Consider the following 115,067-nt stretch of genomic DNA (forward strand, 5'->3'; position numbering starts at 1 on the left):
AATGGTTCTGGAGATCTAAGCCCAGGTAACAGAGCTGCATACAATACTAACCTTGTACAGAGACAGAGGATAATGCTCAGTCTGTTATCTTGCACAAAGCATAGAACTGCCTAGTCAGTCAACAAGAAACCACAGGAACACTGTCCCTTTGATAATTTAGTGAACAATAACGTAAGTCATGCCACCTGGGCTGATGCTGTGAAGTTTGCCCAGTGGTTTGCAGTTCTTCCCAACATTGTGAAGCTTCACCAATTGGGATCCTTATTTTGCCCTAACCTCTGGAGTTCCCTCCTCAAGACCTACTACATTGACCAAGCTTTTGGTCACCTGTCCTAATCTCTCCTCATGTGGCTCGGTGTCAAATTTTGTTGATAATCGCTCCTGTGAAGCGCCTTGGGACGTTTTACTATGTTAAAGGCGTTTGGTAAAACGAAAAGAATGGCCGAGGGAAGATCAAGGCTTGTGTTTTGAGTGATCCCTGGCACAGATGTGCACCTGAGCCTAGAGGATATCTGAGGCACTGCATTTTCCACTCTCCCTTATAACCATTTGCAGAATTTAAGGGAAGCAAAAATCATGAGCAGGGGGAAAGACACCAAAGCCACTGGAGATCACAGACTGGAAACAGCCCCCATACCCTTGAGCTAAAATTTGTCAACAGGACCTGACACACTAGGATCCGAGCAACAAAACCGATCATGTCTTTATTGGAGGAAATAGCCACAGTCGACACACTATGGTACAACACTGTAGACAAGAAACAGCTCAGGTAACAGCAGATCACAGTGTGACTGACACCAATGGTGCGACAAGAGGGGAAAAAAAAGGGCAGCTAGTGGGTGTACTTTTATACAGGGCTCCTGAAAGGACGGCCCTTTGGTTCTAGCCTAAAGTTTTCAAGCATGGGGCCCCCCCCTTTGATTTTCTCAATTGAAGGCACCTTCTCCATGGAATGTAGGGCATATCAAATGAGTTGAGAAACCTTTTCAGTATTATTTACCTGTCAAATTCCCTAATTTGGAGTAATCCATCCTTTGACAACTACTGAAAGAATCCTCCCCCCCGCCCCACCAGGACAGTTAAAATCATCCACCGGAGGAAATCCAAATATAAAAGTTCGATATGAATGTGGGTATCCCGAGTCTCCAGGCTGATGCTATCACTTTTGTAGTAGTCGAATAATTTCTTCGACTCCAGCCAAGACTCCATGTGCTCAAGTTATTGGTCTCATTCTCCAGAAGAATTTCATCCATCAATCAATAATGTAATATGCAGTGCACAAATACCTACACCAAAATGTTTTATTTTTATTGTAAAGATTATACTCAAAACACTAGACCCTTGGTTGAAATTTTCAAAAGGTTTTTGTATATTCTAAATATTAAAAGGGCTGTTATTGTAAATAGAAAACTTATAATATTGTGTAAAAATGTAAATCAGACATATTATTGACACTGCAAACGTTTACAACATAGTATCAAATGCAAAAGTATTAAATTACCAACCAGTAACAATATACAAGTAAAATTCACAAAGCGATGAGAAAATCCATTCAAGAACACTGCAGTTTGGAGACTGATCTTTGTGGAAGAAGAAAAAAAAATCAGAAATTAAAAATCTAACTTCATAGGGAAAAAATGCAAATGAAGGAAAAATACAATTCCAAAAGCAGAGAGACACTAAAAATCACAGAACAATGAAACAGTCAACTTCTGAAAAAGGTTACTTGGAACGAAATTGTGAAAGAAAAATGAATATATTAAAGCCCCTTCCATCCTCTCAACCCACCAATAGAGCAGGTGAAAAAAGGCATCAGATTTAGTAACGGGGGGAAAAAAACCCCCAGAAAATGCTGGACATCTGAAATAAAACCACAGTACACAGCAGTCCAATCAACATCTTCAGGAAAAAGGGCGCATCAGGACTGTTTGGGTGGGTAACTTTTTCGCCAGAAAGGGTGAAACCCTTCTTTTCGTTTTACAAAACGCCTTGCTGTGCATTTCCAGCGTTTTCCGCCACTGCGATGTTCTCGAATGTCAAGCAGAAGCCGTACGAGCAGTACGTTCCTGTGCTACCCCTGTCCTTTCACATGCCCCCATTTAATACAATGGAAAAGCAAAGCTAAGCTTGAAAAAAAAACTAGTTGTTCTTTCAGATCACTTAGAGGACAGCACCAGCCATCAGCGATTTGGTATAAAAAAATATCCTGCAGAGATGCCCGGACTTGCTTTCATAAAAGATTGAGAATTTAAGCAAGATGAAGAATTATAAAACAATGTTTCTCAGCTAACTTTAGATACCCGTCAACGCAATCCTGTCATAGTCTGTATTTCGATATTGAAATTTGTATCATTAAATTTCATGTTCAAATGCAAGGTTTTGCCCCTTTCATCCATATTCCATAAATACCAGGTGCATATTTTGCTACCATGAATCAACACAGAATCTGTATCCTATCTCCAATTGTAACGTCAGGCTCCAGACTTAGCTGGTGTCTCTGCTGAGCGCCTGAACATGCTGCTGCAGCTGTTCACAGTAATAAGGGCTGCGGTGTTTGTGTTTCACAGCCTCGATCTCTTGTGTCAGCAGCGATGGAGAAAGGAAACTTCCTACTTTTAGAACATCTGTGGAGAGGAAAGAAAATGAAAATCAACCATTGTGACTTGTTCAACAGCATATAAATACACACCTGAACACACTCCCAAAGCCTATCCAAAAGGTGGATAGCATTTAAACAGCCTTTAGAAAGAAAGACTTGCAACTATACAGCTTCTTTCACGACTTCAGGATGTCTCAAAGTGCTTTACAGCCAATGAAGTAATTTTGAAGTGTAACGCGGCAGCCAATTTGCACACAGCAAGATCCCACAAGCAGCAATGTGATAATGTTTTAGTGATGTTGGTTGAGGGATAAATATTGACCAGGACACTGGACAGGAACTCCCCTGCTCTTCTTTGAATAATGCCATGGGATCTTTTACGTCCACCTTTGACTGTTTAGTGTCCTACTTCGGGCACTACCCCAGCACTTTTACACTGGAAGCATTTGGGGAATAGAAATGACAACCATCCTTCAGCCGTGGCCATGGACAAGATGTACATTTTAACCAACTCAAACTTTTGCTGACCAACAGTGCATTTTCCAGTGCCATTTTAACCTTTATTAGCACATACTCCCAGTTCAAACATGTTTAATGCAACTGACTATAAATCATTCTATTTCAAATCAACATCTGCCAAACTATTCCCACTTACAGTATTGTGAATTGCTGAAATTATACTGACCTGAATTAGCATTTGGATTAACACCAATATAAATTTAAGTCCTATTTTTATAGGACTGGCATTACAATGATAATTTTTTTTCAAAAAAATTTGGTTTCTGCAGTGAAATTATAATTGATTTTTTAAATCCACAGTGCAAAAGAGAGAGAAAAATGGCCAACTTCAATCTAAGGTTAGGGTCAGCTATTCAAACCAAGCATTTTTGTTGAAGGGAGGGGTGGGAAAGAAAGAGCCGGGTAAAGTTTATCACATGTATGAACACCATGTGCCTTTCAATACCAATACCATACATCGGGTACTGTTGTGAACAGCCAATTTTGAAGTATGTATCAGTATTATAAAGTTTTTCACTAGGTGGTGCTGGAGGTGTTTTCAAGATCTTGTATACATGGTGCAAATCTTCAGAATGGCAAAACTGAATTCTCCATATCCCTTCTGCAACTTATTTTAAACCGCAAATATAAACGAGACCTCAGAGTTCCTGTGTGCTTAATCTACGATAGCCTCACAAATCGGTGTTTTTTTAAAACTGTGTTTACATAACCAGAATTTAGAGCAGGTGTGAATAATGTTCACATGTCACTTTGCTGCACAGGCTGCTGTCAAACATCAGCCTGCAAAATAGAAAGTAAATAACCTAATCTGAACCACCACTTACCGTTGTCAAAAGGTTAGCGATTCTCTTTTTAAATTTGATCATTTACTTACTGGGACAATTTTTCCCTTTTCCCCACAACACCTCTCTTTCTTGCTACATAACCTACTTTCTGAACAAGACAGTCCAACTGGTGGTATTTTGCAAAACTATCAACACCACATCTGAACTGATTAGAATCATAGAAGTTTACAACATGGAAACAGGCCCTTCGGCCCAACATGTCCATGTCGCCCAGTTTAAACCACTAAGCTAGTCCCAATTGCCTGCACTTGGCCCATATCCCTCTAAACCCATCTTACCCATGTAACTGTCCAAATGCCTTTAAAAAGACAAAATTGTACCCGCCTCCACTACTGCCTCTGGCAGCTCGTTCCAGACACTCACCACCCTTTGAGTGAAAAAATTGCCCCTCTGGACCCTTTCGTATCTCTCCCCTCTCACCTTAAATCTATGCCCCCTCGTTATAGACTCCCCTACCTTTGGGAAAAGATTTTGACTATCTACCTTATCTATGCCCCTCATTATTTTATAGATTGATAGGAGGCACAAAATTACTGTTTAGAAGGTGTTTTCTTTTACATCAAAAAGCTAGAAGCGCAGTAATTTATGAACCTGTGATTTTTATATGATTGCAACTAACAGACTAACTAACCCACAAGTGTACGTAATGGATCCCTTTCCAACGGCAAAATGCTGCCCGCCCCCCTCTCCCAGTCGATGAGTTCGGTTACTGATCAATCTTCAAACTAGTACGAGAATCAGAAGCTATCATGGAGCTGACTATTTGCTTCCCGTCTGAAGAGGAATGTTGAGATTGTAACTCAGCAGGAGGCAGCACAAAAGGAAAAACAAAAACTTTGGTCGTTACTGCACTGTGCTGTTTACATTACAGTTCATTATTCTTAAAATGGAATTATGGAAAGAGTGTATACATCTGTTAAAAGGCAGCAGAGTCTACTCTCAAAGCATTTTTTCTTCAAACTGCAGAGTCCCTTGAAAATAGATCTAAAAATCCATAAATCTTGCTATGTTAGGTTCTTTTCATGCTGGGTCACTTGGCAACACTATAGAAGTTTTGACTCGTTCCTAGTAGCTAACCATAATAAAGACTGGTGTTAGCATGTATCTGCTTTCACAAGTGTAATATAGGATAACGCTTTGACTACAGTGTTCATGAAACACTGACCCAGTGGCATTCAAATTCAAATGGAAACCTTGCTCGAACATGCCCAGAGTTGTCAGCAGCAAACAGCCGAAAAGAAAGAAACTATCCATTTCCCTGACATTACCACTACTCACTGCTGGCAAGAACTCAAAACACTAGAACTGAGGAGCTGGCAAACATTCAGGGGACGGAAGGAAAAAATAAATCAATGTCTTCTGTGGTTTTGAATCAAATTAATACTGAACTCGTTACTTGAAATTTTTTAAAAAAATCTTACTCGACAACATCAGACGAGTAAATCAAAAATAATTCCACGAGCAAAGCATTACGTAAAACATTAGGTTTTAAATGGCAGGCTTATAATGAACAAATGAAGCAGAACAATTCAGATGAAGTGATAATGATATTTGTCTGTAAGATAGTCACAGCCTTCTTATTGTGCCACCCATGGGAAGCACAATACAATGTATATATCAGAGGACACAAAAGCGTATTTCAGAGAGCGAGAGGCATTTGGTAAAGCATGCAGTGATGTCAGAGTGCAGACACTTGGCATATTCACTTCATGTAGAGTTATGAAAATGCTAAATAGAAAAAAAAAGCAAAGAAACCTAAGTTACCAGCAGAAATTGCAGTCAATACTGCTGCTGTTCACTTACTGGCACTTTGGCCAAGATAGTGTTTTACAGTTTGCTTAAGTGAAACCTGGCAAAGCCAAGTAACAGCTAACTATACTGCATTAAAAATATTAAAAAACCTTCATTCATATCTTTCATATTTTTATTGGAACAAGTGTTGATGTGGAGCAGTTTCAGAAAAGTGTAAATATCAATTGTGGAAGTAGAAGGTTTTTATGAAATTTTTTTTCAAGGCATCAGTGTTCATTTATAGTTCCAATACTTGGAGTGGTACTGTATGAAAAAATACACCACTGAATATTATCAAGCACAATACAACAACTCAAGTTATGCATTATATTTATACAAAGGCACTCAATGTCCACATTTTGCACATTTACAATGAATGCATTTTTCATAGAGGTTTCAGCCAGAGGTGGGTTACATGAGAGCATGCTATGGAGAGTGCTGTGCTCGACAGTAGGTCCACAACTACAACTACAAATGCTTGAGCAGAGTGACAGAGGGGTCAGAATAAAAGTTTCTAGAAGTTACTAATGTTCTCCCTTCCTCTCCTGAAGCCAACGATTCATTATGGTTTCACAGGCACCCTCTGATACCTCACCCAAGTGACTGTTTCTCATGTACAAGTCTAGACAGTGAGTTTGGCAGACGATTCGTTCATGAGAGTCATCAATGCTGAGCTCTCTCGCATCATCCAATGATCAGCATTTTCCAGAGGTTGCTGGAGCAGGAACCCTGGTCGATTTTCCGTCCTAGCTCAGGGGTCACTGCAGCGACCCCAATGGCGATCAACCAACAGCGCACGGGCAGGAAATCAAACCTGGGACCTTCTGGTTAGTGTCTCTCAGTTACATACTGGCCCCCTCAACTAGGGCATCCGGAACGGCCACTTGGGTGAGGTACGGGAGGGCAACTGGCCCCAGCGGAATCGTCGCCCAGTGCCAGTCAGTACGTTCAAGAAAAGGAGGGGAGAAAATTGGATGGGGGAAAAGGAGGGAATAAAAAATGTGCGTTTGTAGAATGAGTGCTGATGCTCCCAACATTCTGCTCTGGTGTTTGCTTTTGAACGCCTAGAGTTATTGTTGTGGACAGCGCCTGTACCAACTAAGCCACCAGGGGGAGCTGGATAACTATTTTTACCACCACTAAACAACTGCAAAAATCCTTTCGCCACAGCATGAATTCCTGGAGGTTAACAGAGTTAACATGTGCTTCTAACAAGGCCATTCCAGGCGGTTGCCGTACCCTGAATTGTTGGAGAGAATGGTGCCTTTGGAAATATAGCACCTCACGTATAATTTTAAATGGCTTTTTCATTGTTTTTGCAGAATAAGAATGCCACCGCACACATCCATAGCAAGAGAAAAAGTAATGGCAAAGATTAAATGGTCAAATTATACAACTGGGCTCTGCTCAGCTGGGTGCTTAAGCTGTACTTTTGAATGGTCACACAGACAGTTATAAAGTCAATAATCTTTGTGTGGTCTGAACTTACCCTGAACACTCACTAAAAATACCTCACTGTAAAGAGTAAAGTTGGGTTGGACATCATTCAGAAAGGAATTTGAATGTTATATTTCACCACTGGATTAGTAATGGATTAACAAATGGATTGATGATGGTTAGTTTTCCCAAATTGTTTATAAACCTCCTTCCATAAAAGGACATGGCTTTTCTAGCAAGAGACAAATCTGTGGCTTTTTCAGTAATGTTTCCTTTCTGGGAGAGCCTGTATCTTCCCATGAGAGGATATATATTTTTCCCCTCCTCCCAGGAAACTTGCCTCTTGTATCCAATAAGTCCAGGCGGTCAGCCTGCACCCCCCACCACCCCCCTCAGGACAAGGGTCCAGGCGATCAGCCTGCCCCCCCACCCCAGGTTTGGGTCCATGTGGTCAGCTCAAATAGCCACCATGGTGTGAGCACATAGGTCCTCTCCCACCCCACCACGAGGAAATACCTGATGCTCACTTTGTGCCTTCTCAAAATGGATAAAACATAAATTGGCATACACCTCACACAGTGGGACTTTATGGTCAATAATTCCTTGTCCCATCTTTGTGGTACACCTCACACAGTGGACTTTATGGTTGGTGATTCATTTGGTGTTCTGCATTATGGGAGCTAGTTTTTGTCCCTGATTTTGGACTTAATCAGCTGCAACGAAAGCTAACGAAATAAACTCCACGTTAGGGTTTCAACACTGACGGGGAGAAAATCTGAAACCATACAGAATCCTCAACGTAAAAAGAAACTCTGTTACCAAATACCTATTGAACCTTTACAGCTTGACAAGGGATTAAACTGCTGTCGAGAGCACTAAACCCAAGTACTTCCTAGGGGCAGGAAGTCACTCACAGGGTTATAAGAATCAGATAAAATAGACATGAAATGACGAGGGTGACAGATCAGTTCACGGGCACAACGGTTCCCAACATGTCCATTCTCAAAAAAAAAACAAATGAAAGTAATCTCATCGGTCTGAGCTGAATCTGATTTATCTATTCACGAACACGTACTTTTCTTCTTTTACATTATGTATACAGAACCACTGTAAGAGTCTAAATTCAGTAGGTAAGCTGTGGCGTATCTCAGAGCAGAGGTGTGCAAATCAAGTTCTTTGTAACAGCCCAACTCAAATTTACTCACACTGAACATGTACTAATTGGTAAACAGGAGTTGTGTTTTCCAAAACTTAGTTTGGCTCTCATTGTCAGCTTGGTTTAAAAATATTGCACATTAACTTGAAGTGTTGATTATTAACACAACTAAAAGTGGCAAAATATTATCCACACAAATGCAGCAAGGGAACATGAAATTTAACACACAATGCTGATGTCTCTTATTTTGGATTGATATTATAACCAACAAAATTAAGAAGGAATAGTACATCTTACACGGCTCTGACATAGTATTTAAGCACCATCATTCATTTATTCATAGGCTAGCATCAGCCCCTTAAATTATAATTTTATACTAACGACGCTGACATAAAATGCCCAGAAAGTCTAGAGAACAATGAGATTTTTGTCACAATGCATTACTCTTCCCAGTGCAAAAGGTGCAACAGACAAGGAAAAACAGATAACAATGTCAAATCTGAACTTGAAGGGCAAGGTGTTGTCTGCAGTCTAATGGATACATTCAGTTACCCACAGGTTCTTGCCCATTGTGTCTTCGCTTTGCGTTTACTTTTGGTAGTCCTGCTCCAATCTTATTATTCCCAGCTCTCCCCCAACACACAATCCCATTTGTCTGTCTCCCTCACAGAATTTTGGTTGAGCCTGGCTCTGGCTGTACAGTAGGATGGGTAAACAAGTGGGGGAGCGGGGATAAAGAAGGAGTTTACACTACCCCAGTCAAAAAAAGCAGGACAAATCCAATCCGGCCAATTACCGCCCCATCAGCCTACTCTCAATCATCAGCAAAGTGATGGAAGGTGTCGTCGACAGTGCTCTCAAGCGGCACTTACTCACCAATAACCTGCTCACCGATGCTCAGTTTGGGCTCCGCCAGGACCACTCTGCTCCAGACCTCATTGCAGCCTTGGTCCAAACAGGCACAAAAAAGAGCTGAATTCTAGAGGTGAGGTGAGAGTGACTGCCCTTGACATCAAGGCAGCATTTGACCAAGTGTGGCACCAAGGAACCCTAGCAAAATTGAAGTCAATGGGAATCAGGGGTAAAACTCACCAGTGGCTGGAGTCATACCTAGCACAAAGGAAGATGGTAGCGATTGTTGGAAGCCAATCATCTCAGCCCCAGGGCATTGCTGCAGGAGTTCTTCAGGGCAGTGTCCTAGGCCCAAATATCTTCAGCTGCTTCATCAACGACCTTCCCTCCATCATTAGGTCAGAAATGGGGATGTTTGCTGATGATTGCACAGTGTTCAGTTCCATTCGCAACCCCTCAGATAATGAAGCAGTCCGTGCCCGCATGCAGCAAGACCTAGTCAACATCCAGGCTTGGGCTGATAAGTGGCAAGTAAAATTTGTGCCAGACAAGTGCCAGGCAATGCCATCTCCAACAAGAGAGAGTCTAACCACCTCCCCTTGACATTCAACGGCATTACCATTGCTGAATCCCCCACCATCAACATCCTGGGGGTCACCATTGACCAGAAACTTAACTGGACCAGCCGCATAAATACTGTGGCTACAAGCAGGTCAGAGGCTGGGTATTCTGTGGCGAGTGATTCACCTCCTGACTCCCCAAAGCCTTTCCACCATCAACAAGGCACAAGTCAGGAGTGCGATGGAATACTCTCCACTTGCCTGGATGAGTGCAGCTCCAACACTCAAGAAGCTCGACACCATCCAGGACAAAGCAGCCCGCTTGATTGGCACCCCTTCCACCACCCTAAACATTCACTCCCTTCACCACCAGCGCACTGTGGCTGCAGTGAATACCATCCACAGGATGCACTGCAGCAACTCGCCGAGGCTTCTTCGACAGCACCTCCCAAACCTGCGACCTCTACCACCTAGAAGAACAAGGGCAGCAGGCACATGGGAACAACACCACCTGCACGTTCCCCTCCAAGTCACACACCATCCCGACTTGGAAACATATCGCTGTTCCTTCATCGTCGCTGGGTCAAAATCCTGGAACTCCCTCCCTAACAGCACTGTGGGAGAACCTTCACCACACGGACTGCAGCGGTTCAAGAAGGCAGCTCACCACCACCTTCTCAAGGGCAATTAGGGATGGGCAATAAATGCTGGCCTCGCCAGCGACGTCCACATCCCATGAATGAATAAAAAAAATATGTAGGGTTCCAAAAGTCCCTGGCCAGACCAGCCTATATTGTAAGGCCTAATGGAAGATGTGCAAATAATGTCATTTCTTTGAAGCCACTGAAGAAATTTGCTTGGCTCTTCACACTAGGAGAACACCTTTCTGGATCATTAGAACTTCTCTGATCCTTTTTCCCCCCACCATCTTTAGTTTTAAAACGGCTTTGAACTAACAACCTTTCAGAACTTCCTCTTTTGTTCTCTGTTCTCCTTCATCTTTCCTCTGGGCACTTTTTCTCCTCTCGCTGAAGCTCGCGATGCAACATCAGCGTCCCATTTTTCTCGTGTTTCGGATGGGATTTTGTATCAGTGTCTTTGGAAATCATGGCGAACAAGAAGGGGCAATTTGGAAGTACTATGGTGAAACACACATTAGACTATAAGTCAATACTAGATAATGCTTAACCACCAACATAAGTGTGTGTGCAATTCTTATAGGTGAGGTTTACTGCTCCTTTGAGATTACTGTAATCTCAATTGTCTCTGCAGTTTAAATTATTTATGTACTGCGTAGCAACAAATACTTTGGCAAAGAATGAAAATTAGAAAGTCGAGGAAATGAATGAATAGCTCTTACCGAGAAGTACTTCTTGGATGTCGCTTTCTGGATCATCCAGATGAACCAACAGCCCGCGATACAGGAATTCAATGTGGCTCTTGAACAGGAATTGGTCATAATCATTTCCAACGCTATGGAACCAAACACTTAAAGCTTTGGCTGCTACGATACGTACTTCATCCAAACCATCATCCAAGCGTTTTAGGAGTTCTAATTTAAAGAAAAAGGAATCAAATCTCAGTGATGCTCCAGTGGCATAATCTGCATTAATAATTTTTAAAAACTACATCAAGTACAATATTTCGAAGACCTCCATAGGAACAGGAGTAGGCCATTCAGCCCCTCGAGCCTGTTCCGTCATTCAATGAATGAATGGATGATCTGTATCCTGGCTCCATATCCCTTAATACCCTTGGCTAGCAAAAATCTCTCTGATTAAAATTATTAATTGAGCTAGCATCTACTGCTTTTTTTTGTGGGAGAGAGTTCCACACTTCTACCACTCTTTGTGTGAAGAAGTATTTCCTAACTTCTCTCCTGAATGGCCTGGCTCTGACTTTAAGGTTTAAAAATTTACAGGGGAAAGAGCAAGGGGAGTGGGACTAATTGGATAGCTCTACCAAAGAGTCGATACAGGCACAATAGCCTCCTTCTGTGCTGTATCATTCTAATACCCAAGGATCTGATGGCAAGGGCAATCAAAAAAAATCCTCAGAATTCAACAAATACTTGTTCCATCTACAATACTCCAAATTAACTTCTCTTTTTCCACAGGTAGTTCTAGTGGGCAAAGAGATTGCAAACATTAAAACAGAAGGGTTAAAGTTATGGAACCAAGGTGGGTAAATGGAGTTAAGTTAAAGATAAGCCATGATCTATTTGAATGTCGGAACAGGCTTGAGGGGCTGAATGGCCTACTCCTGTTTCTAAGTTCCCATAAACTTCGCCGAGAATAGGATTAATGGAATATCTGCAAATGCATATATAATGTAAAATTACAGGGGAATAGCATACCTATATATGGTATTACTGCATCTTAAAAAAGTGTGCATTCTGGTACACACATTACCTGGGTACAATTTATTTAGCTTGTCAGGATCCAGCTGATTCCCACAAACTTTTAAAATGGCACTGAGAGCACGACAAGCCAGTAATCGAGTCATTTTGGAATCTTCATCAAGTGCTGCAATCACTTTTGGCATCAAGTCGTCATATACTCCAAGAGTCTGTTTGAGCAATTACAAGAAGCATAAAACTGTTGCCAGTCTGACTTTTCATAGAATCCCCAAAACTATAAGTAAAACAAACTGCATTTATTTATTTCACCAAAGGTTTTAAGTCCATGTGAATGGAATATTGTGATTATGGTAGCGTTCCCCACAGCGTTGCTGATTGGCCCATGTTAACCACAACTGATCAGGTCCTTACAGTCCATTCTATTTTAAAAATTTTAATTTTTCTGATACATCACTTTCTCAACCCCACTTGCCTATTTTTAATCATTTATTTACTTTTTTAGGCTTTATAGAAACTTGTATTAAATTTGCTTACATTCTTCTCCAAGCTTTTCTCTGTGTACAGCAAATTTCTGATTTGCTCAGCCTCTCTGCTCTTCCCTCCAAGTGCGATCACACACTATTTGTTGCAACCTTGTTGGATCAAAGCCACGTAAAATTGAAAAATGAGGCATAGCTCTTTCGCTTCACCTAACTCCTCTGCTGAGTCCTGACCTCCCCCCTGAAAGCAACCAGATTCTGAAATCCTGACCCACTCACCCATTCCCCTCAGTCTGACGTAAACACTTTCAGCAGCTACATTGTTAGGAATTTCTGATCAATTACATGATAATCAACATAATTTTAGTACCAAACTGAAATATTCAGTTATTCTGAACTTCAAGAGGGGAAAAAAATATAAATTCGAGCAGAAAAGGTTAAGGGGAGATTCAACAGAGGTGTTCAAAATCATATAGAATCATAGAAAATTTACTGCACAGAAGGAGGCCATTCGGCCCATTGTGTTGGTGCCTGCCAAAAATGAGCCACCCAGCCTAATCCCACTTTCTAGCACTTGGTCCATAGCCTTGTAGGTCACAGCACTTTAGGTGCACATCCAGATACTTTTTAAATGAGCTGAGGGTTTCTGCCACTACCACCCTCTCAGGCAGTGAGTTCCTGACCCCCACCATCCTCAGTGAAAAAATGTTTCCTCAGCTCCCCTCTAATCCTTCGACCAATCACTTTAAATCTATGTCCCCTGGTTATTGACCTCTCTGCTAAGGGAAATAGGTCCTTCCTGTCCACTCTATCTAGGCCCCTCATAATTTTGTACACCTCAATTAAATCACTCCTCAGCCTCCTCTGTTCCAAAGAGAACAACCTCAGCCTATCCAATCTTACCTCATAGCTAAAATTCTCCAGTCCTGGCAACATCCTTGTAAATCTCCTCTGTACCCTCTCTAGTGCAATTACATCCTTCCTGTAATGTGGTGACCAGAACTGTACACAGTACTCAAGCTGTGGCCTAAACAGTGTTTTATACAGTTCCAGCATAACCTCCCTGCTCTTATATTCTATGCCTTAGCTAATAAAAGAAAGCATTCCATATGCCTTCTTAACCACCTTATCTATCTATCCTGCTACCTTCAGAGATCTTTGGACATGCACTCCAAGGTCCCTCACTTCCTCTACACCTTTCAGTATCCTCCCATTTATTGTGTATTCCCTTGCCTTGTTTGCCCTCCCCAAATTACCTCATTTCTCCAGATTGAATTCCATTTGCCACTTTTCTGCCCACCTGACCAGTCCATTGATATCTTCCTGCAGTCTACAACTTTCCTCCTCACTATCAACCACACAGCAAATTTTTGTATCATCTGCAAACTTCTTAATCATGTCCCCTACATTTAAGTCCAAATCATTAATATATATCACAAAAAGCAAGGGACCTAGTACTGAGCCCTGTCGAACCCCACTGGAAACAGCCTTCCAGGTCACAAAAACACCTGTCGACCAATACCCTTTGCTTCCTGCCACTGAGCCAATTTTGGCTCCAACTTGCCACTCTCCCTTGGATTATGGACTTATACTTTTTTGACCAGTCTGCCATGTGGGATTTTGTCAAAAGCCTTGCTAAAATCCATGCAGACTACATCAAATGCACTACCCTCATCGACCTCCTTGTTACCTCCTCAAAAAAATTCAATCAGGTCAGTCAGACACGACCTTCCCGTAACAAATCCTAGCTGGCTGTCCTTGATTTCTCTGTGCCTTTCTAAGTGACGGTTCATCCTGTCCCTCAGAATTGATTTCAATTCATGAAGGGTTTTGATAATAGTAAATAAGGAGAAACTGTTTCCGAGGCAGCAGGGTCGGTAACCAGAGGAGACAGATTTAAGGTAATTGACAAAAGAACCAGAGGCATGATTAGGAGAATTTTTTTTGATCTGGAATGCACTGCCTGAAAGGGTGGTGGAAGCAGATTCAATAGTAACTTTCACAAAAGGGAATGGATAAATACTTAAAAAGGAGAAAAATTTACAGGGCTTTGGGGAAGTGACTAATTGGATAGCTCTTTCAAAGAGCCGACAGGCACAATGGGCCGAATGGCCTCCTTCTGTGTTGTATCATTCTATGATTCCAAATAATATTTGGCAGAAATTAGGTGCAAATGTTTGAAATGGAGACCACTTGCAAATGTCAGGTTCAATTCATAAATTACAACTAACCTCGGTCAGACTGATGTAGGAAGAGAAAGGTCAGTAAGGTACCCAACATAGTAAATGGTACAGAAAAGATAAATTCAGAATTGTACTTCCAACGACACTAACAGCAGGTTCATAGTTGTGAAAGTCAATTTCAGGACTTATGCCAGGAAGTTCTTCACAGAGTCATCTATACAGGGAATGAACTTCCAGGTAGTATAGTGGAGGCAAAAAGCCTAGAATCATTTAGGAAACAGCTGGATGTAAAAGAGGAATTGCAGCGTCTTTCAGGTGGATGTGCAAAGATGGGCTGAATGGCCTTCCTCATCCACAACTACTTGCATATTATTAGCGACACATACCCTCCAAATAACTTTTAAACGTGCTATTGAAGAGTATGTTATACCAGGATAACACTGTACACACAATAGATTGAAACAAAACTATAATTTGGCATTTGTCTACAATACTATAGTTAGTACTTTATGCCAATCCACATGATAGAGAATGTATTTTTAAATCAGTTAATGCATGAAAGGACATTTAATTGCAGCTATGTTCTTTTGCACACCACCATTAAGGTCAGTATACACCACCTGTGTTAATCAGTAAGATTTTCCTTTGCTTTATTTTACATTGTTTAGGACTGATGGGCAAATTACTGGGTAACAAGCAGAAACATCGGAAGCAATTTTTCTAGATTATACAAGTGCATGTTTGAATGAAAGCAAGACATTTTTTTCAGGATATATGCGTAGGAGAAATGAATCTGAGAATTACACCAAATCCACACTTCCATCAGATGTTGAACTAATAATCAAATGGCTTTCATGTAATGTTATTTCTCCAACAGCGAGCCCTCAGTGTATGCCAGGAATTTAACCAATTTCTACTGAAGTGGTTTGGGGGCCTGAAACTGGCCCACTTTAAAATGTACTCTGCACTGGGAATTTTCTTCTAATGTCACATGGTGTGATCCATATTCAGAGATCATATTTACTTGCAGCTCAGCAAAGCACCACCTATTCAACCTTCAAGCACTTCTTAGTGGATTTCCTTCTTGGGCATTTAGGGTCAAAATGTTTGGTTAGGAACATAAATCATAATTGAGCGCTTAGATACAATCAACTCTACAATGAGAGAGTTTTCCTGACCCTTGACCCCCAAGGAATACCCATTTTCCCCAGGTACAAGGGTCATGAAAAAGCAGCAGAGCCTCCCTTCAAAAGGGTCTCCGCCACTTTTGTGTTAGCCTGGAATTTCCAGGGCTTTCCTGATAGGGTGGAACTGGACTTGTGCCTCGGCGCAGACCAACTGCAGCTATGAAACTGAAGTGCAGGGATGACCAGTGAAATCTGGCACTGGACTTCTTGGTGAATGGAGGGTTTGTGGGGATCCCTAGGGCAGACCAAAGACAGGAAGCAACACTTCCTTTGGTACGTTTGATCCCACCTCCCCGACCTCTAGATGTTCATATTTAATTGGGACCTCTTGCAGCTAATCTTCATCAGCAGTCAGAAGATCCCGGTTTTGGAGGCTTGATTCCAGCTGCAGTTCCAGTCCATTTTGCTAGCACCAGGCTCTGTAGCAGGGGGTGCCCCAGGGCAGTGTTAATGGCCCACAACAGAAAATCCCAGTGCTCCTGAGCCTGCACAGGAGCAGCACACTTTGGTTCAACAGGCAAATCTGCCTATACAGGTTTATAATATCAATGTTCTTGTATTAGGGAGAAAAACGTGCATCCATGGGAGATATGGGTGGCGGAAAATACGTGAATTCAACACTAGTGCCTTGAAATTAAGCTCTTTGAATGCAAATGTATAAACCTTTCATGTGTCCAGTATTTTAATGGAAGCATTAAACACCAGGTGCAGTTTTATTGCTAACTGTCAAGACATTAAACAATTATAATCTAAATATGCAAAGAGCTGAACTTCCAAGATATAGGTGTGGAGTATAAGACATGGTTTAGCGTGAGCTGTTACAGGTCTGAAGAGACTGAAACTGAAGGAGATAGTGTCGGATAGAGACCACAGAGAGGTTATTGTCTAGGAATCCCACACAACTCAATCTCAGTCACATATCAGTTATAAAAGGTCTTCCTCATGAGGTGAAAGCAACTGAGTTAAACAATTTTTGACTGCATTCTAGAAAATAGCTTCCACACAAAAAAAGGACTGCTACATTCTCCTCCCTTCACTGGAATTACTGGCGTGTGTCTGAGAGCATGTCTCAAAACCTCAAGTAATGTCTTAAGAAAAGCCCGCCTCTCATTCACGCACGAGTTCATAGTTCTTGAGATGTGAAAGATAACACAAAAATATCGACTGTGGTACACATATCTTTTACTTACCACTTTAGGTGCACGTGTCAAAGGTTTGGAGAAGTTGATTTTGACATTTTGAATTTTGAGTCATTATTATTAAATGGGAAGGTGGAAGAAAAAGGTGCAAAAATACAGACACACAACAACTGAAAAGATATAAGCTGTCACAGGGGAGCAGAGGGAAGGGAGGGAAAAAAACGAGAGAGAAAAGAAAAAGACGAAACAAACACATACAGCTGATAATGAATGAGACAGCCATTAAAGAATGAAGGAATGTGGAGGAAGATATGACAGGCAAGTCCCACTGGAATCATTATCTGCTGTATTCTACTTGGATTTCATGACATTGAAAGCCTGAGTAAGGCTCCAAAAATGTTAGCAGATTTGAAATTAATGCATTGCTAACTTTGTGAAATTAATAGGTGCTTGTCTACAGCTTTCCTAACAAGATTATTTCATATTTGTCTGGTTTTGAGCTGGCTTGTTTGAATCCTTGACCCTTCTGGGATTTACCTGTTGCAGCGTAATCATCTTGCTATGTAGCAGAGCCCACAGACAGGATACAGCAGTCATGCGGATTGCAGCTGCTGTCCTCCCAGCATGCCACAGCAGATTAGGCACCAAAATATCTCTTACAAGCGTCTCCAGGTAGCTACTGAATTGCCTGAAGCAAAAACAGAAGACACTGCAGTTAGCAATGAAACAAACTGAGGCAGGATTAATAACTTGTGCATGTGGAATTTTTTAATTTAAAGAGATGTGGGTGGGAAGTCACTACATTTCCAACCAAATAACATGGCGGGGCGAGGTTTAGTGGGGTAGGAAGAATTTGGTTTTTTTTTGCTCAGCTGACTGGCTTTGCTCATTAAGAGAGAGATTAATCTTACTACACAATCCAATTTTCAAAGCTGCAATATTTATCAAATAATGGCTTGCAGTTTCGTGGGTGCAGCATTTTTCTGTGCAATTTAATTTTTCTTAAATCACGCCACAGGTTGAGAGCTGCTACTATAAAAGCAGCAGGCCAGCAAGGGAGTCACCCACCGCTCTCAATAATTTCCATGTTGGCATTAACAAAGTGTTTCAGGTTCAAGAAGAGTCCAGCTTACAAAAGATGATTGTACGAGAATAATGATTACTAAAAAGATTCTTAAGACTGAAATGTATATAGTCTTGTGAAGAGTATTTCTAGTACTTCACAAGTTCCTGTACAGATAACCACTGACTGCTATGGTGGGAAGTTTGCCATATTTTGTTGATTTTTTTTAAACCATGACCTATCAGGAATTAAATATTCTATTATTATTCAAAGAGCATTTCACATAATTATCAATAACAATGCAAGCCTCATAGCACTCAGAATTTACATCTGTAGGGCCTTTTCTCTTCCTTTTCTTTTCCTACCAATATACTCCCCCTTCGCCTCTCCTGAAGATAGTTACTTTGTCTTGGAGTACAATTCCTCTGGAAACAATTGTCATTTAATATCTTGCCAAGTAGCCATTGTCTGTGTGTGAATCCAGACAGGGAAAGAGCTTCCCAACTGGATATGATGGCCCATATTTTTAAATTTCAGTCATTAGGATCAATACTTCACACATTAAAATCAAACATGATAACTTTACTTTCACACCCCCTAATTAACTTGCTGTCCCACAGTTACTTAAAGATGCACTTAAAGATCCAGGCATCTGCAGACCAGAATATGCTAGCCAGTGGTGGTTACATTTGGGACATTATTTCACACATGCAAAAACCCATCAAAGCCTGTGGGTTTTTCCACACGAGAGCAAGAGAGAAAAAAGACCTATGGACACACAGTGTCCTCCAGATCAATGAGGAATAAGTTAATGTTTGTCATTTAACTTCACCTGTATCCTTTCATGCACTGATCTAGATCTTTCAACAAAGAACTGGGAGAACATCTGGCTGGGAATCTGATTGAGGGTTAGATGGCTAAGTACAGGCAGAAATGGTCAAATGCTGGTTCCTGAGCTGCTGGGAACACAGAATCATCAGGCCAAGGAAAGCAAATAGTCATGGATGAAAGATGTGTGTTGTGGAGTTTATCTTTTGGGGCTTGGCAGAGTGCAACTTTGCAGAACCTTTCTTCCGGAGATATAATGGGCAGAGTCCATGGCAGAACAGATTCTATATGGTCAGTGGAAGGAGTGAACTTGAAGAGCCAAATGGCTTCCTTTTGTATCACACGTTCATAAGTTCTTTGCAATTAGGTACACCCGTCGACTTGCTGCAATCAGTCTATTTTGTAGCACTTTTAACAAGGCATTAATCTGTATTGTTTTGTTCATAAAGGGGACTCAAATATATTTGCATACAGAAAATGCTGGAAACACTCAGGTCAGGCAGCATCTGTAGGGAGAGAAACAGAGATGACGTTTCAGGTCGATGACTTTTCATCAGAAAGGTGATGAAAGGTCATTAACTTGAAACATTAACTCTGTTTCTCTCTCCACAGGTGCTACCTGACCTGAGTGTTTTCCAGCATTTTCTGTTTTTATTTCAGATTTCCAGCATCCATCGTATTTTGCTTTTGTCAAGTAATTTGCAGTTCAATTCTGCTGTGTTAGATCTCAATTTGCAGCCGTACATTTAACGTTAACAGTGAACCCTGCCAAAAACAGAGATCATTCAATACTGAAAAAACCTCATTGGGTCCCAGATGATTTTTGTTGCCCTAAAAACTGCAGTGAAATGACCCCCAGTGTGAAAGGAAGAGTCTGAAAACTCCCAACTGTAGGAATAAGGGGCATAACCTGGTGATTTCGCTTTGAACAGAACTAGATGATTTTGGTCTGTCCATTTGACATCAAATTTCTGCATTAGTTGACTTACCAGCAGGTCACTCCTGTTGCTGTATAATAATAAACAATGTTTTCTGCAATGGTATAATTGTTTTCCTTTTGGTAGCTGACATTTTTTGGGAAATTAGGACGGACGGACGGGTCTCCAAGAGTGTTTCGATATTTTTGGAGCAGATAAAATAAAGCTTGAAAACCACTGGCTTACAGGATATTTTCTACGCAAGCTTGGTTACTTTACAGAAAGGAGCTGGCAGTCGTTGAAGGCAGCAGAGTACAAGATAGGCGTGGTGCAGAAAGCTGGGCTCGGGTGGTTCAAAACCTGGTTGTTGACTTAGCTTGCTTTACCTGAACTTTAACTTTTACCCAAAAAAAAATTATTTCAATGCGCCATTGAAGGCTGAACCTTTGATGTGCATTTGGAGGACTGTGGTCCAAATGGCTGGATTTGTTGGCCGCCCTGAATGATTTCTTTGTTTGGGTATTTCCCAACTCTGCCTGTATGGTAGATAACAGCTGAAGCCTCCTCTATTGGAAAGGTGTACAGATTTTACACAAAGCAAGCCCGTGATAATGGGGGAGGCACAACACCTCTGGTCATAAGCGACAGAGAAGGCACAGCTGCCGTTGAGGCAACAAAGTCCAATACAAAACTTCCAAAATTACAGAAAAAGTACTTCAAATTCAAACAAAAGTGAACATACAAGTTAAAGCATGAAGCAGTGCTCCAAAAGATTTTCTCACATTAGGGACCATTCAGAATACAACTGGTGCTATTAACAGGAGGTAAAAAAAAATAAATGAAGGAGCTGAGATTTTGATCTTAAAGCACGTGAAACTGTACTAATGTGCCCAAATCATGCTGACAAATACGTAACGATGCAATTTAAGAAAAAAGGTACAACTGCAGTAATGAGCAAACGGAACAGCCATTCCTGTGAGCTAATAAAAAACATGGACAATTCCTTTAATAATAAAAATAAAAGGCAAACCTTTTCAGAAAAAGATAAACTAAAACTGACTGAAGGGCTTGTCATTTAAGGTTGTAAACTGGATACGGGAGTGATTAAAAAAAAGTAAAGCTTGAAAACAATTTGCAATCCAGCATTCAGTAAAGATAGACGGAACTAGCCCTGTGACATTAATTCGGTTTTGGGAAAATAATTAATTATATACAATATGAATAATAGTCTGTGGAAGTAGTTTTGGGAGCATGGACTCACTGACTGTGATTCAACTGTGCAGCACGTTGCAAGTAGTCCTTGGCTCAGAAGAAAATAGTAATTCTACGTTTTTAAAAAGACAAGTGATCCCCAGAACGACCATGATACTGGAGGTGCTATGCAAGAAGGGAACACAGCTCTCAAATTTGTCTAGCCCAACGAAACACTGCCATATTGTAGATCTGTGCACTATTTTTAAAAATTAAAAAATTAAATTAAATCTTATTGATGATGCAGATGTGTCATAAACATTGAGAGCCAACAGTCAGTAACACCCTCCCCACCTCCAGGAAAACTAAAAAAACACAATATTTTTTCTAAACTGCTATTGTTGATGAGGGATTTAGTACAAGGGATTTATCCCATAGATTTCACATAAAACATTTGGGCAGCTTTCTGATTGGCTGCAGTATAGAGTTGTGCAAGGGTTTGAGTTAAGCCAAGTTGGAATACTGCACACATCTCCACTGCACTGTGTCTTTTCATATCACTTTCGTCTCCCCTCCCCAGCTCATTTTCCCCCCCTTAATTTATTTTTTTCTTTCTCTGCACGTTCCACGTGTACCTCGAGTGAAACAAGACTGGCACCATAAATATGGAGACATTACGATGTCAGCATGCCAATTGATATTTTGATGCACCTAATCAATAATGTACATGAGTTTACGTCAGAAGAATTCACTTGGAATACCAAACTCGAATCTTCCATTGGTGAACTGTACGGCAGGTACCCGACTGTTAACTTCAAAAGGCTGGACTCGCAGAGCACTTAGATGGAAATCATTCTTCTCTCGTGTTATAATTTGCACTCCAGAAGATGGCGCTCCCCTATTACAGTTGTCAAAATAACTTCAACTGCTGCCAAAACTACAGCTCCTTCAAGTTCCATCCAAAATAGCACATAATTAAAAGCAATTTCTTAAAACATAATTAAGTGCATCTTGCGTGATTGATGTTGGATTACCCAGAGAAGGAAACATTGATTTTAATCCGGTTAATAATTCAACCTGAACTGACTAATGCAATTCTACAAGGTGGTCTGCATTCAGTCTGACCCATCTCCAGTTTTGTCTCTGTGTTGGCATTGTTAATAGAGACTGTTGATAGGTAAAATGTCCACATCAAAGCACAATGTTAGTTTGGCTTTATACAGTTTTTCCAATAGGATTTGCACAAGAAAGAAAAACAAAAATGCTTTTTATTTAAGACCAATCATGTAAAACAGGAAAAAAAACAAAACAATAGAGAAAACGGAATAAGTGGGTGGGCCACACACAGAAATTGTATGATGAACACTTGGAGTCTGGCAGTCTGCATGGCCAAGAAATATCTAGCACAAGACCATTAGAGCTCATTTGAGACAAAGAATTCTAATGTGTGGCCCTTAGCCATGACAGAGAAATTGTGCACCTGTCATCTGAATCATAAGTCTGTAAAATTCCACAAATAAAGTGGACAACATCCTGCAGTGATGAAGCATAATCTGTCTCAGGGTTTGGTTAGGCTCCCTTAATGATTTTTCTACGGTCATTTCAAATAAAGCACTCGGAAACTTGCTGTCCTTCAAAAGCTGGCAGGCACGACGAAGCAAATTTATATATAAAATAAATGAGGAAGAAACAAACCACTCCGAGTGAAACGGTGACTCATAACCCCAAACCTTTTTTGTTTGCAGTAATTAGCTTTACACCGTCACACACCAAATAATTGGAAGCTTCTAAAATTGCACTTTGAGACAACTATTCCCAGTGTAGAAGGTTGTTTTCTTTTCAGGAAATGGAACTTTTTGCTTAATGGCACATCATCACCTTTCAAGAAAGTGGCACCATGGAATGCCCTAAATGATCAAAATCACAGGCAGGTTGCATACAATTCCTGGAGCAAGGATTTGTGTTTAGCCGCAGAGGAACAAGAGCCTTCAGCTCATCTACCATCATGAGACTTGAATGCCTTTTACTCCCCTTTCACTTAGATTCTCTTTGCACTCTTTTAAAAGGCAATTGGCAAAAGAACCAGAGGCGAGATGAGGATACTTTTTAAAAAATGCAGCGAGTTGTTACGATCTGGAATGCACTGCCTGAAAGGGTGGTGGAAGCAGATTCAATAATAACTTTCAAGAAGGGAATTGGATAAATACAGGAAGGCAAAAAATTTGCAGGGCTATGGGGAAAGGGCAGGGGAGTGGGACTAATTGGATAGCTCTTTCAAAAAGCTGGCACAGGCACGACGGGCCGAATGGCCTCCTTCTATGCTGTATCATTCTATGATTCACTGCACTGAGATTGCCTGGAACGCAAATGTATTAATTCCATATGCAGCTCCACTGTTCTATGGTTCCACCCTGCCATTGACAATTCTACTGCAGTGCACAAATACCCACAAGTGATTTTAGTGACAACTGCATTACTGGGAGTAATATAAACTTACCATGCAGCTACCAGGGAACTGACCAGACACCCAATTCTTCTTTTATAGACCGTAAAATGTAAAATATCAAAGGGCTCTAACAGTGATTAATTCTTACTGAGAAATTTGGTATCGTTGAACTTACACCTACCCTTGAGAGTTCAGAGTTTCACTGGCATTCAGCAGTAATTTTGATAAAATAGTGAAGAGTTTTAAGCGCATCTCGGGGTCTCTGCTGGGCTGCAGGCAGGTTTTCAAAACTGGAAAAACTTCATGGAGTGATTCCCCTAGTACAGGACCTACAAAACACAGCACAGACAACCTCAGCAAGTGATTCCATTAGAACAGTACTTCTAAAACACAGCTTTATTTTCAGGATATTTAGTAACTAGATAAACACCATGGGCTCGATTTTGGAACCCAAGTGCAGGTGCGTTGGGGGCTCCGAAAATCGGGGAAATCCCGAGCGGGTTCGGAACCCAGCTCCAACCTGCAGATTTCCGGGTTCCCCATGACGCGTCTGGGTACGCGCGCTCCTCCTGAATGCGGAAGTCCCACCAGCAATTAAAGCCGGCGGGATGACAGTTAAAACAGTTAGTTAGACAGTTGAAGTACTTAATTTTGTGCACAGTGAGGCAGGGGTCCAATTTTCAAACATCCTCAGCGTGTTTCCCATGCTGTGGGAAACACTCCATGTTCTACCAGATGTGTTGCAGCCAGCAGCCAGTTGGACATTCAAATGCTTGTTTGACAGATGGGGAGAAAAGGTGAGTTATTGCAGCAGGGCACTCAGTTCTTTCAGACAAACTTCTGGCTGGGAGATCTTTGTGTTTTCACTGAAAATTCTTAGTTTCCGCTTAGAATTCTTCTGTTCACACATATTTACCAACTTTTCTGACCCCCTCAAACTCACACCATCAGGCTGCATTCACGACTACATCAGAGGACGAGCAACATCACCAGTCTCGCCACTCCGCCTGCACAAAACAGTCCTGCAACTACACATAAACCCACTGTAAAGCGATCCACTGGGTGGCATCAAGTGTCACCGTTCATGGTGAACCTCATGAAAGGGCCCCATCACAAAAGCCAGTCAAGAATGGGCAAGACCTGGAAGTAGTGGTGATAATTATAATATTTAATGTGAGTTTAACAAAAAAACAAATATAAATGAAAAACATGACCAGCTGTCAAATACCCTTCATGATCACAAACCCTTAGCCTTTCTCTTCCTACTATTTCTACGTGGTGCATCCCCTGAGGCTGCAGCAGAGGTAGTGGCAGTGGCAGGTTGCTCATGTTCATGCCTGACTGCTTAGATGCTTTCGGCCTACGCCCTCTGGGTTTTGGTGCCCGTGAGGGCCCCTCCAAAGACTGTTCCACCTGCACCTGTGCAGGGGCAGATTCAGCTACCTGGAGAGGAGGCAGCATTGTGGGTACTGGTTGAGAGGGGGGGGCAACAGGTGAGTTGTGGGAGCGCTTTGAGTGGCGTCCCCACTTCCATGTCCCCTTTTGCCATCACCCCTCCCCTGGACCAGGCCCACATCACTCCTACCATCCTGCCGGACAACAGTGTGGTAGACATGTGTGATGCATTGGAAGATCATTTCTCAAGTATCTGTCAGCCTGTTTGAAGCGGAAGAATGTTGATCATCGAATCCGAATGACTGTTGTTAGGGCCTGAATGGACTCATTTGTGAGTTGTGCTTGAAGCTCAATGGAGGCTAGCTTTCTCTCCATCGTAGACATTCCCGCACTTACCTGCGACACTACCTCAGACATTTCAGCAGTTGCGTGCGACACTATCTCAGACAGTTGCTCACGTCCTGCGACACTATCAGAGATTCCCTCTCGTGCCACCATTCCACTCATGCAGGAGTTAGACTGCTCCATCCTCTAAGCTATTGTGGAGAGTGCGCATGGCACCTGTTCCAGTACCTCGCAAATGTGCTGCTGTTCCTCGATCATTCACCTTTTAAAGGATGGCCCCCGGGTGCAGCATCTGCGTCCAGCTGAGCAGAGCACTCCCTCCGACGCGGACTCTCCACAGCTGCCTGTCACCATTGTCTGCTTGTGCTCACTTGTGTGTGGTGACTCACCAGGTGCCAACCCAACTAACTGACTAGGACCCACCGCAATGTGAGTATCTGCGCTGGTGGATGGCTCACTTAAGATGTGACTGTGCACCCTCAGAGGCTGGCAGGTCCTCTGAGGAATAACCCTCTGCCGTCACTGTGGTCGAAGGGCCTGTAAGAGAACAGAAGGCAATATTAAGCATCATCACAGATGCGTCATATTGCGACGAGCATACTGAGGTGTTGAACATGGCAAGCACTGTTAACATCAATTCATAGTGTGTGTGATGAATGTTAAAGTTGTATCACCAGACGTTTGTGGGGTGCCAGTCTCGGCGTCCCTGACAGACAAGCACTTGAGGGTACGACTGATCTCAAGCGCCTCTTGCTCCCAGTCTGTGAGGACCACTACTTGTTGTGGCCCCCCCTCCAGTCCTCGCCCTCTCGCGTGTATTTTGCGCTCTCTTCTCCTAGAAGGGGAGAAAGTACAGACGTGTGAGTGAGTGATGGTGAAGTGGCCAACCGATGAATGCATTGCTTTGGGTGAGGCTGACCATCAAAGAGATGCATCAGAGGGTGAGTATGAGACAGAGCCATCACATCAGATGAGGATTGGGGTGAGTGATAGTGGTGGGGTGACTAACGGGGAGGTGAGGAACTGCAGGTAAGTTGAGGATGAGCCTTAAGTGGGTGCGAGGAGTAGTCTTGGCAGTGCACAATAAGTTGGGGGGGTGGGGGTGACGTGGAACACTGAATGCAGGAGAATGAGTAAGTGCACTCACTTTTGCTGACCTAGTTAGGTCATTGAACAGCTTCCTGCACTGGATCCAGATGCGGGAGATGTTGCTGCTGCTGGTGACTCCTCTGCCACCTCGAGCCAGGCCACTTCCTCCTGTCCATGGGGTAAAACACTTCCCTCTTCCTCTGCCTCACCCCGTCCAGTAGTTTCTACAGCGAGGAGTCACTGAACCTTGGAGCAGCCTTGCCCCTGTGCTGCACCATTGTGATTTCTGGGTCTGTGCTCCAGCAAAAGCCTGTGGAGCAATGGCCCTTTAAATAGAGCTCCTCCAGCTGACAGCCTGCGATGCGGGTGCGCAGCCCACCCGCGGTGCAGCTTTCCGACAGCAAACCCGGCACCAATTCACTTCGATCACATGGGAAACGGACATATTTTGTTGTTCGGGTTACCCACGCGTTCATTCCGCCAACCCCCCCCCCCCCAAACCTGCCATCCCGCCTCCATTCTAAAATCATGGCCCATGTGCATAAGGGTTGCACTGAGATTAACTTTTACTTTAGAAAACTAAAATCAATTTTGTTGAGTTATATTTTATATATCTTACAGCTAATTGAAACTATGAGTGCAACCATTACAGAAAGAATGCTCATTTTACTTAATTCATTATTTGCACAACTATGTAAAATACCTTTTGTGTAACAAATGACCACAGATTTCATTCAGAGTGGTTTTAGAAGTATCCGGTTCCATTTAGGAACACTGCTAAGCTCAACAAAGTAAACTCACATCTGTGATAAATCTGTCAGTTCTCAAAGATCCTATCAGTTGCTCACCTTACACAATGGCTGTGAATTCTGGATTGCTCTGACCAAACTATAAATGTACAATACAAACAGTGCCAATTTGGTAATTTTGTTATTTTGAGATGAAAACTTCCACCTACAGATAATAATTTAAAACTGCCTCCAAAGAGACTGAATATGAATTCAGCTAGAGGTAAGCATTTTAATTTAAACCCCTACTCATCTCCTGCCCCCTGGCAATATACAGCTCATGCACAAAGCTTGCCTGGAACGTGCCCTAGTTTTGCAATAATACACAACGTAAAGTTATGGAAACTATCAGATCTGAATCTGTAAATGGAAAATGTGCAACATTATCTAGGTGTTCTGGCTGCTTGACAACAGATATATGTTAGATCGATCTCGGACTATGAAATACTTCTGAACATATTTTTGATAGTGGAGTTTTACTAGTAGCTAATTAAATTAGCAATATCTAATGTTATTTATCAATTGCATGTTTTTCAAATACATTACCAATAAACCACTACATTTTATACATGTACCTCCTGCCGTGACCAAATAATATAGGGGAAATTTTCCGCTTCCACGCTCCCCAGCCTGCCATTTTCTGCCTAATGAGTGGGTAGAAAAAATCAGAGGTGGGAGAGTGCAGAAGCACAGAACACCACCCTATTACTCTAAGCAACATTACTGGATGTCACATTTTCGTGTGCTGCGTGACTGCAGTCGTGTCACAACGAGCAAATCCAATACCAATACAGACAGCAGAGTTAGGGAGTACCAGCTTTCATCAGGGATAGCTTTCGATAGCACGTTGTTTGAAGTAGTTCTTCTCTCACAATGGCTCACCAAAGGCCCCTACTGGAAACTATTGCACGTCCAAGTGAAACTTTCCCCTTCAGGCTCAGCAGAACACAACCATTTCAAGTGCACATACAGGCTCAAAACTTCCACACAATCTTCCTTCGATCAGCTGCACAAAACTATGGGGGGGGGGGGCTCTTAATGTAATACCAAATGGTGCTCCATGTTTCAACCAACAGTAGGTATGCTCAGTACTTAAAATAATTTGACAAACCTACCAGATTGCAACTGTGTGATGAATAGCCACAGAAACAGGCACCTGATATTACAACAACTTGCATTTATATAGCATCTTTAACATAGCAAAACGTCCCAAGGCACTTCACAGGAGCGTTATCAAACTAAATGTGACACCAAGCCATATTAGGGAGGTATTAGGACAAGTGGCCAAAAGCTTGATCAAAGAGGTAAGTTTTAAGGAGCATCTTAAGGGAGGGGAGAGGTGGGAAGGTTTAGGGAGGGAATTCCAGAGCAGGCAGCTGAAGGCATGGCCGTTAATAGTGGAACAATGCAAATGGGGGATGCGCAAGAGGCCAGAATTGGAGGAGCGCAGAGATCTCTGAGCGTTGTAGGACTGGAGGAGGTTACAGAGATAGGGCGAGGCCATGGAGGGATTTGAAAACAGGGATGAGAATTTAAAAATAGAGGCGTTGCTGGACCAGGAGCCAATGTAGGTCAGCGAGCACAAGGGTGATAGGCGAACCGGATTTGGTGTGAGTTAGGATACAGGCAGCAGAGTTAAAGCAGAAGGTCTCTATTTGTGACAGAAACGTCCAAGAGGAGGAAAGTCGAAAGTCCATGTGACCCGTTCAACAGCATCCTTTAAAAGCTGAAAAACACGCTCACTATAAGCTAAAGGAAATGTGAAATTAGCTCTGGGTTCAGAGTCTGCAGTAACAAAAAGTTATATTAAGAAAGTTGTAAACAATTTTACAACACCAAGTTATAGTCCAGCAATTTTATTTTAAATTCACAAGCTTTCGGAGATTTTCTCCTTCCTCAGGCAAATTGCTGGACTATAACTTGGTGTTGTAAAATTGTTTACAATTGTCAACCCCAGTCCATCACCGGCATCTCCACATCATATATTAAGAAAGGACAGAGAATACAGTCAACCAATCAAGTAGTATGTAGGTGCGTATTGGGGGGTGGGAAAGGTGATGGAAGACAGCTACTATTTAATAAAAGCAGCTTTATTGGAAGCTGTGCAGCAGACAAGACAGAAAACACCATCATGGACAAAACAGCAGTGACCAACATGGAAACCAAATATTTACCCAGACATTTCCAGTTTGTATGAAGAATAAGAAAGAAACCTGCCAACAATAATATCACCTTAAACACAATAGAAAAGAAGAATGTTACTTGGCTCCACTGTCCAGGGAGTCATTTATCTGGCATTATATGCTGGCTGTTTGCCAACTTAACACAATGATGGCAAAATATTCTAAACACAGAAACCCATTAACATCTGAAGAGAAAAAAAAAGGACATGTTTTGATGAAGGGTATACAACCCCAAATGCTAATCTGCCCTTTGTCCTTTCAGATATTGATGCATGTGTGTTTCCAGCATTTTCTGTTATTTCAGATTTTGTAGCATATGCAAATTATTTTTCTGCAAAATATTGTAGACAGCGCACACAAATATTTGATGCAAACTGTAAAAGTACTTTCACTGCATTTCCACAGAGAGGCAACAAACGAAATCTAAAATCAATTAATTATTGCTCACAACAAACATATTAAGAGCAAATGGTAACTGTTCTTGAAAAGTGTACTAAGGGACTGAGTGACATACTGGATAAGATCTGGAAGCCCAAACTGATTGACTGAAAGTCTCCTTTCTCTCCGTCAGCTATGAACGGCCCACGTGAAATGAGGTTAAGAAGTTAAAAGCTGCAGTTCTTTCAAAAAGCGACAGTTCGAATTGTGCAAAAAGGTCTCAGGAGCAAACGGTGTACGAGGGTCGACGAAGATTTGAGCAGGAGCACAAAACAAGGTGCTTTTACCGTTTCGAAAGAGAACTTTGGTAAATGAACTTTTACTACCATATATGCATCAAGAAAGATAATTAGTTTAACCAGAAAACCGCTCGTGTGTACATTCATCTCCATCACTGCGAATAGGGTTTGGAACCATAGCACAAGACTTTTCTAATCCAGTAATCAGATTATTGCGATTGGGATAATTGTCATCCTGAGTACAGAATTCTGCAAGGACAGTATAAAAATAAAAGTACAGCTTCCAAAATGTAGGGGACAAGATTTCCATATGGGAATCATTGCAACAAGGATCTTTGTATTGCATCAGTTCCATGCTGTACTTGACGTGGGGCTGTTGGGTGCTGATAGTGGGTGTGAAAAGTAGAAAAACATTTCAGTTCCCCAGCACTGATGCCTTTAAACCTAATGAGCAAAAATATAAGCGCAGGTTGACTACTTTAACAAAAAAAATTGTACATTAAAAATAGATGAGTAATTTTAATTTTCTCCCTCTCAACCCACATATGTCTTCATTGACAAGCTCACTGCTCCAGCTGTCACAAGGGTTATGACTTATATGGGAGGCTTTCCCCTTTCTGTCCCCACCCTGGGGACTTGGTTGCCACTGTGTAGAGGTACTCGGCTTAGGAAAACCTCTGTGAATTTCACTCAATACTAGGACTCTAATGCAAGTCTCCTGCCAACATTCCAGCTTTGCAGTTACCATAGAACTCCCACTATACTGGATTTTGAATTATGCATTTTGCTGCACTGCTATAGTAATACCAGACTTGTTACTGATAAAGAAAGGATTTTTCACAGGAAAAGGGAGGAAAAATCTTTATATAAAAAGACTGTGAGCAGAGCTGTGCATTTTAAATGCCTTATTACAGCAGTGCAATCAAGCTCATTTTGTTGATATCTGGACAGATTTATTCAATTGGAAAACATTCTAAATTAAAATAAACCCAGCTGTTCTATTAGGATTAATTTGAAGACATGTGCAACAGAAGTTGGGTTTGTTTGAAAAAATTGCTTAGAGTTCTGGAAAAAAAAAATTGAATGGAATGGTGCTGCCATTATCTACCATGATAGAGGGACCATCCCTGGTGGACAGTGGAAAGTAGAGGGGGCCCCAAAGTTTGCTCTTACACATATGGTACTGCAGTACCCTCAGCGGGGGACTGAAGTAGAATACAACCAACAAACTGAATGGAATCTTTCTTGACCGTTTTGTTAATTCATACAGACAGGAGGAGATTGGAGTTAGCAGAGTGGGAAATGAAGCTTTGCCCCATACCCCATATATGTGATAGACAATTGGGAAGGTGAATAATTGGGGTGCAGATAATAGAAGTTCCAATGTTTAGTGGTTTATACACAGATAGGTTTCAGAATTTTAAGCCCTACCATCACAATAATAGTCCAGAATGCAGAAAACTTCACGTGCAAAAGTAATCATAAGATGTCGGCTATGTAAAATTTGACTGAGCAATGCAATTTATCTTCCTTACCCGACTGAGTAATAATAGTTTCAAACTGCAAGTGTTGCACAGAGTAGTTGGTCCACCGGTGCTGTGTGTCAGCCACCCATCCGATCAGCTGACTTATATGTTGCCTATATAGGTCCAAAAAATTATCCAAGTTCTGTACTGCAGCGAGGGAAGCCAAGGTCTTCTCTACCTGCAATCAGATCACAGGTTTTATTGTTCAACATGTTAAAGAACAGCAGCTCATTATAATGGCATAAACAATTAGCTACTACAGTGTAAACCATGTATCAGTGCAGACCCAATTTGTCTAGTGTGTCTGATGTCTGTTGTAAGCAAACAAACCTGGTCTGTCAGGCTATAATGCTCTAACTAACAATCCCAAAGCTCCTTAGTTTGATAGTTGTGCAGTCGGCAAACAAGTGAAGAAGAAAAAAGGTTTTAATGGAGATCCGATCCTGCATCATACTGAATTGCTATTAGAGAGCACCAGAGAAAACAAACTTGGGCCTGGCACAAGGTAAAGTTTACCCGGACAAACTGATAAAACCCATTGGGAAAAAACAATGAATCTTGCATATATATTTGGTTTGCAATTGGAATGCACTGCCTGAAAGGGCGGCGGAAACAGATTCAATAGTAACTTTCAAAAGGGAATTGAATATATACTCAAAAAGGAAAAATTTGCAGGGCTATGGGGAAAGAGCGGGGGAGTGGGACTAATTGTGCTGTCTGATTCTATGATTCTACGTAATGCAGTTGCCCAGACAGATTGCGTCCATGTAAGTGGAGCCCATCTCCACTGCATACAGTTTAAAGTGCCGTGATTCTAGTCAACTAACACCTTAAAGCACATTTACATAGAACAGATCTGGAAAAGTTTTATCTGCGTATTAAACCCATGTAAAATGTGAGATTTTAATATTACCATAATCCATGCAAGTAGGAATTCTGTGCTCATTAAGGTACAGTAACTACATTGGAAATGGCTTTTTAAAAAAAAACTGTACGCCTCTTGTCAGCATGAAACACTCCCATGACAGATACCGTATTGATACATGAAGTGTAAAACTCCCAGAGTTCTATCCCAGTAGTGTGCCTTAACTCGAATCAATCACTATTACACCAACGTAATACTTCCATTTCCCACAGCAGCCATCCTTGCAGCTTTTCAGAGTTGGATTGCCAAACTTGTGCCTAATTACAGAAAGTTCCGTGCTGTGGCCTTGTTCCCATTAGGAAATGGGTGGAGACTGCCCAAAATTATTTCACTTACGGACCTTACAACGGGTAGAGAGAACAGACTCTCATCTCATCATTATGGGCTGGATTCAAACTTGGGGCAAAAATGTGCTAACTGTGCTTCCTCAGATTCTCAGCTTTTTTCAACCATTTGATTTACTCAGTTTTGTGTACAATAAAACATCCTGTGATTGTGCACATTAATTTCTTTTAACAAGAGATCATAACCCAGCACTCCTCCCATTGTGCAGGGTGCAGTTTCCATCCTGTTCCCACATAAGCTATCCTTTCAGTTGTGGCTCAGTGGGTAGCATTCTCATCGCTGAGTCAGAAGGTTGTGGGTTCAAGTTCCACTCCAGAGGCTTGAGCACAAAATCTAAGCCGACACTCCATGCAGTACTGAGAGAGTGCTGCACCGTCGCAGGTGCCTTCTTTTGGATGGGACGTTAAATAGAGGACCTGTCTGGTCTCTCAGGTGGACGTAAAAAAATCCCATGCACTATTTCGAAAAGAACAGGGGAGATCTGGCCAATAGTTATCCCTCAACGAACATCACAAACAGATTATCTGGTCATCATCACATTGCTGTTTGTGGGATCTTGCTGTGCGCAAATTGGCTGCCATATTTCCCTACATTACAACAGTGATTATACTTCAAAAAGTACATTGGGACGTCGTGAAAGACACTATATAAATGCAAGTTTTTCTTTCTTCTTTCTAATTGAGAAAAGCAATTAGTACGTGTGCGTGTGTGTATACACACTTACTGCCCCACACTCATCTCACAGGAGACACCGACAGGCTTTCATAGGTTTCAGAGTTCAAATGATTATGTGCTAACTCTTAGGGCTCAATTTTCAAATGCAATTCCAGGTGTGTTTGGGGGGCGGGCAAAGAAAATCACAAAAATCTGGAGCTGGGACGAATCCCCGCTCCAACCCACCAGTTTCAGAGTTTCACACAGACGCACCTGGGTGCGCGCACTGTTCCCCAACCCAGAGGTCCCACCAGCGGGACAATATTTAAACAAGCAAATGTTTGAGGTACTAAGGTACGTTATTTCTTACATATTGGCCACTTAAAACGATATTAAAAACTTACCTGGCCGGCTTTCCCACGGCTTCCAATTCATTCCTGGTGAAACCAGGCACGAAGGGCCAGCTCAACGAAAAATAAAGTAAATAAATGAAATAAAATAACATTTCACAACGTAAAAAAAACCTACATTTCAAACGATGTCACTTGCACCGATGTCTCTCCTCCCACCTCTGATGTCTCCCCCCTCACTGCCCAAGTTGCAGCTCCTGCCGGCAGCCAGCCTGTCAATCAGGCTGGCTGCCAGGCGCCAAACCTGGAAGAGGCTTCAATTGGCCTCATTAGATTGCAACCTGCCTACTTGCATTCCGGATTTGGCACCCGCAAATCACCCCCTCGCCATCCCACCGCCCTTTGAAAATTGACCCCTTAGCGTCACACAAAGAAATTCACTTCTGAGCATGCTATCAGAGAATGGTTGGCATTTTGAGGACTACAAAGGCAATTCAGCATCTGAGCAATTATAATAGTCAATCTAAAGCTTCTTCTGCATGAATAGACCCTTTTTGAAGTGCCACACCAAAGTAAGTGTAGTTTTTCAGTGATTTGAAAAAAAAAGTGGTACAATATACAACAGCGGGACCATCGACCCAAATTTCATTATGCAGGAGGTGAAAATTATTCCCAGTATATTTTTCAAGATTCTTACCACACAAGTTAAACAAGGTCCTTAAGGAAGTGACAGCACACACTGGTACTCCCTGGGCTGCATCACAAAGTGATCGGTTAAAGGTTCAAACTCGTAATTCTACACGGGTCAATGTAGGAGGAACAGCACAAAGTGGAGACCAGCCACTTCACCACAGAGAAGGAAAGAACATTGGAGGTGCCTCAGCCACTCTTGCCTACTACCTCAATGGCTGGTTACTAAGGTGTACTTGGAAAGTCTCAAAGCTTCTCTCCTCTCTGCCAGCAAGTGGTGTATTGTACAGGAACACCAAGAGTAGAAGAGAATTTATAAAACATGTATTTTACCATTTTCAATAATGCTCAAGTGTCTCCCTAAAGAGCAACTTGATCAAAAGAATGTCAGACTCCCTCTCACACACAAGTGTTTCACCTCATATAGGAAAACTCTGATTCATTCTGCCCATTCTCCAATCAGATCAGGAAATGGAACAAATTGAAAATAGCTACAGCTTTTTTTTTGCTGAAAAGGTAAATGGAAACTGAACACATCTTTTGCTTCATTACTTCTTTTAAAATTAGTCTTTGGAATGAGTAGCAATAGTTATTGCTCAGGATCAGAGGGCAGGATGTGTTCGCTGAAATGTTTCCAGTGACTGCACATGAATACACTCTTTAGACCAGAAAGCAGCATATGGCATTCACAATCAAAGACACTAAGAAAAAACATTTGCAAGCACTTAAGGTGCCTAAATATTAATTCTTGCGACAGTTTGTGCACACAGTCAGAAGATAATCACTGAAATACCAAATCGCTAGCAGCTGTAACTCTGGGGGCCACTCCTGCTCCATTTCAGTCTACTAATGCCTTGAAATTCATGAAAACTAACTCAGGAATCATAGCCTTATAAAATATATGCACGATGTACACCATCTTGATGAAATGGAGGATTTCCAATGCACAATGTCTGGGTAAAGCACTTTATGCATTGAATTATTAAAACAATTACACCAAATAATTCTGGGTGCATGGTCATTCACTGTCCAGTACTTGTTTTGCACTATTCTTATATGAAAATCTTAAATAGCAGCCACTTTTTCCTCTATTTGTTACCAAACAGGAGTTTAACTTGGATTGAATTCTCAATAACGAGGCCTTAAAGGATTTAGCAGCAAACACCTTAAGAACATGAAGATTTTTTTTTTTAGGAACAAGAAATGCCATTGAGCCCAAGCAAGCTGTCCCAATGCCACAGGCGAGGCCCACCTAGCCATCTTCTCACCATATCCCTCAACTCTGTCTCCTTCCAGAAACATATCCAATTGTCTTTTGAACCACTATCTATTCCAATAGCATTCTCTTATTAAACTTATTCCTACATTACAACAGAGACGACACATCAAAAGTACTTCATTGGCTGTAAAGTGATTTGGGAGGTGCTGAAAGGCACTATAAAAATGCAAGTCCTTTCTTATTTAGTAGCTTGATCACCCTTTGGGTATAAAGTTCCAGCAGACTTCCTGCTTTAGTCCTAACCACTTCATCTTTAACTCGCTTGGCATTTAAACTGGTCAGTGTGAGCAATTTATCTGGATCAGTTTTGTCAATTCCTTTCATAATCTTGAAAACTTCAATTAGGTCACCTCAAAGTGTCCTCCTTTCCAAAGTAAATCAGCCCAACTTGCTTAACCTGTCCTCAGAACTTAAGTTGCTGATAGCCACAATGATCTTCGTTGCTCACTTTTCAAAGACAATAATATATTTTCTATAAGGTAAGAAGAACTGGCCAGTACTCCAGATGGAGTCTATTCAAAGCCTTCTGTATAGCAACTTTACAACCTCTAAATTTGTACTCTATCCCTTACTAATCCAACCTATCAGCTTATTTGCCTTTTCTACTGTACCTCACTGTTTCACACCCACCAGAAAAGAGACCTCTTTCGCTATTACACTGTCTCATTTAACACAAACTTCCTGATTAGGCTCCTTGCTCCAATACTAGTTATTTTACACTTATCCACAAAGAGCTGCAGGTGCCACTTCATTTGCCCTGCCGCTTGTTTTGGCATTATCTGCCAACTTGTCAGCTTTACCCTCAGCCAAGACATATACATCACAATAGCAGAAGGACTCAACAGCAACTCTGTGGTACCCTGCTCATAATAGTTTCCCAACCTGAAAATAACCCACTTACAGCAATCTTCAATTTCCTATTTTTTTTTAAAGCCTATTTTCTATTCAGTGCTATACTTCACGTCCTATTCAAATGATGTCTTACCATAGCCATTAATTGGCAATGTAGAATCTTGCCAACAGCTGTCTGAAAACCCAACTACATATTAACTACATTTATTCAATACACCATACCAAAAATATCTTGGAAAATTTTAGCTGCTTAGTTAAACATGACCTCCTGTTCCTGAATCCATGCTAAATGTCTTTTAACAAGTTATGAAAAATAGTGTGAAGTTCGAAATCTAAGCAAAACCACACCATAGTACTGGGGAACAGAAGCAATAGCTTTTTTAAGAACATAGGAACAGGAGGAGGCCATTCAGCCCCTCAAGCCTATTCCGCCATTCAATTAGATCATGGCTGATCTGTTTCTCAACTCCATCTACCTGTTTTGACATCACAGCATCAGCAACAATTTTAACACACCTTTGCTGACAAGGCCTTCGATTATAGGGTCAGAACCAGGATGTTTAAGAGATGGTGAAGATAGAAATAGGGCATAAATAATGATGTGAATGAAAGACAAAATGGGGGGGAAAAAGGCACACAAACAAACTTAACTGTGGACCAGTAACCAACTTATTTTTGAATTATTCCTTTTGAAAGGATTATATTCCTGCAGTGTACCTTGTATTAAGTTTGAAGACTACCATTCTTGGGAGCAATTCAACCTATTCGACATTTCTTCCACTCAAAACCACTTCACTACTCAGAAAAGTTAAACCCATTGCAAGATGGAACTTTAGCTATAAATTAGAAAGTACCCAAAATTAAAGCTGGAAGACACTGAACCCATTCATTTAGGTTTTGAAATGGTTGGCTTTCTAAAAAAAAAGTCAATAGCCAAATTACAGATGAACTTTAACTAATTGATGTGGATAGGTTTACACTTTCTAATACCTTGTTTTTCAGCTCTTGGTCAGATGTTATGGATGCAACGGTCACCAGCACTTTAAGCAGTGGCAGATTGATTTCACTGCACTGCTTCCCACAGACTGTAATTAAGATCTGTACACACAGAAGCAGTTGTTCCAAATACTCCACCTATAGGCATCATAAAGAAGAAAAAAAAGAATCAAATTAATATTTTTTGCATCATAAATTCACATACCATTTTTCTCTTTCACTCTGAATATTATTTTTTTAAATATTCAAAGAACCCCACGGGAATATATATGGTCTTAATGGAAATTACAAATTGTTGCAAATTTGATCCCAAAGCTATGTTAGAACCTTTTACATCATTATGAACTCTCTTCCTTTCTTTCCCTCCCCCCACCCCCCCTCCTCCCCAGCCACCATGTGTTTTTTATATATTAAAACTGCTATGACTCCTCTGGTGGGAACAGAAGCAAAAAGTACACTTCAAGTTTAACACTGGAAACCGACACACTTCCCACAGGTCATCAGCTGCTTCACGTACATCAACTTCCTGCTAAGAAAAGTAGCAGGCACAAGATAAAATTTCAAACCAGTTTCCTGGTAGAAGCATTACTGGCTGGTAAATGTTTTCAACAATGGCTGACGTTGAAGGATATAAATTTTCTACATTATCATCTTCGGATCTTTATTTCTCCCCCATATTATTTTGTTGCATACTCAACCTTTTATTTCCATTCATTTGATTTCTGGTTTTATGAAACTGCCAAAAGATTATTGCTAATCTAAAAAGGAGAGATCAAGATCCATTGTATGTGACCTCAATATGTGCTAAAGCACCGCTCCTTTTGTACAAAGACAATATTTTCTCCCGAACTTGTTTAGACAAAAGCCACAAATCTATTTTCTCATAGGTTGTCATTAATGCAACAGATTTCAAAGGCATGGATCCAATTTCATTCAGCTGGGCTGCCAGGTGCAAAATTTGGCTCAGGACACAGGGGTAAATACCTCCATACAAGACACTGAACACTTTTTGAAAGGAGTGAATTTTCTTCCACAACAAAGAACCTCAATTTTCTGTTCGACTGATGATCGTGTATTTTCTTCAGCAGCCACTATTAACACCTGGCTCTGATCGGTGGAAGGAACTCATATCCAAGGCAAATCTATACATGCTATTTGATGGAGAAAATTCTGCCTTTACTTCTCAAAGGCATGGCTGAACAAATGTCAACATTTGGCAATACGACTTACTTTGTCTTGCTAATCGTCTTGCTTTCATTCATAAACTGTCCTTTTAATATGCTCAAGTGGCCAACCAAATTTAACACGTTTAAAGAGGCTATCAAGAAAAAATAATGAAAAAGTAGAAACAAAGTATCATAGAAAACGTAAATCAGTGGTGATTATCCTCCCTGTAACGGTGGTATCCAATTGATACCTGTGTGTGGTGCTAATAGATGGACGCTGCCAAAGGCACAGAAGTAGCAGGTGGGTACTTGCCAACACACTCCCTGCACGACGCATGCATTAGCTGGCAAGAGAAAATGACCAACACTGATGGACTGATGAGAAGTAGGGCACATGCCATATGGCTGAAGATCGGTGCCCTTAGATAGAACAAATGCCAGCTGGAAATAGACAACATCGAAGACTGATCGGTTTATAAGACGACTTGAATTTTTTTAAATATTCGTTCATGGGATGTGGGCGTCGCTGGCGAGGCCAGCATTTATTGCCCATCCCTAATTGCCCTCGAGAAGGTGGTGGTGAGCCGCCTTCTTGAACCGTTGCAGTCCGTGTGGTGAAGGTTCTCCCACAGTGCTGTTAGGGAGTTCCAGGATTTTGACCCAGCAACGATGAAGGAACGGCGATATATTTCCAAGTTGGGATGGTGTGTGATTTGGAGGGGAACGTGCAGGCGGTGTTGTTCCCATGTGCCTGCTGCTCTTGTCCTTCTAGGTGGTAGAGGTCGCGGGTTTGGGAGGTGCTGTCGAAGAAGCCTTGGCGAGTTGCTGCAGTGCATCCTGTGGATGGTACACAATGCAGCCGCCGTGCACCGGTGGTGAAGGGAGTGAATGTTTAGGGTGGTGGATGGGATGCCAATCAAGCGGGCTGCTTTGTCCTGGATAGTGTCGAGCTTCTTGAGTGTTGTTGGAGCTGCACTCATCCAGGCAAGTGGAGAGTATTCCATCACACTCCTGACTTGTGCCTTGTAGGTGGTGGGAAGGCTTTGGGGGAGTCAGGAGGTGAGTCACTCGTCGCAGAATACCCAGCCTCTGACCTGCTCTTGTAGCCACAGTATTTATATGGCTGGTCCAGTTAAGTTTCTGGTCAATGGTGACCCCCAGGATGTTGATGGTGGGGGATTTGGCGATGGTAATGCCGTTGAATGTCAAGGGGAGGTGGTTAGACACTCTCTTGTTGGAGATGGTCATTGCCTGGCACTTGTCTGGCATGAATGTTACTTGCCACTTATGAGCCCAAGCCTGGATGTTGTCCAGGTCTTGCTGCATGTGGGCTCGGACTGCTTCATTATTTGAGGGGTTGCGAATGGAACTGAACACTGTGCAATCATCAGCGAACATCCTCATTTCTAACCTTATGATGGAGGGAAGGTCATTGATGAAGCAGCTGAAGATGGTTGGGCCTAGGACACTGCCTTGAGGAACTCCTACAGCAATGTCCTGGGGCTGAGATGATTGGCCGTCAACAACCACTACCATCTTCCTTTGTGCTAGGTATGACTCCAGCCACTGGAGAGTTTTCCCCTGATTCCCATTGACTTCAATTTTACTAGGGTTCCTTGGTGCCACACTCGGTCAAATGCTGCCTTGATGTCAAGGGCAGTCACTCTCACCTCACCTCTGGAATTCAGCTCTTTTGTCTATGTTTGGACCAAGGCTGTAATGAGGTCTGGAGCCGAGTGGTCCTGGTGGAATCCAAACTGAGCACTGGTGAGCAGGTTATTGGTGAGTAAGTGCCGCTTGATAGCACTGTCGATGACACCTTCCATCACTTTGCTGATGATTGAGACTAGACTGATGGGGCGGTAATTGTCCGGATAGGATTTGTCCTGCTTTTTGAGGACGGGACATACCTGGACAATTTTCCACATTGTCGGGTAGATACCAATGTTGTAGCTGTACTGGAACATCTTTGCTAGAGGCGCAGCTAGTTCCAGAGCACAAGTCTTCAGCACTACAGCTGGGATGTTGTCGGGGCCCATAGCCTTTGCTGTATCCAGTGCACTCAGCCGTTTCTTGATTTCACGTGAAGTGAATCGAATGGGAAAGCTACAATGGGCAACAGTAGCTTGCAAGAGGTAGTTGAAAGAAAAGCGTGGTGGTGAGGTATTATGGCATTAATGGTCTGATTAGCATAAACACACATCCAAACTAAGAATATCCCAACAGTGGACAAACAGGGGGCTCTCGGGGGGAGGAGCTAAATACGATTAAAATCACTAAGGAATTGGTACTCAGTAAATTAATGGGACTCAAGGCAGATAAATCCCCTGGACCTGATGGCTTACATCCTAGGGTCTTGAGGGAAGTGGCAGTAGGGATTGTGGATGCTTTGGTAATAATTTTCCAAAATTCTCTGGACTCGGCAAAGGTCCCAGCAGATTGGAAAACTGCTAATGTAACACCCTTATTTAAAAAGGGTAGTAGGCAGAAGGCTGGAAATTATAGACCAGTTAGCTTAACATCTGTGGTGGGTAAAATTTTGGAGTCTATTATTAAGGATACAGTCGCAGAACATTTGGATAAACATAATTTAATAGGACAAAGTCAGCATGGCTTTACGAAGGGGAAGTCATGTCTGACAAATTTGCTTGAGTTCTTTGAGGACATAACGTGCAGGGTGGATAAAGGCGAACCAGTGGACGTAGTGTATTTAGACTTCCAGAAGGCATTCGACAAGGTGCCACATAAAAGATTATTGCTCAAGATAAAGAATCACTGGATTGGGGGTAATATTCTGGCATGGGTGGAGGATTGGTTATCTAACAGGAAGCAGAGAGTTGGGATAAATGGTTCATTCTCGGACTGGCAACCAGTAGCCAGTGGTGTTCCGCAGGGGTCGGTGCTGGGTCCCCAACTCTTTACAATCTATATTAACGATTTGGAGGAGGGGACCGAGTGTAACATATCAAAGTTTGCACATGATACAAAGATGGGAGGGAAAGTAGAGAGTGAGGAGGACATAAAAAACCTACAAGGGGATATAGACAGGCTGGGTGAGTGGGCGGAGATTTGGCAGATGCAATACAATATTGGAAAATGTGAGGTTATGCACTTTGGCAGGAAAAATCAGAGAGCACGTTATTATCTTAATGGCGAGAAACTGGAAAGTACTGCAGTACAAAGGGATCTGGGGGTCCTATTGCAAGAAAATCAAAAAGTTACTATGCAGGTGATCAAGAAGGCCAACGGAATGTTGGCTTTTATTGCTAGGGGGATAGAATATAAAAACAGGGAGGTATTGCTGCAGTTATATAAGGTATTGGTGAGACCGCACCTGGAATACTGCATACAGTTTTGGTCTCCATACTTAAGAAAAGACATACTTGCTCTCGAGGCAGTACAAAGAAGGTTCACTCGGCTAATCCCGGGGATGAGGGGGTGGACATATGAGGAAAGGTTGAGTGGATTGTGACTCTACTCATTGGAGCTCAGAAGAATGAGAGGCGATCTTATTGAAACATATAAGATTGTGAAGGGGTTTGATCGGGTGGATGCGGTAAGGATGTTCCCAAGGATGGGTGAAACTAGAACTAGGGGGGCATAATCTTAGAATAAGGGGCTGCTCTTTCAAAACTGAGATGAGGAGAAACTTCACTCAGAGGGTAGTAGGTCTGTGGAATTTGCTGCCCCAGGAAGCTGTGGAAGCTACATCATTAAATAAATTTAAAACAGAAATAGACAGTTTCCTAGAAGTAAAGGGAATTAGAGGTTACGGGGAGCGGGCAGGAAATTGGACATGAATTTAGATTTGAGGTTAGGATCAGATCAGCCATGATCTTATTGAATGGCGGAGCAGGCTCGAGGGGCCGATTGGCCTACTCCTGCTCCTATTTCTTATGTTCTTATGTTCAAACACTTTATGGCATAGTACCACTGCAACATCCCCATTAACGCTAAGAGGATGTAGACCTGGACTGTCAGACATTAAGGCACTTTATCTTGAAGCAGTAAGTGCATTGATTTACCACCCAGCCAGGAACGAGCCTTGTTCTGATATAAAGCACCTTCACTTCCATTAGTTGAAGTCATACCATCCAATCACATTAGTTGATATTCTTCAAATTCAATTTCCATCTCAGCAAGTAGAAATTAATTGGAGGGACCCACCGTTGTAAAGCGTGCACGTGTGGCTATCCGATGAGAACAGGATTTTGCTTAGCCCTCCATGATCAACATAAGGATTGGCCACTTGAGCAAAGTACTAGAGGCTGTGAGCACCGATAAAGCGGATTTCAGTATAAGACAGCATCTTCATGAGAGGAGGGAGCTTGGGTGGGGAAGAGAACTAGAAATAAGTGTAAGTTAAAACAGCAAAAACAGGGACAAGATGGGAAGGCAAAGAAGTAGAAATTAAGTGTTCAAAATGTTTTAAGTCTTTATTACAGTAGTTAAGCTACATTTAATATCTGAATGGCATTATTACTGTAATAATAGTAATAATTTCAATGTCACAGTACATGAGGCTGAATTTCAGACATTTGGCTGGCCCAGTAAATCTGTAATTCTCTGGCGCTGTAAATGGTCTAAAGGTTACAGTACATCCTATAAATGTAAATAAGGAATGATTTTACTGCCTTTCTGGAGTAATGCTTGGGTAATAAAATATTTTCTTTGTTTCACTAAAGTATTATTTGTATTAGAAATACAGTTAAAGCTTCCAACAATCTCCTCACTGACAGCTAGTGCCTGGTTAGTAATAAGTGATGACAACTTGTTCCAAACAGGGCTTCCAGAAACCACTAAGTGTCCCAGCTTTTCCTTTTCTTTGCTTGTGCATGCCAAATAAACGCACTCATGTCACATTAACATTTGAGAGAACAAATTAATGAAAAACAGGCTTGTTTAATATGATGAGCTAGTATGATGGAGTTATAACCAAACTGTACCTAGTTATTACAGATCTTCAGCTTAAGTGATGCAGTACTTAACATGAATTTACAGCACAGTCCATTCTAAAGGGATAGGAGTTCATGTATAGTTTCAAGTGCAAGCAAATTGGTCTCAGGCGTATGCAATGAGGCAAATTCCTCAAAGTCTGAAGGCTCAAATGTCACTAGGTTGTCCAAACTCACAAGGTTATTTGGAAACAATTATTAAAATGTATAGATAACAAATCATGGCAATGTTATTGTTTTAATTCCTGTGCTCAGATTAGTTACAATTACTGGTCCGTACATTGCTGGTAGAGCAAGAATTACAACGGTGGTGGAGATCAGAGCGATTTATAGAAGCATTCTGATAGTCTGATTCATTGTTATTTTAGTTTGATAAACCTTTCAAAACAACCTGTGCTGTAGGTTTGGCTGAATTCCAATAGTGACACTAATTTGGGCTCAACGTTGAAGCTTTAAAAATCATAAACCTTCAAATACAAAATTAATTAGCTTAGAATTAATAAAAGCACCAAAGTGGTTTGCAAATATGCCCGTTTCATTAATTGGATTATCCATGAATTTAGCAATGACTGAAAATACAAGACAAATAAGAAGGTCAAAGCAATTAGCGTGACCAAAAAAAACTCAACGCTGTCTTCTAGGTTAATGATGAAGTCAGTAGTGCACTATAGCCTTAGGGAAAAAATGGTTACATTGGACCAAAATTATGCTTACTAGAAAGATTACACCTCAAAAATCACATATACATCAATGTTGGGACAATATAACCATTCTTTGGTTAACCAATCAAGTAGCACTTTTCTTTGTGTTTGCATTATTTACAAAATTTTTTTTAGGATTTTTCCTTCACTATTGCCAATCAACCATGAAAACAGGAGGAGAAAACATGAAAATGTAACTCATATCCTTCAAAAATCGTATCACAAAATAGCTGGACACATCAGTAGAGGAAACCTGTGTCATAATTTTTTTTTTTTAAAAAGGAGGCAACATTCATTGCAGCAAATTTGAAAACTATAATAATTTCTTCCCTTTGTGGTTACAACAGTAAATCTATCATAAATCCAGAGTTAGGTAATGTAACAGAAATGTCACCCCTTGGCTCTCACTGTCTTACTGACACACAAACCCCAACATGTCAATAGCATGCTTATTTTCTGCAAAGTAGCTCCACTAATCCAACTGGAAAGTTTGTAAATGCTCAGTCATTTTCATCTCTGTCACAAGCCCTTTATTTAGATCACTTATTCAAAATCGGTAATGTAATGAAAAGTTTAATTGACAAGAAATAGATAAACTACCACTGAATGATTTCTTCTTTTGATGAAAGTGGCCTGCTGTCTCAGTTACTTTTTCTCTTTCCCATCCCTTCTTTTAAGAGCCAGCAGCTTTAAACAGCACTTTTAGTACCAATCATTCACAGCACTGGCCTGCATACTTCACCACAAATATCTCCTACAGTATCACCAATCCACACTTAACACAGCTAACATCCAGTAAATAAACTGAGAAACATGCCAGAGCTCAATTATGTCCTGAAATATTGTACAGTACCCCTCACCATTGGTCAATCCCCCTCCTTTTGTGTCATACTTTAAGTTTGTAGTGAAACTGCATGGCTATCTAATGTAAATTGGCCAAGCCTTCTACCTAGGGAATAATTATCTTCAACCTATCAAAGGTATAATCAAAACAGCTACTTGCATACATAGTACAACAGACAACGGAGAATGGTTGAAGGACTTAATCGCCACACATGCACGGGTGTTTTGTTGTTTATATTAAAAACTCTTATGAAACTGTATAGGAAGAATGAGAAAAATACACTACAAGATACCTAGGCGACAAACCTTTATTTCTGTCAACATTTACCTTTTCAGATACTTGGCACGTGTCGGGAAGCGCCAGTGTTGCTCCAATTCTGATCAGATGTGGGTGCAGCACTTGCGCTAAGCTGCCTCTTATGACCGCGCCCAACACCATCAGATGAGCAGTGCAGGCAGATTTCTCAAGCGCCGTCAGAATCAATTTCAAAGAGACCTCAGGATTCACAAAAGTTCCAATCAGCTCTGCTGCTTTCACAGACTAAAAAGTGGAACCAGAGGTGTCAAGAAGTCATCAACGGTTGCAACTGGAAAACTTTATCACAACAACCTGGAGTATTTTAAAGACTATTCCAGGAAAGTACCCGATTTGTTCAAAATAAACATTGCACTGCAAATGTCATAAAATCATATGCGTACCTAATCTTCAATATTTGACTAAAATTAGGCTGTTACAATTTGATGTCGTATATAATGCAAGATATATAATGCCAGATATTAGAACATCAATGATAGTTCAGTCCAAAAATATATATCTTCTAATCTACATGGCTAATCAATTATTTCTGATTATCGAGACTGATATTACTGGTGTAGAATTTTGACTGATAACATTTTGGGTCAGGCAAAAAGGATTGTTTAGTTTCTCGAAGCAATAAAAAACACATTTAACTGCAATGTAGTCACATTTCCTTCAAAAATATTTTCTAGTGTGTACAGGTGTCCGTTAAGATGTGTTTATGATTTATAGTAACTAGTACAATAATTGTCAAAAGTATTTTTTAAAATATTCAAGTAATCTTTAAGAGGATGAAAATCTTATACTTTAAAACAACAAATGACATGTTGCTGCTTTAACAATAAAAGAGAAAACCTTCAACCAATCTGCCTGGCCTTATTTAGCTCCACTCCACTGTGCTATCAATCTCTTTTGAATTGTAGACCAGTGCTATTGTTCTAACTAGACTACTTCTTTTCAATAATATATGTTTGTTATTGGGTACTCTCAAGAGAAGTGAAAACAATGAACTTGGACAGAAGCATCCCCCTTTGAACCACAGGAAGAAGTAAGTTTATGGCAACACCATGAGCTGTTGCAATGATGAGCAGGCTAGCTCAGCATGTAACGGAATGCAAACATGGCAACATGAAATGCAAGTCCACTATGAACTAGTCCAAAAAAAGGGGGTTCTTGTAAAGTATTTCAAGACAGGATCATCGTACAGAAGTGTTTCCTGGTAGAGTTGGAACAATTCATTTTCCTGTACCACTCCATCCAGTAATGTGGGTACTGAACTCATCTAATGGAGGCAGCCAGAGTGATAGGCAGCCCTGGGAAATAAACACACAATCTTGTGACTGGGAAGCTACTCTTGGAAAACAAAACGTTTCCGTCTGGTAGCACTTATGGCTACTGGGTTAGACCATCATTTATTATCTAACACCTGTCACTGTAAACAAAGCAGCAATAGTATTTTCAAAACTAGCACTGGATTCAAGTATCACAGTTGTTAAGTATCATGAGAGGTTTTCATCCTTTGCTCCAGAAAAGAAACATTCTGAAGTGAAAATTAACCTTTCAAGACTGCAGTAAACAATAAAAGCCCCAAAATCAAGAACAGAATTTATTTTTTTTTGAAAAAGCACAAATAAAACAGAAAATGCACAACACATCACTCAGCAATTGAAGGAAAAATTAAGTTAATGTTTCAGATGGAATCATTCTCCTGAAAAAAAGTCATTTCCAAACATAATGGGCCAGAAATTGCTTAAAAAAAAAACTGAACTCAACAGGGCTCACCGTTGTTAGTGGCCAAATCGAGGAACAAGTTCCGGCATTCGCACATGTGCAGACAAACACAGAAATCCAGAACATGCTATTCCTGGTTCGCCGGCAATCTGTCAGCTTTGCCTTAAAAGGGATATCGCCCACTGCAATCAACAGAATCAATGGACCAGCGCCAACCTGCTCATCTGCCCAGCTGGAAAGTAACTGATATCGCCACAACAGGTATGCTTAAAAATACCCAGGTCTAAACTAAGTTTTAACAGCGCGGTAAGTCTTAATGGCTGCCAAACAACTAGAAATTAACTTTTAAAAATATGGAATCTCATTACTCCTTAGTTTAATAGTTTATGGTCAATAAAAGATTATTGACTTAAAAAATTTTTTCAAAACTTTTTCCTTTTGTCTTTAATTCAATTATTTCTTACCGTCTTTTTTCTCCCACTGTCTTTACAAATTATCTTATTGTTGCAGCTTTCACTTCCTGGTTTTTACGTAGCAGCTTGTTTTGACTCTTAGCGGCTTTTCAAGGATGCTGCAGTCTGATTGGTCAAGGACAGTGATTGATCCTCTTGCTTCTTCCATAGGTCCTAGCTTTATTGGAAGAGGAAGTTGCCGCAGTAAAGACCGCGGTAAGTTAGTGGGCGAGTATAAATCTATGGAGTGGTCAGCAGTGTTGTTTCGCCACACAGAGCAATTTCCGTGCCTTCAGCTGTCTTGATCTCTCTCTCTCTCTCTCTCTCTCTCTCCTTTAAGACCCTCTTTGACCAAACTTTTGACCAATAGCTCCTTATGTGGCTCGGTGTCAAATTTTGTTTGATAATCGCTCCTGTGAAGCGCCTTGGGACGTTTTATTACATTAAAGGCACAGTTTAAATGAGAGTTGTTGTTGTAGTTGCCAGATTCTAGGCATTTTCCCCCAGTTTTACTTAAAGATTTATCACTGGACCTTTTACTGAAAGTCATTTCTGCAGATACGTTATATGCATTTAGAGGCTAATTTTTGGAAAGCTGAAAAGTTGGGAGTTTTATGTCTTAAACACATTAAAAGGCTTCTGATCCTTTTACTAAAGATCGCAGTATGAAATGCTCATTGACACTAACTGAAAAATAGTTTGTGCGTGAAAGCAGCAGAAGGCAGATACATACGTTCTGAACCACGAGTGTCTCCTCATCTGAACATGACCGATACATGGTGCTGAGCAGCAGTTCCATGTGCTGCGTGATGTAATCCTCAGCATGGAGCAGCAGCACAATAAGGAGCTGGGATGCTTTAACCCGTGTTGCAGGAACCCAGTCAGTAATGTCTCGGCTGACGGCTGGCAAAACTTTGGACAAGTTCCGAAACACCAGCTCTCGGCATCCAAGTCCAGGACGTTCCACTGGAAACAAAACCAAAAAAAGTCTAGTGTAAGTAACATTGTCAGATTGCAAGCTGTAGGGGTAAAAATAATTGTCCTATACATGAAAAGCATAGGGAGGGTGGTAAATAATGGCATAATGTCAGTCACCTTCCTCAAAATGAGGCATAAATCAATGCAACATATTTAGCAGGCCTCGTGCTTTCAGTACACATTGAAGCAAATGCAAGACCTGCATATGAATATTTTTAATAATGAAAATTCACAAACACAATCCTGATGTAACTCAAGTTTAATAAATGAGAATTCAATTAACATTCACATACAAATTGCACTCAGAAGGAGCTACTTGACGTCATTAAATAGAACATGGATCCACATCTGCCATTTCATTGCAGTTTCAAGGGAGTGCTGCACTATCTTTCACGAGGCATTAAACATCTGCCTGCTCAGCTGGACGTAAAAGGCACCATTTAAAGAGGAGCAGGAGTGTTATCCATGTGTCCTGGCCAACATTGAGCCCTCATCCAACACCATTAAAGTGGATTATCTGGTCATTTATTTCATTGCTGTTTGTGGGACCTTACTGTGCGTAATTTGACTGCTGCGTTTCCTTACATTACAACAGTAACTACACTTCAAAAGTACTTCATTGGTTGTTAAGCGCCTTGTTGGGGTGGGGGGGGGGGGGGTTACTGAGGACATGAAATATAAATGCAAGTTCTTTATAATAAATGGATTTACAATAGAAAGCTTCAAAATACCCACACGGATTAAATATTGGCGATTTATTTCAGGTGCAGACGAAGCCTGCAATTTTTTGAGGCCAGATATTGCACAAATATTGCACCCACAAACCCGACACTTGGTTATAAACTCTCCTCCTTCAACTATAAACAACAGACTGCAGCACTCAGACAGTATAGGATCCTCCGTTAAATGTTTTGCGGCTCTGTATCTTGTCTCCTTAATTATAAGTTACACCAACACAATGAAAGCCTTTCCTAGCACCGTTCACGGCTCCAATATGCACAGACAAGCAAGCTCACATCAAAACTGAATTTGCCAACTGTCAGCCAACACCATTACAGCACAGCAACTGTGCATCAGACTGTGATGGAGTGCCCCTGAATAACAAGGCCACATTTAATAGTGCCCTTATTTTCCTGAACAAGCAAGCTAACAAAAATCACTGAATAAGTGATATAAATAAAATACAAAAGACTCCGTGGTTTACAGAAAAATTGACCAGTTACCCACGCAACAGTGGTCTGATTTTCAGTAAGCCACCAAGTCCTATCCCGATTTCTCCATGTGCAGCAATTGTTGAAAAAAACTTTAAAAGTTTTCATGATGCAGAACATTTTTAAACAAAGTATCACCAAACACCAGGAGGTAGCAACTCCTGCAGTGAATCGAAGGACCCGTGAAACCGATGAGGATAGAAATGCTTTTGAAAACTCTGGTAGAAACAAACAACCTTTTAAATAAATTGCAAATTATTACTTGTAAAAAAAAATCATGACTTCTGACTTGCACAGGACAGTGAAAATATTTTCCCATCACAATCAGTCTGTAAGCGCCGAGGTTTCATGGCAGGTTGCAAAATGCATTATCTTTTATAATTATTAAAATGGTGCAAATCAATTCGCAGGGTTCTGAGAACTAGCACAAAATAGCAATCCACAGACAATACAGAATGTCCTGTTGGATTCAGCGATACAATCCTTGCTGAATCCAAGAATTCAGTGTCAGACATGGGTCAGTTGGTAGCTCTCTTGCCTCGGAGTCAGAAGGTCGTGGGTTCAAGCCCCACTCCAGAGACGTGAGCACAAAATCTAGGCTGCACTGTCAGAGGCTGCTGTCTTTCGGATGAGACGTTAAACCCCGTCTGACCTCCCATCTCAGGTGGACGTAAAAGATCCCATGGCACTATTTTGAAGAAGAGCTGGGGAATTCTCCCTGGTGTCCTGGCCAATATTTATCCCTCAACCAACATCATTAAAAACCGATAATCTGGTCATTGTCACATTGCTGTTTGTGGGACCTTCCTGTGTGCTGATTGGCTGCTGCTGCTTTCTTGCATTGCAATAGTGACTACACTTCAAAAGTACTTCATTGGCAGTAAAGAACTTTGGGGTGTCCCACGGTCGTGAAAAGCACTATATAAAAGCAAGACTTTCTTTTCTTCTATTATAAACTAAACAGCAGCTTTCAGTTCAAGAAATTTAGGTTTCATCGACTGAAAATTCCGTTCAGTTAATTCGGTATTCTTTACTTATTGAGTCCCAGTGTTGTCTAGAAAGGACAGTTTTTAAACTCCCGTCAGTCCCAAAAAGAGGTAGGACATAAATCTGTGTCCATGATATTCTAAACTGTTAAGTTCCGAGTGATGTATACTGCTTCACCATTAGTGAGGAAGCAAGGGGTGAAATAATGCCTAAAGGAGAACTCAACCTTAGCATATATTGGACACCTCCTAGCAACTGGCTAGAACAGCACACCCAAAGAGCTCAGAACAGGTCATCTTGTTGCCTGGAAAATGGTGCAGTGTTGGGAAGGTGTCTTACCACGGGGAAAGCAGAGAACACTTAGGGCTAACAACAGGAGTGAGTATGGGAGAGAGAGGGAGAAAAACAAAACGAACAAAAACAATTGTACTGTATAATTACCAGTCAATAGATGGCAAAAGGTTAGCTAATAATCAGTGCTTGAAAGAAAAATATGGAGAGGCACTCCCCTTTTGTCCCAAGGCAGTATTTTCAGATTCTTGACCATTCTTTTAAACATTTCCTTCACTTCAGTCCACTAGTTCAGCCATTTGCCTCCCAGCTACCTGTTGTCAAAGATCGTGGCTATTAATTGTCTGCACCTGTATCTCAAGGCGATCACTGATGTGCTGGGTGAAAAATCATTCTATTGCCTGGCTGCAACTAAGGACTAGGGCTGACTTCACTTTTCCTCTAACCTTCTACAGCTGTCACCCTGATCAAAGAATGGGAAGGTTAGAATGCCAGGTTCATTAACTTGAAAGCAGGCCACGGTGGTCAACGAAGAATTATTAAAAGCCAAGAGTTGCCCCAAGGTTCAAAATAATCTTTTACTTTGCGCTGTAGTGTAAAACTACTAGGTCACACACCTAAATTCCTGGTTATTTATCCAACACACACACAAAAACTGCTGTAAACGAACATACCACATCAAAAGACAATATTCAACAGCATGAGTATTTACAACATTCTTCACAAGAAAACCTTCAACCTAATTGTGCCTCAAAAAAATGTCAGAAAGGCAATTAAAGCTAGATTTTAAAAACTTTTGAATAATTAAATATTAGGAGGAGCACAACCACCATTAATTTAAAAGCAATGCTTATAGATGTGAGAAGTGACATAAAAACTCCCATTTTCTCCGGTTCTCAGGGGTCATGTCCCACTTGCTTGCAAAGATCTGAAGTTGGAATCTAATTTTACAATCTGCTTACTAAATAAATTTCTTCTGGAGAAATTACTGAAATATTCTAGCATGAAAATGACATACATTCATCTATGCCTCTTATTTCAATGTTGCTTAATTTGAATTGAAATCGTGCAACGAAAAAATGCCTCATGTTGGTTTATCAAAAATTGCTCAATTCAAACTACTGGATAATTCAATGTTTTCTAAGCAAAGACGACTTTTAATTCAAAGGAATGGACTGTATTAACAATTTAAGTAAATCAGTTTTTTCTGTCTAAGTTAATTCTAAATCGGCTTCTTTGTGTCTATCGTGCTATTTTTATAATCAGTGTTTATATTATTGCTGATAACATAGATTTAGAAAACATTCTCCCCTTGCAAGCAACTAGCATGGTAATTTTGCTTACAGATTTGACTCTTCCCTACCCGTCAGATTGTTGCACAAGAACATGTACTTTTGAGAGAGACAATGAGACATATGATTAGTATAATTGGATGGAATTAGCAGTTGGAGCAGTTTTGTTGCACTCTAAGTATTGGTCTGGAGATATGGGTCTTTGGATGTACAGGATGCACTAGTTGGTGGGAACATTTTGTTGTCATGTCTTGGCTGACAAGCGGACTGCTTAATAGCTGCATTACCGCAATGAGTATTATGAGGAGTGATTGAATAAATTTTATCCTCCTGATTTTGAAGGTTAAAAATGTAATCCACCAGGATTCACTGATATGGCAATATCACAAAAGACCCCATGGCACTACTCAAAGAGCAGGGGAGTTCCTGGCCAACGTTTATCCCCCAACCAACATCACTAAAAACAGATGCTCTGGTTATTATCTCATTGCTATTTATAGGTCCTTGCTGTACACACATTGGCTGCTTTGTTTCCTACATTGCACTCCTGATTGCATTTCAAAAGTACTTCATTGGCTGTGAAGCATTTGGGACATCCTGAGGCAGTGAATAGCACTATGTAGATGCAAGTTCTTTGTTTTGCATGAATTCAGACAGAAATGGAACAGACATTACTGTTTGAACTTAAACTGACAATAAGCACAGATCTGTGTTCATCATTTGTTGCTATTGTGTTCTGAGTGGCTTCACTCTCCTCCCTCCCCCAGTCCCGGAGAAAACCCAAAATAATATTATGAAAGCAAAAATAAAATTCACCCTCCGAGAGCTGCAGCACTATTTCTGCACCAAAGTCAAAAACACAACAATAATTTTCAAAAGAACTTTGAAGAGAAATGTTCTCTCATTCGATAATTGCATTTAATTATACTTAGCAACATTAATCTTTACTAATTTACAGTGAATCTGCTTTGCAGAGATTACATGCACATCTTGAAAGTTGGAAAAGTCTCTAAGAACTCAGAGTTAATTAATCTTCAAATTTGCCCGTGTAAACAAGAGCTTAAGTTACCACACACACACACACACACACACACTCACAGCTGTGAAACAAATTCTCAGTTTACAATGCGTCTCAAATGATCCCAAAGCCTCAAATATGAACAACCTACACCCACAGTGTCTGTCAGTCACTTCCCATCAGGCATTTGCTCTGGATGGCTGCCTAAATCTTTAATTGCTCAATCAGCATAGATCTCATGCACTCCCCAAACTAGACAAATTTTGATATTCTTATACCTCAATATTCATAACACATTTCAACACATGTTGCAACTATACAGGGACCTTTGAAATTGATTGAAACGGTCTGCACAAGATGAGTGGATCTGGTCACCACTTCAAAGTTGAGAAAGTAAATTAATGCAGTCAAATGGTTATGGTGTGAGCCAATACTTTGGAAAGTTGCAGTGAATTTGAGAAACATCTGGGTTATGAACACTACATACACACACCCTAAAACATATTAACTTTGAAAGCCAAATACATGTGGCACAGCCTTTTTTTCTGGATACAAGATGATGAGCTTCCTCAGAAGTCTCATGCATCAAGTTAGGTTTGTGGGAGATTGATGCAAACCATTGCAAGTTTGCAAAAAAAAAGGAAAATCACACTTGTATCAATACTACTTGTCCCTCTTTGTATGAGCAACTTGTTTGCTAATCTTTATTATTGATGGATCGACAAATACAATTTAAAAAGTCTGTGGAGGGAAAGGTACTCAGTAAAATTGTCGTCATGTCGACAGCAGCACAGATGATGCATTTTTTAAACTAATGAGTGCAGATTTCCCTAAAATATCCCTTCGATTATGCAGGAAAATATAATCCTCTACCGAGAGAATGGACACTTCAGGCAGTACACTTAGAGAACGCTGAGAACTCACAGAACACAAACAGCAGTACACTTAGGCTGTATTACACTATAGGTACTGGTCTGCAGTTTGTTTTCCGGCCAGGCAGAACCTTGTTTACAACTGTCCTGTCCTCAGGCACAGCTCTGCTCAAGTCTGGATATGTGCATGCACAGAGGTCTTTTCCATATTTAGGAATTCATTTTAATGTTTAGAGCGCAAGGAGGGGAGAAGCCCTGCTCTCTCAATATTCAAATCAAGGTAAACTACATTTTTAAAAAAGTGCCCAGGAATTCAATTCAACCTTGTACACCAGGTTTGATACAGCACTTAATTTACACACCAGGTTGGGCCCTGACTCTGGATTTACACTGTCTGTGTACTGTTAGCACAAAGTAGGAATAGTTTTGTTCAGACACTAAATTTGCCTTGTAAATGTACATCTCAAATGGGATGCATAACATTTATAGCATATGTATAAGTCAACTCAATCACAACCAATGAACCAGAAATTGGTAAGCTAGTTACAGCATCCATGCCAGGTGAAAGTATTTCTTCACTTAAAAAACTATTTTTTTTGCTAGTGTTGGAAGATAAGAATATGCAAGAGAGAGAGAGAGAGAGAGAGAGATCTTAATTGTACAGCAGGTGGAGTAGTTTTCAGAGGCCCTGTCATGCAACTTTATTGTCCACTCTTTTGAAACGTTTAATTGGTTATTCATGTGTGTGTGGGAACAGTGGCTGTCTTGTAGGTGGGAGCTATCAGCTACAGTATGGTCAGGCACATCTGTTCAGCTAATTAAAAGTAAAGCCAATAGCAATGTTACACCATTGCTACTGACAATTCACACATGGTATGACATGTAATGTCTTACACTGAACACAGTAATGTTGTAGATACATTTCTAACATATTAATCTGTATATAGGCATGTTGATCGATCATCTAATCTAATCAATTAAATCATAAGAATGCATTTATGAAGAAAACAAATCAATTAACCCATGGACTGAATTTGCTAAAATTTATCGTATACCTTTGATCAACATAAAAAAATACTAAAACTGCCAGCTACTGTTTACATTGTTGAAAAGCTCTTTTACTCTTGGAAAGCTGGCACCCCCATATGACAGTAAATGGAAACTTTCCATTATACAGTGGACAACAATTTCCTGTGTGAATGGAGAAAAGTAATGCAAGTTTTCTCTTATTTCTTTGTACCACTCAATACTCACTCCACTGCCTATTATTTTCCTATGGAAAATATGTTCAAACACAGTCATAAGTCAAGGTCAATAATCAAATCTGCACAGGATTAAATGGCTCTTACCAGTTACATAGCTGAGTACTGAATTTTGTTTAGTGCATACATATCAGTTAATGATTAAATATTTAAAGCACGAGCATGTGCAGTCTTATTTTTAACCGAATAGCAGCAAGGAGTGATGACTGGCAGTAAAAAATGGCTGCAGAAGCAACTGGGGTGAGGCAATTGACAGTAGTGGTTTTCCAGTTTGGTGGTGGGGTGGTTGGAAAAGAGGGAGAAGAGGAAAAAAGACAGGATAGATTTGGCTTACAAATACAAGCTTATACTGCCACTGACCTGATTCACCCAAACTGGCATTGACACAAGATATGCCCTGGAGGCAAGGCTGGATCACTGCGGTGCTATCAAGGATGCGAAACACAGGCAGACAATTGCATGCATGTCAATCATTGATGACAAGCAGTCAGCATTTTGGACCGAGTGCCCGCTTGCAATCAAAAATTTGCAGAGGATTTAACCTTTTCGTCCTTTTTGGAGCTCACCTAATGAAACACCACAGCAAATTTTTCTGAGTGTCCATTGTTACACTACTTCTCCTGTGCATCTTATGTCTCGCAAGCTCAGGAATCAGACTATAATCAGCCAACAGACAAAGACAGAAAGAGTATGGAATGGCACATATGTAGCACAAACAAGTGGTACCCTAAAAGGTGCCCCAAATATTAGGAAGTGCCAAATTCTTTTGCAGTAGAATCCTCAGTAAAGAACGCTGAGAGTTGTGCTCCTAGACATGCAAAGAACATCTGATGACTAAGTTTTTTAACAATCATTCCAAATAATAGGCACACATGCTCCACTTCCTATCAAAGGAGAACTCTGAAAACACGAGTGGCTGTTCTAAGGACATTCTGGCATTACTACACCAGTGATAGTTTGGACAAGTAGGGAATATGGAAATATTCAATCTCCCAGTCTGCAGAAGCTCATTGGTCTTAGTAATAGATCACAGGACTATTTTGAACCTGTTGCACTTGAGACATATATTTAAATCCTCAGGTCATGATTTGGTCAAAACTTGTAAAAAGTTTTGGATATCACAAAATACTTCATGCATAAGCTGCTTTGCTGGAAGTTGTAACGTGCCACCTTGCTTTAATTGTGAGAAGACATTTACATCTAATGTAAACTTATGTGTGTTCTGAATGTTTAAAGTGTTCTTGAAGACAGGCCTTTGTTATAAGGGGTCAGGTGAGAAAATTATGAACCAGGCATTTCAAAAGAGAGCTAACAATGTATACCACTTCATATCACACACAAATAAATAGTGATAATGTAAATGTAACACATGCTCATTGCTATCTAATGTTGTTGCCTATTTGTGTATAAACAAACATACAGTTGGTCTACTGTGTTACTTTGACTATGTTTTAAAGGAAGAACTTGCATTTACACAGCGTCTTTCAGGACCTCATCCCAAAGCGCTTCACAGCCAATGAAGTACTTTTTTTCCCCCGAAGAGTAATTGTTGACCAGGACACCAGGAGTACTCCAGTGCTTTTCTTTGAAGAGTGCCTTATGATCTGTTAGTTACCCAACAGGACCAATGGGATCTCATCTGAAAGATGGAACCTCTGACACTGTACTGATACTAGACCCTCAGTACTGCACTTATGTGACAGCCTAGATTATTTGCTACAAGTCTCTAGAGTGGGGTTGAACCTACAACCTTCTGACTCAGAGGCAAGAGTGCTATTACTGAACCAAGGTTGCCACCACGAAAGGTTATTAGCTTCTGATATTTGGTAGAAAAAAATCCAAGTAATTTCTAGCTGCTTTGTCTCAAGTTTTTTAAAAATTTGTTCATGGGATGTGGGCGTTGCTGGCAAGGCCAGCATTTATTGCCCATCCCTAATTGCCCTTGAGAAGGTAGTGGTGAGCCGCCTTCTTGAACCGCTGCAGTCCGTGTGGTGACTGTTCTCCCACAGTGCTGTTAGGAAGGGAGTTCCAGGATTTTGACCCAGCGACAACGAAGGAACGGCGATATATTTCCAAGTCGGGATGGTGTGAGACTTGGAGGGGAACATGCAGGTGGTGTTGTTCCCATGTGCCTGCTGCTCTTGTCCTTCTAAGTGGTAGAGGTCGCGGGTTTGGGAGGTGCTGTCGAAGAAGCCTTGGTGAGTTGCTGCAGTGCATCCTGTCGATGGTACACACTGCAGCCAGAGTGCGCCGGTGGTGAAGGGAGTGAATGTTTAGGGTGGTGGATGGGGTGCCAATCAAGTGGGCTGCTTTGTCCTGGATGGTGTCGAGCTTCTCGAGTGTTGTTGGAGCTGCACTCATCCAGGCAAGTGGAGAGTATTCCATCACACTCCTGACTTGTGCCTTGTAGATGGTGGAAAGCTGGTCCAGTTAAGTTTCTGGTCAATGGTGACTCCCAGGATGTTGATGGTGGGGGATTCTGCGATGGTAGTGCCGTTGAACGTCAAGGGGAGGTGGTTAGACACTCTCTTGTTGGAGATAGTCATTGCCTGGCGCGAATGTTACTTGCCCCTTATCAGCCCAAGCCTGGATGTTGTTCAGGTCTTGCTGCTTGCGGGCACGGACTGCTTCATTATCTGAGGGGTTGCGAATGTAACTGAACACTGTGCAATCATCAGCAAACATCCCCATTTCTGAACTTATGATGGAGGGAGGGTCATTGATGAAGCAGCTGAAGATGGTTGGGCCTCGGACACTGCCCTGAGGAACTCCTGCAGCAATGTCCTGGGGCTGAGATGGTTGGCCTCCAACAACCACTACCATCTTCCTTTGTGCTAGGTATGACTCCAGCCACTGGAGAGTTTTCTCCGATTCCCATTGACTTCAATTTTACTAGGGCTCCTTGGTGCCACACTCAGTCAAATGCTGCCTTGATGTCAAGGGCAGACACTCTCACCTCACCTCTGGAATTCAACTCTTTTGTCCATGTTTGGACCAAGGCTGTAATGAGGTCTGGAGCCGAGTGGTCCTGGCGGAACCCAAACTGAGCATCGGTGAGCAGGTTATTGGTGAGTAAGTGCCGCTTGATAGCACTGTCGACGACACCTTCCATCACTTTGCTGATGATTGAGAGTAGACTGATGGGGTGGTAATTGGCCGGATTGGATTTGTCCTGCTTTTTGTGGACAGGACATACCTGGGCAATTTTCCACATTGTCGGATAAAATACCCATGACGCTTATAGGATAAATTATTTTTAGCTCAAGGAGGAATTACAGTAACACCAATCTGTTTGAAAATACACCAAATTTGGGGATCAGGTGGTACAGTACATTAGACACTGGATATTCATTTCTGGGACCTGGGTACCAATCTGGTCCAGAACGATAGGATGAAAACTTCCACTGTCCAATGGGTGCAAGACTCTTATGTAAAATGACTTTGGACAGTTTCAACCCAGTTTCTACTGAGCATAGACCGACAGCACAAAACTGCCCATATTTAGTAATCTTGCTAAAAGAGGCCACAAGGTGGTTGGTGAGGGAAATAGGTGCAGTGGGATGCTCTTCTGAGGTTGGTGCAGAGAGGTGCATTGTTGAGACATAGTAGAATGAGCTTTACTTTACATCTGGCGTTGCTACACTTGCCCTGGTTGCACTTGATGTTGAAACTGAATGCTCCATTTCCCACACTAACATCCCTCACTTCAATGAGCATTAAAATTTTTTTTTAATGAAAGCGTCAAAAGGTATCCCCTTCAAATAGTTCTAAATCTGTCCTGGCTGCACTAACACTTTCATATACCCTCACTTTTTTTCAGTAATACAAGTGATTGAATGGTGCAGAGTAACGTCGTAACTAGCCAACGTAAAACGGCACTTGTGTAATTATTTTGTATGTGTCATTCAGGGCAGGTGTGCAGGACAGATTCCACATCACCGCTGGAACAGAACCAACTGCACATGCGCTAGCTTTCAAATGTCCAAATTTATTAAAAGGCATTTCACTTTCTCTCTGGCAGACCTTTTCACAATACATGAAGACGGTCTGTACAGAACTCAATTGCTGGCCCATTCGCTCAGGATGAGTCTCAGCCCAATTTCAAGCCAAAAAAATGATAGCAGCTCTTCCTCTGGCAACAGCATTTATATTTGCTGTGTGGGCAGCCTCGGTGGGCTGCTGTGCCGCCGGAGGCAGCCTCGGTGGGCTGCTGTGCCGCCGGAGGCAGCCTCGGTGGGCTGCTGTGCCGCCGGAGGCAGCCTCGGTGGGCTGCTGTGCCGCCGGAGGCAGCCTCGGTGGGCTGCTGTGCCGCCGGAGGCAGCCTCGGTGGGCTGCTGTGCCGCCGGAGGCAGCCTCGGTGGGCTGCTGTGCCGCCGGAGGCAGCCTCGGTGGGCTGCTGTGCCGCCGGAGGCAGCCTCGGTGGGCTGCTGTGCCGCCGGAGGCAGCCTCGGTGGGCTGCTGTGCCGCCGGAGGCAGCCTCGGTGGGCTGCTGTGCCGCCGGAGGCAGCCTCGTCCCTTTGTTTATTTTGAAGCACGGCCACTGTAAAGAAGGCACGAGCAGCAGACAGGCTAGATTTTGCCGACTTTAATCACTGCATATGGGCTTTGAATGAACTCAAGGTGACAGAAAGGTGCGAAAGTTGAAACCCTGGCAGCAGGAAGAAAAAAAAATTCAAGTTTAAAGTAAAAGGAGTCTTGTGCAACTAAGCTTGCAATATTTTTCCCATAATGGTGTCAAGAGTCCTTACAGTGGAACATAAAGCCGGGGAAAACACTCTCCAATTGTTTAAGCTGCAGTAACAAATGTGGATTATGTATCCATTATTGGAGGTGAGCCAGCATAAAAGGCAAAAAGAATAACACTCGATGCAAATTTCAAAACCACCTGCCAGTCCACCTGCATTTTCTTCCGTTTAATCCATAAAATAAATAGTTCCAATTGAAATTTCTGCAAAAATCTTTCATGTCAGGAGTCAGCACAAAAATGTGAGCGAAGAGCAGATTTCCTATGAAACAATCTGGTTCTGAAGCTCGCTCAGGTCTCAATTTAGCCACAAGTTTTCATTGCCAACGTGCCTACATTTTTGACTCGGTGCCTAAAATTTCTCATCCAGCTGCTACCCACTCGTTAATTCACAGCAACCTGTGACGTTCCATAAAAAATGTTTGGCAGCAATGTTTTCTTCCTCATAAAATTATACATTTGTTAGATCCAAGTGGTCTAAGGTAAAATTAACTTTTTGAATGCTAAGACAAGAAGCTGATGGACAAATAAGCATCAAAAGGAAAACGAGAGGGCACCGTCATTACTGTATGGTCCAAAATGATTATTTTGTTTTCAATTGCTACTCACCAAAAAATATGGTTTGGCCCGTGACTTCTCACCAAAAATGCAGGCAAGCCACTAAAATGTCGGTCTAAATAAAACTGTTAGCGGAGTCCCACTGGCCACGGTTTTAAGAAATACGCGCATTAAAATAAAATGTTTACAGCAGATGTTATTGCTTAATGTCGAGTCCACACTTGCGATGCGAGATCCAGATTTAAAGGAGTGGTATGCTTCAATTGGTATTGCTGCCAACAGAATCATCAATGCTTCCAGTAAGAAGCTATTAGAGTGGAGAAGCATTCCGCTAGCTCGCCATGGCTGGCTCAGCAGCACGCAGCTGCATGTCCTCACCCACCTGTACTGTGACCCCATTCCACTTCATTGTGAGAGCGCCATCACTACAAAGGCTGCAGTGGTTCAGGAAGGCAGCACATCACCACCTTCTCAAAGCAAATAAAGAATGGGCAATCAATGCAGCCTTGCCAGTGTCGGTTTCAAGGAATTACCTTGTTTTAAACAGCATTTCATACAATATTATCTATGAAACGAAGTTTTTGAAAAGACAGCAGGTCATTCATCTGAAAGGAGAAGACAGATTAACTTTTCAGGTGGAGAATCTTGTTTCAAACACCTGCTGGAGCAGATAGAAATCCATGAAATACATGGTCAAGTTATTCAGAGGGAAAGTAAGTCCAATATATGAACATACAAAAAAGATGTACAGGAAGAGACCAGCTGGTCCATTGTGTCTGTCCCATTCAACCATGTTGGAACGAGACAACATGACCCTCAATGCTTCCCCAGCCACCAACAGCCATGTCATTTCCTGGGAGAGGCAAAAAGTACAAGATTAAAAAAAACCCAGGCCAATTTTAGGGGGAAAAGAATTCTGGGAAATTCCCCTCTGACACCTTCCAGGAGACAATAGTGACCTCGAGGTACATCACCTAACATTTTAAAACAACTTCAACACGCCTTCATTGTCAGAATAAAAAAAATATATAAACTGCTCTCATATTAAGGTACAGAATCCTTAAGCCATGCACAAATGATCAGGTATCTTTCAATAAAGAAAGGTTTTCATGTTAAAAATAAATGAGGATTTTAGTGTCAGGATTATCTTGTTCCTGGAGTTCCTGTATTGAACAATCACTGATACAGAAGTCATGAATGAACATGTTAATTTAAACTCTGGCGGGGTTTATTACTGGCTGTAAGCCTGAGGAACGTCCAACTGCTTTCAGTCTAATCTATTTCCCACACAAGAACATCTTCAGATTATAAAAGTTCAAACACTAACTTTAGAGGCATGTTCTAACACAATCTGTTCAGAAATTAATAACTCGTTTGTAGAGTAGCCCACCTACTCATTTTACATTGGCTCAATTTAATTTAGGGATTTTTTTTTGCTGGGGGGAAAAAAAAAGGAAAATAAAGAAAAAATTGTGATAAAGTCTTGACACATAATATCTTAAGTGAACTTCAGAACAGGAAAAATATGGGTTTACTACTGCATCATAAACTGGATGTACAAATTCAAAATGGAGTTTACACTGCATATGCAGAAGGGAAAAGAAATTGGGGACATTGCGATATATTCTACATCTGGTAGAACAATGAGCATCATTTTGCTCTGCTAATTAAGGATAGTCCACTGGAGTGCTCCCATACTGCAATCAAGACTTTTTCCCATTTATTAAAGATTTGGGATGCAGGCTGACACCCACAAATCCCAGAGTGGAAGGAAGAATTCTCATGCACCTTCTTGCAACTAGCACAGAACTGACAGAAGCCAGAGAGCAGATCTACCACCTCTTGGGGGAAAGATGTGAGGTATAGGACAACCCAAGAAGGGATGGGGAAGAAAAGAGAAATAAAAAATACTTTAAATGCTACACAGCATCTTAAAAGTGAGCTGCATCGCAAGAGAAATGGAATAGACTGTACCATTACCAAAAACCCAGTCAATTCTCCCCGATTAGTTCAGTTAACAATCACAATTCCAGGGATCTCTGAAGCTTTCCATTCATTAACTTTAAAGAGTAGCCATGATAGAATGATATAGCCCAATTGCTGATGAAATCTGTACTTTAGCTAGTACTTAATGAACTGAGCGTGCGCTCTTTATATATTTTTTAAAAAATCAGATTCATGGAGGATTTGCTAAAAAGTAGCAAATACAGACTGAAATTTTTTTTAAAAAAAGATTTGAAACTGGCTTATACGCAGGTAATAAACAACAGATCCCGCTCCTACCAATGAAGCTAATGCAGGCTTTTGCTTCAAACAAAAAGGTTAACCCGAAGGTGCACTGCCCAGGTTACTTATGTGGACTATTGAGAGGTCATTCAGACATTGATATTGCCATTGGCAGAGGTTTGCAAACTGGTCACCCCATTCATTGTCTGAGCCAATGAAGAGCAAGTGCCCTCAAGAGAATTTATAGATTGAAAATCTTAAAATTGGAAAATAAATATTAAGTTTTGAGATTTACAGCTGCAAAGCTATCTGATACAGACAGAAAACAAACATTTTCTGCAGGACATTCTTAATGACACCACAAATCAAACTTCAATCTCTTACAAAATTCCTCAGCTTTCTTTAAATACACGAGTTTGCTAAAAACAAAAATACAATTCTAAATCTCGAGGGGGGAAATGCCAGCCAAAAAAGCATTTTATCACTGACCAATCACAAAAAGTAGTAATGTTGGTCGAGATCAAAGTCACAGAAAATTCTGCAATACTTGGAACTTCAGATAGTAGCAAGGTTTGAGGAACTGCAGCACACAATATTCTTCGTAGCTTTCAATCGTAGAAATTTAGTGACGTGCATGGAATGCCACATCTCAGGGTCATTCAACATGTGTGGCCAACAATACATAAAAAAGTTATTTTTCCTCTAAAGCAATACTCCAGGGAAAGCAAGCAAAACTTGTATTTGTGAAATTTTCCTGGGTATATCGCAATTCCCAAGATCAAAAAGGTACAAGTTATTTTATTTTACTTTTTAAACCCTGCAGTAGCCACCCATGTATTGGCCAATAGCCAATCTCCCTGCTCATTTACACAACTCCAAACGACATGGGAATATTGAATACGTAGTCCACACCGCACCCCATTTTAGCTGCTGCTTCCAAGTAGCCTCTGTCCGAGTGCAGTTTTGTATGGTGTCTAGACCTTCCTTCATACTCCACTTTAATAGCCCTTTCCTGGTCTTCACAAGGAATTAATCATGAAATAACAGGAGCTTGTAACAAAGGTAATGCAGTAATCATGAGGGACTTTAATCTGTATATAGAGTGGGCAAATTAAATTGGCAAAGGTGGTTTGGAAGACGAGTTCATGGAATGTATTAGAGACTGTTTCCTTGAGCAATACGTCATGGAACCAACCAGGGAACTGGCTATTTTAGATCTTGTATTGTGTAATGAGATAGTGTTAATTAGTAATCGCACCATAAAGGATCCCCGGGGAAGAGTGATCATAATATGAAGAATTTCACATTGAGTTTGAAAGTAGTGTACTTAAGTCAGAAACTAGAGTCTTAAACTTAAATAAAGCCAATTACATAGGTATGAAGGGCGAATTGTCAAAGGTGGATTGGGAAATTAAATTAAAGGGAACTTTACTAAAAGGGATGACAGTGGATAGGCAATGGCTAATATGGTTTCCATCCCAGGGTTTTAAAGGAAGTAGGTGAGCTCATTGAAGATGCCCAAACTATAATCTTCCAAAGTTCTCTAGATTCAGGAACTGTCCCTCCAGATTGGAAAATTGCACATGTCACTCCGCTTTTTAAGAAAGGAGAGAGAGGGAAACCAGGGAATTATAGACCAGTTAGCCTAACATCTGTTGTTGGAAAATGCTGGAGTCTATAATTAAGGATAGGGTGACTGAACACCGAGAATTTTCAGTTAATCAGAGAGAGCCAGGATGGATTTGTGAAAGGTAGGTCGTGCCTGACAAACCAGATTGAATTTTTTGAAGAGGTGAATAAAATAGTGGACAGGGGAATGTCAATGGATATTATTTATATGGACTTCCAGAAGGCATTTGATAAAGTCCCACATAAGAGACTGTTAGCTAAGATAGAAGCCCATGGAATCGAGGGAAAAGTACAGACTTGGTTAGGAAGTTGGCTGAGAGAAAGGCGACAGAGAGTAGGGATAATGGGTAGGTACTCACATTGGCAGGATGTGACTAGTGGAGTCCTGCAGGGATCTGTCTTGGGGCCTCAATTATTCACAATATTTATTAACGACTTAGATGAAGGCATAGAAAGTCTCATCTAAGTTTGCTGATGACACAAAGATTGGTGGCATTGTAAGCAGTGTAGATGAAAACATAAAATTACAAAGCGATATTCATAGATTAGGTGAATGGGCAAAACTGTAGCAAATGGAATTCAGTGCAGACAAATGTGAGGTCATCCACTTTGGATCAAAAAAGGATAGAACAGGGTACTTTCTAAATGGTAAAAAGTTAAAAACAGTGGATGTCCAAAGGGACCTCGGGGTTCAGGTACATAGATCATTGAAGTGTCATGAACAGGTGCAGAAAATAATCAATAAGGCTAATGGAAAGCTGGCCTTTATATCTAGAGGACTAGAGTACAAGGGGGCAGATGTTATGCTGCAACTATACAAAACCCTGGTTAGACTGCACCTGGAGTACTGAGAGCAGTTCTGGGCACCGCACCTTCGGAAGGACATATTGGCCTTGGAGGGAGTACAGCGTAGGTTTACTAGAATGATACCCAGACTTCAAGGGTTAAGTTATGAGGAGAGATTACACAAATTGGGGTTGTATTCTCTGGAGTTTCGAAGGTTATGGGGTGATCTGATCGAAGTTTATAAGATATTAAGGGGAACGGATAGGGTGGATAGAGAGAAACTATTTCCGCTGGTTGGGGATTCTAGGAGTAGGGGGGCACAGTCTAAAAATTAGAGCCAGACTTTCAGGAGCGAGATTAGAAAACATTTCTACACACATGGTAGAAGTTTGGAACTCTCTTCCGCAAACGGCAATTGATACTAGCTCAATTGCTAAATTTAAACCAGAGATAGATATCTTTTTGGCAATCAAAGGTATTAAGGGATATGGGCCAAAGGCGGGTATATGGAGTTAGATCACAGATCAGCCATGATCTTATCAAATGGCGGAGCAGGCACGAGGGGCTGAATGGCCAACTCCTGTTCCTAATATTTAAAGAACATGCGCAGGAATTACAGCAATTATTCATTCCTGTCTGGCGCAAAAATAAAACAGGAAAGGTGGTTCTACCATGGCTTACAAGAGAAATTAGGAATAGTATTAGATCCAAAGAGGAGACATATAAAATTGCCAGAAAAAGCAGCAAGCATGAGGATTGGGAGCAGTTTAGAATTCAGCAAAGGAGAACAAAGAGATTGATTAAAAGGGGGAAAATAGAGTATGAGAGTAAACTAGCAGGGAACATAAAAACTGACTGTAAAAGCTTCTATAAATATGTCAAGATAAAAAGATTAGTGAAGACAAATGTAGGTCCCTTACAGCCAGAAGTGGGGGAAATTATAATGGGGAACAAAGAAATGGCAGAACAATTAAACATATACTTTGGTTCTGTCTTCACAGAATCATCTCCTAGAAATGTTAGGGAACCAAGGGTCTAGTGAGAGGGAGGAACTGAAGGAAATCAGTATTAGTAAAAAAAAGTGCTAGGGAAATTAATGGGGCTAAAGGCTGACAAATCCCCAGGGCCTGATATTCTACATCCCAGAGTACGAAAGGAAGTGGCCCTAGAAATAGTGGATGCATTGGTGATCATCTTCCAAAATACTATAGACTCGAACAGTTCCTACAGATTGGAGGGTGGCAAACGTAACCCCACTATTTAAAAAAAGGGAGTAAAAAAAAACCAGGGAATTACAGACCAGTTATCCTAACATCAGTAATAGAGTCTATTATAAAAGATGCGATAACAGAACATTTGGAAGGCATAAACGGGATTGGACAAAGTCAGCATGGGTTTATGAAAGGGAAATCATGCTTATCAAATCTGCTGGAGTTTTTTTTGAGGATGTAACTAGTAGAATAAATAGGGGAGAACCAGTGGATGTGGTGTATTTAGATTTTCACAATGCTTTTGATGAGGTCCCACACAAGAGGCTAGTGTGCAAAATTAAAGCACATGGGATTGGGGGAAATATACTGGCATGGATTGAGAATTGGTTGACAGACAGGAAACAGAGAGTAGGAATAAACGGGTCTTTTTCCAGGTGACAGGCAGTGACTTGTGGGGTACCGCAGGGATCAGTGCTTGGGCCCCAGCTATTCACAATATATACCAATGATTTGGATGAAGGGACTAAATATAACATTTCCAAGTTTGCAGACAGCACAAAGCTGGGGTGGAATGTGAGCTGTGAGGAGGATGCAAAGAGGCTCCAATGTGATTTAGACAAGTTGGGTGAGTGGGCAAGAACATGGCAGATGCAGTATAACGTGGATAAATGTGAGGTTTTGCACTTGGTTGTAAAAACAGAAAGGCGGATGATTATCTGAATGGTGAAAGATTGGGAAAAGGGGAGGTGCAACGAGACCTGGGTGTCCTTGTACAGCAGTCGCTGAAAGTGAGCATTCAGGTGCAGCAAGCAGTTAGGAAGGCGAATGGTACATTGGCCTTCATTGCAAGAGGATTTGAGTACAGGAGCAGGGATGTCTTACTGCAGTTATACAGGGCCTTGGTGAGACCACATCTGGAGTATTGTGTGCAGTTTTGGTCTCCTTATCTGAGGAGGGATGTCCTTGCAATGGAGGGAGAGCAACAAAGGTTTACCAGACCGATTCCTGGGATGGCAGGACTGACGTACGAGGAGAGATTGGGTCGACTAGGCCTATATTCACTAGAGTTTAGAAGACTAAGAGGTGATCTCATCGAAACATAAAATTCTAATAGGATTAGACAGACTAGATGCAGGGAGGATGTTCCCGATGGCAGGGAGTCCAGAACCAGGGGTCACAGTCTCAGGATACGGGGTATGCCACTTAGGACCGAGATGAGGAGAAATTTCTTCACTCAGGGGGTGGTGAACCTGTGGAATTCTCTACCACAGAAGGCAGTGGAGGCCAAGTCATTAGATGTATTCAAGGAGATAGATATATTTCTTAATGCTAATGGGATCAAGGGATATGGGGAAAAAGCAGGAACAGGGTACTGAGTTAGACGATCAGCCATGATCATTTTGAATGGCGGAGCAGGCCCGAAGGGCCAAATGGCCTACTCTTGCTTCTATTTTCTATGTTTCTATGACGGCAAACATTTAAAGAAATATTTCAATATTCGCAACAAATATACATTCCATTGAGAAATAAAAACTCCATGGGAAGAGTGATCCACCCGTGGCTAAATAAAGAAGTCAAGGAGAATATCAGATTAAAGAGGCCTATAATGTTGCCAAGAAGAGTAATAAGCCTGGGGATTGGGAGAGTTTTAGAAACCAACAAAGGACAACCAAAACAATTGATAAAAAAAGGGAGAAAATAGAATATGAAAGTAAACTAGCAAGAAAAAGTTTCCCAATCCACCTTTGACCATCACAGAAGCCAGTCTTCAACCAATTCGATTCACTCCACGTGATATCAAGAAACAGCTGAGTGCACTGGATACAACAAAGGCTCTGGGCCCTGACAATATCCCGGCTGCAGTGCTGAAGACTTGTGCTCCAGAACTAGCCACGCCTCTAGCCAAACCGTTCCAGTACAGCTACAACACTGGCATCTACCCGGCAATGTGGAAAATTGCCCAGGTATGTCCGGTCAACAAAAAGCAGGACAAATCCAATCCGGCCAATTACCGCCCCATCAATCTACTCTCAATCATCAGCAAAGTGATGGAAGGTGTCGTCAACAGTGCTTTCAAGCGGCACTTACTCACCAATAACCTGGTCACCGATGCTCAGTTTGGGTTTCTCCAGGGCCACTTGGCTCCAGACATCATTACAGCCTTGGTCCAAACATGGACAAAAGAACTGAATTCCAGAGGGGAGGTGAGAGTGACTGCTCTTGACATCAAGGCAGCATTTGACAGAGTGTAGCACCAAGGAGCCCTAGTAAAATTGAAGTCAATGGGAATCAGGGGGAAAACTCTCCAGTGGTTGGAGTCATACCTAGCACAAAGGAAGATGGTAGGGGTTGTTGGAGGCCAATCATCTCACCCCAGGACATTGCTGCAGGAGTTCTTCAGGGCAGTGTCCCATGCCCAACCATCTTCAGCTGCTTCGTCAATGACCTTCCCTCCATCATAAGGTTAGATATGGGGATGATTGCACAGCGTTCAGTTCCATTCGCAACCCCTCAGATAATGAAGCAGTCCGTGCCCACAAGCAGCAAGACTTGGACAACATCCAGGCTTGGGCTGATCAGTGGCAAGTAACATTCGCGCCAGACGAGTGCCAAGCAATGACCATCTCCAAGAGAGTCTAACCACCTCCCCATGACATTCAATGGCATTACCATCGCCGAATCCCCCACTATCAACATCCTGGGGGTCACCATTGACTAGAAACTTAACTGGACCAGCCACAAGAGCAGGTCAGAGGCTGGGTATTCTGCGGCGAGTGACTCATCACCTGATTCCCCAAAGCTTTTCCACCATCTACAAGGCACAAGTCAGGAGTCTGATGGAATACTCTCCACTTACTTAGTTGAGTGCAGCTCCAACAACACTCAAGAAGCTCGACACCATCCAGCACAAAGCACTCTGCTTGATTGGCACCCCATCCACCAACCTAAACATTCACTCCCTTCACCACCGGCGACCGTGGCTGCAGTGTGTACCATCCACAGGATGCACTGCAGCAACTCGCCAAGGCTTCTTCGACAGCACCTCCCAAACCCGTGACCTCTACCACCTAGGACAAGAGCAGCAGGCACATGGGAACACCACCTGTACGTTACCCTCCAAGTCACACACCATCCCGACTTGGCAATATATCACCGTTCCTTCCTTGCTGGGTCAAAATCCTGGCACTCCCTACCTAACAGCACTGTGGGAGTACCTTCACCACATGGACTGCAGCAGTTCAAGGCGGCGGCTCACCACCACCTTCTCAAGGGCAATTGGGGATGGGCAATAAATGCTGGCCTTGCCAGTAACGCCCACATCCCATGAACGAATAAAACAAAACTGTAAAATCGGATTGTAAGAGCTTCTACAAGTATATAAAAAGGAAGAGAGTAGCAAAAGTTGGTCCCTTAGAGGCTGAGACAGGAGAAATTATAATGAGGAATAAGGAAATGGCAGATGCGTTAAACAAATATTTTGTATCTGTCTTCACAGTAGAAGACACAAAAAACATACCAAAAATAACGGGGAACCAAGCGCTAAATGATAGTGAGGAACTTAAAACAATTAACATCAGTAGTGAAAAAGTACTGGACAAACTAATGGGACTAAATGCCGACAAATCCCCTGGACCTGATGGACTACATCTCAGGGTTCTAAAAGAGGTGGCTGCAGAGATAGTGGATGCATTGGTTATGATCTTCCAAAATTCCCTCGATTCTGGAACAGTCCCAATGGATTGGAAGGTAGCAAATGTTACCCCACTATTCAAGGGAGGGAGAGAGCAAATAAGGAAGTACAGGCCAGTTAGCCTGACATAGGTTGTTGGGAAAATGCTGGAATCCATTATTAAGGAAGTGGTAACAGGGCACTTAGAAAATCATAAAATAATTAGGCAGAGTCAACATGGTAAAGGGAAATCATGTTTGTCAAATTTATTAGAGTTTTTTGAGGACGTAATGAGCAGGGTAGATAAAGGAGAACAAGTGGATTTTCAAAAGGCGCCACGTAAAAGGTTGTTAAACAAGGTAAGGGCTCATGGGGTTGGAGGTAATATGGATAGAGGATTGGTTAAAGGACAGAAAACAGAGAGTAGGGATAAACAAGTCATTCTCAGGCTGTAACTAGTGGAGTGCCGCAAGGATCGGTGCTTGGGCCTCAGCTATTTACAATCTATATTAATGACTTAGATGAAGGGACCGAGTGTAATGTATCCAAGTTTGCTGACTATACAAAGCCAAGTTCCGCACCCATGAGGACGGCCTCAACCGGGATCTTGGGTTCATGTCACGCTACACGTTACCCCACCAGCGAACAAATGTTATCTGTTTTTAATATAATGGGTCATTTGCTGGCTCTCTCTGCCTTCCGGATGTTTCTGCCTCTCTCTGTGTTTTTTTTTTCTCTGTTTTTTTTTCCCTGTTTGTTTTTTTGTTGAATGTGTATTCGGAGGTTCTGCAGGTAACACCTCTCTGTCTGAACACGGTGATTGCCTTGGCAACGGGCAGTTGCAGGGGCAGTCTGTAAACACCATGTTTTATTGTTCAATATGTATAAATGCGTAGGCTTCAAGGAGATCTTGAAACATTTGCCTGAGGAAGGAGAAAATCTCCGAAAGCTTGTGAATTTAAAATAAAATTGCTGGACTATAACTTGGTGTTGTAAAATTGTTTACAATTGTCAACCCCAGTCCATCACCGGCATCTCCACATCATATACAAAGCTAGGTGGGAAAGCAAGCTGTGAGGAGGATGCAAAGAGTCTGCAAAGGGATATAAGTGAGTGGGCATGGCGGCAGATGAAGTATAATGTGGGGAAATGTGAGGTTATTCACTTTGGTAAGAAGAATAGAAAAACAGAATATTTTTCAAATGGTGAGAAAAAGTATTAAATGTTGGTGTTCAGAGACACTTGGGTGCCCTGGTACAAGAAACACAAAAAGTTAGTATGCAGGTACTAAGCAATTAGGAAGGCAAATGGCATGAAGACCTTTATTGCAATGGGGTTGGAGTACAAGAGTAAGGAAGTCTTACTACAGTTGTACAGAGCATTGGTGAGACCTCACCTAGAGTACTATGTACAGTTTTGGTCTGCTTATCTAAGGAAGGATATACTTGCCTTAGTGGCAGTGCATCGAAGGTTCATTAGATTAATTGCTGGTATGAAAGGGTTGTCCTATGAAGAGAGGTTGAGTAGAATGGGCCTGCACTCTCTGGAGTTTAGAAGAATGAGAGGTGATCTCATTGAAACATATAAGATTAAGAAGGGGCTTTACAGGGTAGATGCTGAGAGATTATTTCCCCTGGCTAGACAGTCTCAAACTAGGGGGTCGGCCTTTCAAGACCAGAGATGGAGGAGGAATTTCTTCACGCAGAGGGTTGTGAATCTTGGAATTCTCTACCCCAGAGGGCTGTGGATGCTGAGTCGTTGAATATATTCAAGGCTGAGATACAGATTTCTGGACTCTAGGGGAATTAAGGGATACGGGGATCGGACGGGAAAGTGGAGTTGAGGTCGAAGATCAGCCATGATCTGATTGAATGGTGGAGCAGGCTCGAGGGGCCGTGTGGCCTCCTCCTGCTCCTATTTCTTATGTTCTTAGGAATGGCCTTTTCAAGTGCAAGTGGCTGGGATTCCCTGTTATTTAACACATTTAGTCCATGAGCCTGTTCTTACTTAAAATAGGCTTTTTAAACTACAGCCAGGGAATACCGTATGTTTTTAGAAAGGCTCAGTTATTTAAACAAAGAAAGTTGGAACCACTGGGCCTTCCCCAACCGTGTGACTGGGAGTGTAGCAGAGTGCCTTTGCTCCCTTCTCTTGCCCAGATACCCACTCCTTCCCATCCATTACCCTTTCACTCTGCCTCCTACCGCCTTCTGCCCCAGACATCCGTCCCTTCCTACTCCTTGCGCTTTCCCTCTCTGCCCTACCTCCCACCACTAACACCTGCCCCTTGCTCTTTCCACCCTACCATTTCCCATCCTCAGTAACCCCAGCACCCATGCAGGCAGTTCTATTATGTGTATGGCAACCAGTTATTTTCGAATCTAGCTGTCAGTTATTCAAATTCAAAACGGTTAAACTGAGATAATCTAGAATTTTCGAGAGTCAAGGCGGGCTAATTCAGCTTCCGCAGTGGTGTGAAATAATAAAAGAATCACTGTGTACATAAAGTGTTATTTCTAAAGAACAGCAATTTAGTATGGGACTGTGACTTTTTATGATTTTCCTTTTAAGGAAATAAATAACTCCTTACTGTGAATTTATGCTTTACTACTGTTATTTATTTGCTGTCCATCTTTTGTTCAATAAATTCACTTGATGGTTTAAGCCGAAAATGAGGTCTTATGAGGTTGCAATATTCTACCGCTTAGAGGAAACCTGTGGAGGCACAGTGTAATTCCAGCAGCTAAAAATAATTAAAGGGTTTTTCTGTTTATTATCTTGGGCACTTCACCAAATGCTTACTAAGATTTCAAAGCTGGTGAAGATACACTCAAGTCATAGGGAGTTGGGACTTGCCCAAGAGCAATATAAAATATGGAGGCTGTAACATCTAGAGCAAGAAAAGGCCTCACAAATGTAACCAGCATCACCACCAAAAATCACCAATCCTCTTCGCTTGAGAAATGTTATCTTGTCATTTCTCCTTCCTTGCTGTATCAAATGATTGGGTGTTCAAGTCCCATTATGGAAGTTACAGCATATGAGGTGAATCCCTGTGGAATTCACTAGGATGAGCATTGTTGGCTCTTCTTTGTCCCATTTTCAGGGCTTGAATGTCTTTCATGTGCCTCAGTGGCTGGAACTGGACATAGGTCTCACAGCACTATGCAGTTTGAGCGGACTTCCTCTGACTTATATTCTACTGTTTCGGCAATATAGTTAAGCAACCACTTGCACTGCTGATTGGCCAATTAATGTCCCTAGATCTCTCTCAACTTGATCCTTAGCTGCTGATTTCTAGAATCAAAAGATACAAAGATCATGCTTCTCATGTAGCACCTGAACATTAAGGTCATATAATTTTTTGATTCATGAAACACTGCCAAAGGGATTATTCCATTTCATACTTCTTGAATTAAATCAAACCTAAAAACAATTAGCTTATTCTCTTTACAGAAATGACAATTCATTCCCACTAACTTCAGCATAAAGAAGAAGTACTGTAATATCTAATTCACTTAATGTGGACAAGCCCCATCCTGAAATGAGAATAAAATGGATTATTCCACTAATTTCATGCAGTCCATTATGCAAATCATTCACGTGTTATAAACTGATTTCATTTTTAAGAAAAGCATTTAATCAAAACGGTTTCGAGGGAGAACGACATGTACCACATAAACCAAATAACAATGCTGCTAAGAACATCTTGACAGCTCAGCACTGAATAAATCTTAATGTTGCAGTTACAAGCACATCTCGGAACTCTCAGGGTTTCAGGAAACAACAATATTGTTTACAGGGTTTATCTATAATGCAAGAAGTACATTAAATTTAGCAAAGTATTTGCAGTCTGGGAAACCAATTTACAGTATAATAAATGCAGAATTGGTATATACTGTTAAAGTACTATGATCCTCCATGGGGAAACAGGTGTGCCTTTTTTATCCTATACATAAAGCATGGTTATCAAGTACACCGTGCCTGGTACAGCTGTTTCTTTTCTAAATTCATTTTCGGGATGTGGGTGTTGCTTGACAGGCTGGCATTTACTATCCATCCCTAATAGCCTTGAGGTGGTGGTGGTGGGTTCTCTTCCTGAGCCACTGAGTGGTTTGATACTTCAGAAGGCAGTTATAGGCAAGGTCAGGCAAGGACAGCAGGTTTCCTTCCCTCAAAGGACCAGCTTTTTATTACCAGATATAATCTACAGCCTCAGTTTTTAAAATGCTTTACAGCTAATTTGTTTATTGCAGTACACACCAATTATTTATACATGCTCTTTCAACTGGTCTCATGGGACGCAAATGTTGACACTAGAATCATACAGCACAGAAGGCGGCCATTCGGCCCATCATGTCTGTGCCGGCTCTTTGAAAGAGCTATCTAATTAATCCCACCCCCCTGCTCTATCCCCAAATTGCAAATTTCTCCTTTTTAAGTATATATCCAATTCCCTTTTAAAAGTTACTAACGAATCGGTTTCCACCACCCTTTCAGATAATGCATTCCAGATCGCAACAACTTGCTGCATAAAAAAAATTCTCCTCATCTCCATTCTGGATTTTTGGCAATTATCTTAAATCTGTGTCCTCTTGTTACTGACCAGTGGAAGCTGATTAATGCTTCTTCCATTATGCATAGATATTCTGTAGGACAATTCCTCTTCCACAAAATCTCATCTTTGTCCAGAGATCTGTCTCAGGCACACAAATTCCCCTGTAGAGACACCACTGAACATTTCCTAACTAACGCAAGACATTGTATTATTAACCTTCCAAAACAAAGACTACAAATTTAGAATCATAGAAGTTTACAACATGGAAACAGGCCCTTCGGCCCAACATGTCCATGTCGCCCAGTTTATACCACTAAGCTAGTCCCAATTGCCTGCACTTGACCCATATCCCTCTATACCCATCTTACCCATGTAACTGTCCAAATGCTTTTTAAAAGACAAAATTGTCCCCGCCTCTACTACTGCCTCTGGCAGCTCGTTCCAGACACTCACCACCCTTTGAGTGATAAAACTGCCCCTCTGGACCCTTTTGTATCTCTCCCCTCTCACCTTAAATCTATGAGGCTGTTGATCAGCGAGTGGAAGATTTTGCAATCTGCAACTCCTGTACAGCCAGTTATCCCACCACCCCGCCCACCCTGCAAACTGCCAAACAGGCCAGTTTTACACAACATAGTTTACGTTAATATAACACAAACTGGCTAGTGTGGTTCAATTATGAAGTTGCTGGAATTCAATTTAATAAAGACCTGTTCTAAAGATTACCAGCAGACCCAATGATTGCCACAACAGCTGTGTGGATATGGAGGATGGATGAAGACAACACATGGAACATTATCCAATCCAATATTCTAGGATGACACCAGGTCACCTATCTTTGCTCTTGGCCTGGGATGATAGGAACAGAACTCCCCGGCCTCTGCAAGCAGACAATGAATCAATTTGCTTCCCCCTTCCCCTCCGGTTCAATAAATTGTTACAAAGAGTTTCCAGACAGGTAACTGAAGCGGAGGTAAATGAATTCAAAAGGAAAACAAACATCGTAATACCGTCCCTACTCCATGAAACATTGCAATTTGTAAATGTTATAAGATTCCCCAAAAGGCTAACATTTCTAGCAATTGCCTATAAATTCTCCTGGAAGGGAACTGAATACCTAGGGTAGCTCACTACCCACCTCTATTTATCACCCTTGATGCATGAACAGTCTGCACAGCTCATCTTCCAATTCAAAATACTGAGGTTTGACCCAGAACAGCATAAATTCTAGTTTCTGGTTTAAGAGTAATGAGCTTGCACCTGTTTAGTCTCAATGACCATGAGGTCTGAGCAGTTTTTGTTTGCATGGGTGGCTTCTAGTGTTTTCATTTCAAATTCCAGAGAAGAAAAAAAGAACACAGTTTCTTCTTTTTCTTGGTGGAAGCAGGTATATCATATTACCCATAAGGGACTTTCTAAAAGGTGATGCAAGATAAATTTTCCTTCAAGACGTTGTTCGAACCTTCGTCCATTTTCTAATTTTCACTCCCTAGACCTGCCTTTGGGGTTCCCTGGTGTAAGATCAGATCTATCTACAGGAACAAATGGTGCAAAACCAAGGTACCCATCTTTGTTGCTGCTCATCCCCACAGTACAATGGTGGAGGAATGAATTAGACTAATCAAGGAGCACAAAATGTGTACTCTATCAATCAAAAAAGGAGAATTAGTGAATTTACAGCACAGAAACAGGCCATTCACACCAACTGGGTCCAGGCCAGTTTTTATGCTTGATACAAGCCTCCATCCAACCCTCTTCATCTAATCCTATCAGCCATCACGCATCTGTCAAAATCTTCAGCGCTCCCTACTAAGCCACAAGAATGACCCTCCTAATGTGCCTTGTTATCTCGTTGAGGAAGAAGAGACAAGCAGAAGGGGCCCAAATAGAGGAATACCCAAAGTGCTTGCAGAATATGGAATTCACACCAAGTTCAAAATTGGAAAGGTGATACTTATCCTCCTAAATCACATGTGGCTAAACAATCAGCAAAAGCTCCATGGGCCTATCTCCAAGAATTTAGCTGTCCCACTGCTAGCCCACCAGATGCATTTTGTGTTCTCCAGCAAAACCCAAGCTGTCACTAGAGTACGCAAGTGTCAAGAAGTCATCAAAAACTTAACAGCAATGGAAGGAGCATTGTGAGGAAGAAATGGCACCTATATAAATGCAATATACTATTACACAAGGTGCCAATGTTGGATTGTATTGTGCCACCTTATTTGGAGTGTACAATTTAATAGTTTGATACTTCAGCTGAATTGTAAGCAACACAGTTGCTGGATCAGAGTTCTTTTCATAACTATATTTCAGGCAAGAAAGATGATGATTTGGGAGGCACCAGTACATGCAAATTGCTCAGGCGCAGCAGAAAAAGCCATTTTGCACCCAGCTTGCCTGGTAATTTGGGTCTAAATATAGGACCTGTTTAATTATCTCTCATTTGCCTCCTACCTCGGTATCAAGGCTGTGTCTCATAAAAGAGATGGAAAGGGATTTGAAAACTCATGACAAAGTGTCAGACAAAGGCAGAACTACACAGGTCAGTGTGTGAAGCAGAGAGCGCGGAAAAAAAAGCAAGAAAGGACACGAGAGAAATTACATTAGATTATAAACTGCTGCCGATAATGAGTGAAACTTTTAAACACTTATCAGTAAAATTATTCAGTGTGTTGACTGAAGTACTGTGGATGTGGACACAAGGGGCCCGTACTCAGCTAAAACATCCTCCAATTTAAACTGTATATCAAACTCCTTTGATCACTGCAGAACGGTTTTTATATAGAGGACTGTACAATGGTTGAGCATTTACAAATATTAGGCAAGATTTTTCTACTTTAACAATCTGATCATTTTGTGAAAAGATTAAAAGGAGAAAAACTTCAGTCTGAATAACACTCTCTTTTACAGTTAGTGGACTGTGATCACACCCAGCTATAAAGATAAAATAATGATTGCACAAGAACAGAAATTGTGAATTTTCATGTCAGATCATTAAGTATCATTAATATTGCTTATATGCACAACTATTGCACTGTGATTGCAAACTGTACTAGCATATTTGTGTTGTGAATAGAAGTAACATCAAACTACTATTCTACATACAGATACACTGTCCACTGTATAGAACGTTGTGTGGAATACTTCACGTTGCATGGGGAGGGGGGCTTTTCCAACCAATTAATAGATACTTTAAAATGTAAAATTTCCACCTACCACCTGCAGGGTAGTGAACAGTGAGTGGGGCTGACCAATCAAGCTTATCCTTAAGATCCTCCTCGTTCTCCTGTTGCCACTGGAGTCCAACTTTCTTCCAGTAATCAGAGGCCAACTCCCTGCATTGCAAACACAAGAGAGTTAAATAAACTAAGATCAAAACATGACCGTTTTATTTATTAATGTGTTAGTACCTTTTATCAGCAATTTAAGTTTGTTTTCAACAAGGTGGCAGTACACAAAGTACAAATTACTTTCATAGGTCAATTAGGGTTGAAAATTCCACTCGACCAAGGTCTGGAGACCAGTGTGTTTTGGGTCTGAGCCAACACAAAAATGCCAATGAAAAGCCTGATGAATGAATGGAAATACTGTGTGATATCTCAACACTGCATTACTTGTTCCCACCACTAGAAGCTGCTAGTGTTTACGTACATAATTTTGTTCTCGCCTCTCTCCTCTTTCATCAAATTTCCTTTCCTCAAAAATATACGCACTTGTTCATTTTGAGTTTTTCCTCAGTCATGCTTTTTAAAATTGATTGCCTTCATTTCTCAGCTCTTCTTACTTGCCCCATTGCATTGGATAACCAGGGTCTAAAACTAATGTCTGAGCACTTTGAAGCCTCGGTTACTGTTACGCTTCATTTTGATTTTGGGTGGCTATTTATTGCTGGTCAATTAACAGATAATTTAATTTTTTTAAAGTAATTTTCTGAATCATCTTTGTTGTTTTCTTCACCGCTTGTACTATTTTTGACTGATCTATTGATACATCCTGATTTCCTGATGAGATATTGGAGCATGCTGTGAGTCAAGCCACTGCACCAGGGTGCCTGAGAATATAAAGGAAACAGTACATCTTGATTAACACTTGCTAGGGCTTCACTGATTTGATGGAATGTTGCTCCTTAACAAAATGTTTTGCAAAATAAAAACACTGCTGTTGTTTGTAATTTTAGAAATAAAAAGTTATCTTTAGTTCCTGATCAGAGAGGGAGTTTGCTATGACCACCATTTTTATTTCTCAGTAGAGTGGGAGGGGCTAGACTTGCTGCAAACATCACACTTATTACAAACCTCAAACAGCAGAAAAAAGTTCTGTTCCTCGGTCTTGCATGTAGTATCATCTATAATTTATTTTAACAACTGGACTGGCTAAAACAGGCTGCAAACACTACCATGTTTTCTATCTGAGCCTAAAATATAGCCACAAATTTAAAACATTGCTCCTTTAATAAGAAACTGAAGCCACATTAATATGAAGTAGTTCATATGCAATAGAAGGGAAAAAAAGTAATTTGAGCTTTGAAGTGCTCAATCATTAGTTTCAGACCCTGGCTATCTTATGGAATACATATGCCCTGTAACTTTGGCCAGGTAGTAATGTAGTTGGAATAAAATAATGCAGTTTTCTACAAGGTCAGACGAAACTTCAAAATTTCTTCCAAAGTTTATTTAGAACACAGATCACAAACATGGAATATGAGAAGTAATTTGTAAACATCACTGGATCACATTCTTACTCCAATGTCCTGAAAGCACTTTCAATACTCAGGCAGGAGAAGACTTGGAGTGCCACAATTTCTAAGGCAGAAATTTAATGAAATTGAATATAAATATTTACTTACATTTGTTTACATATACATGGGAAAATAATATCTTCACAACAAAGCCTTACTTTGGAACAGTTTTTTGTTTAGCATTACAGAACCCATTGAGAAGTCATCAAATAAAAAGGTATGTTTGTTAATAATTTGCACTACCAAAACATTAGTCTATAAATTTTTGTGCAAAAATCCAAAGAAAAATACAAGCTTTTTAAGAGCAGTTCAGTACTTTTACCTGATTTGAGAAATCTCATCATTGCAGCTACTCAACAGAAGAGGGATGAGTTTGTAGAAATAAGAGTAGCGATCCCTGAGCTCCAGCAGCCAGCTCCCCACTACTTCAGTAACAGCTTGGCGTACCTGGTTTAGTTCCAAGGTGCAAAATTTTAAATTGTAATTCACTGCATTAACTAGAATTTTAGAACGTATAATCCTACTTGTATGTATCCTTCACTCCTCCATAAAGATTGTTGTATCTAAAAAAAAAATTATCCCTCCCATGAAAATGCCCCACAGATAAGTTGCTGACCCCAGCTAGACTACACCCAGCATCTGTCCTACCAAGGCGGGTAGACGTAGTTAAAATACAGATTAGCTATGCTCCAATTGAATGGCAGAACAGGCTCGAGAGTCTGAATGGACTAATACAGTTCCTATGTTCTCAACATCTATATGACCCAAAAGATACAAAAATAAGACAATTTATAGGCCAACTTTGTCAACGCAAGTCAAATGTTAACCTGCCGAAAGTATTTTCACTTCCAAACTTAATCGACATCTCTCCAGCCTACCTAGTGTATCCGTCAAGCTTAATCTTATTCTCTGAATTTTTCTCCCCATCTATATAAAGCAAATAGTTATTACAAATTTGCAATCTCACTGAGAATGATGTGAACTGATGTCAAACCACAAGATCTAAATACCAGGAATAGATTACAATTTAGAAATCACTCCCTTCTAGTAGTCATTTATAATACGTCTTAGACATTTTTGTCTAGGTTGCAAAGTTCATCAGTCTTACAGTTTTTGGCCGCGGGCCTGTAGCTTGAAGCTGTGAACAACTGTATTGTTGGTAGTCAACAACTGTTCCTTTTGCTGTACATTGGGAGTTAAGTTACTTCTGTCCTTGATCAGTAATCATGATAGAACGGTGCTGTCAGCAGCAGACAACACTATTTTATCACAATTACTAACCTAGGAAAGAGGTAACTTAACCTCCCAACATGAAAACTTCATATACTTAGCCCTTCCCAGTAGTGCATGGCAACAGTCAGAGGATATCAAAATCACATAGCAATAACAGTTATTATAGGTAAATAATCTATAGTGAATCAAGACATTTTTGAATAAGTAAATATGTAATTATCTACCATTGGCAGGAGGGTGTAATTGCAGCAAGACAAGTTTATGTAGACACTTCGATTATAAATGTGAATAAATGTGAATATAGGCATTTATAATGGAAATATAGAAAAATAAGAACAAATGTGCAATTTTAATTAGATACAGGAAGAGAAATAAGGAGGGAAAGAAAGATTGGATTACGAACATACGAATTAAGAGCAGGAGTAGGCCACTCGGCCCCTCAAGCCTGCTCTGCCATTTGATAAGATCATGGCTGATCTGATTGCGACCTCAACCCTACTTTCCCATCTACCTACTATAATCTTTGACTCCCTTGTTAATCAGGAATATACGAACAAATTAAGAGATTGAGAGAAAGAGAAAAAAAGAGACAGAAAGGAAAAGCAAGAAAAAAAAATTAAATTTAAATTTTAAAAACTTGTAGGAACAATTTACAATCTGCAGCAATGAGACGCCACAGTTTCAATTATTCCCTTTCCAGGCTGGAGAAGTTGAGTGGCATTGCAGGAACATAAATCTAGTCATTAAAGGGGTCCTTACGTCATTAAGTACCAGCCCTAACTTTCTGCACTGAATTCAATTCGGAGTTACGGCACAAATGTAGTAATTTCTTGAAAACATGGGGAGACTGACGGCGAGATCCCGTTTTCAAGGCTAACAGCGGAGTGGGGCAAATCGTCCAGCAATTTGTGGTGATTCGCAACTCACGGTGTATCTCTTCCTCGGCACAAATTGCTGGTTTATTTACGCACTAATAACGGCGTGTGCATTAAACTGGATGTTATTTTCCCAGCAAATTCTGGGCAAATATATCCAACCAGTTCAGGATCTTGCCTCTGTCTTTGGGTTTCCTCGTCTACCTCCCCATCTCCTCTGCTATTTTATTTTTGCTGTGCTCTTATTTTTTTTTTAAAAACTAAGCCCTCACAACCCCCAGGTACATTAAAAAGGGACAAATAACACATGATTTGAGCAATAGATCCAGGAAGAAAGTACTTTCAATCACAAAGTGTATTGTGGGGAGGGGGAAAATGGGAAGCAGTACAAGTGAAGAAATGGGGTATGGACATAATTGAGCATAACGTAAAAAAAGAGTAAAAGGACAGAGATAGAATACTTGCACTCACTATATGTAATGGGCAAAGGCACACAATGTGTCCTCATATTTGTTTTCAGGTATCAAAACTAAGAATGAATATGTCCAACTGCAGCCGGTTACCTATTCTTTTATAGACAGACAGATTCAACATTCTCTTTTGAACACAGTAATAAATTTAACTTCTAATATATGAACACACACTCACCTATCTTACTTCTGTTAAACTTAAGGAAAATTAGAATGATCCAGAAAACAGTGAACAATGCTCTGAAAAATCCAGAGATTTGATAGGTAATTCAAGAACACAGCTGCCAATTTGCACACAAGGTCCCACAAACAGCAATGTGCTTACGACCAGATAATCTTTTTTTTTAAACGTGATATTGGTGGAGAGATAAATATTGGCCAAGACACTGGGGAGAACTCCCCTGCTCTGCTTTGAATAGTAGCAATGGGATGTTTTACGTCCACCTGAGGGGGCAGATGGGGCCTTGAGCTTACTGCTCATCCATTAGATGGCACCCTCGATAGTGCAGCACTCCCTCAGTACTGAAGTGTCAACCTGGATTATGTGCTCTCAAGTTTCTGGAGTGGGGCTTGAACCCACAACCTTCTGACTTAGAGGTGAGTGCTACCACTGAATCAAGGCTAACACCTGAACTTGCTGTCCATTTCGATCCAAGTAATTTAATGTTACAATAGCATACAGTGTTTTACAAGCAGCAACACTGTAAAATAATTGAAGCAAGATACTGCAGATGCTGGAAATCTGAAATAAAAACAGAAAATGCTGTAAATACTCAGCAGGTCAGGCAGCATCCACGGAGGGAGAAACAGAGTTAACATTTCAGGTTGATTAACTTCTTTCAGTTCTGACGAAAGGTCAAGATTTAACAGCTTTTAAACAAGTACAGAACAAGGCAAAAAAAAAGGGGGAGGAAAGAACAAAAGGGAAGGTCTGTGATAGGGCAGAGGGCAGGAGTGATTAAATGACAAAAGGGATGATGGTGCAAGGCAAAGGGGGTGGTAATGTCCCTGCCCTCCACCCTATCACAGACCTTCCCCTTTGTTCTTTCCTCTCCTCCCCTAGCTCTGCACTTGCTTAAAAACTGTTAAATCTCTAACTTCTTCCGGTTCTGACAAAAGGTCATTGACCTGAAACGTTAACTCTGTTTCTCTCTCCATGGATGCTGCCTGACCTGCTGAGTATTTACAGCATTTTCTGTTTTTATTTCTGTAAAATAACTGGTCAGATTATGTCAGTTGGATAATGTACTTTTAAAAAAACTGAACCAGTATTGTGCTAGAACTGATTTCAGTGTCCCCTGGGTGGGGAGGAAGAGAAACAAAACAATCAGGGTTCCTGCTTCTGGTCACTATTCAGTAACTGCCCTGCAAAGTGCAAATGTGGGAAAGGTATACCATCAGGGGGGCTGCTTAGTGCCCATGGATCCATATCCCAGAATGAGTCAGTGCCTTCAGAAGGACAGGGTGGAAAGCTGGGGGAAGGAAAATGTATATGCTTAAAAAAAATAGTACACCCTATTTTCACCTATTAATCAGAAGGAAGAATTCTCTACTGTGTTCAATTAACTGAATGAAGAATTAGAGTAAATGGAAGGGTAAATACAGTACTTCACATCTGCACTCCTGGGAATGAAGCCTCACCCACTAGAAACACATTATGGAAAATTGTGTGTTCAGCCCTTGAAATTCTGTTTATTAAGCTGGGAAAGTGCAAAATGTACCCTGTAATTCTTAAACATAGTGTAACGTTTGTAACTAGTTTGCAACAAGACACATTTTATTTTTGACATCAATAAAGGCAACCAGCACAACACTTGCATCCTTTGTCACATTTAAATACTGATGATTTTACGAGAAAACAGAATTTCCCCTCACCAGTGGTGCATCATCAAAAAGACGCTGTGCCAAATGAGAGATAACATCATCCACAGACTTTCCATTGCCACACTGAATCACTGTTCCTGTTGCCAGTATGACTGCCACACGGACCTTTGAATGCTGGTGGGAGATGGTCTGCATCAGTGGTTTTATTAGAGATTCAGACTGCATGTGAAAAGTTTCTATAAAGAAGGAAATAAAATTGAGTGAATACAGTCCAATTTTACCCAGAAGTCATTACACACAAATGATCTTTTATCTGCAATCTTTCCCATTTATTATCTATGACTCCCTAGCATGATAGAGAGGAGGAGGGTTTTCCCCCTCCTGTCTCATCAGAAGTCAATTTTAGTTTGCCATCATACTGGTTTTTTTCTTCCATTGAGTTGCACAGTGACTTTTGACAGATTTTCTTTTTATTTTAAAAAAAACACTAATGTTCCTTTTTTTAAAAAAAGCAATCACACAAACAAACAAGAGTAAAGGTAAACTCCTTCACAAACAAATTGGCCCATTTTCAGTGAATGGTCTGCTGAGTTTTACTTGCAACTATCCCAGTGGCACTGTCCCATGGTAAGCTCAGCAGTAGCTTTCAAATCTCAACCGCACTCTTCTGTGGCATTAAACCACCCTATTCATACAGAAACAAAAACTGGCAGAGACCTTTCATGACTTACGGGTCATTAATGTAGAAAAACTGCTGCAAATTGACTTATGATGGAGTTTTTCCAATGTGGCACCTCTGGGTATTGGCAATGGAATTAATTAAAATACATTCATAGACTCAGCATGGAGACATTTTGAAATATGACAAAGATTCTTATTCCACAAGTGCAAGTGTCAGTCACTTTTACAAGTAGTATAAAAATCTGATCAAAACACTCGGACATGTTGAATGGCTGCATGCAATTGACACTGCAAGTTTACTTTATTAGGATTTATTTTCAAATCAGATTTTTAGTTTTACGTTACACGACCAGTGAAACGGCAAACTATTTTCATTAAGATCAACGTAGGGTGAATAGCATCACAAAAGTTATGACCACATATCACTGCTCATTTGCATGTAAACTGGAAGAACCATTTATCCCACAATAGGTTCTCAAAACAAGAATGTCATTTTAAGGTGAATAGTCACAAACTCAGATACTTTGCAAAGCTGCAGCTCAGCTAAATCCAAATACGTTGAAGATTCTCAACATTTGCTGCCAGAAATATCACATAGATGTGACAGAATGCTTTGCAGTTGCTATGCCATTGCAGACATCCAGAAACAGCCAGCTCCGTTTCAAGTGTTTGTTGCATTGCTTTGTTGCTGGCACACGTCCACAAGTTGTAGTCTACAATTATTAAAATGGTTATTAAGTTGAAAGGAAAATATTTGTTCGAGTACAATATGCTTGGAATTAGGCTTCCCTGCCAAAACTGTGCATTTTGTCCCATTTTTTAAAAACTGCCTTCAACCGTTCTCCAGGCAGGTAAGTAACATCGTGCCAAGCCACACTCCCTTCAGAGTTCAGAGTCCAGCTAAACCAAGATCTTGGAAGCACGGTAATGGCTCTGGCTCCATTGCGAACTGTGGGACTTGGCCACTATTTGCGAAACAGTTTTGTCAACACTCATCTCCCTGAATTTTCACATCAGTGACTGGGTGAATGCATGCCTATTTCCAGAGGTTAATGGCAGTACGTTTATATCTGCATCCATAGACCTAGTTTGGAATGTCTCTGAAGACATTTTTGAAGTATTTGTTTCTTGCAAAGTTCAACATTCATTTCATACCATAACACAATCTTACACGACTGATATTTTTAAGCTTTTGTAAACCACTTAGTCTGAGATATGATTTTCCCCCTCTTCTAATCCTGCACACAATTCACAAATGCTTATCAGGTGGGCACTCTTCCCTTCATTTGGCTGACTCAGTGTTCTTAAAATAAACATATATGTTACCGTACACCCAATGTTCTGGTTTTGTCTGCTTCATTCGATCCGTAGAATGCCAGAGATAAAACTGACTTCCAGATCAAAATAGTTGAGGAAGAGATTGAAGGCCATTATACTTTGCACTTAACATGTCCAGTCACTATAGTGCAGCAAGCAACAAAGCCAATGTAGCTGAAACAGTAGAATACAAGACATATACGAAGAGAGGGGGGAAAGGGGGAGGCAATCAGGCCCATTAAGCCCGCACCATCCAGATACAGTGGAGCCAAATATTTAAGAGACGTTTCCATTCTGTGGATTCAGGTGCCTCATTGCTCCAACTTCAATCTGCCAACTCTGCCATCTTCAACAATGAATGAGACACACTCTTCTGTGGTCCATCTCCATGGCAATAGCCTCTCATGGTTCCAATCATATCTGTCCCAATCTGGTCTTTACATTTCCCCTAATGGTCCCTCTTCTATTGCACACAGTCTTCGCTAGTATGTTCCATTCTTGGATCCCCACCAATACATCACCTACATGTTAAAATGCTCAACAGGCTGAATGGCATCTCTACCCCTATGAACCTTTCATTATCATCTGGGAGCACTGGACCAGCATTCACACAGAATTATAGAGTACAACAACGTGGATTTATAGCCATTATCATAGATATCCATCTCTACAGGTACTTCATAGAGGCACGAGGATAAAAGAGGCACCAAGCCAAAGGAGAGTTTCGGTAGGATAATTAAAAACTTGGTCAAAGGGGTGGAATTTAAGGAGGGTCTTAAAAGGAGGAGGAGAGGGAGGTGGAAGGATGTAGGGAGAGAATTCCAGAGGGTGGGACCAAGGTGGCAGAACACACAGCCGCCTGTAGTGGGGTGAACAGAGGAGGGGATGCATAACAAGGCAGAGTCAGAAGAATGGATAGTTTGGGTGGGGGGGATTGTAAGGCTGGAGAAGGTTACAGATAGGGAAGGGTGAGGTCTGGAGGGATTTAAGCACAAGAATGAGAATTTTTAATTTCAGGGGGACAGGAGCAACTGTAGGTTAATGAGGATTGGTGGTGGTGGGGTGGGGGGGCAATGATGAGTGGCATAAGAGGGTAGCAGAGCTTTAGGTGAGCTGACGTATGTGGAGGATGGGAGGCCAACCAGAGGACCGTTGGAGTAATCGAGTCAGGAGATAATAAAATGATGTGAGTTTCAGTGGGGGGGTGGGGGGAGAAGGGGGGCCTAAGGTAGGGGCAGAGGAGAGCAATGTTACAGAGATGGAAGTAGGCAGTCTTTGTGATGGAGAGGATATGGGTCTGAAGCTCAGCTTGAGGTTGAAAACACCAAGGTTGCAAACAATCTGATCCAGCCTGAGCCACTGGTCAAGGAAGTGGATGGCAGCAATTTCAAGGGTATGGAGTTTGTGGTGGGGGCCAAGGTGACTGCTTCGGTCTTCCCAATGCTGAGTTGGAGGAAGTTACAGCTCATTCAAGATTGGATGATTGGATGTCAGAGCACAAAGGCAGTGGAAGGGTCAAGAGGGGTGGTGCAGCGGTAAAGCTGGCTGTCATCAGTTTAAATGGGAAGCTGATGCCATGTCAGCAGATGATGTCACAAGGGGCAGGACATACACGAGGAAAAGGAAGAGCCGAGAATAGATCCTTTGGGGACTTTGGAGGTGGTGATGCAGAGGTGGGAAGAGAACCCGTTGCTAGAGATGCTCTGCCTACAACTGGATAGGTAAGAGTGGAACTTAGAAAGGGTAGACCCATTAAGCACAACAATGGAGGAGAGATCTTGGAGGAGAGGAGGATGGTGTGGTCAACTGCATTGAAGACTGCAGCAAGGATGAGGAGGTCATAGAGAATGTTGTTTGCGTCTGAGCCGTGTGTCATCATATATACATATGGAAGCTGGATCCGTGTCTGCTGTCGCCAAGGGGCAGCACACAGATGAGGAAGAGAACCTTGGAGGGCTCCGGAGACGACAGTGAGGGGCAGGAAGAGAAATCCGTCTCTTGGAGATGGTCAATGGAAAAGTAGTGGAGGAGGACAGCATGGTCCACTATGTCAAACATTGCAGAGAAAACAAGATTTGAGATTAGCAAGGGCCATCTCAATGCTGTAAGAAAGACAGAAGTCACAGTGGAGGGATTCAAACAGGAATTTTTAAAGAGAGATGGGGACAGCTGGGAAGTAATGACATGTTTCAAAATTTTGAAGAGAGATTAGAGAAGGATCGGTAGCTGGACAAATGGTTGAAGGCTTTTTATTGAGGAGAACATGATGATCGTTCCTGAGGTAAGGGTACCATTAACAATGTCAGCCAGCTGGGAGGCAGGAGAGGAAGTTGAGTGGTAAGACAATCAGTGGAGATGGAACAGAAGGTTGATCTCATGGAGGAGATGGACGGTGAGAAGGCCATAGGAGATGGAAGAAAATCTGCAGAGTGATGGGGAAATCAGGGTTAGAGTGGGTGAGGGATGTTGGGAGTAGGCGGAGTTGGAAGAGGAATTATCAGCAGCTGCACGGATGGTCTCAATCTTTTTAAGATGAAGAAATCAATGAGCTCTCTGCATCTGGTGTTCAAGATGAGGGTGGAGGGAGTGAAGGAAAGGGACTTGCAGAGGCAGTTAGCTGGGAAGAAAGGGAAATTAGGGTTCTACTTGCCCTCCAGGATGATCCTGGAGTAGTAGACAGTTTTGGTTAAAGAGAGCGAGATGTGGCAATACTTGATGTGGTAGTGCCAGATCTGGCAATGGATAACTAGACCAGATATGCACCAGGTATGCACCAGGTACTTGCGTTTACAGCCCTTTGATTTGAGCAAACAAAGATGGGAACCACACCAGGGGAACAGCAAGTGGGGGAGGGGGAAAGATGGTGAGTGATTTGGAGGGAGCAAGAAGTGCCAAAGGTAGAGACAAAGGGCAAGCCCATAATAGCAGGTGTTTCGTGGATGGCAGCCAGGATAGACAAACAAGAGTTTGGGAGCTTGAGATTTGAGCTTGGGAGTGTTTTTCACCTGTGACGATTAGGGGAGAGGTTGAGAAAGGGAAATAAGATGATGTGAATGGCAAGGAAGGCAAGAAAATGTGAGATCACCTGGTTAGTGATCAGGATCTTGGTAGCAGAGAGGCTACAAGAGATGGCAAGGCCAAAGGGGTGGCCAAATCAATGGGTGGGAGAATTTATATGGAGGGTGGGGCTGAGTGAGGATAGAATCATAGAAAAGTTACAGCATGGCAGGAGGCCATTTGGCCTATCAAGTCCACGCCAGCTCTATGCAAGAGCAATCCAGCTAGTCCCACTCCACTGCCCTATCCCCATAGGCCTGCAAATTTTTTCCTTTCAAGTACTTATCCAGTTCCCTTTTGAAGGCCATGATTGAATCTGCCTCCACCACCCCCTAGGGTCGTGCATAGGAGAAGAGAAGTCAGATGGAAGGTGGGGCAGGAGGTTTAGGTGTAAAAAGTCACCAAGAATGAGATGAGGAGTTAAGCGTAGAGGCTAAGAGAGGAGAGAAGAGGATCTCTCAGGTGAGGATGTCCTATTAGCATCCAGCTATACACAAGGGTTTTCAATTAAAGGCTGGAACAGGGTGAGGTGCTTGAAAGAGAGGGTGCCAGAGAAATACGGGGGAAAGAGACCAACCAAGGTGTGGCTAGATATATACGACTGCCAATATGGTGGCATTGCCCATATCCCACTTGGTTTCTGTGACTTATGGTGTGCAGCCTTTTAATTATGTGAATTTTGATTCAGCAGCAAGGCAGATACAAGCACTCAATCCACAATCCCACCCATGTTCTGCCCCTGAGCTTGGTCAAAGGGGGCCAAATCCTACACACTTACCAGGTGTCCATTTCGCATACTTGGCCGCACACTCGCAGCTCTTCTTCTTGACTTCAGGAAACGGGTCGACGATGGTTCTCTGCAGTATTTTGACCACGTCGTCCAGGTAGGAGCCCAGCTTCTTGCCGCACACCTCCACGGTCAGCACCAGCAGCTCGACCAGGGCCAGGCGCAGCTCCTCGGCCGGCTCGGTCACCTCCTGCAGGCCCAGCCGCTGCACGGCGGCGGGGATCAAGTAAGGGAGGGCCTCGTGGGGCCGGGGCACGGCGCGCATGAAGTCGGCCAGGGTGTGGGCGGCGAGCTCCCGGCACCGCTCGGCCGGGTCGGACAGGCACTGGAGCAGAGGCCGCAGGAGGGCGGCCAGCAGCCGCTGCAGGACGCCGCTGGGCAGCGGCTTCTCCACCGACCCGGCGCGGATGCACTCGAGGGCCCGTCTCCTGGAGCTTTTGCTCTCGTGGCTGAGGCAGTTCATGTGGCGGCCGAGCGCCTGCAACACGGCGGCGGCCGCCTGCTGCTCCTCGGCCTCCGCCGACGCCATCATCCCCCCGTTGCTAATGGCAACGGGCTCGCTTTTTTTTACGACCGTTACTAAGGCCCCGGGTTGACGGCTTTTGAACCCGACCAACTTTATTGACTCTGTTGCTGCTTCTCACACAAGTCATGGTGTGGAGATGCCGGTGATGGACTGGGGTTGACAATTGTAAACGATTTTACAACACCAAGTTATAGTCCAGCAATTTTATTTTAAATTCCACAAGCTTTCGGAGGCTTCCTCCTTCCTCAGGTGAACGATGTGGAAAGTGGTGCCAATGGATGTGTTGCAGTACACACACAGAGAGAGAGAGAGAGAGGCTGGCAGGTAAACAGGGGGCTGCTTAAGGCATAACCTTAAAATCAGAGCGTGGAGTGATGGCAGGAAACACTTCTTCACACAAATGGGAGTGGAAATCTGGAACTCTCCCCCAAAAAGCTGTTGATTTTGGGTCTTGAACCGGGATCTTGGGTTCATGTCACGCTACATGTAACCCCATCAGTGGGGGGGGGGGGGTGGGGGGAGAAATAAGTTATCTGTTTTTAATACAACTGGCCATTCTTTGTCTCTCTCTCTCTCTCTCTGTCTTTGTAATCTGACCGCTTGCGTATTCAGTGGTCTCAGGTGTAATGTTCCCCTGTCTGAACACCTGTAAACAATTTTACAACGCCAAGTTATAGTCCAGCAATTTTATTTTAAATTCACAAGCTCTCGGAGGCTTCCTCCTTCCTCAGGTGAACGATGGTTTCCACATCGTTCACCTGAGGAAGGAGGAAGCCTCCGAAAGCTTGTGGATTTAAAATAAAATTGCTGGACTATAACTTGGTGTTGTAAAATTGTTTACAATTGTCAACCCCAGTCCATCACCGGCATCTCCACATCATGGGCTCGATTTTAGGGTCGGGTTACCTGCGGGTTTCCAGCGGGGGGGCCCCGAAAATCCCGATCTCCGATCACGTGACCGGATTCGGACGAAATCCCGGCCACTTCCGGGTACCGCGCTGACGTGCGGGGCTGCGCGCGCAAGCCCCGCTGGTGGGAATCCCGCAGGCAATTAAAGCCAGCGGGGTTCCACTCGAGAGTACTTAACTTGCTCGTTGTGGTCAGTTAATGAGCTGAAGCAGCTGTCAAAAGAGGAAGTGTGGGATTTTACGTTCAAAGCAGTCAGTTTCCCACACTGGGGGAAACAGGACCCTTCAAACCAGGCGTGTTGCAGCCAGCAGCCTGTGGCAGGTGCCAAGGTGCGCTCCACGGGGGAGCGCCCTCACCCACGCAGGAGGCCACCGCGTCACATAGGGCAACCCCTGCCCCCCACCACCCCCCGGCCAAGCCAGAGGACAGACCGACACGAAACCGCAGCCCCAGTCCGAGGACCCACACACCTACCCTGCACAACCCCTCAGACCAACACCTGCCAGTTGGGTGGTGTGTGGACACCCTCGGAGGACGAAGAGCATGACCACCACCAGCAGCCTCGCAGTCCACGCCGTCCGCCGCAGAGACGTGGATCCCCCCAACACGGTGTGGTTGCACGCCCACCTGCACAGCAGGAGGGAGGGCTACTGCAGAGAGAGACGCGTCGCAGAGGGCACTACCCTCGCCACAGGGTCCACAGACCGAGGCGCAGCTCCCCGGACCTCTCCCAGCAGCAGTGCACAGGGAGGCGCAGATTCGCTCGGCATGTAGTCGTGGAGATCTGCAGCCTCTTTCATGCCGAGCTGCTCCTGGCTGGCCCCAGCACCAACTGCTTACCTGTCGCTGGCAAAGTCACCACTGTCCTCCACACCTTCTCCTCCGCATCCTTCCAGGGTGCAGCCGGCAACACCGCCGATGTCTCTCAGTTGTCTGCGCGGACGAGCCCTGCAAATACACCTGCACCTACTCTGCAGTAACACGATGGGTGGCATCAGTGGTGGGTCCTCATAGTGATACCCAGGAGCGGGCATTATTGGACACAATGGACAGGATTCGCGGAGACATGGCAGTGGTGGTGTCAATATAATGTGTGCTGTTTGTGGCTCTGAAATTCAATATGGGTAACACCCATGACAAACCCTCAGACACCCTTGTGCACCCCCTTCATGCTGACGAGACGTTTGCCTTACCCTGCCTACTGCACATATGTGATGCATGCCCTGTGGCTGCAGCACAGGTGGTGGCAGGTTGAGTGAGGCTGGCCGTGAGGGAGATGCACGAGAGGGTGAGTATGGGATGGAGCCATGAGATTGTATGAGGATTGGGTCGCGTGTTAGTGGCAGGATGAGTACTGGCGAGGTGAGTAGGTGGAGGTAAGATGAGGATGGGGTGTGAGTGGGCATGAAGGGTGATGTGACAGAATAGTGTTGGCGGTGCTGAAGGAGATTTGGGGTGGGGGCAGTGTTGTGGCAGACGGAGTGTAGGGGAAAGACTTCGTGTTCTCACTGTGGCTGACCTACTGCGGTCATTGCAGCGCCTCCTGCACTGTATGCAGGTTGGCGATATGTTGGTGGCGCAGGTGACCCCCTCTGCCACCTCGAGCCAGGCCTTCTTGGTGGCAGAGGCAGGCCGCTTCCTCCCGCCCGCCGGGGGGAAGATCTGTGTCCTCCCCCTCCTCCTCACCCCATCTGATGATATCTGGGGTGAGGCATCATTAAACTGGGAGCAGCCTTCCCCCTGGGCTGCTCCATGCTGCAATTTGTCCCATTGGTTGCAGCATCTGTCAGTGGAGGACTGCCCCTTTAACTCGAGAGCCTCCAGCTGACAGATCGTACTGCGCATGCGCAGCCCGCCCGACGCGCAGGCCAGCGCCGTGGACCCCGGAGGAGCAGGTAATTGGATCCTATTAGTGGATTGCCTGCTACGATCGCGTGGGCAACCCACTAATTTCGCCGTTCGCGTTTTCGACGCTCCCGGAGGACCACCCGCTGGGAACCCGCAGGCCTGCTAAATTCGAGCCCCATGTCTGAACACCATCCATGCAGAGGTGTGATAACATAAGGAATCTTACAACACCAGGTTATAGTCCAACAGTTTTATTTGAAACTGTTGGACTATAACCTGGTGTTGTAAGATTCCTTACATTTGTCCACCCCAGTCCATCACTGGCATCTCCACATCGAGATGTGATAACAGGCAGTTGGAAAGATTATCTGTAATCACCAGGCATTGTTCTGTGACTATATATGCGGTGCTTTGATGGAAACCTTCACACACCTGACGAAGGACGAAAGCTCCGAAAGCTTGTGATTTTCAAATAAAACTGTTGGACTATAACCTGGTGTTGTAAGATTCCTTACATTTTATAAAAGGAGACACTGGGTTGCCCCAGTATCATGGACCCAAACCAAAGAAAATCAAAGCCCTGTTTGATTATTTGGAGGGGCTGCTCCTCAGGTTCTGGCTGCACTTCAGTCCCACGCTCCTGATCTTTGGCCGCCCGGTGAGGAGGGGGGCGGGCAGGTCGGTGGACGTCCTCGTGGGCCTGCTCCTGGGCCTGTCCAAGGTGGCCATCCACAGGTCCAGGTTGGTCGCGGTCCGTGGGGGCGGTCGCTCGGACTGTCTGCCTCTCTTCCGCGGAATGCTCCTCGCCCGGGTGGCCCTGGAGATGGAGCACGCGGTGTCTGCCGGTGCGCTCGAGGCTTTCCGCGACCGGTGGGCACCGCAGGGGCTGGAGTGCATCCTGGACGGGGATAATAAAATTTTAATTTGATACCTGGTTTCGTTTTATTTGGTTTTTTAGTATTTAAGCACACCCTACACCCCCCCTTCTTATAAAAGGGGGGCCTAAAAACACAAAAAAAAAGAAAATCAAAGCAAGTGCCCCCCTTTTTTTTAAGGTGGCACAAACACCCCAACCCTACAAAGGGGAAAGGAAACTTAGCAAACTAAAAAATATTGTTGCCTCTATCTACTGTGCCCTCCAGTCCCTGTGGTGCCCACCGACCGTGGAAGGCCTCAAGCGTACCAGTGGACACCGCGTGTTCCGTCTCCATGGCCAACCCGGCGCGGGCAATACCGCAGAGCGACCACCCCAATGGGCCGCGTCTAACCTGAATCTGTGGATGGCCACCTTGGCCAAGCTCAGGAGCAGACCCAAGAGGAGGTCCTTCGACTTGCCTGCTCTCCTCCTCACCAGGTGGCTAAAGATCAGGAGTGTGGGACTGAAGTGCAACCAGAAGTTGAGGAGCAGCCTCCAAAAAGCTGTTGAGGCTGGGGGTCAAAAGAAAATTTCAAAACTGAGATTGATGGATTTTTGTTAGACAAGGGTATTAAAGGTTACGGAACCAAGGCGGGTAAATGTAGTTAGGATACAGATCAGCCATGATCTAATTGAATGGCGGAACAGGATTGAGGGGCTGAGTGGCCTGTTTCTATAATACGATCGTTACCAAGGGCTTAGTTGACGGCTTTTGAACGTAACCAACATTATTGATTGAAGCTCTGCTGTTGCTGCGGCTTCTTACACAAGTGGTTACAATGCATGTATTTTCTAATAAAAGTCATAAGGAGACACTGGAATATCCCCAGTGCCACCAAACAAAAAAAATTAACAAAAGTGTCCCCTTTTAAAGGGGCACAACTAATAGAAAACAAAATCATAAAAAACAAAGGAAATTTAACAAATTAAATAATGTCCCGTGTCCAATATGCCCTCTAATTACTGTGGTGACAACCGGACATGGAAAGGGTTACAATGCATGTGTTCCGAGATAGAAACTTTTTCCGCTGGTGGGAGAGTCTAGGGCTAGGGGACATAACCTTAAAATCGGAGCCAGGCCATTCAGGAGAGAAGTTAGGAAACACTTCTTCACGCAAAGGGTGGTGGAAGCGTGGAGCTCTCACCCACAAAAAGCAGTAGATAAGGACATAAGAAAATGGAGCAGGAGTAGACCATTTGGCCCCTCGAGCCTACTCCGCCATTCAATCGGATCGTGGCTGATCTTTGACCTCAACTCCATTTTCCCGCCCAATGTCCCTTGATTCCCTTAGAGTCCAAAAAATCTATCGATCTCAGCCTTGAATATACTCAACGACTGAGCATCCAACAGCCCTCTGGGGCAGAGAATTCCAAAGAATAACAACCCCCTGAGTGAAGAAATTTATCCTCACCTCAGTCCTAAACAGCCGACCCCTCATCCTGAGGGTGTGAGCTCAATTAATAATTTTAAATCTGAGATCGATAGTTTTTTGTCAGCTAAAGGCATTTAGGGATATGGAGTTAAGGTGGGCAAATGGAGTTAGGATACAAATCAGCCGTGATCTCATTGAATGGTGGAACAGGCTCAACGGGCTGAATGGCCTACTCCTGTTCCTAATACACAGACTGTGACTTTTGAGGCCTGGATAAGTCCGTGTTCCACATTCTCATTCAATGCAAGAGATTGCAGCCCCTCTTCCACTATTTGAAGGGGGCTGTTGCTCAACTTCTGGCTCCACTTCAGTCCCACGCTCCTGATCTTTGGCCACCCGGTGGGGAGGGACAAGTCGGACAACCCCCTCGTGGGTCCGCTCCTGGGCCTGACCAAGGTGGCCATCCACAGGTTCAGGTTAGACGCGGCTCCTGGGGGGTGGTCGCTCCGGCAGCCTGCCTCTCTTCCGCGGCCTTGTCCGCACCTGAGTGGCCTTGGAGAAGGAGTGCACGGTGTCCACTGATAAGCTTGAGGCCTTCCGCAACTGGTGAGCACCGCAGGGACTGGAGGGCAGAGTGGATAATAGTAATAACATTATTATTTAAGTGCATAAGTTTCCTTTGGTTTTGAGATTAATTTCTTTATTAGTTGTGCCCCTTTAAAAGGGAGGCACTTTTGTTTGTTTTTCAGTTGGTGATACTGGGGCAACCCAGTACCTCCTTATGGGTTATTTTAGAAAAGAATATACAGTGTGGCAAAAAAACGAGGACCTGTTTTAATTGGATCAATAGGGGTGGCACTGAGTTGCCCCATTGTTACCTGACAGAAATCACAATCATAGGATCTTACAGCACAGAAAGAGCTATCCAGTTAGTCTCACTGCTCTGCTCTTTCCCCATAGCCCTGTAATTTATGTCCCCTTCAAATATATATCCAATTCCCTTTTGAAAGTTACTATTGAATCTGCCCTTTCAGGCAGTGCCGTCCAGATCATAACAACTCGCTGCGTAAAACAAATTCTCCTCATCTTCCCTCTGGTTCTTTTGCCAATTACCTTAAATCTGTGTCCTCTGGTTACCGATCTCCTGCCAGTGGAAACAGTTTCTCCTTATTTACTCTCTCAGAACCCCTCATCATTTTGAACACCTCTATTAAATCTCCCCTTAACCTTCTCAAGTGCCCTTTTTGAAGGGAACCATGAAGGCAATAATGTAACATGTGGTCCAATTAAACTAAAAAAACACTTAAAATAAAACAACGTAGTCCCATTTAACGAAAACAAAAGGAACCTTACACAATAAAACCATGATATTATTGCATATAGTGGTGCCCACCGATTGTGGAGGACAAATAAACGGGGGTGGGGGTGGGGGGGGGGAGACTGAAAGCAACGATTTCACAGGATGATCTAGACTTCGTAACATTAACAGAAATCAGGCTACAAACTGTATGTGAATGGACAAATAATCATATTGGGATATAATATGTTTAGGAGACATAGAAAAGATAAGAAAGGGGGCAGTAATGGTAAAAGAGGAAACACATGCTGTAAAGAAGGTTGATATAGAGAAGAAAGGCACAGATTTAAAGTAACTAGTAGAAGGATTAATGGAGCTCATGGTGTAGGGGGTAACATATTAGCATGGATAAAGGATTGGTTAGCTAACAGGAAACAGAGAGTAGGCATAAATGGGTCATTTTCAGGTTGGCAAGATGTAACGAGTGGAATGCCACAGGGATCAGTGCTTGGGCCTCAACTATTTACAATCTATATCAATGACTTGGATGAAGGGACCGAATGTATGGTTGCTAAATTTGCTGATGACACAAAGATAGGTAGCAAAGTAAGTTGTGAAGAGGACATAAGGAATCTGTAAAGGGATATAGATAGGTTGAGTGAGTGGGCAAAAATTTGGCAGATGGAGTATAATGTGAGAAAATGTGAACTTATCCACTTTGGCAGGAGGAATAGAAAAGCAGTATATTATTTAAATGGAGAGAGATTGCAGAACTCTGAGGTACAGAGGGATCTGGGTGTCCTAGTACATGAATCACAAAAGGTTAGTGTGCAGGTGCAGCAAGTGATTAGGAAGGCAAATGGAAAGTTGTAATTTATTGCAAGGGGAATGGAATATAAAAGTAGAGATGTTTTGCTACAGTTGTACAGGGCATTGGTGAGACCACATCTAGAATACTGTGTGCAGTTTTGGTTTCCTTATTTAAGAAAGGACATCGTTGCTTTGGAGGCGGTTCAGAGAAGGTTCACTCGACTGATTCCTGGGATGAGGGGGTTATCTTATGAGGAAAGGTTGGACAAGTTGGGCCTGTATACACTGGAGTTTAGAAAAATGAGAGGTGATCTTATTGAAACATATAAGATCCTGAGGGGACTTGAAGGGGTAGATGCCGAGAGGATGTTTCCCCTTGTGGAAGAGACTAGAACAGTTTAAAAATAAGGGGTCTCCCATTTAAGACGGAAAAGAGGAGAATTTTTTTCTCTCAGAGGGTCGTGAGACTGTGGAACTCCCTTCCCCAGAGAGCGGTGGAGGCAGGGTCATTGAATATTTTTACAGCAGAATTAGATAGATTCCTGATTAACAAGGGAGTCAAAGATTATAGTAGACGGGAAAGTAGGTGTGAGGTCACAATCAGATCAGCCACGATCTTATCAAATGGCAGAGCAGGCTCGAGGGGCCGAATGGCCTACTCCTGCTCTTAATTCATACGTTCGTATGATTAGAGGGGAGCTGAGGAGAAATTTTTTCACCCAGAGGGTGGCAGGGGTCTGGAACTCACTGCCTGAAAAGGTGGTAGAGGCAGAAACCCTCAACTCATTTAAAAAGTACTTGGATGTGCACTTGAGGTGCCGTAACCTACAGGGCTACGGACCAAGCGCTGGAAAGTGGGATTAAGCTGGATAAGCTCTTTATCGGCCGACACGTTCACGATGGGCCGACTGGCCTCTTTCTGTGCCATAGCTTTCTATGATTCTATGAAAGGAGTACAGACAGAGTCAATATGATTGGAGTTCAAAGATACGTTAGTAGGGGTGTATTGCAGACCTCCAAATCGTGGGGAGGAAATGGAAGAGAAAATCAGGAGCGAGAGAGGAGTAGGAATAACGAAATTATGCAAAACATTTGCTAAATGAACAACCCTTTGTAACAAGGGTCGCCAACCCACCCAGATTGTCCGTGAATCTCCCGGATTTGAGGATTGATCCGTGAGCAACCCGGGAGAAAAGGTTACAAGCTCGCCTAGTGACCGCCTTTACTTGATCTGTTGGTGACTATCTGATAATTATGCCCTCTTGTTCTGGACTCAGCCACGAGTGGAAACAGTTTCTCCACATTCACACTGTCATAATTTTAAAGACTCCTCTTAGTCTTCTCTTTTCCAGGGAAAAGAGCTCTAGCCTGCTCAATCTTTCCTGATAGTTGAACCCCCTCAATTTTGGCAATATCCCTTCAGTTCTGGCAGTATTCTTAAGTTACCACAGAAGCATCAAGTTTTATCTTGTTTTGATGTTTTGTACAAAAACAAAACATTACAGTTGCTCTCACTGCTCTAAAAAATTGGTTTTGTCCTCAGTAATTTTCCAGTGATACACAGGAGTGGTTCTGCGCCTGAGATGCTAATCTATCTTTTCTCGTTGCAGATGCTCACTGATTTGCTATTTATTTCCAGCATTTTTGTTTTCGTCACTCACAACAAGATGGTTGATATAGAAAGCACTGAGTGAGTCTATAGTTGGTGAACGTCCACATGGTTAGTGTTTCTGGTCCCCATTTCTGCTGTTTGGGCGGGGCGAGATTAAGCTTATTTTTTAACATCTTCAGGTGTCAGCTGTGGCTCAGTTCTCGCCTCTGAGTTGGAAGGTTGTGGGTTCAAGTCCCACTCCAGAGGCACAAAATCTAGGCTGACATTCCAGTACTGAGGGAGCCTCGGCCCACTTGAAAGTCGGCGATGATGAAATGGCACCGGGCAGCAACAGAGCGACCTCAGGCCGGTAAGTCGACGCGGCCTTTTCATAACCCCTCCAGATGCCCCGTTCTCGCTGGGCAAGAAGGGGGGTTAAAACCAAGTCCGGTGTGGAGGCTGAAAACTTCGAATAACAACTGGCCCAGGGTAACAGTCATTTCTCTGAGTCCTGATTGTCAAAGGGCAAAAATGACACCACAGTTGCAATGTTTCCATACCGTCAGTTGGTGTTTTCTGCTTGTCGCAGCACACAGGAAAATGACGCAGTAAAAAAATGTCTAAAGTTACACAGAAACATTTTGCTTAGAGACTGCTGTGGAGCTGGGAGACATAGTAGGTGAACTGGTGGCTATTGCTAGCTGAGAAGGAGAAGGAGGTAAAGTTGTTCAGGGTAAAGAGAGAATTGCAAATGTAAGAAGGATAGGAAGGGGTCAAAGGATAACCTCAAATACGAGAGAGCTTAAGGAATGCCAGGCATGCACAGCTGGCATTATTGCCATTACAGAAACATGTCTGAGAGCAGAAGATGGACAAGAGCTTGACCTTAGAGGGTAAGCATATTTCACAAAGATAGACATAGCAAACTCGGCAGAAGAGTGACATTAAAAGGTGATATAACAGCTATCAAAATGGTAGAAACAACAGAGGAAGAGATGCTTGAAGCAATTTGGATAGAAGCAAGACATAAAGGATCAAAGTAATAACTGGCAACTGCTATTAACTGGCAGCTTGGTTCAACAGTTCAATAGTGAATTTGTTTACACAGCCAAAGGAGTCTGTGGGAAATCATAATGTCATAATCATGAAGGATTTTAATATCCTGGAGGTAAGGTGGAGAGATCAGGGACAACTGAAGGGGAGGAGTAGTAGGATAAGCAATTTTGTAGAGGTAATAAGAGACTGTTTCTTAGTACAACATGTTTAACAAGTTACAAGAGCAGATGATATTAGATTTAATGTTCAACAGTTCTTGCAATGATAAGTAAGCTGGAAGTGGGTGAATGTTCAGGCTGCAGTGATCACTGAATAGTTAAATTTAATTTAAGACTAGGGACAAGTCTTCAAGACTTTAGTATTTAAAACTTTGGAGCTATGGGACGAACAACGGGGAGAATCAAGTGGGAGTCTGAATGAAAAAATAAAGCAAATTAAAATTGCAAAGTACTTTAAACGGATGTGGAAAGGAAGCGTATTTCTGAATAAAATGGAGAAAACTAGCGATACCAAACATCACAGTTGCAAAATAAAGAGTCTGTGTGGAACTGAGTAATCCCTTCATGTATGTTCCATAGATGATACATTGGATGAGTGGAATTACACAGTGGGTTGGCAAGTTACTTTGCCCATTAATGACTCAAAGCCTTGCTTTGTGCATTCCAGTCAATAAATAGTGTATTTTTCTTCTAGTGGATTGGGAGGGACATGGCAGAGCGAGGCACTGCGCAATTACTGAGGCTATTACCTTTTATCTGATTTTTTAAAAGTTTAAAGGGTGTCGCTGGCAAGGCTGCATTTATTGCCCATTCCTAGCTGCCGTGAGAAGATGGCGCTGGACCTTCTTCTCGAACTTCTGCAAATTTCTTTGTGCAACTGACTAGCTGGCTAGGCCGCAACAGAGGGCCGATCAGAATCGACCGTGTTGGTGTGGGGACTGGAGTCACATATAGGCCAGACTGGGTAAGGATGGCAGGTTTCCTTCCCTAAAGGAAAAAGTGAACCAGTTGGGTTTTTTACGACAACCCGACAGCTTCATGGTCACTTTTACTGATTCCAGTTGTTAACTTCCAGCTTTTTGTAACTGAATTTAAATTCTCCAACTGCCATGGTGGGACTTGAACTCACGTTCTCTGAATTTCTGTTAGTCCAGGCCTTTGGATTATTAGTGTAGTGACATAACATAATTATAAAATGTTTATTGATGTAGATGTCCATAGTTTAATCAGGACTTCCATCAAGTAAAACCACATTCCGTACAATTTACCCCACAAGCAGAAATATAGAGAAATAGTTCTTTTCAAAAAAGTGTCCAGACAGAGAATTCACCCCAGTTGTGTTTTCCTTGAAAAATGGGAAATCTGAGGTAAAACAATGTGAGTGCAGCAGAAACTGCTCGGCTGGTGACTGGTGTCACCTTTGAAAACATAATGAAGGGCAACAGCTGTTGTCCTTTGCTCACGAATCCCTCCTGATATATCACAGTGATAACAGTAAATGGAAATTGCAACTCACCCAGAAATAGTACAGGGACAGCGTCATGTCGCAGAGCACTGGGTCTTGGGTATGTGTCATGGACACACTAACGCCCTGTAGGGCTTGTGGAGGTCCGGGAGCAGATTGGCGGATGGTGGGAGCCCCAAGAAAGGGGGTGGGGAAATAAAACCCTACCAAAGCCCACTTATAATGACCCCCTGTTAAAATGCACATAATTCATCAAAACATTGTTTTGAAGTCTGAACACTCGTTCTTATCTTAAAAAAACAAAATTGTCATTATCACCTTTTCACAACTCCGTCCATTTTGCGCTGGTGCTAAGATGTACGAACATCTGAAATTGACGGGCAGGAAAAGACCAGCAGGTCCATCAAGCCTGCTCCACACTCACGATGGGCGGAGAGTCCTGACTAAACACTTCCTCCCTTCCCGCAGCCATGTAATCTCCTGGGAGAAGCAAAAAAGCAGAGAAAAAACACAGGCCCTAATTGTTTTCCATTAAACTTCATGATAATTTGCCATGTTATGTAACAGCTCTGGTCATTGCGTCAAATCTTAATAACATGATCGATTTTACAACTTTGCATTCCCGGTGTGAATTCATAAAATTTACTTATTTAATCAATGGATAATCCTGCGAGACCCACTCAGTAACTGAATTTCCAGTATGTGCTCCTGGCACATAAAGCTCTGCGCAGAGACTGCAGATTTGTAAAATGTGACTTGTATGTATACATGTCGTTCATTTTCCACCCAACAAAGTATCCCCGATCTCCTAAAACTTGATGTGCAATAGTGAACACTCTTTATTCTCCTACAACCAAAATTATCATCACCAACTTTCTACAACTCCATCCATTTTGTGCTGGTGCTAAGACATGGGTTAAAGGTCATAACTTCCCCCCTGTGAAGGGTTCCTGGCCTCTTGGAAGGGGTGGGGGTCAGTGGGGGGGTGGGGGGGGGGAACATCCAGTACAGATAAGGAACATTCCTGCTAGGAGAGAAGGAGGAAAAAAATTGGAAGGACAAGTCAACCCGGATTATTCTCAGAGTATGCCATTGGCAGCTGCCTGGGAGCAAGTACCTTCCTGTCCTTTTCAACAGGGAACGGAAGCCTGAAAGGAAGCAGAGAAAAAATTAAGCATGGTCTTGTATGACCTTTGAGAGAATTGCCTTTGAAAGTAACATTTGTAACAGTGAAGCTGTTCAGTAAGAATACATTGAAAGTAATGAACAGGGTGGGAGCAGCAGTTACTGGGAACTAAGGTTTGGTAAGGAATGTCTTGTTTCCTTATTTGAATATCAAGAAAGACAGCAGCTTTGATCAGAATTACAGGCACCTTATGTTAAACTTTTAAAATCTTCTTGTTATAAATAATTTTTTAAAATATTAACAGGGGTGTTTTTGTCAGATGAAAAACTCAATGACAAACCAACCAATCTTGCCATTTAACCCAATTTATATATGCAGTGTTTGGTCTAATTGATACGAGATATTAATATCTGATTTTTAATGGGAGAATGACTTAAACCTCCATGTTTTGTAAGTTAGTTTTGAACGAATGTAAAAACATTTATACTGTTGCCGCCTTTTCTTTCCTCTTCTATCTTGCCACAGTTTGCAGTTCAATACCAAATAAACACTTCAAACTGGTTTTAATAGTTTTAATTTATGTTATTATAATATTTTATTTTCCCTCCCCTCCCTCCCTTCATTCTCCCACGTTCATAACTAGCCTTCTCAGCCAGGAACACTACCTATTCCTGCCTTTAATGCTCCTCGATTGACTACAGGGAGCTATATTTGAGCAGTGTGGGAAGTAAATCCTCCCTTTCTCACAGACAGCCCACAAGAGAGTGACAAAATTGTCACTCTATTGACGAAGCCCCAAGTGTCAATATTAGTCAATTGTTAGGAGCATTTATGGAAGCTATTGCTGGTGGTGAAAAAAACAGAGTAGACTGAATTGCACAGATTGACCTACGCTTACACACTGGTGAATAAATCACTTATTGCCCTTTCCTCCTTATTTTCTTACCTCCTATCTTGAAGGCACTGACATGCTGAGTTTTGGCTTCATGCTCTCTGGTGCCATGTCCAAGTGGCCAGCATTCGTGCAGGAGCCGAGATAATAAAGCATCAATGGGTTATTCAGCTCCGAGGAGCATCTGAGCCAAGGCCTACCAAAGTAAAGCCAATTCCTGGTGGTGTGCTAAATGATCCGTAACCTGGCCGTACAGTTCAAAATCAATGAAGAATGGGCCCGTGTTAGAGCCGTGGATAAAGAAAGACACATCAGATCTCTTATTTTAAAACTTGAACCACTGACTTCCTTCCTTCCCTTGTGCTCTGTTGTTGGCCTGGCTCTACGACTTTGCTCTAGCTCCTCCAAATTCACGTAACCTATCTCTGTAAACTCCTCCAGCCCCACAACCCTCCGAGCTCTCTGTGTTCCTCCAATTCTGGCCTCTTGCGCATCCCCAATTTCCTTTGTTCCACCATTGGCGGCCGTGCCCTCACCTGCCCAGGCCCTAAGCTCTGGAATTCCCTCTCTAAACCTCTCCGCCTCTTTATCTCTATCTCTCCTCCTTTAAGTCGCTCCTTAAAACCTGCCCTTTGACCAAACTTTTGGTCACCTGTCCTAATATCTCCTTATGTGGCTTGGTGTCAAATTCTGTCTGATAATCGCTCCTGTGAAGTGCCTTGGGACTTTTTACTATGTTAAAGGCGCTATATAAATGCAAGTTGTTGTTGTTTGACGAATGGAAGTGCTGTGTCCTCCATTTTAGATGAGTGTTCATCTGGTGGTAAATCACTAATGTCTGTTCATGAAGGTGTCTCAATATCTTTGGACATGAACACTGCAGTGCCTGTTCACATGTAATTTGCGGTGTTGTGTTTGTTATTGAATGTTAGATGGTTTAGGCACCTCTGAGGAGAGAGGAAGGACATATATTAGTGAGTCTAACACAACTGTTTGTTTGCAATATCAGCAGTAAAGTTCATATTAGTGTACCAGCAGACAGATATAATGTGACATAGTACTTTACATCAGTATTGGCACCATTATCCTATCACTATGATCCCAACACTATGATGGAGTAAGCAGGAAGAACATACCTAGAGAACATCCTTACTAATGCCAATGCTATAGCCCTCAAATTCAGCTGCTGTGACCTCATCTACACTTTGTAGTCTGAAAAGCTGGGACACATTTCGTCTGAGTTCCTCAAATAGTTATGTTTTTCTTCAATGGCTTTGCTTATCTGGTGGTCAAGTACAATCTTTTCCTTGATGATTTTCTTGACATCTTTTAAAGGATTTCCATGCCTTTCTGTTTGTGGCTATTGTATTCAGCCACCAGGCTTCCTCCTCCCAAGATTCCCACCTGGCGTGTGGATTGACAGGAATGGAGACCTGTAGCAAACCTTGCTGCCACACCTCTCCTCGACACTGCATCTCCACAATCAGCACCCTCTCTGGCTCTGTAAATTGGGCCTTCCTAGTCTTTTGTGCCACATTCTAGGGTTTTCCACTCTGCTCCGCCAACATAATTACTGCCCTGAAAGAGTTGACTGCGGGACCAAATGTTGTCACCCATGTCCATAAATTCTGGGAGCAGATGAGGAAAAATTCTCAAACCTGAGGAAGAGTGCCAAGGTAAGAATGCCCATTGTTTGACACCCCAGATTAAATCTATGCCCATAGTAGACCTGCCTCAAGCTTCGTACACCAAACATATATTACATAGAAATTGCAGCACAGAAACGGCCATTCGGCCCAACAGGTCTATGCCGGTGTTTATGCTCCACATGAGCCTCCTCCCATCTTACTTTATCTAACCCTATCAGCATATCCTTCTATTCCTTTCTCCATAATTTTCCCTTAAATGTATCCATGCTATTCACCTCAACTACTCCTTGTGGTAGCGCATTCCACATTCTCACCACCCTCTGGGAAAAGAAGTTTCTCCTGAATTCCATGTTGGATTTATTCGTGACTATCATATATTTATGACCCCTAGTTCTGGTCTCCCCCATAAACAGAAGCATTTTTCTCTACGTTTCACCTATCAAACCCCTTCATAATTTTAAACACCTCTACTGGTCACCCCTAACATGGTACAACATCAGCAATGGAGCATGATAAACACCGCACGTCCATAGCTGCCTTCACAGTCTGTGCTTCACACGGGAGTTTGTCATGGAATAATGCTGCCTCCCTGAGCCTGATGCTCTCCCCTCCCCCCAGACAAGATCGACCAGAAGGACATCCCTGTCTATGGCTGTGAATGTTATCACAACATTACTTTTTTATGCCATCGTACCCTTCCAAGTCACCACTGCTGGATTTTGCACATGAGTCAGTCTTCACTCCACCAATGCTCAATGGGCTTCAGATGCTGAACACTGCGCTTGATGCTGATCAGCGGTTAGCAGCACTGCTGTGGGAAAAGGGATTTGCAAATGGCCTACTCCTGCTCTTAATTCGTATGTTCGTAATCCGTGTGTTTGTATGAGTTCTGTCATGCAAAAATACCAACAGCAAATAATGCATTAAAGATAATGCTGATGCAGCAAGTTCAATTCATTATAACAAAGCAAAAAAAAATTTTAAGTGCACTACCGAACTGCCATTCATGCCTTTAAGAATCAAACTCCTAAAGGTCAAAGCAGGACATCCCAGCAGTGCCTGTTGTATGGGCAAGGAGCACTGAAAGAATGAACAGATGGAAAAGACCAATGATTTTGGTATGGGACCAATTTACATATGAAATGAAGAGGTGTAGTGAGCCTCACATATGCTTTGCGTGAGACCTCCAAAAATCTGCAACTTCCTGAATTTGGTGCACCACAAATTGGACATTGAAGCCTGCTTCCCGATTCAGTGAGGTGCACTCCGGAATACAAGAGCGCACTCTCTGAGCATGCCATCGCTGAATTGGACCTTAAAAACAGCCGTCTATAAATGGGTGCTATATAAATATATCTTCATTGTGAGGATTGTTCTCCATCCCTAGATCATGAGTCCATATGATTCTGATTGGGTGAAAGTGCTGTCACAATTTACAAGTTTTGGCTTGGTTAGTCAAAACAAAATAACAAATTATAGTTGCGTTTGCGTAACACCTTATCACACGAAAATATCTCAAAGCACTTGACACAATGAATTATTTTTGGAGTGCAGTAACTTGTTATGTTGGAAAACATTCTGTACCAGCCAAATCCCAGTTAATCATTTTTTTTTGCTGGTATTACTTGTGGGAGGAAGTTTGGTTAGCAGATTGGGAGAACTGCCAGCTCTTCTTCAAATAATCATAGTATGTTACAGCACAGAAGGAGACCGTACGGCCCATCGTGCCTGTGCTGACTCTTTGAAAGAGCTATCCAATTGACCCGACTCCCCTGCTCTTTCCCCATAGCCCTGTAATTTTTTTCCCTTCAAGTATTTACCCAATTCCCTTTTGAAAGTTACTATTGAATCTGCTTCCACCACCCTTTCAGGCAGTGCATTCCAGATCATAACAATTCGCTGCATAAAAAAAATGTTTCCTCATGTCGTCTCTGGTTCTTTTGGGATCTATGGGATCTTTAACATACGCTAGAAAAAGCAGACAAGAGCTGACTTCACTGTCTAATCTTAACAATGCAATAGTCCCTCAGTCCGACATTGAGTGTCAGCCTATATTACGTGGCTGGTGTGGGCCTTGAGCTCCTCAATCTACTGACCCAGGTGTGAGAGTGCTACCAACTGAGCTGAACTGGCATTTGATCAGGTCGTCAGATAAATCAAGGAGGAACTGCATGATCAACGTACGGTGTTTGTATATTTTGGATTGTTGAATCGCTGGACCAAAACATGTTCTTTGTTAGATTTGCTGCTTGAATTATTCTGCAAATATGGACAATCTGTTTGTGTATATGCATGTTCTGCATGAGGGCAATATTGTTAACTATATATATGTATATATATACGAAGAGCAACCACAGTTATGTTATGTGAGTGTTGAGGCATGCAACAACCATTCATCATTGACAACAGACATGACTTGAAGCACAATATAATTTTTTTTTAATGCAACATTCCAGTGGCTTCATTTGATCTCTGTGACGTTAAGATGAGAGACATCGTTCATCAAAATCCTTGATTCGCTGTAATGGATTACATGATACCTTATTTCAGAACTATCATATGACTCTTAAACCATAAGCAAAACCCGATCTAAGTGTTTTTGCAAGTTCATTGATCTCAGCGACACTACTGTTGGAAAGGGCATGCACAAAAGAAAACAATATAATTTTTTGTGTGAACTGTGTTATCCAGTGTGCAGCATTGATTTTGTGGGCAAAATGGTCAAAACATCGCCTGAGAAATTTGACTCCAAAGCTAACTAACATCACATTCTTTTCATAGTTTCAAAAGGCTATAGCCATCTGGATGTTGAAATTGATCTGGTGTAAAGGTTTTATGACATTATAGTCTGTGCTCTGTAAATTTGTCAGAACAATTTATTTTAATTTATTATACTGAGTAGCTTAAGCTAGCAAGAAATGAAACAGCTTTGGTAGGAAAAAGAAAGGCTTGGCAGCCTGGGGCTATTAGATTTGTCTAATCATGCGGCCCATTACTGTACCGAAACATATTTGTGTCTAGTAGTCACCATTTGCGCTGTTTAATGCGATTTCAGGAATTTGAAAAGAATTCATGGACGCTAGTTTGTTGTAATTAAAAAAAAGCACAAAATTGTAACATGCCATTCGTGTTGTAGTAGCAGCAGATGAAAAAACACATATTACGAAGCCCTCCCTAAACCTCTCCGCCTTTCTACCTCTCTCTCCTCCTTTAAGACGCTCCATAAAATCTACCTCTTTGACCAAGCTTTTGGTCACCTGTCCTAATATCTCTTTATGTGGCTCGGTGTGAAATTTTGTTTGATAATCGCTCCTGTGAAGCGCTTTGGGACGTTTTGCTACGTTGAAGGCGCTGTATAAATGCAAATTATTGTACTCAGTGTCATTAGATGTGGGTAGATGCAGCAGCCAGCTTGCATATGGTAAAACTCCACAAACAGTAAATGAGTTCATGTGTTTCTGGGTGAGACTGGAATGTTGGCCAGGATGCTGGGTCCACAAACAACAAATTAATAAATCTGTTTCTGGATAATATTGGTTGAGGGTGGAGTGTTGGCCAGAGCATCAGGAGAACTCCCTGCTTTCCTTTGAATCACGCCATGGAATCCTTTACATCTACCTGAACCGGCAGATAGTGCCTTAGTTTAATATCTCATGTGAAGGACAGCACCTCTGACAATGCTGCACTCCCATTAGACCAAATTGAAGTGTCGGCCTGGATAATGTGCTTAAGCCCTGTAAGGGACTTGAACCCACAGTCTTTTGACTCAGAGATGAGAGAGCTACCAAATGAGCCAAATTGAAACTTAGGTTCAAAGATTACAAGGCAGATTTCGATGTTCCTCTGCTTGGGTGTAATCGACTGAAAAGCAGATGGGCTCTCTCACATGTGTCCTGCCCAATTTTCCTCTGTTCACTATGCCCAGGTGCTCCAATATACCCAGGTGCAGGAACAGGAAAATCTGCCCCATCAACTCCACTGTTACTTTAAAAATGCAAAAGTCACTCGATTCTAGATTGTACAGCAGGACAAGTTTATTTGTACCAAACAAATAACACTAACTTCATGAAGTTATTAACAACTAATATTTATGTCCCATATGTGGGATACTGGAGTTGGTACACAACTGGAAGTTTTGATGAAGAATGTCTGGGTGGGATCCTTTTACTATCTAGCCACCTCTAGCCTTGCCCCCACTATGGGTTACTTGGGCATTGGTAGGTGAGTAATACCTCAGGCAGACACTATCAAGGAAGACCGAAGTATTAAATAAGAAAAAATATTAATACATTTAAGGGTAAGCAAGATAAGTACAGGAGGGAGAAAGGAATAGAAGGATATGCTGATAGGGTTAGATGAAGTAGAGTTGGGGTGGGGGGAGGCTTGTGTGGGCATAGACCAGTTGGGCCGAATGGCCTGTTTCAGTGCTGTAACTTCTATGTAATTCTATGTAAAACAATAATCAATGATTTCACAGTCAAAGCAAAATGAATTGCATGTGTTGGTAGAAATCCAGTCAAATGTAACAGGGAGTCTACAATTTGGAGTGTGACTGATGTCAGAGGAACCACATACAATACCAGTTAGAGTGCACAGCCAACCTGCCATGAGCCAGGCTTGTTGTTTGAGATGATGCCAGCCAGATGTTACCGACAGCTAGAAGAGTCAGTGTGCCAAGCGTGAGGAACACCGCCAGGGAGCCAAAGTCAACCGAGGACTTGGCACTCATGGTATCAGCCTATAAACCAGTTAACCTTTCACATGATGGGTTAATTATTAATTACACCTTGGTTTCACCAGATTAATTATTGCACTTGCTATTTTTTTTGCACTCACTATGAAAGTAGATTCACAATGTAAATGTAAATAGCAAGTCCAATAACCCTTTGACCATATTTGTTTTGGTTGAATATTTTTCCAAGTTTATTAAACATCTCAGAGTTGCAATCATTATATCGTTTAAAGCATTTTTTTTAAAGAAGTACAGAAATGTTTTTGAAAACTGTTGTTAGAAAATGTAGCTCAGGGAGGGCAATAAAATATTATAGGTGTATTAACTTAAAGCTCCACACTGTGAGTTCCTGAGCTCATTAGGGCCAACAGGAAAGAAAATAACTTGCATTTATATAGTGCCTTATCATATCTCAAATTATTTCACAGCCAATTAATTACTTTCAGAGTGCAGTCACTCTCATTGTGTAAGCAAATACAGCAGCTAATTTGCACAGTGCAAGGTCAAACACACAATAGATGTAAACAATTTTACAACACCAAGTTATAGTCCAGCAATTTTATTTTAAATTCACAAGCTTTCGGAGGCTTCCTCCTTCGTCAGGTGAACGATGTGATCCCACATATGGGACATAAATATTTCATCCCAAAGACAGCATCTCCAACAATGTAGTTTTCCCTCAGTGCTACACTGAAGTTTCGCTGTGGATTATGTGCTTATGTCCTAGAGTGGGTCTTGAGCCCATTACCTTCTGACTCAGAAGTGTGTTGGCAACTGAGCCATGCTGATCTGTAATGAAATATGATGAGAAGGTGAGGATTCCAAATTGAGGGATGGAGCGTCAAGCTGCACCGTTCTCAGGCACTTGGTGGTTGCTGTTGTAGGCTAGCATTGGCAAAGGCCTGAAAACGGGCTGTCTGCCCACCCAATATCGAGGAATGTTTCATTTTGAAGGACAAAAAAAAAAGTGGAAATAGTCAGCTGGACTAACATTCAATTGGTCTCACACTTACAGATTCACACTTGAACGAGCTGAACTGAACTGGATGATAAACGGCTTGAACATAAGGATAGTGCATTTTCCAATTTAGCTCCAAGGCCATGCCCTGCATGCTCCTTTGTATCACTTCCTACAGTAAATGGAAAGTTTTGTTCAACCAGCTTTCGTTTTTAATGATGAGATTAGTTATGTAATTCTTTTATAACAAGATGTCTTGACTTGTCTGCAATTGACTGACTACTGCTATAGTAGGGATGTACACACAGATTGCTGTTCTCTTCCATTCTGTTTCATTCAAGGTCAAGTGTCAGTGTTCAGTGACAAATTAGTATCCTATTACTGTGTTTTCCTTAACTGGGGCCAAAGTTATTCACTGGGCATTGCAACTGAATGCTAAAGGGCATCAGTGCCTATTGATGAACACCACATTAACGCAATTCATTTCCAGTGGCGTATCAATGTATGTCACAGGCCTGTTCTTATGCAGAGACAGACCAGCCCCATTGCTAATAGTATGGCATTTCAAACACAAAATCTCTCCAAATCACCAAATCGAGTGGTGAACAGTTCTGTCGCCCTGTGTGGTCTGCCTCTATTTCACTTGTTGACTCTACTCTAATCTCAGCATGGGAGTTGTCACCATGAATAAATTCATATGAATCTAGTGCGGAAACTAAAATGACCTGCTATGTGCCTTTTAACTGCTTTTTCAGAAAGGTGAATTCCTACTAGGAACGTACCATGAAAAAAATCCAAATGAACCCATAGAATCATAGAATCATAGAAGTTACAACATGGAAACAGGCCCTTCGGCCCAACATGTCCATGTCGCCCAGTTTATACCACTAAGCTAGTCCCAATTGCCTGCACTTGGCCCATATCCCTCGATACCCATCTTCCCCATGTAACTGTCCAAATGCTTTTTAAAAGACAAAATTGTACCCGCCTCTACTACTGCCTCTGGCAGCTCGTTCCAGACACTCACCACCCTTTGAGTGAAAAAATTGCCCCTCTGGATCCTTTTGTATCTCTCCCCTCTCACCTTAAATCTGTGCCCCCTCGTTATAGACTCCCCTACCTTTGGGAAAAGATTTTGACTATCGACCTTATCTATGCCCCTCATTATTTTATAGACTTCTATAAGATCACCCCTTAACCTCCTACTCTCCAGGGAATAAAGTCCCAGTCTGTCTAACCTCTCCCTGTAAGTCAAACCATCAAGTCCCGGTAGCATCCTAGTAAATCTTTTCTGCACTCTTTCTAGTTTAATAATATCCTTTCTATAATAGGGTGACCAGAACTGTACACAGTACTCCAAGTGTGGCCTCACCAATGCCCTGTACAACTTCAACAAGACATCCCAACTCCTGCATTCAATGTTCTGACCAATGAAACCAAGCATGCTGAATGCCTTCTTCACCACCCTATCCACCTGTGACTCCACTTTCAAGGAGCTATGAATCTGTACTCCTAGATCTCTTTGTTCTATAACTCTCCCCAACGCCCTACCATTAACGGAGTAGGTCCTGGCCCGATTCGATCTACCAAAATGCATCACCTCACATTTATCTAAATTAAACTCCATCTGCCATTCATCGGCCCACTGGCCCAATTTATCAAGATCCCGTTGCAATCCTAGATAACCTTCTTCACTGTCCACAATGCCACCAATCTTGGTGTCATCTGCAAACTTACTAACCATGCCTCCTAAATTCTCATCCAAATCATTAATATAAATAACAAATAACAGCGGACCCAGCACCGATCCCTGAGGCACACCGCTGGACACAGGCATCCAGTTTGAAAAACAACCCTCGACAACCACCCTCTGTCTTCTGTCGTCAAGCCAATTTTGTATCCAATTGCCTACTTTGGCCTTCTATAGAAAGAAATAGCATTTATATAGCGCCTTTCACGACCTCAGGAAGTCCCAATGGGCTTTACAGCCAAGGAAGTACTTTTTGAAGTGTAGCCACTGTTGTTATGTAGGAAACACGGCAGCCAATTTGCGCACAGCAAGATCCCACAAACAGCAATGTGATAATGACCAGATAATCTGTTTTAGTGATGTTGGTTGAAGATAAATATTGGCCAGGACGCCGGGGAGAACTCCCCTGCTCTTCTGTATACATTTGCATAAGATCACTGCATTTAGAATGTTTCTTTGTTTTTACTTTCAGAAATGCCAAACAGCCCTTAATTAGAGAATTAGACAGACCATTATAAATCTGTAGAAACTCTCTGACCTTTAAATATCCATTATAAAAAATCAGTGAGATTTGTGAAAAAGCCCTCAAAGCATTGACTCTTGGCATAACTCCTATATTTTATTTTTGAAGTTTAGCTAGGTGTGCTAGCTGGAAAGGCAATGTATGGGCATGCACCAACATTTTGATAAGTATACTATTAATCTAATCACAAGCAAACATTAATACATAAATCCATCAGACCCGTCAAGTCGCAGCCATTTTGGTTTAAAAATGTAATCTATTCTGATGTGACTGACTTTGACAAAGTTTACGTTTAAATGAGTTTACAACCTGCCTCATTGTTTTTGATGGTAAATCTCACTGCTGGCAGAATGCTGGATGATTAGAATGTTAGCTCTGCTTGTGCATATGGTTCACTCACAGCTGTCAACAGCAAGGAAATGTCAGGAGGGAGATTTATGACTAAGAAAGAGCAATACCAATCCCATCAAAATTTATATAGCACTTTTAATATCGGAAAATGTCCTAAGGCCGTCAAAAGTAAAAGGATCCCTCGCGAACAGGGTTTCCAACTCTGGTTGGGTGTATTCCTGGAGGTTTCATCACATGACCTCCCTCCTCGCACCATCCTTCCCCCACACACTCCCGCCATTGGTCAGTCCTCCAGGGACACCGCCTTCTCGGGGCCAATTGGAAAGTGAACAGACTCTTTGTGTTACCCAATTGGATTAATCATGACTGTTGGTCAAACAGCCTTTTTTCTCCATCTCCAATATTTTTACAACTAATAAATGAAAACGTTCAAAGATAAAACACTTTTTTTTTTAAACGCCCCTATGATTTTTCTCCCTGGGTTTTTGCTCGCAGCAGTTCCTGGTAATTAATCTTCAATTCCTGGAGACTCCAGGACAATCCTGCAGGGTTGGCAACCCTACTAACGAAAGGCGATATTGGGAGGGGGTGACCAAAAGCCTGCCCAAAAAGGAGGGCCATAAAGAAGAAGAGGGAGATGGAGAGGCAGAGCGTGTTAAGGATGCAAACCTATTTAAACATGATGTGGAGATGCCGGTGATGGACTGGGGTTAACAATTGTAAACAATTTTACAACACCAAGTTATAGTCCAACGATTTTATTTTTAATCCCACAAGCTTTCGGGGGCTTTCCCCTTCCTCAGGCGGTGTGGAAAAGACAATTTCGAAATCGCCTGAGGAAGGGGAAAGCCCCCGAAAGCTTGTGGGATTAAAAATAAAATCGTTGGACTATAACTTGGTGTTGTAAAATTGTTTACAACTATTTAAACATAGGAGGGATGATTTTACCAAATCATGCTTTGGCCGTGGGGCTTTGCGTGCATACTGCCGGTGTTTTTATGTCTGTTAATTCTAGTGAACAGATAACCGTGGGGAGTGGGTGTCCGAATTCACTCCACGTGCTCCCAGAGCGCAAAGCAGTGCGTACAGTGTGCAAATTTGGAAAATTACTCCAATGGAGGCTTGCGTGTTGTTTTAAGATTGTGATGCATTTAAACAGGTTATATTTTCAAACCTGAGTGAGAATCAGAGCTGTTGATATCATGAAATGAGGTTTAGGATCAAAAGCAG

General features: G+C 42.2%; 1 protein-coding gene across 1 annotated transcript; it reads right to left on the bottom strand.

Moving 5' to 3' along the window:
• Positions 1-702: 702 nt before the first annotated feature.
• Positions 703-90,605, bottom strand: LOC137340742 (dynein axonemal assembly factor 5-like). Its single transcript, XM_068003475.1, has 13 exons — positions 90,058-90,605; positions 84,276-84,460; positions 80,145-80,269; positions 78,301-78,419; positions 48,525-48,757; positions 45,639-45,851; positions 37,640-37,783; positions 31,564-31,732; positions 23,733-23,880; positions 17,644-17,794; positions 12,171-12,327; positions 11,120-11,311; positions 703-2,624 (listed from the first exon to the last, which is right to left on the bottom strand). Exons 1-13 carry the CDS (start codon positions 90,596-90,598, stop codon positions 2,485-2,487), a joined length of 2,517 nt encoding a protein of 838 aa, XP_067859576.1. The 5' UTR covers positions 90,599-90,605; the 3' UTR covers positions 703-2,484.
• Positions 90,606-115,067: the final 24,462 nt, after the last annotated feature.

Source organism: Heptranchias perlo, chromosome 22 (assembly GCF_035084215.1).
Source record: "Heptranchias perlo isolate sHepPer1 chromosome 22, sHepPer1.hap1, whole genome shotgun sequence".
In the NCBI taxonomy this organism is placed as follows: Eukaryota; Metazoa; Chordata; class Chondrichthyes; order Hexanchiformes; family Hexanchidae; genus Heptranchias; species Heptranchias perlo.

Coding starts and splice junctions, on each gene's coding strand:
- LOC137340742 (XM_068003475.1), bottom strand. CDS start 90,598: ATGATGGCGTCGGCGGAGGCCGAGGAGCAGCAGGCGGCCGCCGCCGTG. Junction 23,881..31,563: donor AACTATTATTACTCAGTCGG/GTAAGGAAGATA, acceptor TGTGTTTTGTAG/GTCCTGTACTAGGGGAATCA. Junction 12,328..17,643: donor AGATGATTACGCTGCAACAG/GTAAATCCCAGA, acceptor TTGCTCAAACAG/ACTCTTGGAGTATATGACGA.